The following is a 144,179-nucleotide window of genomic DNA, read 5'->3' on the forward strand; positions in this document are numbered from 1 at the left end:
ATGCAGTTTCATTATATTACTCCACACTCACTATAATTCATCTTAGCTAATTGTATTATTTACTGAATGGAATAAGAATTGGTTTAAATGATTCTCTAACGTTGGCTTGCCTAGCAAGTGAAATGTTAGGCACCATCACGGTCCCGACGGTGGGAATTCCGGGTCGTGTTATTATTATTATTATTATTATTATTATTATTATTATTATTATTATTATTATTATTATTATTATTATTATTATTATTATTATTATTATTATTATTATTATTATTATTATTATTATTGCGTACAGGTTAATGTAAGCGACCTTCCTTACCCTCGTCTCTATTTCGTCGAGGTTAGGCTCGGCATTTATATAGTACATGGGGTCGGTTGTACTCATACTGCTCTCTGCACTTCTTATGCAGATACTGGAGTTGGTCCCAGCGGCATACTGTAGATTTGCTCGGATTCAGCTATCAAAGGAGACTTGAGGTATAGCTGCATGACGTTCGCATCTCTAAAGTCCCCTTCCACTTTATCTTAGCTGTGTGCTTTCTTTCAAACAACCTTATTTTTATTCAGACTCTTATTTATATTATTCTAGAAGCTCGTGCACTTGTGACACCAGTTCTGGGATGGTATTTAGATATTGCTATTATTTTGGCTTATTCACTTCAGTTCAGATTTTATTCCAGTTATTTGATTTCTTTATTATTAATCAAATTGAATTGTTAAAAATGGTTAAAATTACTCCAATGTTGGCTTTCCTAGTAAGTGAAATATCAGGCGCCATCACGGTATCCGAAGGAGAGATCGTGACAGCCGCATCTCAAGGGGTGTGATGTAAACAGTTTACGATGGTGCAAGCATTAGTGGCTGCTTCGACGACTTAAATCCGTAACTTATAGATCACACGAATACAACTTTACTATTTTAACACTCAGCAAATTCCTGATAAAAACAATTCTAACATAGCACATCAAAATGTAAATGATTGAAGAAAAAAATGACTTTTATAGACAGAGAAAAAAACAGTTACGTGTGGGGTTGAACAGAGATTGTGGCTATGCTATTTCTAATATTGAAATTCACCGACTTTTTTAGTTCAATACGAAAAGAGTAAGTGAAAAGGTCTGAAAAGGAAAAGGACAATGCCTAAAAGGACACATTCAGAACACATACACTGAATGATTCTAATTTCTAGTCCGAAGATTTCTAGTTCGAGGATAACGTGAGCAATCGGTTACTTCCCATTAGCAATTGCCAACTGGATGTTTGACTATTTATGTTTCTGGCCAATAGAGGAGAGGAATACTACGTTACGTATGGAGTTTGAACCCTTCACATCAACTTATTAAGTGAGTTATCCCTCAATCACGATTCAACTATGATTCCGCTAACTTCAAAGAATATTGAGTTAATTATTCAAATGATTAGTCCAAAATTATTTAATAAAGTTATACTATTTCTTTTATTTGTAACATAAATCTTTTGTTTACATATTTAGTTAAATCTTAGCCCAACCCTATCGTTGGTTCGACTTTTTTTCTTTTAATTTTGATTTATTTTGTTCGGTAATTTCACTTTATTTAACTTGAATAATAACTAGTGTATAAAGTCATACACTCTAATATTTTTAATTGAAGTACTCACAAATACAAAAATAAAAAACATTCTAAGCTCACATGACAGTTGACAAAATATTTATCTAAAACAAGAGGCGGAGCCAGGATTTGAAACTTATGGGTTCGAAATTCTAAATCTTTTAAGTTACTAGGTTCTAAATTAATAATTTATACATGTTCAATGAACTTCTTAAGACAAATACATGATTTGAACGAAAGCTACTGGGTTCGGCCGAACCCGTAAGTTATACTCTCCCTCCGCCCCTGTCCAAAACCAACTAGTATCAATAGAGAGAGAGAGAGAGAGAGAGAATAAATTTGATCATTGACAATGACTTGTTATTTGCTTAGAGTTAATTGTTGGAGTTAGAGAATATAATAAAGAATAATCAAACATATACGACATCAATCTACGAGTAACAGAGTAAGATATACCCTAAAATCGTAGAAACATTACGTTAAATTGCTTGACAGCCTAGACAGTAAGAGTCAAAATCTGCGGTCTATCTTGTTCCGCCATTTTCTTAACAAGTACATGAGCTTTATCATCAACCTCAACATGAATGCAAAAGAAAAGTATTGTGTAACTTAATGCATTATAATCAATGATATGTGTATTGTGTAACTTAGTATATATTTCGCTACAGTATTGATATGTCGGTGTTATTTTATTAAATACCAAATATTATACATAATACTGATTTAAAAAAAATTTAAACCAATTATGCACAACCTTACAATTACCTATTAAAAGGCAGTTGGTTATAGTTTGATTCCCAAGTTCTTTCTAAAAATCCATAATGGTTTCTCCTTCACATTTCTCTTCTACTTCCTATAGACAAAAAAATCTGAAAAACTTTCAAACCCCTTACCACCGAAAATCGCCGGAGGATGGCCGGTAATCGGGATTGGATCCCCTCCAGTAATATTTTGTCCATTAAGAGTGTTTGATATGTGCCATGTGGACAAAAAATAATCAATGGTTTGGATTGTTCTATTATTCAAAATAAGTTTTTAGGCAACACTATTACTTTTAATTTCAAACTATTGAAGTTGTATTTTCTGATTAAAAAATATTGAGTGTGCGTCACTGTAGTATAAAGTTGTTTATAATTCTAATAAACTTGTATTTTGTTCCATTTTTCCAAAAATGTTTTTTTTGTTTGGCGATTTCCAGTAATTCATTTTCTGTTACCAATGTCAAAATCAGCTAAAAGTTTTTCTTTCGGTTGAAAATTTAATCAAATAATGAATTTCATTATTTACATAATAAATTCAAATAGCACTAAAGTTTATAGAATAAAACTATATCAATTAGTTGACAAATACGGCCCCGATTTCACTTTTCGGCCAGGCCTTCCCCTTGTGTTAGATGTAAGCAGTTACGAAGCTATAAAAGACTGCTCTACAAATGACGCAATTTTCTCCAATCGTCCAGCTTTTCTTTACTGCGAATACCTTGGCTACAATAACAACATGCTATTTTGGCAAATTACGGACATTACTCGCGAAAAAAATGTAAATTAGTAATTCAGGAAGTTCTCTCTGCTAGTCGTCTCGAAAAATTCAAGCACGTGAGATTAGCCAAAATTCAAGCGAGTATTAACAATTTATACTCTCGAATTGATGAAAAATTGAGTACGATACATCTAACTAATTGGTTAGAAGAATTAAATTTTGGTTTGATCGTGAAAATGATCGCTGGGAAATATTAGGAATCTAGTAAAGAAAATGAACAAGTGGAGAGATTTAAGAAAGCGTTTAAGGATTTTATGATTTTAGCTATGGAGTTTGTGTTATGGGATGCTTTTAATTTCCAATTCCATTATTTAAATGGGTGGATTTTCAAGGGCATGTTATTAGGGCTAGTATAGACTATAGACTATACTGTATGGTAAAGGGTTTTTCATTTGTAATAAGAAACGGACAACACCATGCATGTGCATGGAAATTGCTATTGACGTGCAAAATATAGTAATCTGAACTACCACTTTTGTTATTGACGTGCAAAATATAGTAATCTGAACTACCACTTTTCCAATATATATATATATATACCAAAATACAAAATCATACAAGTGGGAAGTCACAAAGTGAAAATTAAAATACTAAAATACCCATTAATAGTTGGATGACCTTTTTAACCTTCAATCTATAATATTCTTTTTATTATTGGTGTACAAAAATGTAAATGTGTATTTCAATGTTTACGGTGGAATAAGGAATTGTAAGTTATCTATTGGCAAGACAACAAATGGATCCGTAATTATATTGTACAATAAATTAGCCATTGACACAAGTAACGTGCATGCACCTTTTTCTTGGCACTAATTACAAATGTGAACTTTATAGTTCTTGGGAATTAAGTGTTTTTAATGTATCATGTGTATGACCTTTGTAATGGATATGAAGAAACCCAACAGACATTTAGGGTCTAACTTATTCCAACGTGACTTTTGAATTTCTACAGAATTCTTAGGCATACTTTTTGGCTTATAAGTATATATAGTTATGTGCTTCACAAGAGTTTTCTATGTGTAATGTGTCAATGCCACGTGATATTGTCTTACTTTTGATAGCAATTGATATTGCTTATCAGGTTAAGATAATGAACAGTAATGGTAGTCATAACATCAATGAATTATCATCATCTTCATTATCAAAGGGGTGGGAAAAATAAAAAATCTGATGACCTCACTGTTGCATATATACTTCAGCAAGTTAGCAATAGGAAGGTTTCCTTAGAGTTAGCTATGCATCATATCTAATTATTGCATCTCTTGTTTATTTAGATGCTATTTCTCTTTGCCCCTTGTATTATCTGATAACTTTGTAAAGGTTGATAAGATGCTGAAACAAAGAGATCTACGACGTTCATCGAGTACTCTTTATCGGAAGTGAATGTATTTTAGTTGTTTATTCGAAAAACGGATAGAGTTGAATTTATACGTAGTTCTAAGGATACACGGTATAACTTGATATAAATCGAAAAAATAAGTAAAGATATATCGAATATTAATTGTAAAAAGGAATGAACACAAACCCAAATTGAGTAGAGAATGATTGATAAGAGAACAAGATGAATCAATATCAAAGCCCCAAAAAGGATAATATTTGCTAGAGGTTATGTAAATCTCAATAAAATCTGAATGTGAGAATGTATCAATGTATATCAATCCATCCCCTTTTCAATCGATAGCCACTCTTAATATAGTGGAGAAATCCTACTATGGAATATAATTAAAAATACATAATGGGGATCTCATGATAGATTAATTAATTGGCTTTTCCTTGATTCAAGTCGTGATTTCAACCGAGATTCTCTCCCCAAATGCGGCTATAACGGCTTTTTTGTTCCTTGTCTCAATCTCGATCTTGGCCGGTCTCGGTATTGATCGGTCTCTGGGTCTCGAGCTCGACCTTGACTCGATCTCGGTATAGATCGGTCTCTGGGTCTCAAGCTCGACCTTGACTTGATCTCGGTACTGATCGGTCTCAGCGTCTCGAGCTCGACCTTCCAATCTTCACATCATAGCTCGATATTATAATGACGAACCTCGGTCCATCATGCTCCAATTTTGATTAGTCACACGAAGGGCAAACTCGGTTTTGACCGTATATATATAGTCCCCTCGTTTCTCCGAAAGAAAGTGGCGAGAAACGATATAATGTTTCAACCTCCGACTAGATGACATCTGCGACGAGCCCTATTGTGACGTATATAACAAATGTCCCGTCGGTCCAGTTACCAAGGTATTAAATGCGCGTTAGTCGATGGTCAGCCACTGCCAATTTTGAACCGTCACTGTGAAATATATAAATAGCCCCCTTCTTCATTATTTCAAACTTTTACCTTCAAATCTTTTTCATTCCAATCTTCACAGTTCTTCGCCTTCCCCAAAGCTCTATATTTCCAGGTTTTGGAATTTATTTGCTTGTTCTTCTCAAAACATCAAATACTTCAAACTCACTTCTTTTTTGTTCACAAAAATTTAGATGGCAAAAATATCTAAAACCGTTCCACAAAAAGAAGATGCCTCCTCATCTCGGCTGGCCGGCGAGAAAACAGTGGTGGAGCCGCGCCTTGAAGAACTTGTTCCCGGGGAATGCATTATTGATTCTGATTTTAAGGTCGAGAAACCCTCATCAGTTGCAGGTCGATGCGAGCCGATATCGAGATATATATGCTCGATACCAAAAAGTCTTCTTGACCTGGTGAAAAAAGACTGCAATTGGGAAAATAAAGAGGTTGTGATACCGGCACCGGAGGAGGCGATCACTACCCACGTGGAAGGGTACCCGAGTGTTTACACTTATCCTTTCATGCTGGGACCCCTAGATTCAGTCATCGTCGATTTTTGCAAAAGATACCAGGTGACCCTCGGTCAAATTCACCCTTCTTTCTGGAGGATTGTGATATTGCTTCGTTTTTTTTAGCAAAATCGACGGGCTTCCATTCACCATCGACCACCTCGTAAGATTATATAGTCCTCATCTTTACCGAGGTGGGCTGATAAAGCTTCAACGCCGGGCCACCAAGGCGTTCACCTCGAGCATAGATGAAGACAAAGATCGGGGTTGGATGAGCCGGTTCGTTATGAGACCCTCGCCCAGAGATGAAGAGGCTTTACCGCCTATCTCAAAACCGATGTTGGAGGTTAAGAGAAAAAGGGCCTCGAGCCCCGAGGGCCAAAACCTAAGAAGAGAGCGGCCCGTAAACTCAAAGGGAACACAATCCCACTGACTATGGAGGCGATATTTAGTCTAAGGGATAAAGAAGAATAAGAAGAATAAGAAGAAGAAGGTGACTCTGGGCTGGTGGCCCGTGCACGAGCTAGTACCGATATTCAAAATATTTCAGTATTGGTGAAAGTTGATACTGCTCCGTCCAGGCTTGATGAGGCCGGGAGGAGACTTCGACCCAAGTTCCCGAGCCGAAGGGTACCGAGGATGTTTCACCTCGGGGAAAAGCGACCATCGAAGAGGCGGTAGATGCCGGTGTATGAACTGAGCTAGAGGCTCCCCAAAATGGAGGTTGTGCTCCGAAAAACCTACTTGGGGCAATAGAGATCAGAGATTCCCTTTCGTTTCCTTCATTTTTGCTGCCGATGATACGTGACACTCAGGCCGTGGAGGTTTATCACGGGGAATGATCCCATGAAGAGGAAGACCCTTTCCGTGGTTATTTTGTTATAGTAGAAGATGTCACCGGTCTTGGTGACTCGGAGGCTCCGAAGAAGAGCTTGGGCGAGGTGGGAGTGTCATGCCTTTTCAACGAAGCTCAACAGGCCCTGAATCGTATGAGTTCATATTTTCTATTTGTCAATTTTCATACTTGTATTTTTATTTCCTTGTATAACTCATTTTTTCTATTCTTGTAGGCTTCTTAGCTTCATCACAAGATATTCCGCCGATCCCGAGGGGAACTGAGCCAATACGAAGCCGAAATCCGAAGGCTTACTAAGGAGAGAGATGCCTTCAAGCTTCTCAGTGAGTAGAGAGAAGGAGAAGCAAAAGGATTTTGGGCTGAGCTAGACGCATCTCGAAAATAACAAGCCGATCTGACCGAGCAGGTAAAAAGAATCTTTGAAGTTAATGTCACTGACTCGAGTGTGATGGCTAATAGTTCAGTCCCACGGGTCTAACAACAGTTTGATGTTATCATGTAGCTTTGTGTTGAAGTGGATGCAGTGAAAGCGGAGGCCGAGGAGTGGAAAAAGAACATGGACCGCTTGCCTCAGAAAAGGAGGTTTCCCGAGCTCAACTCTCCTCGATTGAGACCCAACTCTGAGGCTTGAAAGAGAAGGCCTTGGTACAAGCCAAGGAAATCGAGGAGTTCCAGTCTCGGTTGGGCTCAACAAATTTTGACCGAGAGAGATTGGATACAGAACTTGCAGTGGCCAAATCGGAGGTTGAAACAGCCATGGAAGATGCTAATACAATGGTGGCCGTCTACCGATCTGATGTTGAAGCTGCTCAGGTTCGAGCTAAGGAGGTTGCCGAAGTGGGTCAGGCTCGAGCAAATTGGGTTGTCGAGCATGCTAAATGCTAGTCTTGAAGGGAGACTCTCGAGGAGTTCCATGCTCGTGGTTTCAATCTTACATCCGAGACCGAGAATGCTAAGGAGCTCGAGGCTGAAGCCAGAGTGCTGGCCTTTCCTGATGATGATGATGATACCGGGAGTATGAGCAGATCTGAAAGCGAAGAGGGCCTCAAGGGAAAAGATGCTGCTCCCGAAGAGGACTAAGTCCTTTAGGATTAGTATGTTTTGTGTTTCTTTTATGACCGTTTTGGTCTTTTGTAGAGAAACTTGATCGGGCCATGCTGCCCTTTGTAAATAATTTTTGATATATATAAAAAACTTTCTTCCTTTCTACCTTATAGAATTGTGAATTTGTATTCTAAGGTTGGGGTTCAGATAATTTGATCAAAACCGAACTAGTGTAGCCCTTAGGCCTTTTGATCGAGTGAGTATTTTCTCGAACTCAAAGTAAAGTAACCCTTAGGTTTGAGTTGAGCGAGGACGATTTCTCAAACTCAATGAAGAAAATAGCCCTTAGGCTTTATGGTCGAGTAAGTGATTACTCGAACTCGAAGTAAAGTAACCCTTAGGTTTTTAGTTGAGCGAGGATGGTCTCTCGAGCTCGAAGCAGAAAACAACCCTTAGGCTTTATGGTCAAGTGAGTACTTGCTCGAACTCGAAGTAAAGTAACCCTTAGGTTTTTAGTTGAGCGAGGACGGTCTCTCAAACTCAAAGCAGAAAACAACCCTTAGGCTTTATGATCGAGTGAGTGCTTGCTCGAACTCTAAGTAAAGTAACCCTTAGGTGTTTGTAAAAAAGGATTGTTTATAGCCTTGTCCCCTTTCTGGCTTGAAAACATTTCTTATCATTCGTGTTTGCGAAACTTGTAATGCCTTAGCATGAAATAGGGAATTGTTCGAGAGTTCGAACAATTTTGTATTGATTAGAGTTTCCGAGGCTTTGATATTATCGAAGGCTTTTATGATTCTACCGGGGGTAGCCTTTCTAACCCTATTTTGTTATGGAATTCGGACGTCTCTGATTCGTGTTAATTCAGTCATAGCCTTTTTAGTCCGGGATTTTGTGTCTTGGGCTTATTTTCGAGCTTTTACTTCGAGCTTTCCCAAAGTATCAGTCCCCGAGTGGGGTGGTCGTGGCTTAATAAAAATCCCTCTTTAGTTCGTGATTTCCCTCTTGGGCTTATGATCTTCGGAGTTTATATAATTTGATTTTTCGGATGGTAGTCCCCGATTTGTGGGGGTAATCATTCGAACTCTGGTCATGGTCGGTGCTTAAGCCTGTTTGCATAATAGATCTAGAATATGAAGTATAAGAACCTTTATAAGGTATGAGATATCGGTAAAGAAGAAATTTCTCTTTATAAGTCATTACACATACGTACATGTTTTGTGCCAGGGCTCGAGCAAACTACGTGGGCATGGTTCGTTTGACCATTTGGCCCTTACAAATTTTTCCTATCGAGACCCTGTTGCCATTAAGTAACTTACTTGCATCGAACTTGATATATTCGAGGGCAATGCCCCCAATATTCGAGGTTGATTGTAAAGAGGTCTCGGATACTGTTGAATTGTTTTAAGTTAGCACGATCAATGGTTGCCTCAGTAAAAACCTCACCGGAAAACCCATTTGGGACAAAACCGGTCTAAGGGAAAAAAGAGTGCAATGCGTGCTTTCAGACCTAAAGGTTTCGAGTTGAAGAATCCATCTCTGTTTCTGATCGAACACCTACAAGGGTTAGTCTCGAAATACAAATGAACATGGTAGGGTCGTACCTTAGCAGTATTATCGTTTTATGTGCGATACATTCCAATTTCTCGATAGTTGTTTGTCGTTTCTCATACCGAGATTGTAGGATCCTTTTTCGGCGATTCCGAGAACCTGATACAATCCTTCCTAGTTCGGACTAATTTTCCTTCATTCGGATTTCGGGTGTTGAGGGTGACTTTTCTTAGCACCAAGTCCTCGATTTTAAAATATCGAAGGTTGGTTCTTCGATTGTATTACCTCTCAATTCATTGTTTTTGGGCGGCCAATTGGAGGAGAGTGGCTTCTCGTCTTTCGTCCAACAATTATAGGCTCGTATTCATGGTCTCATTATTTGACTCCTCTGTTGCATATCGAAACCTGATGCTAGGTTCTCCGACCTCGACCGGGATCAGAGCTTTGGTGCCATAAACTAACAAGAATGGTGTTGCACCGGTAATGGATTTTGATGTTTTGCGGTATGCCCTTAGGACCTTGGGTACTATTTCTCTCCATTTTCCTTTGACGTCGGTCAATCTCTTCTTAAGCTTTTGGATGATGGTTTTATTGGTCGATTCGACTTGTCCGTTCCTGCTGGGATGGTAAGGTGTTGATAGGATCCTTTTGATCTTGTGATCCTCGAGAAATTTAGTTACTTTACTGGTGATGAATTATTTTCCATTATCACACACAATCTCGGATGGCATCCCGAATCGACATATGATGTGGTCCCAAATGAAGTCTATCACTTCTTTTTCTCTAACTTTCTCAAAAGCATGTGCTTCAACCCATTTAGAGAAATATGAGTCATAAACAAAATCAACTGAGCCTTACTTGGGGCTGATGGGAGGGGGCCAACGATGTCCATTCCCCATTTCATGAAAGGCCATAGAGATAGGACCGAGTGGAGTAGCTCCTCGGGTTGATGAATCATGGGCGCATGTCTTTGGCATTTGTCACATTTTCGAACGAACTCCCTTGCATCATTGCCCATATCAGTCCAATAATACCCTGCTCTGATTATTTTGTGGACCAGCGAATCGGCACCGGAATGGTTTGCACAAGTGCCCTCATGAATTTCCTGTAGGATATAATCGGTATCTCCTGGTCCCAAACGTATTGCCAATGTTCCATCAAACGTCCTTCTAAACAGCATTTCGTCTTCAGACAAGGTGAATCGTACTGCCTTTGTGCGCAGAGCTCTAGATTCCTTTGGATCTGATGGAAGCTTCCCGTTCTTGAAGTACTCTACATATTTGTTTCTCCGATCCCAGGCTAAACTTGTGGAGTTTATCTCGGTGTCACCTTCTTCGATTACCGATCTCGTGTGTTGTACGGCAGTCCCCGAGTTAAGTTCGATTACCCGCTGATTTCTATGGCCCATTTGGCCAATCGACCCGAAAGTTCAGATTTGTGCAAAATATTTCGAAGAGGATAAGTTGTTACAACATATATCGAATGACACTAGAAATATGGTTTTAGTTTCCTAGAGGCACTTATTAAAGCAAGCGCTAATTTTTCTAAGTGTGGATATCTAGTTTCGGCCTCACCTAAGGTCCTACTGACATAATAAATAGGGAATTGTGTACCACATTATTCTCGAACCAGGACTCCACTTACTGCTATCTCCGAGATAGCTAAGTACAGGTAAAGTTGTTCGTCCACTTTCGGGGTATGAAGCAGCGACATGCTTGATAAATACCGCTTTAGTTCTTGCAAAGCATGCTGGCATTACAGAGTCCATGTAAAGTTGCTCTTCTTCTTAAGTAGTGATAAGAATCGGTGGCTCCTATATGAGGATCTCGAAATGAATCGTCCTGGGGCGGTTATCCGTCCCATCAGCCTTTGAACGACCTTTACATTATCCACTACCGTGATATCTTCGATAGCTGTGATTTTAGCGGTGTTGATATCGATTCTCCGATTAGATACCATAAAACCAAGAAACTTGCCTGAGCCAACCCCGAATGCATATTTTTCGGGGTCGAGCTTCATATTGTACTCCCTCAGTATATCGAAAGTTTCCTGCAAATGCTTTAAATGGTCTTCTACTCACAGAGATTTAACTAATATGTCATCAATATAAACTTCCATTGATTTTTCTATTTGTTTTTCGTACATTTGGTTTACTAGGCGTTGATAAGTTACATAAGCATTTTTTAGACCGAATAGCATTACGTTATAACAGTATGTACCGTACTTAGTGATAAACGAGGTCTTTTCCTGGTCCTTCGGGTTCATCTGTATTTGGTTGTACCCGGAGTGTGCATCAGGAAAACTAAGAGTCTCGTGGTCGGCCGTGGCATTGATCATAAGATCGATATTAGGTAAAGGAAAATAATCCTTAGGGCATGCTTTATTCAGGTCTTTATAATATATACACATTCTAAGTTTGTTTCCCTTTTTAGGGACCACCACCACGTTTGCTAGCCATCCGGGGCATTTTACTTCTCAAATGGATCCAATATTAAGACGTTTGGTTACCTCATCCTTGATGAAGGTATGTTTGACCTCGGACTGGGGCCTTCTTTTCTGCTTTATCGGATGGAATTTCGGATCCAAGCCTAGTCTATGAGTGGTTATTTCCGGTGGGATCCATGTCATGGCAAGATGGGACCAAGAGAAATAGTTCATGTTAGCTATAAGAAATTGAATAAGCTTTTTCCCGAGCTTGGGATTTAACCCCGTGCCCAAGTATAACTTTCGTTTGGGCAGATGTTCGATTAGTGTGATTTTCTCCAATTCTTCGATCGTTGATTTAATAGCGCCGAAATCATCGGGGACCATGAAGGATCGAGGGATCCCATAATCATCATCTTCGTCAATGTTCTGATTTTCTAGTTGGGTCGAGGCTGACGTTTGTGATTGCTATTTGGTATCCCGCTTCTCATTCAAATCTGATCCCTTTATCAATGATAGTGATGATATCGGAATCACTTTGTCAGCGGCAAACATTTCCTTTGTGGTCGGTTGCGCCCTGTAGACCATTTTGATTCTCTCTAGTGTTGGGAATTTTAGAACCTGGTGAAGGGTCGAGGGTACTACTATCATGTTGTGGATCCACGGCCTCCCAAACAGGGCGCTATATATCATATCACCCTCGATTACGTGGAACTTCGTTTCTTGGTGGTCCAGGCCAAGTTTACTGGCAAATTTATCTCGCCCTTAGTAGTTTCACACGCCATATTGAATCCATTTAGTACCAGGGTTGCGGGCATGACCTGGTCCTATAGACCGAGTTGCTTTACGACCCTTGATCGAATGATGTTGGCCGAACTACCTGGATCAATTAACACACGCTTAACTTGAGTTTCTATTAATAAATACATATATTACCAGTGCATCGTTATGAGGCTGCATTGTTCCGTCCGCGTCTTCATCATTAAAGGACAAGGTTCCTTTAGGTATGTAATCCTGAGTCCGAGATCGCTTCTCTCTTATAATCGACATCTTATGCATTTAAGCACCGGTCCCTTGGGGAGATCAATCACTTTGATGATCATGTGGATGATGTGTTGTGGCTCTTCATGTTCATTTTTGTCTATTTAAATCTCTACTTTTGAAATGGTTTTTGGTTCGGTCACTTAAAAATTCTCGAAGGTGCCCTTCATTGAATAACCGGGCTACCTCCTCTCTCAACTGCCTGCAGTCTTCCGTTCTATGGACATGTGTGCCATGATACTTGCATATTTGAATGGAATTTCTTTGGACTGGATCATACTACAGAGGTCGAGGCCATTTAGTATTTTTGATGCGTCCGATAGCCGTAACGATGGCGAATGCATCAATGTTGAAGTTATATTCTGATTACCGTGGTGCTTCCTTAGGTCCGGTATGCCTGTCGAACCAATTCTTGTTCATCAACCCCTGAATCCCTTGTCCTCGATCACTTCTCCTTTTGCCTCGTACGGAGTTGCATTTGGGTTCGCTACCCCTACGATCTTCGTTATACGGCCGATATCGGTCCTTGTTCGACCTTGGTTCTCGGTCGATGTCCCTTTTAATAACGGACAGAGAACCCAACAGGTCATCTTTGACTCTAATATTCGAGTGATATCAATTGTGTACATCGGCCCAAGTAACAGTCAGGTACTCGATCAAGTTCTGCTTCAACTGTCGTGAAGCCATTGAGCTTCGTTCGTTCAGTCATTGGGTGAAAGCTTGAACGGCCCAATCGTCCGTAACTGGTGGTAGATCCATTCGTTCCATTTGGAAATGAGATACGAACTCTCTTAGCATCTAGTTATATTTTTGCCTTACCTTGAAAAGGTCCGACTTCCTGGTCTTGACTTTTATGGCTCCGACATGTGCTTTTATTAAAGAATATGCAAGCATATCAAAAGAATCGATAGACTTAGGCGGTAAATTATGATACCATATCATTTCCCCCCTCGATAGGGTTTCCCCAAACCCTATCGAGGTGACATGTTCATTGGGGTTGGTTGTCTCATTATATTTAGGAATTTCGGGCATGCGGAAATTCTTGGGGATCAGTTTGGGAGTCGCGCTCAGGGGGAACGACTTTTGTACGAGTTTTTTGGAATCCAAGCCTTTCAATATCGATGGTGCCCCCGGGATCTGATAAACCCTGGAGTTATAAGTTTCTACTTTTTTATCGTTTGCTTCAATCCACTTTTCTCTTGACTCAATTCGTTCTTTCGGTTCCTCGAGCATCCTAATAATTTCGGGATCAGTCCCCGATTCTTGTTCATTTGATCTTACTACATCTGGCCCCATTTTGTGGGTGACTTCTCGGGGTGGACCGGGCTCGGCCCTGCTCGGTGACTGGGTTTGGCTTTGCAACTGAGGTATTGCTACCTGTTGTGCTTACAACATTTCGAAAATCATATTCATATTGATTCCGTCTTCTCCAATATTTTGGGTATTTCGAACTGAAAACTGAGTTCTACCATGAATGCTGTTTTCGGGGTTGGAACGTTGGTTTGCCTCAATGGCCACATGTGAATTAACGTCAATTGTATCTACGACCCGAGTTCCAACGAGGTCTATGAGTGGCCTTTCATCCCCTGCTGTCAGGTTGTTGTTCTCATTTTGATGGTTAACTTCATTATCGATAGGTAGGGCCATTAATTGAGAGTTCATCATTTTAAACTTGGAATCAAAGACACTTCCAAGAGCAAGCGTAAAATAGTGTGTTTTACATAGACTCGTACCAAATAACCAATATTATCCTTAGCCCCACGGTGGGCGCCAAACTGTTACCCGAAAAACGGATAGACTTGAATTTATACGTAGTTCTAAGGATACACAGTATAACTTGTTACAAATCGGATAAATAAGTAAAGATATGTCGAATATTAACTGTAAAAAGGAATGAATACTGTCACGACCCAAAATTCCCACCTTCGGACTGTGATGACGCCTAAAATTTAACTTGCTAGGCAAACCAATGTTAGAATAATATTAACCAATTTCTAAACAATTTGTTAAATTATTCATAACAAAGAAATAAACGCAGAAGTAAGGTTTGAAATGTAGTGATTAATCCATAAAAATAACGATGTCTAAATAATATCCCAAAATTAGTGTCACAAGTGCACGAGCTTCTAGAATAATACAAATAAGGGTCTAAATAAAATAAAGCTGTCTGGAAATAAACACACAGCTAAAGTAAAGTAGACGGGGACTTTAGAATTGCGGACGCCGTGCAGTTTTACCTCAAGTCTCCTCTGGTAGCTAAAATCCGAGCAAGTCTATGGTACGCCGCTGGGACCAATTCCGAAATCTGCACAGGAAGTGCAAAGTGTAGTATCGGTACAACCTACCACATGTACTGGTAAGTGCTGAGCCTAACCTCGACGAAGTAGTGACGAGGCTAAGGCGGGTCACTTACATTAACCTGTACGCAATATTAGTAAAACAACAATAATAGAAATAAATCAGGTAACTCATTTTTAATAGTTGAAGCCAACTCAGTAGTCATAATCAATTATTATTTTAATCAATTTTCTTTGCAGCGTGTAACCCGTTTCCACAATATATTCATTTTCAACTCTCCGATATATTTATTTAATCAAGTATATATATAGACGTTTTAATAAGTCTGTTGCGGCATGCAACCCGATCCTCCAATATATTCATTTCAATCAATTATGTGGCAGCTTGCAATCCGATCCTCCAATATATTCATTTCAATCAACTCTGTTGCGGAGTGCAACCCGATCCTCCAATATATACATTCCAATCAATTCTGTTGCGGCATGTAACCCGATCCTTCAATATATTCATTTTAATCAATTCCGTTGCGACGTGCAACCCGATCCTCCAATATATTCGTTTCAATCAATTTTGTTGCGGCGTGCAACTCGATCCTCCAATATATTCATTTTAATCAATTCTGTTGCGGAATTAATTTCATATGAAATTAATAATTTTCAGGATAAAAATCTAAAATTCATTTAAATATTCGACAGTGGGACCCACATCTTAAATCTCAAAAAAAAACTTACGAAATCCAAACACCCGTTCTGATACGAGTTCAACCATACAAAATTTATCTAATTCCGATGTCAAATGGACATTCAAATCTTAAATTTTCGTTTTTGGAAGATTTTATAAAAATCTGCGTTTTCTTCCATATATTCATGGATTCATGATATAAACGAGTATGGAATCATGAAATATATTCAATATAGGATAAGGAACACTTACCCCAATGTTTTCCCGTAAAAATCGCCCAAGTATCGCCTTACCCGAGCTCAAAAATGGAAAAACGGCTGAATGGGATGAATCCCATTTTCTAGAACTTAAGATCTGTTTCTGGAACTTTTACCCTTCGCGAACGCGGTCAGTGCCTCGCGTTCGCGAAGAACAAATTCCTGCTGACCAATTTTACTCTTCTCGAACGCGAAGCTTGCCTGGCTTGGCCTTCGCGAACGCGAAGGCAAAATGTGCCAGCCCCAATTTGCTCTTCGGGAACGCGAACGCGAAGAAGGAAACCATAAGTAGGTTTCAGCAGTTTCCTCAAGTCAAAAAATGATCTGTTAATCACCCGAAACCAACCCGAGCCCTCGGGGCTCCAAACAAAAAATGCACCCAAGTCCTAAAACATCATACGAACTTGCTCGCTCGATCAAATCTCTAAAATAACACCTAAAACTACGAATCGGACACCAAATCAAAGGAAGTTTTCAAGAAAATTTTAAAACTTATATTTTTACAACCGGACACCCGAATCATGCCAAATCAACTCCGATTCTAACCAAATTCGGCAAACAAGTCATAAATATTATAGTGGACCTATACCGGGCTCCGAAACCAAATTACGGACCCGATGTCAATAAATCAAACATCAGTAAATTCTTAAAAATCATTAAGCTTCAAACTTTTTACATTTTCATCAAAATTCCATATCTAGGGCTAGGGACCTCGGAATTCTATTCCGGGCATACGCCTAAGTCCCAAATCATGATACGGACCTACCAGAACTATCAAAATACTGATCCGAGTCCGTATGCTCAAAGTGTTGATCAAAGTCAACTCAGTTGAGTTTTAAAACTCTATTTCACCTTTTAATCCATTTTTCACATAAACACTTTTCGAAAAATTGTACGGACTGCGCATGCAAGTCGAGGAGTGATAAATAGTGCTTTTTGAGGTCTTAGAACACAAAATTACTTATTAAATTTAAAGATGACATTTTGGGTCATCACATTCTCCACCTCTAAAACAAACGTTCGTCCTTGAACGGAGTTAGCAAAAAGTACCTGAGCTGGTGAATAAGTGTGGATATTTACTCCGCATGTCCGACTCAGACTGCCTCTACCGACTAACCTCTCCAGTGTACTTGAACTGAAGGATAACTCTTACACCTCAACAATCGGACTTGCCGGGCTAGAATAGCCACCGGCTCCTCCTCATAAGTCAAATCTTTGTCCAATTGGACTGAGCTGAAGTCTAACACATTGGGAGGATCACCACGATATTTTCGGAGTATAGTCACATGGAAAACCGGATGAACCGCTGATAAACTAGGTGGTAATGCAAGCCTGTAGGCTACTTCACCCACCCTTTCAAGAATTTCAAAAGGTCCAATATACCTAGGGCTCAACTTGCCCTTCTTTCGGAACCTCATTACACCTCTCATAGGTGAAACATGGAGCAATATTCTTTCTCCAACCATGAATGCAATATCACAAACTTTATAGTTAGCATAACTCTTTTGCCTAGACTGAGTTGTGCGAAGTCTATCTTGAATAACCTTGACCTTATCCAAGGCATCCTGTACTAAATCGGTACCCAACAACCGAGCCTCTCCCGGTTTAAACCATCCAACTGGTGAACGGAATCACCTTCCGTATAATGCCTCATATGGAGCCATTTGAATGCTCGACTGCTAGCTATTATTATAAGCAAACTCCACAAGTGGCAAGAAATGATCCCAAGAACCTCCAAAGTCTATAACACAAGCGCGAAGCATATCTTCCAATATCTGAATAGTGCGTTCTGACTGTCCGTCTGTCTGTGGATGAAATGTTGTACTCAACTCAATCCACGTGTCTAACTCACGTTTTACATCCCTCCAGACATGGGCACACCGTGAAGGCGGACAATATCACGAATGTAAATTCCACCTAACCTCTCTGAAGAATAGGTAACTGCCAGTGGAATGAAATGTGTTGACTTGGTCAACATGTCCATAATGACCCAAACTGCGTCAAATGTTCTCTAAGTCCGTGGGAGCCCAACAATAAAATCCATAGTGATACACTCCCACTTCCACTTAGGAATTTCTAATTTCTGAAACAACCCATCAGGTTTCTGATGCTCGTATTTAACTTGTTGACAATTCAGACACTGAGCTACATATGCAACTCTATCCTTCTTCATTCTCCTCCACCAATAATGTTGCTGTAAATCTTGATACATTTTAGCGGTACCTGGATGAATAGAATACCTGAAACAATGTGCCTCTTCAAGAATTAATTCACGAAGCCCATCCACATTAGGCACACAAATACAACCCTGCATTCGTATAACTCCATCTTCCCCTATAACAACATGTTTGGCATCACCGTGTTGCATTGTGTCCTTAAGGACAAGTAAATGAGGATCATCATATTGCCTCTCTGTAATGCGCTCATATAAAGAAGACCGAGTGACTGTGCAAGCTAGAACCCGACTGGGTTCTGAAACATTTAATCTTATAAACTGATTAGCCAAAGTCTGAACATCTGCATCTAATGGCCTCTCACAAACCAGAAGATACGCAAGACTGCCCATACTCACAGCCTTTCTACTCAAAGCATCGGCCACCACATTGGCCTTTCTGGGGTGATACAAAATAGTGATATCATATTCTTTCAACAACTCCAACCATCTTCTCTACCTCAAATTAAGATCTTTTTGTTTGAACAAATACTGAAGGCTACGATGATCAGTAAATACCTCACACAAGACACCGTAGAGGTAATGCCTCCAAATCTTCAATGCATGAACAATGCCTTCCAGTTCTAAATCATGAACATGATAATTCTTCTCGTGAACTTTCAACTGCCGCGACGCATATGCAATCACCTTGCCATCTTGCATTAATACAACACCAAGCCCAATGTGAGATGCGTCATAATATACTTTATATGATCCTGAACCTGTGGGTAATACCAACACTGGCACCATAGTCAAAGTAGTCTTGAGTTTCTGAAAACTCAATTCACTCTCGTCTGACCATCTGAATGGGGCACCTTTCTGGGTCAGTCTGGTCAATGGGCTTTCTATATATGAAAACCCTTCCACGAATCGACGATAATAACCTGCTAAACCCGGGAAACTCCGGATCTTTGTAACTTATGTAGGTCTAGGCCAACTATGAACAGCCTCAATCTTCTTAGGATCCACTTTATGCCTTCTGCCGATACAACATGCCCAAAAAGGCAACTGAGTCTAACCAAAACTCACATTTTGATTTGGAATATAACTGATTATTGTTCAAAGTATGAAGCACACTCTGAAGATGCTACTCATGCTCCTCTCGACTGCTGGAGTAAATCAAGATATCATCAACGAATACAACCACAAAAGAATCTAAATAGGGCTTAAACACCCGATTCATCAAATCCCTAAATGTTGCTGGGGTATTTGTCAACCCAAATGACATCACTAGGAATTCGTAATGCCCATACCGAGTCCGAAAAGCTGTCTTAGGGACATCAGATGCCCTAATCTTCAACTGATGTTAACCAGAACTCAAATCAATCTTCAAAAATACTTTGGCACCCTATAGCGGATCAAATAAGTCATCAATTCTTGGCAACAGGTATTTGTTTTTGATAGTGGCCTTATTCAACTGCCGATAATCTATACACATCTGCATAGATCCATCTTTCTTCTTTATAAATAGTACTAGTTCACCCCAGGGCGAGATACTGGGTCTAATGAATCCCTGATCAAGCAAGTCTTGTAACTGCTCCTTCAATTCTTTCAACTCCGGTGGGGCCATACAATATGGTGGAATAGAAATGGGCTTAGTACCCAGAGCCAAATCAATACAGAAGTCAATATATCTGTCGGGTAGCATCCCTGGCAAATCTACAGGAAATACTTCTGAAAATTTACGAACAACTGGTACTGAGTCCATAGAAGAAACATCCGTACTGGGATCGCGAATATAAGCCAAATAGGCTACACACCCTTTCTCGACCATACGCCGAGCTTTCATATAAGAAATAACCCTGCTGGAAGAATGACCAGGAGTTCCTATCCACTATAACCGAGGTAACCCCGACATGGCTAGGGTCACTGTCTTGGCATGACAATCTAATATAGCATGATAAGGTGACAACCAATCCATTCCCAAGATGACATCAAAATCTACCATATCAAGAAGTAGAAGATCCACACTAGTCTCAAGACTACCAATAGTAACCACACACGAATAATAGACATGATCTACTATAACAGAGTCTCCCAACGATGTAGATACACACACAGAAGGACTCAGAGAATCACAAGGCACAACCAAATATGAAGCAAAATAGGAGGACACATAGGAATATGTACATCCTGGATCAAATAGAACTGAAGCATCTCTATAGAAAACTGGAATAATACCTGTGATCACAACATCAGATGACTCAGCCTCAGGCCTAGCTGGAAAAGCATAAAATCGGGGCTGAGCCCCACCACTCTGAACTGTGTCTCTAGAAAGGCCTCTAACTGAGCTGGCCTCCACTTCTAACAGTCTGACCTCCACCTCTAATGGCCTGACCTCCACCTCTAATGGCCTGACCTCCACCTCTAGCTGCTTGACCCCTACGCCTGACCCCTACCTCTAGCTGGCCGAGCAGGCGGTGAAGCAACTAGTGCCGGTATCTAGCCGAGATCTGTTACTCGCCAGTCTAGGGCAATACCTCCTGATGCGACCAATGATCCCACACTCATAACACCCATCCTGATGCCGTGGCTGCTGAAGCTAAAGTTGACCCAAATGGGCAGGATAACCGTTGTAGTAACTCTAGAGTGGTGGTGCACTGATAGGAGTTGGATGTGCACTAAATGCTGGCTTCCCATAGTAAGGTATAATAAGATCGTGACTCCCTGAAGCACCGGGAGATGCATGGAGTGCTCAATGAAATGGTCTGGGAGGATGACCCCTACCAAAATTACCCCTGTATCCATGTGAGGCACCACTAAAATCACCGAACTAACGAGGCCTCTTATCAGACCTGTTCCCTCTCTCCTGTGCAAGAAACATCTCGACCCTCCTCGCGACATTAGCAGCCGCCTGAAAAGAAATTTCACTTCCGGTCTCCTTGGCCATCTGAAGCCTAATAGGGTGAGTGAGTCCCTCAATAAACCTCCTCACTCCCTCTCCCTTGGTAGATAGTAAAAGGAGAGCATGACGGGACAAATCCACAAAACAGAACTCATACTGAGTAACAGTCATACTGCCCTACTATAGATGCTCAAGTTGCTTTTGGTAATCTTTCCTCAGTGTGATAGGAAGGAACTTCTCCAGAAATAGCTGAGAGAACTGCTCCCAGGTAAGTGCAGGCGATCCAACTGGTTTAGTCAATGTATAATCCCTTCACCATCTCCTGGCAGAACCTGTAATCTAAAATACAGCAAAATCAACCCCATTGGTCTCAACTATACCCATGTTCCGCAGCAGCTCATGGCAGCGCTCTAGATACTCCTGTGGGTCCTCAGAAGGTGTACCACTGAATTGGACTAGAAAGAGCTTGGTAAACTTATCCGGCCTCAATAAGGCCTCAGAAGACATGGCAGGCCTATCACTGGTCTGTGCCGCAACAACTAGCTAAACTACCCTAACTGGCGGGGTTACTGGAGCCTGATTCTGGGGAGCCATCTTCTCCGGAGCAGAAGTAGTGGGAGTTTGTGCTCCTCCCCCATCCTGTGAGATGGCTGGCGACACTGGAAATGTACCATTCTGGGCCACGCCCTCCATAAGACTCACCAACCGGACAAGAGCGTCCTGAAGCACTAAAGTGGCTATGAATCCTTCCGCTACCTGAACTGGCCCAACTGTTACATTATGAACTGGAACTTCCTCCTTAAGATCCACTTGAGATTCTATAACATGTGCAAGTGCTCGAGCTCTGGACTGAGCTCTACCTCTACCTCTGACTATGACTCTAGCACAACCTAGGCCTCAGCCTCTACCCCTAGCAATATGTATCACCGTGGGCTCTGGTCCCTGTCCATCGGTAGAGGTATTACGTGTCCTCACCATCTGTGAGATAATAAGAGTAGAATGGTTCAATCATCGATGATAGAATACAATCGCACGACAGAATAAGAAAGAAGTAATATTGTTCCTAAACTTCATAGCCTTTGAGAGATAAGTACAGACGTCTCTGTACCGATCCTTCAGATTCTACTAAGCTTGCTCATGACTCGTGAGACATATGTAACCTAGTGCTCTGATACCAACTGTCATTATCCGAAATTCCCACCTTTGGACCATGATGGCACCTAATATTTCACTTGCTAGGCAAGCCAACATTAGAATAATATTAACTAATTTTTAAACAATTTGTTAAATTATTCATAACAAAGAAATAAACGCAGAAGTAAGGTATGAAATGTAGTGAATAATCCATAAAAATAACGATGTCTAATTACCATCTCAGAATTGGTGTCACAAGTGCACGAGCTTCTAGAATAATACCAATAAGGGTCTGAATAGACTTCTGAAAATAAACACACAGCTAAAGTAAAGTAGACGTGGACTTCAGAACTGCGGACGTCGTACAGTTATACCTCAAGTCTCCTCAGGTGGCTGAAATCCGAGCAAGTCTATGGTACGCCGCTGGGACCAACTCCGAAATCTGCACAGGAAGTGCAGAGTGTAGTATCAGTACAACCGACCCCATGTACTGGTAAGTGTTGAGCCTAACCTCAACGAAGTAGTGACGAAGCTAAGGCGGGTCACTTACATTAACATGTACGCAATAATAGTACAACAATAATAATATAAATAAATCGGGTAACTCATTTTTAATAGTTGAAGTCAACTCAGCAGTCATAATCAATAATTATTTCAATCAATTTTCGTTGCAGCGTGCAATCCGTTTTCATAATATATTCATTTTCAACTCTCTGATATATTTATTTAATCAAGTATACATATAGACTTTTTAATAAGTTTGTTGAGGCGTGTAGCCCGAACCGCCAATATATTCATTTCAATCAATATTGTTGCGGCTTGCAACCCGATCCTCCAATATATTCATTTTAATCAATTTCATTGCGGCGTGCAACCCGATCCTCCAATATATTCATTTAACAATTCTCACATAAGAAATCACCCCAATAAATACAATAATTAATTAAAATAATAAGACAATAAGCACTCAATAATTATGATTTAATTATGAAACAAACAATGACAAATAACAATTTATTATGGAAATCTGTGATGACCCAAAACGTCATCTTTAAATTTAATAAGTAATTCTGTATTCTAAAATCTCGAAAAGCATCATTTATCATTCCTCAACTTGCGTGCGCAGTCTGTAAATTTTTCTGGAATATTTTCGTGTAAAAAAATAAATTAAAATGTGAAATAGAGCTTTAAAATTCAAGTGAGTTGACTTATTCAACATTTTTAGTAAACGGACCCGAATCAGTCTTTTGATAGTTCCGGTAGCTCCGTATCGTGATTTGGGACTTGGGCGTATGCCCGGAATTTTATTTGGAGGTCCCTAGCTCAAGTTATGACCATTTAACGGAACTAGCAATTTAAAGGCTAAATATTCCAAGTTTGACCACGGGGTTGACTTTTTGATATCGGAGCCAAAATCCGATTTTGGAAATTTGAACAGCTCCGTTATGTCATTTATGACTTGTGTGCCAAATTTGAAGTCACTCCGGATTCATTTAATATGTTTTGGCATAAGATTTGCAAATTGAAAGTTTAAAACTCAAAGTTCGAATCGGGATGTGAATTGTAATTTCAGTGTTTATTGACGTGATTTTAGACCCCGAATCAGTCCGTATTATGTTACGGGACTTGTTGGTATATTCGGACTGGGTCCCGAGTACCCCGAATGTGATTCGAATCGAAATCGGAACAAGAATTGGACTTAAGCAAAATCTGAAATATTGAGTTTTGGTGTAATCGCACCTGCGGAATTTTGACCGCAGGTTCGAGCTCGCAGAAGCAAGACTTCCATCGCAGATGCGGTCTTCGCAAATGCGGCACTTTTTCATAGAAGCGGACATCGCAGGTACGACATTTTTGTCCGCAGATGCGGAACCTCGCCTGGCAGCCCCACTTCGCAAATGCGAGCTTTGTCTCGCAAATGCGAGACCGCAGGTGCGAAAATATAGCCCGCAAATGCGAAAATGCTGGGCAGAATACATAAAATCGAGTTTTAACCATTTTTACTCATTTTTGAGTTTTGATTGGGTAAGTGTTCTATAACCAAAAGTGATTATATTTCACAAATCCATGTCTATATTCATCATTTATTTTGGATTTAGATGGAAGAAAAACTAGATTTTTATGAAATCTTCCAAATATGAAAATTTAAGATTTGAAGGTCTATTTGATATCGGAATTGGACAAATTTGATATGGTTGAACTCGTATTGGAACGGGTGTCCGGATTTTGTGAGTTTTTCCGGAATTGGAGACATGGGTCCCACTGTCGAATATAATAATGAATTTCGGATTTTTATCCGAAAAATTTATAAATTCATATGGAATTAATTCCTATGATTCGTATTGAATATATCGAATTATTTGTGAATAGATTTGAAGCTTTCAGAGGCAAAATTAAAAGGAAAAGTTATGGTTGAATAATTGATTGGAATTTGCAAAGTAAGGTAAGTGTCGTGGTTAACCTTGACTTGAGGGAATAGAACCCTTAAATTATTTATTATGTGAATTGCATGTGAACAATGTATAGGCGAGGTGACGAGTGTCTATACGTCGTCAAATTAATTGTTTGCCTGCTTACTTGAAAAATCATAAATTATTTTTAATCATAAATTAAATATTATAATAATTTTTTTTCTCTTATTCTTTGTCCAATATTAATTCTTGAATTTCTGCATTAATTGTTACATGTTATTTGAATTATGTGCCTTAATTGTTATTTGACATTTAGAATATTAAATATCAAACTGCCTATTTGCTCCTTGATTTCCATAATAATTTGCTATTTGTCATTGTTTGCTTCATAATTAAACCATAATTATTGTATGCTTGTTGTCTTATAATTTTATATTAATTGTTACATTTATTGGTAAAAATTTCTTCTATAAGAATTGGTAAATGAATATGTTGGAGGAGCGGGTTGCACGCCGCAACAAGATTGATTATAATGAATATATTGGAGGATCGGGTTGCACGCCGCAATAGACTTATTAAAAGTCAATATTGGAGGATCGAGTTACACACCACAACAAACTTATTAAAAGTCAATATTGGAGGATCGGGTTACACGCCGCAGCAGACTTATTAAAAGTCTATATTGGAGGATCGGGTTGCACACCGCAATAGACTTGATTAAAATGAATATATTGTGAGAGCGGGTTGCACGCTGCAAAAGAATTGAATGTGAATATTTTGTGAGAGCGGGTTGCACGCTGCAAATGAATTGATGGAAAGGATAATTGGTTATGACTGCTGAGTGGTTTTAATTATTATAAATGAGTTACCTGATTTATTTCTTTTATTGTTGTTGTTACTAATATTGCGTACAGGTAATGTAAGTGAACCACCTTATCCTCATCACTACTTCGTCGAGGTTAGGCTCACCACTTACCAGTACATGGGGTTGGTTGTACTGATACTACACTCTACACTTCTTGTGCAGATTTCGGAGTTGGTCCCAGCGACGTACCATAGATTTGCTCGGATTTCAGCTATTCAGAGGAGACTTGAGGTATAACTGCATGGCGTCCGCAGTTCTGAAGTCCCGGTCTATTTTACTTTGGCTGTGTATTTATTTTTAGACAGTTTATTTTATTCAGACCTTTATTTGTATTTATTCTAGAAGCTCGTGTACTTGTGACAGCAATTCTGGGATGGTATTTAGACACCGTTGTTAGATGGATTATGTCACCATATTTCAAACTTTGCTTCCGCATTTGTTTCCTTGTTATTAATAAATTTAAAATTATTTTAAAAATGGATAATATTATTCTAACGTTGGCTTGCCTAGCAAGTGAAATGTTAGGCGCCATCACGGTCTGAAGGTGGGAATTTCGGATCGTGACAGTTGGTATCAAAGCACTAGGTTACATAGGTCTCACGAGTCACGAGCAAGCTTAGTAGAGTCAGTAGGATCGGTACGGAGACGTCTGTACTTATCTCTCAGAGGCTATGAAGTTTAGGAATAATATCACTTCTTTCTTATTCTGTCGTGTGATTTTATTCTATCATCGATTATTGAATCATTCTACTCTTATTCTCTCGCAGATGGTGAGAACACGTAATACCTCTACCCATGGATAGGGACCCGAACCCTCGGTGGAAACTATGGCCAGGGGTAGAGGTCAAGGCCGAGGTCGTGCTAGAGGAAGAGGTAGAGCTCAGTCCAGACCCCGAGCAGCTGCACCTGCTGTAGAACCTCAGGTAGACCTTCAGGAGGAGGTCCCAGTTCAGAATGTACCAGTTGGACCAGTTCAGGTCCCGGAAGGATTCATAGCCACTCCAGTACTTTAGGACGCTATAGTCCATTTGGTAAGTCTTATGGAGGGAGTGGCCCAGAATGGTACATTTTCAGTGGCACCAGGCATCTCATAGGCTGGGGGAAGAGCACAAACTCCCACTACTACCGCTCTGGAGCAGATGGCTCCCCAGAATCAGGCTCCAGCAGCCCCGCCAGTTGGGGTAGTTCAGCCAGTTGTTGCAGCACAGATAGGTGATAGGCCCGCTATGTCTTTTGAGGCCTTATTGAGACTGGATAAGTTTACCAAGCTCTTTCCAGTTCACTTCAGTGGTACACCTTCTGAAGACCCACAAGATTATCTTGAATGCTCAGAAATTCTTCAGAAGCTAAAGGTTTTCGAAATGAGGTTGATTTTACTGTATTTCTGATGACGGGTTCTGCCAAGAGGTGGTGGAGAGATTATACATTGACCCGACCAGTCGGATCGCTTGCACTTACCTAGGAGCAGTTCTCTCAGCTATTTCTGGAGAAGTTCCTCCCTATCACACTGAGAGAGGAATTCCACAAGCAATTTGAGCGTCTACAGCAGGGCAGTATGACTATTACTCAGTATGAGTCCCATTTTGTGGATTTGACCCATCATGCTCTCTTTTGACTACTTACGGAGGGAGAGAGAGTGAGGAGGTTTATTGAGGGACTCACTCACCCTATCAGACTTCAGATGTCCAAGGAGACCGGAAGTGAGATTACTTTTTAGGCGGCTGCTAATGTCGCCAGGAGGATCGAGATGGTTCTTGCACAGGAAAGAGGGCAAAGGTCTGATAAGAGGCCTCGTCAGTTCGGTGGTTTTAGTGGTGCCTCGTCTGGAGGCAGGGGTAATTTTAGTAGGGGTCACCCTCCCAGACCATTTCATTCAGCATTTCATGCATCTCCCGGTGCTACAGGGAGTCACGGTCATATTATGCCTTACTTTGGGTAGCCAGTATTCAGTGCACATCCAGCTCCTATCAGTGCACCACCACTCCAGAGTTACTACAGTGGTTATCCGACCCACTTGGGTTAACTTCAGCTTCAGCAGCCACGGCATCAGGATGGCTGTTATGAGTGTGGGAACATTGGTCACATCGGGAGGTATTGCCCTAGATTGGCGAGTAACAGATCTCGACAGGAATCTCGTGCCATCATACCGGCACCGATTGCTTTACCGCCTGCTCAGCCAGTTAGAGGCAGGGGTCAGGCAGCTAGAGGTGGAGGTCAGGCCATTAGAGGTGAAGGTCAGGCCATTAGAGGTGGAGGTCAGACCGATAGAGGTGGAGGCCAGCCAGTTAGAGGTCGTCCAGAGATGCAGTTCAGAGTGGTGGGGCCCAACCCCGATTTTATGCTTTTCCAGCTAGGCTTGAGGCCGATTCATCTGATGCTGTGATCATAGGCATTATTCTAGTTTTCCATAGAGATGCTACAGTTCTATTTTATCCAGGATCTACGTATTCTTATGCGTCCTCCTATTTTGCTTCATATTTGGTTGTACCTTGTGATTCTCTGAGTGCTTCTGTGTGTGTATCTACACCGGTGGGAGACTTTGTTGTAGTAGATCATGTCTATCGTTCGTGTGTGGTTACTATTGGTAATCTTGAGACTAGTGTGGATCTTCTACTTCTTGATATGGTAGATTTTGATGTCATCTTGGGTATGGATTGGCTGTCTCCTTACCATGCTATATTGGACTATCATGCCAAGACAGTGACCCTAACTATGCCGGGGTTACCTCGGTTAGAGTGGAAAGGAAATCTTGGCCATTCTGCCAGCAGGGTTATTTCTTATATGAAAGCTCGGCGTATGGTAGGGAAAGGGTGTCTAGCCTATTTGGCTTATATTCGCGATCCCAGTGTGGATGTCTCTTCTATGGACTTAGTACCAGTTGTTCGTAAATTTTCAGAAGTATTTCCTGCAGATCTGTCGGGGATGCCACCTGACAGAGATATTGACTTCTATATTGATTTGGCTCCGGGCACTCAGCCCATTTCTATTCCACCATACCGTATGGCCCCGCCAGAGTTGAAAGAATTGAAAGAGCAGTAACAAGACTTGCTTGATCAGGGATTCATTAGACCCAATGTCTCACCCTGGGGTGCACCAGTATTATTTCTAAAGAAGAAAGTTGGCTCGATGCGGATGTGTACAGACTATCAGCAGTTGAACAAGGCCACTATCAAAAACAAATATCCGCTTTCAAGAATTGATGACTTATTTGATCAGCTTCAGGGTGCCAAGATATTTTCGAAGATATATTTGAGATCTAGTTACCATCAGTTGAAGATTAGTGCATCTGATGTCCCTAAGACAGTTTTTTAGACTCGGTATGGGCATTACGAGTTCCTAGTGATGTCATTTGGGTTGACAAATACTCCAGCAGCATTTATGGATTTGATGAAATGGGTGTTCAAGACTTATTTGGATTCTTTTGTGGTTGTATTCATTGATGATATCTTGATTTACTCCAGCAGTCAAGAGGAACATGAGCAGCATCTTCGAAATGTGCTTCACACCTTGAAGAATAATCAGTTATATGCCAAGTTTTCAAAATTTGAGTTTTGGATAGACTCAGTTGCCTTTTTGGGGCATATTGTATCAGTAGAAGGCATAAAGGTGGATCCTAAGAAGATTGAGGCTGTTCAGAATTGGCCTAGACCTACTTCAGTTACAGAGATCCGGAGTTTTCTAGGTTTGGCAGGTTATTATCGTCGGTTCGTGGAAGGATTTTTATCTATAGCAAGCCCATTGACCAGATTGACCCAGAAAGGTTTCTCATTCAGATGGTCAGACGAGTGTGAGTTGAGCTTTCAGAAGCTCAAGACCGCTTTGACTACGGCGCTAGTATTGGTATTACCCACAGGTTCAGGATCGTATACAGTATATTGTGACACATCTCACATTGGGCTTGGTGCAGTATTAATGCAAGATGGCAAGGTAATTGCTTATGCGTCGCGGCAGTTGAAAGTTCACGAGAAGAATTATCCTGTTCATGACCTAGAATTGGAAGCCATTGTTCATGCGCTGAAGATTTAGAGGCACTACCTCTACGGTGTCTCGTGTGAGGTATTTACTGATCATCATAGCCTCCAGTATATGTTCAAACAAAAGGATCTTAATTTGAGGCAGAAAAGATTGTTGGAGTTGTTAAAAGACTATGATATCACCATTTTGTATCGCCCTGGAAAGGCCAATGTGGTGGCCGATGCCTTGAGTAGAAAGGGTATGAGTATGGGCAGTCTTGCGTATATTCCAGTTGGTGAGAGGCCATTAGTTGCAGATATTCAGACCTTGGCTAATCAGTTCGTGAGGTTAGATGTTTTAGAACCCAGTCGGGTTCTAGCTTGCACAGTCGCTCGGTCTTCTTTATATGAGCGCATCAGAGAGAGGCAGTATGATGATCCTCACTTACTTGTGGTTAAGGACACGGTGTGGCACGGTGATGCCAAACATGTTGCTGTGGGGGAAGATGGGGTTTTGCGAATGCAGGGTCGTATTTGTGTGCCAAATGTGGATGGGCTTCGTGAATTAATTCTTGAAGAAGCACACAGTTCCAGGTATTCTATTCATCCAGGTACCGTCACAATGTATCAAGATTTGCGGCAACATTATTGGTGGAGGAGAATGAAAAAGGATATAGTTGCATATGTAGCTCGGTGTTTGAATTGTCAGCAAGTTAAGTACGAGCATCAGAGACCTGGTGGTTTGCTTCAGAAGTTAGAAATTCCTGAGTGGAAGTGGGAGCGTATCACTATGGATTTTGTTGTTGGGCTCCCACGGATTCAGAGGAAATTTCACGCAGTTTGGGTTATTGTGGACAGGTTGACCAAGTCTGCACATTTCATTCCAGTGGCAATTACCTATACTTCAGAGAGGTTAGCCGAAATTTACATTCGTGAGATTGTCCGCCTTCACGGTGTGCCCGTGTCTATTATTTCAGATCGAGGTATGCAGTTTACCTCACATTTCTGGAGGGCTGTACATTATGAGTTAGGCACGCAGGTGGAGTTGAGTACAGCATTTCATCCACAGACAGACTGACAGTCAGAGCACACTATTCAGATATTGGAAGATATGCTCCGCGCTTGTGTTATAGCAAGAGCTTTCACATTTAATTTAAAAGAAATTAGTTTTTCCGAAATAGCATCCCGCGTTTTAGCCACCCTTATCACACCGCATGACTTCTAGTAGTTCCCCTACTAGCCACGCGTTTCAAGCCACCCTTATCTCACCGCATGCGTTTCAACACACTGACCTTATATCACTGCATGTGTATCAATAGCACAATATTTCACAAATCGCACCTCAAGTGCCCAAATATCACAGCATAATACAACTTGCACCTCAGGTGCTCACATATCACAACATATCACAAATTGCACATCAAGTTCTCAAATATTACAACATATCACAAGTTGCACATCAAGGGCTCAAATATTACAACTTTTCACAGAAATCAATAATACATTATTTTTTCACAATAAGGAGCCCATGGCTCGACCATAATGTGTACAAAATCTTAACAAATATATCCAGGGGTGAACAACTCTACAAAATAATATTTCATATAAAATTCAAAGTGGCAATCACACCAAATCATCAATTAAAAACAAATCCAACAAAACAAGGATTTAGGTAAGATAATTAAATGATTTAATAGGTGCCAATAATTTTCAATTTAATACATAAAGGCGTCTAAGAATTTTAACCAATGTAATTTGCACATATAAACCAAGTACGTACTCGTCACCATGCATACATAGTTTTCAATTACACAAATTGCACATAAGACTCAATGCCTAAGGGGAATTTCTCCCACTCAAGGTTAGGCAAGATACTTACCTTTTTCAAGTTAGGCCAATATTCTAAAATCGCCTTCTTGCTTGAATTGACCTCCGGACAACTCCAATCTAACAAATTAATTCAATTCAGTGAATACTAATTATAGGAATTAATTCCATATGAAAATATTAATTTTCCAACAAAATCCAAAATTTTACTCAAAAATTACATGTGGGACCCATATCTCAGAATCCGACGAAATTTAGAAAATCCGACAACCCATTCAATTATGAGTCCACCCATACCAATTTTATCAAATTCCGATAACAACTCAACCTCCATATCTAAAATTTTCGTTATTAAAAAGTTTTACAAAACTCTTGATTTCTTCCCTTTAAATCCGAAATAAATGATGAATATAACCATGGATTTATGAAATATAATCACTTTTGGATATAGGACACTTACCCAAGTCGAAGTCATGAAGAAATACTCAAAATCGCCCAAGAACCGTGCTCCAAAAATTCAAAAATGAAATGTAAAGACCCGGTCGGTCGTTTTGACAATTTAAGTCCTGTTCGGCGGCATAAGGCCCTGCGCAACTTCATATTATGTGTATTGACTTGCGTGCATGGTTGAATTTAGTTACCGGATGATTCAGAGTGATTTGGGATACTTAGTCCCTAAAACGGAAGCTTAAGTCTTAGAATTTTGACCGTAGTTTGAACTATGTGAAGACGACTCCGGAATGGAGTTTTGTCGGTTTCGTTAGCTCCGTTGGATGATTTTGGACTTAAGAGCGTGTACGGACTGTGAATCTAAGGTCTGTAGCCAATTGAAGCTTGAAATGGTGAAAGTCGAATTTTTGAAAAGTTTGACCGGGGGGTTGACTTTTTGATATCGGGGTCGGAATCCGGTTCTGGAAATTTAAATAGCTTTGTTATGTCAATTATGACTTGTGTGCAAAATTTGAAGTCATTCCGGATTGATTTGATGTGTTTCGGCACAAAATATAGAATTTAAAAGTTCAAAGTTCATAGATTTTGATTTGAGGTGTGATTTGTCATTTTGATGTTGTTCGATGTGATTTGAGGCCTCGAGCATGTCCGTGCTATATTATGGGACTGGATGGTGTGATTGGACGGGGTCCCGAGGGGCTCGGGTGTATTTCAGGGTGGTTCCGGACCAAGTTTGGGTGTTTTGATGCTGCTGGTTGCTGGTTCTGGTGTTGTTCTTCGCATTCGCGAGGAGCCTCTCGCGTTCGCGAAAAAGGATTTTGCTGTTAGGACTTTGTTCTTCGCGTTCGCGAAGAGGTTCTCGCGTTCGCGAAGAAGGACATTTTGTTGTTTGTAGTCTGACTTTAAAGGCTGATATCTCGTAATCTATAAGGAATTTGGAGATGATCCAAAAATAAAATTTGTAACCATTGGTATCTAGTTTTCAGAAAGATAAACCATTTTTCATTTGGAATTGTGTACAAAAATTTATGATGGATATACTATAGGCTGTCCGGAAAGAGTTTGAAAATCTCTGTTGCATAGGGCTGACTTTGGAAGCTTATATCTCGTAATCTATAAGGATTAGGGAGATGAGCAACAAATGAAAGTGATAGCCCTTGGATCTAGTTTGCAGAAAGTTAAACCATTCATCATTTGGAGTTTTGTACAAAAAGTTGTGACCATTATACTAGAGGCTGTCTGAGAAGAGTTTGAAAATGACTTTTGAAGAATTTGTTCTTCGCGAACGCGAGGGGAGTCTCGCGAACGCGAAGAACAAAACCCTGGGCAGTAGAATAAAGTCCAAATTCATGTCATTCTTCCATTTTCGGACCAAGGAAGCTCGGGTGAGGCAATTTTTCAAGAGTTTTTCAAGGAAAACATTGGGGTAAGAATTCCTAACTTGATTTTGGTTAAATTACATGAATCTATTGTTGTTTTTATTACTAAATTAGTGAATTGGGTTGAAAATTTTAGAAAACCCTCTTGGTTTAAATTTAAGATTTGGAGGTCGATTTGTTATTGGAATTCGATAAAATTGGTATGGTTGAACTCGTATCAGAATGGGTGTTCGGATTTCATGAAAATTATGTCGGGTTCCGAGAGGAAGGTCCCGCGTTGACTTTTTAGAATAAATTTTTAAGTCGACGTATTATTATCCAGAATTATTTCCGATGAATTTTAATGAAGTTATACAATTAATTTGGATAGGTTTGGGCGGTCTGGTGGTCAATTCAAGCAAGAAGATGATTTTGGAATATCGACATAACTTCAAAGAGGTAAGTATCTTGCCTAACCTCGAGTGGGGGAATTAGCCCTTAGGCATTGAGTTTTATGTAGAAATTGTGTGGTTGGAAGCCGTGTACGCGAGGTGACGAGTACGTATTCGGTCTTATATGTGCAAAGTTTATTGGTTTAAAGTTTTAGGCATCTTTATGTATTAAATTGGATAATTGTTGGCACTAGTAAATACTTGAGTTATCATGTTGCATTCCTTAATTGTCAAGTTTGTGTTTTATATAATAATTTGGTGTTATTGTTATTTGGATTTTATGTAAATTCTGTGTGTTTGTTGATTTGATATGTTTGTTGGAACTAAATTCATGATGGAATCCTTATCTGCAAATGTTTATTAAATAAGTTTAAATTGAGGAGTTAATATAATTATCAAGAATGTGGCGCCTTGGGCTATTTATTGAGAAATTTATTGATTCTGCTACATATTGGAACTTGATTGTGGTCAGTGGCAAATTGTGATATGAATTGTTGTATTGTGTTGTGGATTAAACACTCTCCTTGATGTTATTTATGCTTCTTACCTTGCTTGTTAATGATATACATGTTCTTGGTGAGGAAGAGTATAAAGCACGAAGTGTGATGCCGTACCATTTGAATTATATTATCATGTGAGGGGGAGTGTAAAGCACGAAGGGTGATGCCGTGCCATTGAGAGTGTAAAGCACGAAGGGTGATGCCGTGCCGTTTTATTTATATTATCAGGTTAGGATGAGAGTAAAAGCACGAAGGGTGATGCCGTGCCGTCTCATTTATATTATCGGGTGAGGATGAGAGTAAAAGCACGAAGGGTGATGCCGTGCAATTATTTTTATATTATCATATAATCATGGCACGAAGGGTGTTTCCGTGCAAGAGAGGACGAGAGATATGTACACATTGTGATATTGTTTGTTGTGTATACATTCATACTTTTATCTTGAGATGTTATTGTTCACCTATGTTTTCTATGTGACTTGTAGTCGAGTTGCTTCATGTGTGCCTCTACTTTATTCTTTTGATTGTTATTGGCACTTCTCCCACTTAATTGGTACTGTTGTATGTATGTACTGTGAGAAAGATATAAATGCATGAAGGGTGTTGCCGTGCCAGTTGATTTGATCTACATATATATATTGGATGAGAATGAGACAAGTGCACGAAGGTATTGCCGTGCCATTTGATATGATGTGTTGAATATATTTCTCACGCCATGAAAGTTAAATGAGGCGTCACATGGTGACTTTTACTTGAAAGAATTATATTTGAAATATATTTACTTGAAAAAGTTATATTTGAAAGTTATTTACTTGAAAGAATTATATTTGAACGATATTTACTTGAACAAATTTATATTTGAAAGATATTTACTTGAAAGAATTATATTTGAAAGATATTTACTTGAAGGAATTATATTCGAAAGCTATTTATTGGAAAGAATTATATTTAGAAGAGATTTATTTAAAAGAATTCTATTTGAAAGATATATTTATTTGAAGAAAGTATATTTGAGATATATTTATTGAAAAGGATTATATTCTAGAGACTTTCATTGAAAGACTTATAGATAAAAGATGTATATTTTTAAAGACTTGATTAATTGGTTGTACCTGTGTTTATTATTCGTTGAGTAATATTTATGATGTTCGTGTTGCCTTGCTGTTTAAATCACTAGTTGATTGGTGTTGCCCTTATTGTTATTTGTTTTCTATTATTTTTGTATGCTATATTGCACAGATTATTTGACTAGTGAGTGTCTTGACTGTTTCTCGTCTCTACTCCATTGAGGTTAGTCTTGATACTTACTGGGGACCACTGTGGTGTGCTCACTCTACACTTCTGCACATTTTTGTGCAGAGCCAGGTATTGAAGATAACACACTTGGGCAGAGTTAAAGCGGGATCGTAAGGATTCAAGGTAGAGCTGCTTGGTCGTCGTAGTCCCTTGGAGTCTTTTTATTTCATTGTACTGTTAACTTGTAATCAAACAGTATTGTATATTCGGTCCACATGATCATTCTATGTATTCAGTTAGAGTTCGTGACTCAGTACTACTAGTCTTGGGAGGTTGTACATTCATATTTATTCCGCTGTTAGTTTTGATTACCTATTTAATCGATTATAAAAAAAATGGCTTCAAAAGGTAATTGAAATCGGCTTACCTAGTCTTAGAGACTAGGTTCCATCACGACGCCTGTGCTGTGATTTTGGGTCGTGACACGAAATGAAAGAAATGACCATTTTTTGTCCTTAAGTTTCTGCCCATCCGTCACTAAAAATTCATTTTTCGTCACTAAAAGTTCACACCAGAACTTGCTTGCACCAACCGTTATTGTTTCAGTAAAAAGGCTCTAACTCCATCATACGAAATCGGAATTCGACGATTCTTATTTCTATGAGTCACAACTAATAATACAAACCTAGTCGTTCAATCGAAACTCAATTTGGAGCTCATTTGCTTAATGCGATACCAATTTCGCTCGTTAAATAATTAACTCATGTTTTGCGCTAAAAACCCAATCGCGACTTGATGAAGTTAGACCAAACTTTCCATATCACTCCTATAATTCATTCTCAAAATCTTGAAAGTCTCAAAATCAAATTTCGATATCTAGAACTAAAAATGGATCTTTTGATCATTACATGCTTATGTTGAAAACATCAAACTCTACCAAAACTCTTCCCCGACAGCCTGTAGTATATCAACCATAACTTCTTATACTCAACTCCAACTGACAAACAGTTTATATTTATACAAACTAGATACAAAGGACTACAACTTTTATGTTTTTCTCATCGCCCAACTCCGAATAGATTGCGAGATATAAGCTCCCAAAGTCAGCCTTGTGCAAAAGCAATTTCTGGTGATGCACACTGCTGTAGCCAAAAACTGCAGTACCAGCTCCAGTCAATTGATTATAAAGTTTGGTACAAATATCCGAATGATAAATGATTTATCATTCTGGAAACTAGAATTAAAGGGCTACAACTTTTATGTTTTGAAAAATTTCAGATTATTTATAAATTTTAAGATATAACCTTCCAAAGTCGGCTCTGCGATTGTACCAGTTGCTGTCCAAAAACAGCTTATGCATCAGAAAAATTCCAGCAGCTCCTTTTGTCTGAAATCCATTCCGTTAACCTTCCGAAATCCGCCCGAGGCCCTTGGGACCTTACCCAAATATACAAACATGTCCCAAAATACAATACGAACTTAGTTGAGGCTTCAAACCATGCTGAAATTACGAATCGCGCATCGAATCGAATTATGAGTTTTTAAATCTTCCAACATATATATTTTGCGTTGAAACGTATTAAATCAATTCCGATTGACCTCAAATTTTGCCACAAGTCATAAATGACATAACAGATCTATGAAAATTTTCAAAATTGGATTTCGACTCCGATATCAAAAAGTCAACTCCCCGCTCAAACTTCCGGACACGCTCCTAAGTCCAAAACAACTATAGGGAGCTATTAGAATCATCAAAACTCTATTTCGGGGTCGTTTACACATAATTCACCATCCAGTCAATTATTTCTACTTAAGCTTCCAAAACAAGAATTGTTCTTTCAATTAAATCCTGAATCATCCGAAACCAAACTTGACCATCATTGCAAGTCATAATAAACATTTCAAAGCTGCTCGAGTCCTTAAGCCACCAAACAGAACGTAAATTCTTAAAATGACAAGTCGGGTCGTTACATCCTCCCCCTCTTAAAACATATGTTAGTCCTCGAACGTGCCAAGAATTATTCTGAGGACATTAAATTTCTGAGTGTATTATTACACGCATACTCACGGTTGATTCTATGTCACCACAATTTAGCATGGGTCCGACAATACCATCTCAATTGACATTATTTCTTTTATCCTCATTTATAAACTTTAAAGCCAACTTCTTACACTCCAATTAACTTCAAAAGGCCTTATTATCACATCAACACATGATATTAGTTTTCACAAGCTATAGCAACTCGTGCCTACTCACACATCAACGCATGCCCATAACCACATCTCTGGTCATAATAGCTGTTTATAATTAATTCCAACATCCTCAATAAATCTCATATTAACTAAAATCTCATTTCAAATTTTTGCAACACTGACAGCAACACGTGAGGCATGAAGACCTCATAATTATTTATCCGAATCAACGAGTCGCATTTAACACCATCTGCGCACTCACCTTATAGGCTAAAATGCAATGTTTACAGCACGAATATGGATAAATATGCACAGAAATATATAAAAGAATTATAAATAGGCCTAACAGGCATGACTCCCCATTAATATTATAGTTAAAATTTAATTTCACAAAGGGAGAATTTAAACTCATAAAGTTTTCACCACAGGGACCTCGTCCTTATATAACTTCCATCGCGGCTTGTAGCCCAGTTTAAATATTTCACATCATATAAAAATGCGAGGATCTCGTTCTCAACTCCGAATCATAAGTATTTTTCACATTGTGCCAACTGAAATTTTCAATTTCCTTTCTTTCTTCTTTTCAATAAATGTAGTAAACAATTTTCTCAACACATAATGAACCCCTCATTTCAATAGGGCAAAGAATTCATTAAATTGAAATCAATTATTCCGAAATCACATCAAAACCCAGTGTAATGAGTAATAAAAATCACTTTTGGATTTATAGCCCTCAATGGTATACAAAAATAAAAATGAAAGACACGGGCTAACATCATCAAATCTCCCAACAGGGATAAACATATAAGTGGGTCACAAAGTTACGAAGCTCGCCCATAAGGGGAGCATAATAGGAGGACTCGCTTTAATATTCAGAACCGAATCAAATTAAGGAAAAATATTCTTTTATAACAGATCAGGATTACCTGTAACGACACTATCTGGTGTAGTGGCTTCAACCACACCATAGCAAATATATTAACGGGTTAGGCCTCCCCCTCTAGGGAGCCCTTTACCCGCCTGTCCTCCACCTCTAACTGGTTGTGCATGTGGAGTATTAACTGGAATAAAAATTGTAGCTTGAGTGCTCTGATGAAATCCATCCCTTCCAAGTCTGGAACAATTTCTCTTGATGTGTCTAGTATCACTACACTCATAATAACCCCTCTGCGGGTTCAGCTGCTCACACTGAGTCTGTGCCGGATAACTGGAATAATCATTATAGGAATCCCGTGCCGGTGGTACATTAAAAGAACTTACTGGAACACCCCGAGTATTCTGAAATTATTTCTATGACCCCGTTGATACTGAAATGTAAAATTATTAAGGAGGGGGGAATAATGCAAATCCCAGCATTATCCCATACAAATCTCAGCTATTAATCATATAGAAGTTTCGGAGAACCTTTCAATACCACATAAATACATCTCAGTCCAAAGCTCAAATAACACATGACCCCGCAATTTGATCGTTGACAGTGGACTCCCTTTACTTGGCGTGAAGCCATAAGACACAGTCCGATGATCCACAATACTAACCTTCACCGCTCATACGACACTAGTCATAAGACACCTCAAGTCATTTATTTGGCGCATGTTATCCTCGTGACAGTTAAACTCGCTTCCTCCAGTGCCTTGACTACCAGTATGTACCCTTCACTAAATGGAAATCCCATACAAACCACATAGTCTCTAATACCACCAACTATCTTCAGAACTACATCCACCTCGTGACCCTACCACGATTGTGATGATTAGGCAACTAATTAAACCTTCTTAAGATTGTACTTATCAACTAGATGCCAGAACCTGTTATACCCCCATGTGCACAACTGAATGATCTCTCAATACTTTCGTATCTTCGGTCTGGACGACACGTTATAACAATGGTTGAGCAACCCTAGCTCCCTTATAACCCCTTTGTAGTATCACGAACCATTGACGCATAGTTGATACCGAGTGCGAAATTTCATGCACGAGTGGATGCAAAAGAACAAAAGATATATACTTTAAGCTGAATAAATATTGCACGATAAGGAATGAAAGAAGTGAAATTATTTTCCTACTAGCTCTGTAGCCTCTCAAAGATAAGTACAGACGTCTCCGTACCGATCCGCAAGACTCTACCAAACTCATTCGTGACTCGTAAAACCTATGAACCTAGAGCTTTGATACCAACTTGTCACGACCCAAAATCTCACCACAGGCGTCGTGATGGCACTTAGTCTCTAAGATTAGGAAAGCCGATTACAATTACAATTCAAGCCTTTTTTAAAAAAAAAATAAAGATATAATTTAACACACGTGTCGAAACCAACATCGGAAATAATTTTAAAAACGTCCCAAGATTGGTAATACTTAGTTACGAACTCTAACTGAATTTATGAATGATCACAAGGATCGAATATACAATATTGTTCGAATAATAATTAACAGTACAATAAAATGAAAAGACTCCAAGGGACTACGACAACCAAGCAGCTCTACCTTGAATCCTTGCGATCAACACACTAACTCTGCCCGAGTCCGATATCTCCAGTACCTGGCTCTGCACAAAGATGTGCAGAAGTATAGTATGAGTACACCACGATCGGTACTCAGTAAGTATCAAGACTAACCTCGGTGGAGTAGTGACGAGGTACATTCAAGACACTCACTAATCAATTAACATGTGCAGAGTAGTAATAATAATAATAATAATAATAATAATAATAATAATAATAATAATAATAATAATAATAATAATAATAATAATAATAATAATAGAAATAAATGGCAATAATGGCAACAAGAATAAATAAATGATGTAAACAACAAGGCAACAAGAATACCATAAATATGGCTCAAACGAATAAGGAATACAAATACAACCAATCAAGTCCCTCAAATATACGTCTTTCCAATGTAAGTACTTCAAGTATAAATCTTTCACATATAAGTTTTTCAATAAAATTCCTTAGAATATAACCTTGTCAAATAAATATATATTTCGAATATACTCCCTTCAAATAAATTTCTTTCAACTATAATTCTTTCAAATAATATTTTTGGAATATAATTCCTTCAAATAAAAGTCACCTTGTGACACCGCATTTCATAATCAGAAAAATACGGGTCTCAACCCACTTCCATATCTTCACGGCACCTTGTGCCCATATTTCTATCACAACTGCATGGACAACTCACGTACCAATAATATCAATGTATATAAGATCCACATGATCAATTTATTTCCACTAAAGTGAGTTTACAATTTTTTAAATCAAGTAAGAAATCAACAAAGAAATAAATTTATTTTAGAAATCATTGGGTGAAGAAAATAACATTGCATTTAAATTAAAGCATCAGATAAACTACTGATTTGGATGTAAAACTATTTAATTTAAATCATAATAGTAATTTCTTTTATTTAAATCAACTCAATCATCGAAAATCAGTAAGAAAAACCAGAAATATACTTCTTCAGAGTCTCGTGCTAAAAAGCCAAAGCCAACAAAATATAACTAGGAGCACAAAACACATAATAATAAAGTCAACTAGTACATCACGGAAGAAGACAAGAATTTACATATTAAATGAAATAAAATCAACCAAGACAAGAATATAAATAAAGAAATATCAACAAAGCACTCCCAAGGTACCGCCTCGTAGTCACAAATCATAAATAAATTGACAATATCTCATTTCCTTATATCACCGCGGGAGTTTTCACATTTAATTTAAAACAAATTAGTTTTTTTCAAAATAACATCTCGCGTTTTAGCCACCCTTATCACACCGCATGACTTCTAGTAGTTCCCCTGCTAGCCACGCGTTTCAAGCCACCCTTATCTCACCGCATGCGTTTCAACACACTGACCTTATATCACTGCATGCGTATCAATATCATAATATTTCACAAATCGCACCTCAAGTGCCCAAATATCACAGCATAATACAACTTGCACCTCAAGTGCTCACATATCACAACATATCACAAATCGCACATCAAGTGCTCAAATTTTACAACATATCACAAGTTGCACATCAAGTGCTCAAATATTACAACATATCATAAATTGCACATCAAGTGCTCAAATATTACATCATATCACAAATTGCACATCAAGTGCTCAAATATTACAACTTTCTATAGAAATCAATAATACATTATTTTTTCATAATAAGAAGCCCATGGCTCAACCATAATGTGCACAAAATCTTAACAAATATATCCGGGAGTGAACAACTAAACAAAATAATATTTCATATAAAATTCAAAGTAGCAATCACACCAAATCATCATTCAAAAACAAATCCAACAAAACAAGGATTTAGGTAAGACAATTAAAGGATTTAATAAGTGCCAATAATTTCCAATTTAATACATAAAGGCATCTAAGGATTTTAACCAATGTAATTTGCACATATAAACCAAGTACGTACTCGTCATCATGTGTACATGGTTTTCAATTACACAAATTGCACATAAGACTCAATGCCTAAGGGGAATTTCCCCCACTCAAGGTTAGGCAAGATACTTACCTTTTTGAAGTTATGCCGATATTCCAAAATCGCCTTCTTGCTTGAATTGACCTCCGGACAACTCAAATCAAATAAATTAATTCAATTCAGTGAATACTAATTATAGGAATTAATTCCATATAAAAATATTAATTTTCCAACAAAATTCGAAATTTTACTCAAAAATCGCCTGTGGGACCCACATCTCGGAATCCGACGAAATTTAGAAAATCCGACAACGCATTCAATTACAAGTCCACCCATACCAATTTTATCAAATTCCGATAACAACTCGACCTCCAAATCTAAAATTTTCGTTATTGAAAAGTTTTGCAAAAATCTTGATTTCTTCCCTTTAAATCCGAAATAAATGATGAATATAACCATGGATTTATGAAATATAATCACTTTTGGATATAGGACACTTACCCAAGTCGAAGTCGTGAAGAAATACGCAAAATCGCCCAAGAACCGTGCTCCAAAAATTCAAAAACGAAATGAAGGAAATGACCATTTTTGGTCCTTAAGTTTCTGCCCGTCCATCACTAAAAATTCATTTTTCGTCACTAAAAGTTCACACTAGAACTTGCTTGCACCAACCATTATTGTTTAAGTAAAAGGCTCTAACTCCATCATACGAACTCGGAATTCGATGATTCTTGTTCCTATGAGTTACAAATAATAATACGAACCTAGTCGTTCAATCGAAACTCAATTCGGAGCTCATTTGCTCAATGCGATACCAATTTCGCTCGTTAAACAATTAACTCATGTTTTGTGCTAAAAACCCAATCGCAACTTGATGAAATTAGACCAAACTTTCCCGATCACTCCTATAATACATTCTCAAAATCCTAAAAGTCTTGAAATCAAATTTCAATATTTAGAACTAAAAATGGACCTTTGGATCAATACATGCTTATGCTGAAAATATCAAACTCTACCAAAACTCTTCCCCGACAGCCTGTAGTATATCAACCATAACTTCTTATACTCAACTCCAACTGCCAAACAATTTAATTTTTTACAAACTAGATACAAAGGGCTACAATGTTTATGTTTTGCTCATTGCCCATCTCCTTATAGATTGCGAGATATAAGCTCCCAAAATCAGCCTTGTGCAGTAAAAATTTCTGGCGATGCACACTGCTGTAGCCAAAAACTGCAGTACCAGCTTCAGTCAATCGATTATAACGTTTTGTATAAATGTCCGAATGATAAATGGTTTATCATTCTGAAAACTATAATCAAAGGGCTACAACTTTCATGTTTTGAAAACTTTCAAATTCTTTATAAATTTCGAGATATAAGCTTCCAAAATCGGCTCTGCGATTGTACCAGTTGCTGTCCAAAAACAGCTTATGCAGCAGAAAACTTCCAGCAGCTCCTTTTGTCCGAAATCCATTCCGTTAACTTTCCGAAATCCACCCGAGGCCCTCGGAACCTTAACCAAATATACAAACATGTTCCAAAATCTAATACGAACTTAGTTGAGGCTTCAAACCATGCCAAACAACGCCGAAATTACGAATCACGCTTCGAATCGAATTATGAGTTTTCAAATCTTCCAACTTCTATATTTTGCGCCGAAACGTATCAAATTAATTTTGATTGACCTCAAATTTTGCACACAAGTCATAAATGATATAACAGATCTATGAAAAGTTTCATAATTGGATTCCGATTCAGATATCAAAAAGTCAACTCCCCGGTCAAACTTCCAAAATCACCATACAGAGCTATTGGAATCATCAAAACTATATTTCGGGGTCGTTTATACATAATTCACCATCCGGTCAATTATTTCAACTTAAGCTTCCAAAACAAGAATTGTTCTTTCAATTAAATCCCGAATCATTCGAAACCAAACTTGACCACCATCGCAAGTCATAATACACATTTAAAAGCTGCTCGAAACCTTAAACCACCGAACAGAACATAAATTCTTAAAACGACAAGTCAGGTCGTTACAAAATATTTTCTTTTCAAGTAGAATAGTAAAAGTCAAGTCCTTTGCCGAAAACATCGAAATTACGATTAAGTTTGAAATCTGTAATTTTTATCAGAAACTTTAACAATAGGTAATAAATTTCATTATCATATGGCACGTCTAATACAATGCAGCACTGTGATGAACTCATGTACTAACACTCTCAGAGTACTCAATCTCACTGTCTCGCATTTTCACTCATCACACCCAATACTCAGCACACTCAGTCACTCGGCACTGTACCGGTCATACCCAGCCCAAATATAAATAACAACTCAAGCACAGTCACTCAGTACAGTATATGGCCAATCCAGCCTAGGGAAGATCCATCCCAAATAAATATACATAATAACTGACATTCAGTCACTCAGTACTGTATAAGGCCAGTCCAGCCCAGGGGAAGATCCATTCCCATATATAAATGATTCGGACAAGATCCATGTCCAGGGAAGATCCATCCTTCAATATAAATCAACTACACTTACTGGGGGGTGTGTGCAGACTCCAGAGCGCTATAATAAGCTAGATCCAGGCATAAATAAATAAAACTTGTTACGGCGTGCAGCCCGATCCCATAATAATATCCTCACAATCAGGCCCTCAGCCTCACTCAGTCATCAATCTCTCCAGTCTCTCGGGCTCACAATGTCATGAAACTAGCCTAAAATGATGATATGGTATATCAATAAATAATAACATGATTCTCAGCTCAATTTCTTTAACACATAAAATTACATGGATAAATTCTAAGATTATTTGACTACACAATTCCACGGAACCAATTACGTCACAATTACTACGGTGCACGCCCACACGCCCGTCAACTAGCATCTGCGTCACCTCCAAACAAGTCATATAACACGTATTTTTGGGGTATATATCCTCAGCTCCAAGTTTAGAAGTGTTATTTACCTCAAACAAGACGAATCCAATATCGAGCAAGCTAATCAATACTCAAAAAATTCCATTCCGCGCGTATCCACCTCTGAATGCCTTCTTGTCTCCTCAATTCAATGCTAACAATCCGAAACTGAAATTTGCCCCTTAATGACACAACATTGATCTACTATACTAAGAAACTTAAATCTACAATATCAACATCCAATGGGACCAACATTAGTAACCAATTCCATAGTTTAGGCCATTTAGACAATTTATCAAATACCTAGTAGGCATGCATTTCTACATCTCTTAACCATATAATTAGTTCTTCCAACTACCACCCTTTATCAATAATTCATCCCACCATCATTCTTTAACAACCTATATCCCAACATCACATGTGTGACCAACCATTCACACCCAACCAACAAAGTTCCATCAAATAATCACTTTTCAATCTCTCCAATGGGTATTCATTTAAAGTGAAAATTTATGGCTTCCAATCACCATACCATGAGTTCCAATACTCGATTCATACTCATATTTCCATAATAAATCCATACATGTACACATAATACTCTCACACCCAAGAATCATACTTCTCATGACCTACTTTTAATCTAAATCCGAAATTGAAAACTAGGGTATGGAAACTTACCTCTTTGATGAAGAACTTGAGGGATTTCTTGTTGTGTTTCAAGGCTTGGACAAGATTTTGATGTATAAGGCACTTGAGCTTCTTCCTCTCTCTAGAATTTTTCTCCCCTCTCTCTAAAATATCAAGAACTCCCAAAACTAGGATCCCCAAACGAGTTAAAAGAAATGGGGGTCGGGTAGAAAAAAACCCAGAATTGCACTGCCGCGCCGCATGGGGCGCCGCGGGGTGCGCCCCGGTAGTGAAAAATGTGTCCTGAAATCATTTTTCGAAGTGTTCTGGAAATTTGCACAGCCACGCCGCATGGGGTGGCGCGGTAGTGTAAAATTCTGCCAGCTTTTGGTAATTTGGTCATAACTTCTTGTAGGAGTGTCCTAATGACGAATAGTTTGAATCGTTAGAAACTAGACTCGAAGATATTTAATTTGATAGGTTTTTCATCACATAAATCCTTATATATATTTATATATATATGCTCGTCCAAAGTTTGGTCTTGTGCGTACTCATTTGGAACTTTAGTCTATCATGTAGTTTTCCAACTTGGCTTAGACTTAGGCCTCTCCTTAGACCCCAAAGCACTTATAATATACCTCGTACATTTATTATCATATCCAATTGATATCCATCATATTAATAGTCGTCGTATGCACACAAAATAATATAATTAGCGCACATCAACTTTCTTAGTAGCGCTAAGTACTTCAAAAATTTTCGGGGCCTTACATTCTCCCCCGCTTAGGATCATTCATCCTCGAATGAGAAGTAGAGTCCACCCCCAAACACATAACATAACTTATCTCTTCTTTCACACATCTTAATCTCCCAAATTTTACTAACTCCCAAATTTTTCAGAAATTTCAGCAGAGTCTCCTTTGTAATTGGGCCTATCCACCTGCCAGAGAATAACTAAAACTATCCTAAAAACACATCCACAACTCGACAAAGCATCATAATATATATCAACAACACTAATCTCAATATTACAAGAATTATATTATCAAAATTGATACCTGGACATGAGTTGCAACTATTTAAATCATAACACGTAGAAAATACCCTTCGATCCATAATTATTTGACTATACAACCAAGTGAGAACATTTTCTTTCCTTAACAATTTCAGTCTTCGAGGTGGGCTCTTCGACTCACAGACTTCGCCAAAACACATTCATGGAGGCAAACTCAACTCCCAGACTTATCTAACAAGGATGACAATTAAGTACCTCTCATAGGACAATTATCCATTAACTTTACCTTCAGTAGTTTCCACCGAAATGGTACACAAAGGATTTCCAACTACCTTCATTAGACATAGACATATAAAAACACAGAATACATTGAGGACAATACTAGTGAGACATCATACTCATAGTTTGGCATATTCCCCTCAAGATTTCATAAGGCCTAATGTGACTACACATACTTTCCCTTATTAGAAATTCACATAACATCCTCAAAATATTGAGAATAACCCGTTCACTTTCTTCAACTCTAAATCTCTACGCTGAACACCCGAACTAAACCTTTGGTGACCTCCAATAATTACTCTAAGAGGTTCTAGTATAAAAATGACTATAAAATTTCCTATACAATATATTTGATCACGGGGTGATGCTTCTTCTTTGATATGTTTGAACCTTTAAATCACTATTTCATCTTATCACGCATGCATACCCAATGGTGATCCCACGTCACCCTATTCCATATAAGCCTGACGACACCACATAACTAAAAATTACTAATTTAGCCTTAGCCCATAAACCTTGGAATCCAATTTCCAACATCCAAAAATTTCTTTCGAGACCTAAATGTCATATCTACACACTATATAAATTTGAGCAACTTGTATTAAGCTTTAACCATAACCCCAGATAAAATCACACAACATAATACACAACTCGCATACTCGCAGCTCCATTCCCGATCATAGTAACTACTCAAAACCAACCAAGTACCATAGTCAATTATTTAAGCCGAATTCTAAATTATTCTTCCACACACTGTAATCAAACCTGATAGTAGTCATTCTAGGTCCAAGACCTTATATCACCAAGCACAACTATTCTAGCTATTCTGGTGTAATCCTGCCTTTCCGGCACAGAACATTATTTAAAACCAACTCATCAAATTCCGTGAGAAGAACATATGTGCGTTCATGTGCACAATTTTCTCCAATTGCCCTGATCAGGCAATATCATAGCATGTAGAGGAAGGAAACAATAAATCAGATAACCAATCAAGGAATCGCAAATCCCACGCGTTGCATAGACAACTCACATGCTAATAATAGTACCCGAACGGATAACTCACGTGCCAATGATATCAATATATGGTTTAGCATGGACAACTCACGCGCTAATAACATAATCCGCCCGATATAGTCCCAGGCCTCCTGTCCAAATATATCGAATGAGAGCATTAAAATATGTATACATGTATATGATGAGTGAGATAAGAGTTTCATGTTCCTGGACTGGTATAAGTGACATGCTAAAGTGTAGGCATGTACAAAGTATGCCATCATAGCTCGAATCGAAAATCTTTCATCACTGAGGCATTTATCAAGTTCGTTCATGGATTTTAACCCCTATTTACCCTCAAACACGGCTCAAATAGCCCACGCAATGTTATAGATATGAGAAACATCATAGCTTAAAGCTTAACAGTCAATTCCAGGCTTATTATAGCCTAAACGCAATCCGGGCATGGATAAATATCCCTCTAAAAGTCCTCAATGACTTAACCATAACATGTACTATTATCTGGTTAACTTTGGCCACATCTTCATAGTTCGCGACCCCGAAACAGTCAGCTTCGGAGAACTTTCAGTCCCCAAATTCGTAGAACATATAAATCACCATAACTGATCACAACTCCATCATTCGAATGACTAAAATATCCTTCATGCACGATCATCCCAATAGGAATACTTCCATAATTCTTCCAGGCCTGTGATGACCCGATAGGTCATCTTATATTTTAGAACCTAATTCTGTGTTTTGATGCTTTAAAAACCTCATTTTAGTCTTCCTCGATTTGCATGCATAGTCTGGGTGTTCTTCCGGAAGGCTTATATGTTAAAAACTGATAAAAATAAGAATTTTACTTTAGAAATTCATTTAAGTTGACTTTGGTCAACGTTATGAGCAAACAGTCCTGGATCCATATTTTGACAGTCCTGGTAGGTCCGTATCATAATTTGGGACCTAGGCGTATGCCCGGAATCGAATTTCGAGGTCCCTAGCTCGAGATGTGAAATTTTGATGAAAAATTAAAAGTTTGAAAGTTTAATGATTTTTAGAATTGACTGATGTATGGTCTTGTCGATACCGGGTCCGTATTTTGGTTTTAGAGCCCGATATAGGTCCATTATTAGATTTATGACTTGTCTGTGAAATTTAGTGAGAAATAGAGTTGATTTGTCATGATTCAGACGTTCGGTTGTGAGAATAGAAGTTTTAAAGTTTTCTTGAAAATTTCATTTGATTTGGTATCCGATTCATAGTTTTAGGCGTTATTTTGGTATTTTATTCATGTGAGCGAGTTCGTATGAGGTTTTTGGACTTGTGTGCATAATTGGTTTGCATCCCCGAGGGCTCGGGTGATTTTCAGATAGGCTACATAAGCTTTTTGCACTTACAAATCTGTCTTTTTTGTGCTTCAGCTGTTATCTGGTGTGTTCTTCTTCGCGTTCGCGAAGGTACTCTCACGAACACGAAGAGTAAACTGGGGAAGGGTGATTTTCTTAATCACAAACGCGGTAGCTGGGTCGTGAACGCGAAGCAATGGGGGCCTTACCCTTCGCGAATGCGACCAACTTCTCGCGAACGCAAAGCTTTAAGGACCTGGGGGAGGGGTCAGTCATTCTTCTATGCAAATGCGAGCATGGGCTCGCGAACACAAAGGATAGGGGGGAGCAGCCTTCGCGAACGCGAAAGCCACTCAGGCTGCTGCTCATCGCGAACGCGGCCGGCCCTTCGTGAACGCGAAGACGGCCTGGCACCCAGACATTAAAACATAACCAAAACGGGATTTTACCCATTTTTCATAAAATCTCCATTAGAGCTCGGCCTAGGTGCAATTTTGAAGAGAAAACTCAACATCAATTCATAGGTTTGTACTCTTTAACTCATTTTCTTCCATTTCTATCATCACCTATTAAATTCCCAGCCCTAGTCTTTGTTCTTTCATGGTAGAAAACTAGGGATTTAGGAAGAATTGGGGGTGTTTTGAAAATTTGGGGATTTAGACCTCAATTTGGGGTTAGATTCCGAAACTAATTATATAATCAGGCTCGGAGGTGAACGGGTAAATAGATTTTGGTCTGAACCTTGGGTTTTGGCCAAGCGGGCCCGGGGTCGATTTTTGACGTTTTTGGGGAATCTAAATTTATGGAATGTAATTAATTTCTTTAGCAATATTTGATATTATTGAGTTGTTTGTGAATAGATACAAGTGGATTGGAGGTGGATTCTAGAGGAAAAGCGGTAATTGAGCATTGAGTGACCTTTGGAGCAAGGTAAGTGTTGTGGTTAACCTTGACTTGAGGAAATAAGATTTCTTTATCTATTTGCTATATGTTTAACTATTGGGAAACAATTTATATGTGATGTGACGAGTACTTATGCGTTGTAGTCGGGTTAAAGCATGCGGGTGGGGCTTGGTTTCTTGCAATTATAGCTTTCTTTGTTCATGTTATCCATGTTTAGACTAGTATTGTTAAATTGATCGTTCTTATCATGTTTACAGATCTTCTGGTGATAATTGAGTATTGATTCCGAAGTTGAGGTTGATATTGTGGAACCAAATGTTGAAGTAAGGCTTGTACTTGTTATTCTATCTCCCTGTTGTTATTTGCTTATTGCATTATGGTAAGGGAGAGTGTTAATGCACGAAGGGTGATGTCGTGCCATATTGTGAGTGTTAATGCACGAAGGGTGATGCCGTGCCACATTGTGAGTGTTAATGCACGAAGGATGATGTCGTGCCATGTTATGAGAGTTAATGCACGAAGGGTGATGCCGTGCCGTTTCTATTGATCTTATGGTGAGATTGAGAGTAAAAGCACTGAGGGTGATGCCGTGCATTTTTCCTTTACTGTGTTTACTTGTTCTTATTGGCTCATAGTATATTAACTGTTCAAGTTACCATTCTGCTGTAGTTCTCTATCTCGTATTTCCCTCATCATATTCCCCCTCCCAATAGTACATGTTTAGCTGTTATTTGTACATATACAGTAAAATTGCACAGGTTTGTTATGTAGGTGTCTTGTCATAGCCTCGTCACTACTTTGTCAAGGTTAGGCTTGACACTTAACAGTACATGCGGTCGGTTGTACTGATACTGCACTCTGCACTTCCTATGCAGATTTTGGTATTGGTCCCAGTTGATTGAGAGGTGTCGCAGCTTGGACAAGTTCATCAAAGACTCAATGTAGTTCTGTTGGCGTTCACAGACCTTGAAGTCCCCGTCTATCTTTTCAGTTCTTTTCTTTTACTGTTTCTTTCAAACAGTTGTATTTCTTTCATACTTTTACTTGTAGTAAATCTTAGAAGTTCGTGAATTGTGACTCCAGATCTGGGTGGTAGTAATTAATGCAATTTTTATATTATTTCGCACTCGCTGTATTTCATTTTAGCTAATTTGTTATTATTTACTAAATTGAATAAGGATTGGCTTAATAATTCTCTAACATCGGCTTGCCTAGCAAGTGGAATGTTAGGCGACATCACAGTCTCGATAGTGAGAATTCCGGGTCGTGACAAGTTGGTATCAGAGAACTAGGTTGCCTAGGTCTCACAATTCATGAGCAGGCTTAGTAGAGTTTGAAGGATCGGGACGGAGACGCCTGTACTTATCTTCCAGAGGCTATGAAGTTTAGGAACAAATTTCACTTCTATTCTTCTCTGTCATGCGATGTTATTCTATCATTGCTGATTGAACTCTTCTGTTATTGTCCTTCACAGATGGCGAGAACACGTACTGCATCTTCAGCTAAGCAACAGCTAGAGCCTCTAGTGGCAGCTCCTACGAGGGGCAGAGGTCGAGGTCGAGGTCATTCCAGAGGCCGAGGCAGGGGCAGAGCTCAGCCCAGACTGTTCCTGTCGGGCTAGCTCAGGTCCCGTAGGGGTTCATTTCCACCCCAGTGCGTTAGGATGCTTTGGTCCGATTGGTGGGCCTTATGGAGAGTGTGGCCCAGACTGGTATATTTCCCATGGCACCAGCCGGCTCTCAGGCGGAAGGAGGAGCACAAACTCCTGCTACTCACACTCTGGAGCACATGGCTCCCCAGTATCAGACTCCAGTAGCTCAGCCAGCCGGAGTAGTTCAGCCGGTTATTGCGGCATATGCCGACGATGGGTCAGCTATGTCTTCTGAGGCTTTATGGAGATTGGACAGGTTTACCAAGATCTTCCCAGTTCACTTCAGTGGTGCTCATTCAGAGGATACCTAGGAGTATCTTGAAAGCTGTCATGAGGTGCTACGAAACATGGGTATAGTGGAGACCAATGGGTCGACTTTGCTGCATTTTAGATGATTGGTTCCACCAAGAAATGATGGAGAGATTATTTGTTGACCAGACCAGCTGGATCGCCTGCTCTTACTTAGGACCAGTTCTCTCAGCTCTTCCTAGAGAAGTTTTTCCCTATCACATTGAGAGAGGAACATCGCCGTCAATTCGAGCGTCTTCAGCAGGGAAGTATGACTGTTACTCAGTATGAGACCCGTTTTGTGAATTTGGCCCGTCATGCTCTTCTTTTGCTTCCTACCGAGAGAGAGAGGGTGTGGAGGTTTATTGACAAACTTGCTCAGCCTATCAGATTGCAGATGGCTAAGGAGACTGGGAGTGAGATTTCTTTTCAGGTGGTTGCCAATGTCGCCAGGCGAGTCGAGATGGTTCTTGCTCAGGGAGGTCAGGGGTCTGACAAGAGACCACGTCATTCCGGGGGGTTCAACGGTTCCTTATCTGGAGGCAGGGGGTACTTTTGGTAGAGGCCATCCTCCCAGGCCGTTTCATTCAGCACTCCAGGCATCCCGCGGTGCCTCAGGTGGTTGTGGCCCTCATATGCCTTATTCCGACCAGCTAGCCTACAGTGCACCACCAGCTCCTATTAGTGCAGCTCCGCTCCAGAGTTTTTAGGGTGGTTACTCAGGTCGACAGAGTCAGTTTCAGGGTCAGCAGTCACAACAACCAAGGTTTTGTTATACTTGTGGTGATCCGAGGTACATTGCTAGATTTTGCTCTCGGGCATCGAGCAACGCACAACATCAGGGTTCTCGTGCCATGGTTCTGGCACCAATTGTTGCACTGCCTACTTAGCCAGCCAGAGGCAGGGGTCAGGCAGCCAGAGGTAGAGGCCAGACTATTAGAGGTGGAGGTCAGGCCATTAAAGGTGGAGGCCAATCAGCTAGAGCTATCCCAGGGACGTAGTTCAGGGTGATGGGGCCCAGCCCCGGTGTTATGCTTTTCCAGCCATACCTGAGGCTAAGTCATCTAACGCTGTTATCACAGGTACTGTTTCAGTTTGCAGTAGAGATGCTTCAGTTCTACTTATTCCTACGTGTCATCCTATTTTGCTTTATATTTGGTTGTGCCTCGTGATTCTTTGAGTGCTCCTGTGTATGTGTCCGCACCTGTGGGAGATGCTATTGTTGTAGATCGCATTTATCGTTCGTGTGTGGTCACCATTAGGAGTCTTGAGACAAGTGTAGATCTTCTACTTTTCGATATGGTAAATTTTGATGTTATCTTGGGTATGGATTGGATGTCACCTTATCATGCTATATTGGATTGTCACGCCAAGACGGTGACCTTAGCCTTACCGGGGTTGCCTCGATTAGAGTGGAGGGGGACTCCTAGCCATTCTACCAGCAGGGTTATCTCTTATATGAAGGTTCAACATATGGTCGAGAAGGAGTGCCTAGCTTATTTGGCTTATGTCTGCGATTCTAGTGCGGAGGTTCCTTCCATGGATTCAGTACTAGTTGTTCGTGAGTTTCTAGAGGTGTTTCATGCAGACCTGCTGGGGATGCCACCCGACAGGGATCTTGATTTCTGTATTGATTTGGCTTCGGGTACTCAGCCCATTTCCATTATGCCATACCATATGGCCCCGCCATAGTTGAAAGATTTGAAGGAAAAGTTACAAGATTTGCTTGATAAGGGCTTCATTAGACCTAGTGTCTCGCCCTGGGGTGCACCTGTGTTGTTTGTGAAGAAGAAGGATGGATCGATGAGGATGTGCATAGATTATCGAAAGTTGAACAAAGTCACCATCAAGAACAAGTATCCATTGCCGATGATTAATAATTTATTTGATCAGATTCAGGGTGCCAAGGTGTTTTCGAAGATTGATTTGAGATCTGGCTACCATCAGTTGAGGATTTGGGCATCCGATGTCCCTAAGACAGCTTTTCGGACTCGGTATGGGCATTATGAGTTTCTGGTGATGTCCTTTGGGTTGACAAATGCCCCAACATCATTCATGGATTTTATGAACCGAGTGTTCAAGCCTCATTTGGACTCCTTTGTGATCGTGTTTATTGATGATATCTTGATTTACTCCTTCAGTCGAGAGGGGAATGCAAGCATCTTAGGATTATACTTCAGACTCTGAGAGCTAGCCAGTTATATGCTAAATTTTCAAAGTGCGAGTTTTGGAAGGATTCAATCGCTTTCTTGGGGAACATTGTATCTACAGAGGGCATTCAGGTAGATCCTAAGAAGATTGAGGCAGTTCAGAACTGGCCTAGACCCACTTCAGCTACGGAGATCAGGAGTTTCTTGGGTTTGGCGGGCTATTACCGTCGATTTGTGGAGGGGTTTTCATCTATAGTAGCCTTGTTCACCAGGTTGACCCAGAAGGGTGCCCTGTTCAGATGGTCAGACGAGTGTGAGGTGAGCTTTCAGAAACTCAAGACTGATTTGACTACAGCACCGGTGTTGGTGTTGCCCACAGGTTCAGGATCTTATACAATATATTATGATGTATCCCGTGTAGGGCTCGGTGCAGTATTAATGCAGGAGGACAGGGTGATCGCATATGCGTCGTGGCAGTTGAAGGATTATGAGAAGAATTACCCTATCCATGACTTAGAGTTGGAAGCCATTGTCCATGCGCTGAAGATTTGGAGGCACTATCTTTACGGTGTGTCATGTGAGGTTTTCACGGATCATCGGAGCCTTCAGTATTTGTTCAAGCAAAAGGATCTCAATTTGAGGCAAAGGAGGTGGTTAGGGCTATTGAAAGACTATGATATCACCATCTTGTATCGTCCTGGGAAGGCCAATGTGGTGGCCGATGCATTGAGTAGAAAGGCAGTGAGTATGGGCATCCTTGCGTTCATTCCAGTCGGTGAGAGGCCACTTGCATAAGATGTTCAGACTTTAGCCAACCAGTTTGTAAGGTTGGATATTTCAGAGCCAAGCCGTGTTCTAGCTTGTACAGTCACTCGGTCTTCATTGTGATTGTTAATGCACGAAGGGTGATGCCGTGCCACATTGTAAGTGTTAATGCACGAAGGGTGATATCGTTCCATGTTATGAGAGTTAATGCACGAAGGGTGATGTCGTGCCGTTTCTATTGATCTTATGGTGAGATTGAGAGTAAAAGCACGGAGGGTGATGCCGTGCATTTTTCCTTTACTGTGTTTACTTGTTCTTATTGGCTCATAGTATATTAACTGTTCAAGTTACCATTCTGCTGTAGTTCTCTATCTCGTATTCCCCTCATCATGTTCCCCCTCCCAATAGTACATGTTTAGCTGTTATTTGTACATATACAGTTAAATTGCCCAGATTTATTATGCAGGTGTCTTGTCATAGCCTTGTCACTACTTCGTCAAGGTTAGGCTCGACACTTACCAGTACATAGGGTCGGTTGTACTGATATTCCACTCTGCACTTCCTATGCAGATTTTGGTATTGGTCCCAGCTGATCGAGAGGCGTAGCAGCTCGGACTGGTTCATCGGAGACTCAAGATAGTTCTGTTGGCGTTCGCAGACCTTGAAGTCCCTGTCTATCTTTTCAGCTCTTTTCTTTTACTGTTTCTTTCATTCAAACAGTTGTATTTATTTTAGACTTTTACTTGTAGTAAATCCTAGAAGTTCGAGAATTGTGACTCCAGATCTGGGTGGTAGTAATTAATGAAGTTTTTATATTATTTCGTACTCGTTTTATTTCATTTTAGCTTATTTATTGTTATTTACTGAATTGAATAAGGATTGGCTTAATAATTCTCTAACGTCGGCTTGCCTAGCAAGTGAAATATTAGGCGCTATCACGGTCCCGACAGTGGGAATTTTGGGTCGTGACAGGGCCAAATAACAATAATTTGAATATCAACAGCCTATCCACCAGGTGAGTACAACAATAGCAATGAACATCCGCAAGTCAGAACACAATGCGCCTTCTGAAATATGCACCATTCTCAGGAATTACTGAGCAGTTATAACATTCATCTAAATATCTGAAACTGACCATGTTGTCCATAATTCATGACCTTCCCTTCAAAACTGAACTGCCACCTTGTACATGCAAATTCTCAATCCCATCGGACACACCGCCTCTATTAGACCACCATACGAAAAGTACGAGAATTTTATATCAACTCCGAGTCACCAGTAGAATACATACCCGATTAGATAGAAATCCTCCATATGCTCCCTTCCAGGAGAAAATCACAATACACAACACGTTCCTCACAACGGTAGAAAATATCCGGCTCAACCCATTGTAGAAACCATCAAGAACACTTTGAAACCTGTTTGCACATAACCAAGCTATCAAAACTGAATTCCTCTAACTCGACCAAGCCACGTAGGTTACCAAACCCAGGAATATTGCCACCAAAGCATCTGTAGAGCCTCACCGCATCATAATTACACTCATAAATACCACAACTGAGATACCCACTCTAAAATGACGTTATGTGGACTTAAAATTGTTATTTTACATTTCTTATACTGGAATGTAGAATTCATAGTCATACAGAATTACTGCGAGTCCCGGCACCATCAAATGCAAATCTCATATTCTATCCACACACAGCCCGAAAATTTTTTCAATTGTTATATATAAATCTCAGATCCATTAGAACCTTCTCAGGAGTCACTCACTCTGCTCAAATCTAAATGGCACCGCCCAAATAGGTCGAAAGACACATATCCTATTAGCACAACAATACCCAAAGAAATAACTCTATCTTTAACACCACCAATCAAATTCATACTTCGTGCGCACTACATTCTTCAAAAATAACAACTTAATCATTCCATAATTTTTATATTTTTATAAAGTGCAATGTAACCCGTATTCAGGAATTTTCTTGCTCGAGTCATCTTCGATATCAACCTATGCAGACATAACTAATCCACACAAAAATTTAATATATAATCGTAAAATCGAATTGTCAATAGCAGGCTCCCCCACTTAGCTTAAAGCCATAGATCAAAACATTCAGTAATTCACAATACCCATATTCAATTACTGCCATAACATTGTAGTGAGATTTAACGAAATTCTTCCCAAGCTCATGCAACACAACCTATATGGTACCTCAAATTGTCTACTAAGCTCTCCTTCACTCTCGTGACGGTCAGGTCAACTTTCTTGACTAATTCAAATTCAAATCCCAATACATCTACCCTATTGGTAGTAAAGCAAATTCTCCACCCAATATTGTAAGGATCACACCTCTGTAGTTCATTCCGCAGGTGATAACCCGCCTGTTTAGCCTCAAACTGGCATCTTTCTATACCCTTTTTACTGCCGCAACCACTACGTAATCACTTAACCTTCATGAGTTTTAACTCATCAACAAGTTATGAAAATTTAATTTGTTCCACAATTACACCACATGAAAGATCCTTCTACATACTCATAACTCAAGACGATACGTCAAATCAAGACAAACACCAAGACATTTTAAGCAAACTCCTTTCATCACAATCGAACCATCTGAACACATCCCGCAGTCACCTCGTACTCATCATATAGCCATTCAACCACTCATCGAGCCACATATTTCAACTTATAAGGACACTACCGAACACATAAGTCAAACACACAAGTTTTTACAATTGAAACTACCGAGCATAAGCTGTGGTCTACACCTGGCCTCAAGTCCTCCAGAGTGGCCCAACATCAAAACACATAAAACACATCTCGTACCTCGTTCATAGAATTGCACGCTGTCGATGCATAGCTGATACCGAGCATTCACATATGCATGTGAGTGAGTGGAAGTAATTCAAGGAGGTACAATTAAAGCTGAATCAATGGCGCATGATAAAGAAAGGAAGATGAGAAGTTTATCCTTAATGCTCTGTAGCCTCTCGAAGATAAGTATGGACGTCATCATACCAATCCGCAAGACTCTACTAGACACTTGCTCATGACTTGTAGAACCTATGAACCTAGTGCTATGATACCAACTTGTCACGACCCAAAATTCGACTAGCCGTGATGGCACCTAGCATCACCCGCTAGGTAAGCCAAATAACAACAATCTGATTTAATTAATATTTAACTAACTCTAATACACTCCCCAAGAATTAGTAGTACAAATTATGAACTTCTAAGACAAGAATTTACAAAGCTGGCATGAAATAAAAATACATCATCTATTTGAAATATACATGAACAGATTAAATATTCTAAAGCTACCATGAACAAGAGGCAGCTATGACTCGATTGCAGGTACATCTTCAATGCTAGCTCCCTCCATACACAACATCATCAGCATCAGAAATCTGCACGCAAGGTGCAGAATTGTAGTATGAGTACAACCGACCCTATGTACTCAATAAGTAACAAACCTAACCTTAGGTTGAAAGTAGTGACGAGCTTGTACTAAGGTCAGAGTCCACACAAATATCCAATAACAGTTCATAATAATATAATGAAAGTAACACCATTAATAACTCATCAATAAATGCTCAACGCATATACAATTCCTGAATAATAAACATTTTTTTTTCAAGTAGACTAGTAAAACTCAAGTCCTTTGCCGAAAACACCGAAAATATGATTAAGTCTAAAATCTATGATTTTTATCAAAAACTTTAACAATAGGTACTAAATTTCATTATAATATGGCATGTCTAATGCAATGCAACACAGTGATGAACTCATGTACTCACACTCTCAGAGTGCTCAATCTCACTATCTCGCATTTTCACTCATCACGCCTAATACCCAGCACACTCAGTCACTCAGCACTGTACCGGGCATATCCAGCCCAAATAAAAATAACAACTCACGCACAGTCACTCAGTACTGTATATGGCCAATCCAGCCTAGGGAAAATCCATCCCAAATATATATACATAATAACTGACATTTAGTCATTCAATACTGTATAAGGCTAATCCAGCCCAGGGGAAGATCAACCCCAAACATAAATGATTCGAACACGATCCATGTCCAGGGAAGATCCATCCCTGTGTGTGTGTGTGTGTGTGTATATATATATATATATATATATATATATATATATATATATATATATATATATATATATATATATATATATATATATATATATATATATATATATATATAGAAAGATCCATGCCCAAGGAAGATCCATCCCATATATATATATAAATCAACTATGCTTACTGAGGGTGTGTGCAGACTCCAGAGGGGCTCCTTCAGCCCAACCGCTATAATAAGCCAGATCCAGGCATAAATAAATAAAACTTATTGCGGCGTGTAGCCCAATCCGATAATAATATCTTCACAATCAGGCCCTCGGCCTCACCCAGTCATTAATCTCTCCAGTCTCTCGGGCTCACAATGTCATGAAACTAGCCTAAAATGATGATATGGTGTATCAATAAATAATAACGGAGACTGAGATATAATATGCAATGAAGGAATATGACTAAGTATGAAATTTCAATTTAAACAAATAACTCAACAGCAATATGACCTTTGTGGGTCTCAATAATACTGGCATATAGCCTCAGCATGATTTTTAACATGATTCTCAACTCAATTTCTTTAACACATAAATGTATATGGATAACTTTCAAGATTATTTGACTATACAATTCTACGGAAATAATTATGTCACAATTTCTACGGAGCATGCCCACACGCCCGTCACCTAGCATGTGCGTCACCTCCAAACAAATCATGTAACACGTATTTTCGAGGTTTATACCCTCAGCTCCAAGTTTAAAAGTGTTACTTACCTTAAACAAGACGAATCCAATGTCGAGCAAGCTAATCAATACTCCGGAAATTCCATTCCACACGTATCCACCTATGAATGCCTTCTTGTCTCCTCAATTCAATGCTAACGAGCCGAAACTGAAATTCACCCCTTAATGACACAACATCGATCTACTACACTAAGAAACTTCAATCTACAATATCAACATCCAATGGGACCAACATTAGTAACCAATTCCATAGTTTATGCCATTTAGATAATTTATCAAACACCTAGTAGGCATACATTTCTACATCTCTTAACCATATAATTAGTTCTTCCAATTACACCCCTTTACCAATAATTCATCCCACCATCATTCTTTAACAACCTATACTCCCAACATCACATGTGTGACCAACCATTCACACCCAACCAATAAAATTCCATCAAATAATCACTTTTCAATCTCTACAATGGGTATTCATTTAAAGTGAGAATTTATGGCTTCCAATCACCATACCATGAGTTCCAATACTCGATTCATACTCACATTTCCATAATAAATCCACGCATGTATACATAATACTCTCACACCTAAGAATCATACTTCTCATAACCTACTTTTAATCCAAATCCGAAATTAAAAACTGGGGTATGGAAACTTACCTCTTTGATGAAGAACTTGAGGGATTTCTTGTTGGACTTCAAGGTTTGGACAAAATTTTGATGAACAAGGCACTTGAGCTTCTTCCTCTCTCTAGAATTGCTCTTTCCTCTCTCTAAAATATCAAGAACTCCCAAAAAAATGAACCCCAAACGAGCTAAAAGAAATGAGGGTCGGGTAAAAAAAAATACATAATTGCACTGCCGCGCCGCGGTAGTGAAAAGTGTGTCCAGAAATCATTTTTCGAAGTGTTCTGGAAATTTGCACAGCTGCATCGCATGGGGCGGCGCGGTAGTGTAAAATTCTGCCAGCTTTTGGTAATTTGGTCATAACTTCTTGTAGGAGTGTCCAAATGACGAACAGTTTGAAGCGTTAGAAACTAGACTCGAAGATCTTTAATTGGATAAGTTGTTCATACTTATTATACTTATATATATATATATATATATATATATATATATATATATATATATATATGCTCGTCCAAAGTTTGGTCTTGTGCGTACTCATTTTGAACTTTAGTCTATCGTGTAATTTTCCAACTTGGCTTAGACTTAGGCCTCTCCTTAGACTCCAAATCACTTATAATATACCTCGTACACTTATTATCATATCCAATTGATATCCATCACATTAATAGTCCTCGTATGCACGCAAAATAATATAATTAGGGTACATCAACTTTTTTAATAGTGCTTAAGTACTTAGAAATTTTTCGGGCCTTACATTTATGTTTGGCAGACTAGCGGTAACAGTTTGAAAGGTTTTATAAATTTTACTATGTGCAATATAATTCCATGACCTATTAGTGCTTTAATGAATTGAACGATCAGATCATATTGAGCAAGATATCATGATATTGACTCAACCCGGTGGAATTGGCATGTTAATCCCTACTTGTTTCGTTCCACCTATATAGTCTTCAAAAGTTCTCATCTTTTTCTGATTTTTATATATAAGATATTTACACTGAATTTCTTGATTACCTTTCTTGTGCCCATCAAAATTGACGGTTGGCGGTATAGTAACTTGTTGAAGGTTTCTTTTTAATGTTCTTTTTTTTGGCTTGGATGATAAGACTATTTGATCTCAATAACTTTTGACGAGTTTGTTTGTTTGTTGGTTTTTTTTTTTTTTTGGTTGAGAATATAAGTAATTCAAGTGAATGATAGACCCAATTGACTATATGTCGATTGGATGGAGGATACATACAAATTGGTAATCTTTTTATGAAGTCCAAAACAAACAACACACATGGTTAGCAAATCAACTTAAAATATTATGCAAATTTGTTCGCTTATGTCCCTTTTAAGGTATTTTTAAAAATAAAAATTCATATGTAATCTAACTTTTAGTAGAAATAAAAGACTTTGTTGGAGAAAGTAATTGCAAACGACAACAAATCTGCATCTCTCTATGATCGAGATAATATCCAAAGTAAACGAGGATGAAACATATCCATCAAGTGCATTGAAGTTAAAGGTAGAAAATCATCGTAGAGGTCAGGTAAATATACAAAGTAGCATCTTTAATACCTTCTTATTCATGAAGTTATCAATATTTTTCTGCTTACAAGTATTCGCCTATCTTGCGTGAACAGTTAATTAGACGCGTATTGTTATACGGTTCTAATATCAATAGTCTCATTTCATACCATAATATGACTTTTATATTCTTATCTTTCTCTTCCCACGTCTTGAGTGTTACGTGTGAGGCATGTAAATATTTTTTTAATGTTTTCTTTACTTTAAATTTACATTATTTATTGATGTATGTTTAAGCATAATTGTAAAACTTTGTTGTTGTAATGACCAATCAGTCATTTTGACTTTTAGAACCCCATTCCTCTAAATAAAACTCCATGTATGTGTTTTTACTAATTTATGACTTGCGGGGACGGTTGTTTCGGAACTTGGAAGTGTTCGGGTTAAAATCGGAACACTTGATTCCTTAAGTTGGTCTTAAAATGCCAAGTTTGACTTTGGTTAACATTTTGAGAAAACGACACCGGAATCGGGATTTGACGGTTCCAATAGGTTCGTATGATGATTTTGGACTTGAGCGTATGTTTGAATCGGGTTTTGGACAACCCGAGAGCATTTCGGCGATTAATAGTGAAAATCAACTATTTGAAGGTTTAATATTCTTTAAATTTGGTTTGGAGTAGGTTTTAGAGTAATTGAGGTCCGTTTGGAATTTCGAGCCTGAGACCAGCTCCATATGGTGATTTAAGAGTTGCATGCAACATTTGGTGTCATTCTGAGTAGTTTAAGTATGTTTCGGCGTGTTCGGAGTAAGTTTGAATAATTTGAAAATTCTAAGTTGAATCAATTTGGTTTGAGGTATGATTCTTAATTTTGATGTTGTTTTACATATTCCGAGGGATCGAACAAGTCTGTTTTATGATTTCAAACTTGTTGGTGTATTCGAGCGGGGCCCCGGGGGCCTCGGGGGTTAACCGGACGAGGCTCGGATCAATTTAAAAAATTTGAGCAACTGCTGAAGCTTCCAACTTCTGCTATAATCGCACCTGCGGTTGGGAAGTCGCAGGTGCGAGTAACACAGGTGCGAAGGAGCAGGCGCAGAAGCGAAAATAGCGCATGTGCGAGGGCATTGGTCGCACCTACGGACGCTCAGAAGCGGCCCACTTCACCGCAGGTGCGAAGCCAGGCAAAGTGGAGAAATGCGCACCTGCGAGGCTTTTTCCATAGGTGCGGCTAGCCCTCCGCAGGTGTGAAAATGCTGCTTGACAGAATGGGTTAAAAATCGGGGCTCAGCCATTTTTGAGCCCATTTTATCCATTTTTGGGCAATTTTGCAGCTTTTTGAGAGAGGATTTCAATTAGCAACTTGGAGGTAAGTTAATTCTACACACTTTGAGTTAAATACATAGATTATGGGTAGATTATAATCTGTAAATCTTGAAAATCAAGGGTTTAGATGAAAAACCTAGGTTTTGACAAAAATGAGATTTTAACCACGAAAATGGTTATGGAATCGGATAGAAATTGTATATTTGAGTTCTTGAGATTATGGGTAACGTTTTCCTCCAAATATTTCTAGAGTCCGGGCCGTGGGCCCGGGGTAAATTTTAGAAATTTAATATTTTTGGATATGGTAATTTATTTAATAGTCTAATTTCGAATTATTGAGCATGTATTAATTATTTTATATAACTTTTGGATAGTTTCGAATTTGTTTCGGCACCGAATTGAGATTTTTCGCGACGTTGTGATTGGGAAGTGGGCTTTGAGACAAGGTAAGTTTCTTGCCTAACCCTGTAAGAGGGAATTTACCCCATAGGTGATTCATATTAATAATTGCTGCTAATTGTGGGGGCTACGTACGCACGAGATGACGAGAGTCCATGCATAGCTACTATTAATGCTAAAGTCCGGATAGTTTAGGACTCAAAGCATAAATTATTTGTATAAATTGTATTCTTTATTTAATTAAATTATTTGATATATATTGTGAATTATTAGGTAAAGACAGTAAAAGATGAAAATCTCATATGCTTAATCTTTCTGTTTAAATTAATTAATTATTAAAAGAAATTGTTCACCCTCTCGAATTGATCTTATAATAAATATACTCTCCTTCCGGAGGTCATAAGAAAATGTCCTCCTTTCTTGTGGAGCAGGTCGAATGCCTCGGCAGAATAGATGCATCTATGGATCGCGCCGCACGTCCCTCGACAGTGTACACGATACTCTGGTACGACCTAGGCAGAAATCGTACCTAATAATTATAATAATTATACGATACCTTGCTATTTTAATTGCAGCTTGTGGATTTAATTAAATAGCTTGGAAATTATTGTATTTCAAGGATTTTTATTATTTCTGCTAATTGAATAAAATGATTGTTAACTCTATCAATTATGCTGATATAAATAATTCTATTTTATTATATTTATTATTAGTGACCCTTAGTGAGTGTCAAAGTCGACTATCTCGTCTCTACCCCTTCGAGATTAGGCTTGATACTTACTGGGTACACGTTGTTTACGTACTCATACTACACTTGCTGCACTTTTGTGCAGGATCTGAGACAGGTACTAGTGGAGGATCTATCATCGCACATCCACGTTATCTAGAGGCGTAGTGATGGGCTGTCTTTCTGAGTCGTTCTGCAGCTATTAGTGCCTCTCCTTGTATTTTCATTCTGTCTATTTTTATTTCAGACAGTACTTGAAATTTTGTGTAATCTACTAGATGCTCATACACTTGTGATACCAGGTCTTAGCACACACATTAGTAGAATTGGGATTTGATTATTTTTCTTGGATTTAAGTTAACCAGTATCTTTTCTATTTTCTTTAATATTACTAGTAAAAGAATAAAAATTACTTAGAAAATTATTTAATAATAATTGATGTATGTTTAAATTGCTAGTTAGCTTGCCTAGCCGTTGCGTTTGGCGCCATCACAACCTATAGGTGAAATTGAGTCGTGACAATATATGTGCTCCGGTTGAGGAGGAATTGCTAATTAAGAGCTTGAGTTTATTGTAAGGAGGATAATTGTACCACAGATTTACAGTTATTTATTTCATTTATTTACTTTGCCTCGTATTTGTTCACCTCCTTACTGTACCTGATATTATTGGACCACTAGTGAGTGTTGATGTCGACCCCTCGTCACTACTCCTCTGGGGTTAGGCTAGATACTTACTGGGTACACGTGAATTTACGTACTCATACTACACTTGCTGTATAATTTTGGACACGGAGGCACGGATAATGCGGGGACTTGCCGCGAGCTGCATTTTAGGTCACGATCCGCAGCCAGCAGAGTCTCTTCCAGGGTTATTTATATTTTTCTTGTCTAATTTGTATTTCGGACAGATGATGTATTTTATTTTACTTCCTAGTTGATGCTCATGCACTTGTGACACCGAATTTTAGGGGTACTTATGATTGGTTAAGAGGAGAAAGATATTAGAAATATATATAAATTGCAGACTACATTTAGCAACCACATTCAAAAGAATTAAAAAAAAAAGAAGATGAATTTAATCGGGTGTTATCTATAAAATTATTGCCAGGGACCACCAATTTTCAAAAGATGTTACATATACTGGAGAAATACTACAGAAATACTTAACTTTAAAAAGATTAGTCCACTTGAAAATACAAAAATTTTTTATCTCGATCAGCAAAAATAAAGAATAATTAAAGATATGTATAATCACAGTAATTAATACGTCACCTTCCGTTGTGATGTACTTTGGATCAGAAGTATATGAGCACATGAGCAAGTCAATCATGTTGGTCGTAATATAAACGAAGACTCATATGGATAACCAAGATCCTAGAAATACCTTATCTGAGAATCTATATAACAGTTTTATGTCTTAGATGAAATACATACAATAAGAACACTAATTCTCATCAAGATTGTGTCAATTACTGATGTAGCGGTGGTCTTGTTGTTTCAACCGAAAATACCTTTATCAGAAGCTACTTGTTCCTTTACAGCCGAGGAACAAAGTTCTCTGTCGCATACTTAAGGTAAGTTTTGATACATGTAGAAACAAATATATATTAGAACTATTAGATGAATTGATCGATAAAATATTTATTCCTCTTTCCTCTTTAATATTGGCCACCCTAGTGTGTGCTGCTAAATTGAGTATCTAATTAAAAAATCACTAATAAGGATATGTTATGGTGTAAAATCAGGTATCAACAAAGGCAGACAACAATCTTACCCAACTATAAGGCAATAAAAAGTTCTCTATTTATTAGCAAAAATAAAACAGTATATTAGATTACTTCAACATGAAAACTTCAAGGGAAAGACATTAAAAGGAACTTACATTCCCCACAAAGGGTCTCAATCCAAGAATTCTTGATTCTCTCTCTCCATCAAGGATAATTTGTATGAAATTCAAAAGAAAATCAACATAGATAATCAAGAAGAGTATGCTTACATTCCCCATAAAGGGTCTCAATCCAAAAGCCGAGCAGCAGCTCAACCTCACTATGGCCTCTAGTTGTGGCACAATAGGTATTACTATTGCCTCCCTAGATTCATTTGATTGCCGCCTCATATCCTGAAGCAGATAATGGAAGAAGCAAATATAAGTGAGAGATGTACAATATTTTTACAATCAAAAAAGTTTTGTACTTAACTGTTATAGAAAATCTAATACTGGACAATCCCTATAATGAACATGTTGATATACTTACATGCCTAATTTTGACATAACTTTGTTGTAACATTTAGGCTGCAGAACATGACAGCCTCAGATAACAATTGGTAGTACAATATATATGTATCTGCAACAGTAACTCATTTGCTTCAACATGTAGACCTTAAAAATAAGATTGCTGCTTTATCATCACAACAATGTAAGACCATAAGTAAAATAGTTGTTACTTATTCCCAAACTGCTTAGCCTCAGTTTAAAGTTAATTTTAAACCCATCATATTCCAGATAGCATATTATTTATATTCTAGTCTTCTTCTCCGCTGCTCTTTATGTCAGACTTATTTGTGCATTGGTCATGCCAAGAAATAACGGTCCTAGCCGATTGGTTTTAATCATCTGTGAATAATATTAGAAGGATCCATGTTTGGTATATGCGCATCTTCATTGTTGATTAATCATTTAAGATGCAAACATATCCAGATAGAAAAGAAACATAGTTACATATAGTGCGTGGAAGATTTCGAAACACATTCTTTCCGATTTTTCATCCAAAAGTTCTATAGTGGGAGGCAAGATTAGTTCCAAAGGGGATTTTTCCCTATAGTTTAGAATTACCAAAATATTTTCAATTATAACAAGTTACACATTCTCAACAAATAATCAGAATAAATATAAAAAAGTTTATAACTCTCTAACAACTTAAGATGGTGATAATAATTTATGTTGTTATCACAGTTAACCATTACCTAATTAAATCCAACAAAGTGAAAACAGAAAGAGCAACCAGTCTTATTGTTGATGGAAATAATCTTATCCATGGTAATAATGGCAAAGGATAGCATCTTTCCAATTTCAAAATAGTAATTATGTTCTGAATGCTGTACAAAACAATTAAAGAAGTTAAGTTTTTTTCTTCTTCAGAAAATCATCAAGAAATATTGATACACACGAAAGAGGAAAGTTATATGCCAGGTGCCAAAGAGAGGATAACCAACAGAATAGAACTGTCATGGATGTCTTTGAGAGTCATGGAATCAAACTGCTTAGCTTGGGTTTAAAGTTCATTTTATGGTAATTACAAAAAAAAAATTGATAATTATTTTTTTTGGTGGAGGTCAGTAATGACCTTCTATGGCAAAATCGTTACGTAGCTGATAAATTTGCAAGATATTAATTCATTACGACCATACCTAGCACCAGAACTCCTAGAGAGCAACTACGTACGAAGTAGATTAAATGTAGAAGAATGTTTACCTCAATCAATCCCAAATGGCATGAAATTCTATTTTAAGCAGTAACAACACAAATCACATAGTAGCTTTAATCTTGATCACTTTCCATCCTTCAAAGGAGCCTGACACGCAGCAAATTGAACATGTGTAATAGCAAATATGATGGACAAAAAATAGCGTTGAAAAATCATCCCTGGAAGTATACTCAAATAGGGAATTACCATTTTCTTAAGAAATCAATCAATAATCAGCAAAAACATGCTTAATGTTCCACCTCCTAATCAATGGGTTAATGCAAAAATAAATTTCATAAATTCTTGACTTCCTTGTGAACAAAATCATGGAGCAACTCTTGAGAGAATTACTAAAACAGTAGCTCAACTCTATTATCCTCTTCTTGCAGCTCAAACTCGCTATGCTAGCTCCATCCATTGACAATGTCTTAACTGAATGAGCATCAAGTGCTAGTACCACATATTGAGAAATAGTCAATATGTAACCTGCAAAAATGAACACAATGTAACGAATAAAAAAATACCCCCGAGTAATTCTTTTATTGAAAAATAAACTTTAACCGCACCGATTCTTTTCTTTTATGTTCAGGCTTTGGGAAGACTCAGAGTTTATGCATCATGTAGATGTGATGTACAAAAAAAGAAATTCAGATGGTTGCTTCTTTGAGAAAGTGTTCATGTGCTAGCAGGTCCTTGGAGTTTGATTATAATTGAAAACAAGTCAGAGTGGGTGACTCTCAACAATGGTCCTAGTGGGTTCAAAAATATGAAGTACGGTACCTAAGGATTTTGAGTCCGTAGTATGGTTAAGTATAGAGCTTTTGCAGTGGATTATGAAAGGGGCTTGGAGTGTTCTACGTTATCTTCGGTCTGAAGTGTGGCATTGGAGGAATGAGAGAAAATAACTTCGGATTCATAGAGGGATTCAGAATGGGGGTACCAGTTGAAGATGTGAATATGCGCATAAGAAGGGAATAAGATAGTTCGTGGGTGTTGGAGACAACGTGGTCTCGTGAAATAAGGTCACTCAGGATGAGTGCGGAATTGGGTTCATGATGTTTTGAATAGAGCTATTAGTACTCCTAAGGTAAGTCTAGAGTAAATCAGAAGAAGTCGGATTGGTTAGCAATGCAATGATCAGTTCCTTCAGCGTGTTGAGTTATGCATGTGATTTGTGACGGTGTGCGCGAGGTTTGATGGCCGCCGCAATTGATTTATTTGGAGGCATTCAATTATTAAGGCTTGTTATGTATAGATAGATCCCAGAAGAGTTATAGTAGTTTAGACCACAACTTGAGGTTTGTATTTTCTGCGGTTATAGGAATTTAGTCGCGTGTTGCAATGGTCCTCCTGATTTGAGTTAAGTGAAAGGTTTCTATATGATGAAGTGTTTATTCTATTAGTAGTTTAGGAGTTATAATGAAATTCATGTACTCTTGCATAGTGGCATGTTAAGTGCAGCGAGCGGCAGGGGAATTGGAAGCTGAGGACCAAGGCTGCGATTCGGTGTTGACAAAGATGTCACGAGCTTAGAAAGCAGGAAAGAATTCAGATGTTTATAGTAAGCTGGTATTGTCCTTAGCGTCACCGGAGGTCGGTGTCATGTGGAAGAGGCTTTGTGTATTAACTTGCAGATTTTTGATTCACTTTATAGAATTAGAATGGTTGGCGGTATGAATATGCAGACTTTGCTACCTGAGCGGAATGGTCGTGGGAGCATGCCTCACGGGAAGATTGTATAAGTATGACATGTAGTCACTTAATTGATTAAAGATCAAAACCAAGTATGGAGGTTATGGTACTATCGATAATGTGAGAATTTATGCCTGAAGGGCGCTCGGTTCATTTGGTTATGGACCATGGAAATCCATTCCGGATTTGACGGCTATTCTTGTGTGTCATGGGAAAAGGGATTATTATGAATCCTTGAAAGGTTATTAGCCCAGTGCGGTACGATCAGAATTGACTTGAGATCCGTGGATGGATCTAAATGTGAATGTGGGCTCTATATCAGGCCGGATGTGTTCATTTCAGCATATCGTTGTTATCAGAGGGGTCTTCGAGCCTTGGATGTTATTTTTGTTATCGGCCCTTCCGTGTAAGCTCTATTGTGCCATGTGGGTTGTGAGGCGGTTTGATTATTCACACTGTTATTGAGGTCCCGTATAGTTTGTGGTGTTATATAAGCAGGATTGCTCTCGAGATGCAGGCCATTTATTGCACCTAAGTTGTGCTTGGGTTTTATAGCATATGACGCTACCCGTCTCTCCAGGATTTGTATTATGCACTTGGCGTGCTTATGATTGATATTCGGGCATTTTTTGAGTATAAGCGTTATGGCTCGATGTGAGTTTTTTTTAGATTATTATATGTGGATCAGGTGGCACGCCGCCACAGGTATATGATTGGATCGGGTGGCACGCCGCAACAGATATGTTGTTTGGATCGGGTGGCACGCCGCCACGGGTATCATGGTTGGATCGGGTTGCACGCCGTAACGGTATCATGTGTGGATCGGGTTGCACACCGCAATAGTGTGATATTGAGTACAGTTTACCCTATCTATTATTGTGTGTTTTGCTTCTCATTTCCTGAGGAAGGTTCATAACATCTTTTCGGTTGTTTAAATTAGTTATGTGGGTTGAATAGATATTTATTGAGTTCGTTTCCTTATGTATCACATTCGAGTTTGTAGCTTATTGGCATATTGTGGCATCATATGAGACTTTTGGCAGTATCTGAGGTGGCTTATTGCCTGAGCAGCTTGTACTGGGTGAGATGAGATTATTGGACCTAGGATCAGTGCAATCCGATTTATATGAGGCACATTAAAGACTAAATATTGATATTCAGTCCAGAATGAGGTAATGGTTCTTGTCGGGAGGAGAGGCTCCATGAGTTGTGATTCGGCAGGTAATTATGAGTTTCTACACATCTCTTCTGTCATTGCAGTATTGCGAGAGCCGAAACAGAACTTATATGCTTCATGAGATGTGTTGTGGGCATCAGATTCGTGGGATTTCGGCTATTGTTATCAGGGGATGTCATTATGGTCATATGAATAATGCGGTACATGGTGTCAACTCGGTAATAGTATACAATCAGGTATTGGTACATCGTGTTGTGATGCATACGGTGTTCGTTTGTTGGGAACAGACCTGGTAGAGGATTTCAGATGTTGGAATTTGGCTCTAAGGCTAACTTGACTGAATAAAAAGGGAGAATCTTCAGATTTGCTCGAGCTAATGCGCTCAACTAGGTTGTGGTAGCATGGGTAGGTGTACCAGGTGTTAAACAATGATATAGGACAACTCCAGAGCAGTTCTTAGCACGTTTGAGGACGAACGTATGTTTAAGTGAGAGAGAATGTAACGACTTGACCGATCATTTTGAGCTCTAGCGCGTCGGTCGGCGGTTTGAGGCCTTGAGTAGTTGCACTTCAGGTATTATGACTATCACGTATAGTCCAAATTGAATTTTGGGAAGTTCAGAGCTAGTTTGGGAAGAAAATTCTAATTTTTGAAGCTTTAAGTTGGAAGAATTAACTAAGGTTTGATTTTTGAGTAAACGACCTCAAAATCGGGATTGGAAGGTTCCATCAGGTTCGTATGATGATTTTGGACTTGGGCATATATACGGATTGGGTTTCGGATGACCCAGGAGCATTTCAGCGCCTATTATGGATGGTTGGCATTTTGGAAGAATTTCATAGATTTGGGTTGAAGTGCATTTCAATTCTATTAATGTCCATTTGGGATTCTGAGTCTGGGAATAGCTCCGTATGGTGGTTTTGTTATTGGGAGCGCGCCCAGATGTGGATTTGGAGGTCCGTAGGTCATTTCGGGGTCATTTGAAGAAAGTTCGAAATTTGAAGGTTTTTGAGAAGTTTGACCGGGAGTGGAATTTTTTATATCGGGGTTGGATTCCGATTTCGAAAGTTGGAGTAGGTCCGTATTATCGAATGTGACTTGTGTGCAAAATTTGAGGTCAATCGGACGTGATTTGTTAGGTTTCGGCATCGAATGTAGAAGTTTGAAGTTCTAAAGTTCATTAAGCTTGAACTAGGATGCGATTCATGGTTTTGGCATTGTTTGATGTGATTTGAGGCCTCGAGCAAGTTCGTGTCATATTTTGGGACGTGTCGGTATATTTGGCTGAGGTCCTGAGGGCCTCGGGTGGATTTCGGATGGTTAACGGATCAACTTTTGGACTAAAGGAATGATGAGGCAACTGGTATCTAGTGTAACCGCACCTGCGAGGTTTTGGCCATAGGTGCGGAGCCGCAGAAGCGGCCAAGAGGGGGCGTAGAAGCAGAATTGGCTGGGGAAGGCTAGGACCGCAGATGCGGTTAAGTTCCGTAGAAGCGGGACTGCACCTGCGCACGAAGAGCCGCAGAAGCGTGGGTGTAGAAGTGGCCAGCGACCTTGGCTTGGTTTCTCACAGTTGCGAGACTTGGAGCCGCAGAAGTGGCTGTGGCAGAAGCGACCTTCGCACCGCAGAAGCGGAATTCGTGCTGGGCCTGAGGATTGCTTTATCGGTAATGTTATGGGTAATGTTTATCTTCGAAAATTTTCGGAATCCGGGCACGTGGGCCCGAGGATTGCTTTATCGGCTTTTCGAGAGGAGTTGGGAATTTGTCTAAATTGATTTGCTTTGAGTATTAGAGTATATTTTTATTGGTTTGCACATTGTTTGACTAGTTTTGGAGCGACGGTCATCGGTTTGAGGTGTTAGAGGGCTTTGGAGCCGGTTATGAAATTTCAGAGCGAGGTAAGTCTCCTGTCTAACTTTGTGAGGGGGAAATTACCCCTATGTGTTGTATATTGATGTTTGCTACTTGTTGTGGGGGCTACGTACGCGCGAGGTGACGAGAGCTCATACGTAGCTACATTCATGTTATTATCCGATTAGGCTTAGGTTCACATCAGTCTATAGCTGTACTATTTGAACAGTCTTTTGCCTATTAAATTCCTCTGTTTTACATTACTACTTGAGACTAGACTTGTTATTGTAGAGACTTCACGAGTTCATGATTAGTCACCGAATAATTCTACTCCTCTTACGACATGTTTCCGTGATATATAGGTTTCATTGAAAGGTTTCTGTTAAAGTAATTACAACTCACACGTTTATTCGTGAGTGGGGTCAAGGACCTGTCGAAGCTCCTTATTCTAATAGGATCGGGCCGTACGCCTCGGTAGGATTATGTACTTCTTATGCTAATGGGATCGGGTCGTTCGCCTCGTCAGTTTAATAGATGCATCTATGGTTCATGCTGTTCGACCCTCGGCAGTGCACAGTTTATTATTTATGTTGGATCGGGCCGTACGCCTCGACATTTCTATAAAACTTTCCTCATGGAATCATGCGTAACATTTGGCATGAAGCCAGAGTATCTGTGAGTCCTTCCCTGATTCGAATTATAACAACCTATTTGGTGAGGTTCATTATATATATATATATATATATGTGTGTGTGTGTGTGTGTGTGTGTGTGTGTGTGTGTGTGTGTGTGTGTGTGTGTTCTTCGGTTGAGGAGGAATTGCTAATTAAGAGCTTGAGTTTATTGTAAGGAGGATAATTGTACCACAGATTTACAGTTGTTTATTTCATTTATTTACTTTGCCTCGTATTTGTTCACTTCCTTGCTGTACCTGATATTATTGGACCACTAGTGAGTGTCGATGTCAACCCCTCGTCTCTACTCCTCCGAGGTTAGGCTAGATACTTACTGGGTACACGTGGATTTACGTACTCATACTATACTTGCTGCACATTTTTGCGTAGGTACTTTTATGTCCGGTGGTCCTTTGGGCACGGGTGCACGGATGATGTGGGGACTCGCCGCGAGCTGCATTTCAGGTTACGATCCGCAGCCAGCAGAGTCTCCTCCAGAGTTATTTGTATTTTTCCTGTCTAATTTGTATTTCGGACAGATGCTGTATTTTATTTTACTTTTTAGTTGATGCTCTTGCACTTGTGGCACCGGATTTTGGGGGTACTTATGAGTGGTTCAATTTTGTAGTTGGGAAAATATTATCATTTACTCTGTAAAGTTTTATCTCTGATTATTAATTGAAGGAAAATTTTTGATTTCAGAATACTAAAAGAAATAATTAAGTTAAGCTTTTATTGTGGGCTTGCCTGACAGTGGTGTTAGGCGCCATCACGACCTTTGATGGATTTTGGGTCGTGACATACTAACTGATGTTATTTTTCGAAAATCATCGCTTGGTTGATACTGAATATTTTGAGACATGGCATAGAAAATATAATTTCCTGAAAAAGATGTAGAAAATGTATATTGTTTAAAGTTAAATAAAAGTTTATTTTTATATATATTAAGTCGGAGGAAAGTCTTTCTCTCTATCCTTTCGGGGTAGGGGTAAGGTCTGTGTACACTCTACCCTCCCCATACCCCACTAGTGGGATTCTACTGGGTGGTTGTTGTTGTTGTAAGTTGGAGTGGAAAAAATATTTTTTACCTTATTTTTTAATAATTAGCAAGAGACATACGTGCGAAGCACGTACATAGAAACTAGTTATTATAAAAGCATGAATACAATGTCAATTTACAAAAATAACCTTATAATTTTAAGCATAATAACTCATAATAAATGGACATAATCGGAATTTTAGACATTAGCCTTATAATCCTATTAGTTTTAGGACATATACCACACGTTAGGAATCCTACATGATTACCTTTAGGAGTCCTATTAGTATACTTACTTTCGGGCATAGACATATAATACTACATGTTAGTATGTAAACCTAATACCTTTAAGAACACGTTAGGTTTTCTTTTAGTATTTGGGTTAACTAAATTGGAGTACTATTGTGTATTGACCCAACCAGTCATTTTAACTTTTAGAACCCCGTTCCTTAAAATAAAATTTTCTGTATGTGCTTTTAATGATTTATGACTTGTGGGGATGGTTGGTTCGGGATTTGGAAGTGTTTGGGTTGAAATCGGAACACTTGGTTCCTTAAGTTGGCTTTAAAAGGCCAAGTTTGACTCCGGTCAACATTTTGAGAAAATGACCCCGGAATAAAATTTTGACGATTGCAATAGTTCCGTATGGTGATATTGGACTTAGGAGCGTGTTCGGAATTTTATTCGGAAGTCCATAGTTAAATTAGGCTTGAAATGACTTAAATAGGAATTTAAAGTTTGGAAGTTTGACCGGGAAGTTGACTTTTTGATATCGGGGTCGGAATCCAGTTCCTAAAATTTTCATAGCTCCGTTATATCATTTATGACTTGTGTGCAAAATTGGATATCAATCGGACTTCATTTGATATGTTTCGACATCGAATGTAGAAGTTGGAAATTCTAAGTTTCATTAAGCTTGAATTGGAGCATGATTCGTGATTTTAGCGTCGTTTTATGTGATTTGAGGTTTCAAATAAGTCGTATGATATTTTAGGACTTGTTGGTATATTTGGTTGAAGTCCTGAGGGCCTCGGGGGAGTTTCAGATGATTAACAGAGTTCCAGATATCGAGCCTAGGTATCGAGCCCAGAGTTGACGAGGCTCAGGCTCGAGCTTGTATATCGAAGCCACGATCGAAGGTCCAGCTCGAGGGCCATGATCGAAGACAAGGCTCGAGGGCCAGGATCAAGACCCAAGATCGAGGGTCACGATCGAAGGCACAGGCTCGATGCCATGATCGAGGCATGACCAGTCCCAGGCTCGAAGCCATGATAGAGGCCATGACCGAGTTCCAAGCTCGAGTTTATGAACGAAGCCCAGGCTCGAGGTCCACGATCGAAGCCACGATCGAGGCCCAATTCCGAAGGCTGCCTGGGCAGTTTATAAAAGAGGGCATTCGTCCCATTTCCATTTTTGATGAACTTGAGCTTGAGCAGAGGCGACTTTTGACAGATTTGCAAGGGAAAAACATTGGGGTAATTGATTCTAACTCGGATTTGGTCTACATATACAAGTATATCATTGTTTTCACCATAAATTAGTGTTTTGAGATTGAAATTTTGGTAATTTTAGAAATCTCATAGAAATGAAATTTTGAGATTTCGGTATCGATTCGGAGTCAGATTTGAGTGAAACTAGTATGGTAGGACTCGTAATTGAATGGGTTGTCGGATTTCGTAAATTTTGCCGGTTTCCGAGATGTGGGCCTCACAGACCAAATTTTAATTAATTTAGGGATTTTATTGAAAATGTAGTATTTTTTTTTATACAATTGATTCCTATAAATTTTAGTGATTGTATTGAATTATGTTTGGTTAGATTCAAGCCAATCGAAGTTGGATAATCGAAAAAAAGGCCTACTAGTGGATTAAATTGGAGCAAGACGAGGTAAGTCTCTTATCTAATCTTGTGAAGGGGAAATTACCCCATAGGTGATTAAATTAAAAATTTGTTGCTAATTGTGGGGGCTACGTACGTACGAGGTGACGAGAGTCCGTGCGTAGCTACTATTAATGCAAAAGTCCGAGTAGTTTAGGACTCAAAAGTATGAATTACTTGTGTAAATGGTAATCTTTACTTAATTAAATTATTTCAAAGCATGAATTACTTGTGCAAATTGTATTCCTTGTTTAATTAATATTATTTGATATATATATATATATATTGTGAATTGTTAGATAAAAATATTAAAGGATGAAAATCTCATATGCTTAAATTTTCTGTTTAAATTAATTAATTGTTAAGAGAAATTGTTCTTCCTCCTGAATTTATCTTATAATAAATATACTCTCATTCCGGAGGTACATAAGAAAATGTCCTCCTTTCTTGTGGAGAGGGCAGAACGCCTCGGCCGGATAGATGCATATATGAATCATGCCGCATGTCCCTCGACAGTGTACACGAAACTCTGGATCGGGCCGTACGACCTCGGCAAAAATCGTGCTTGATAATAATAATAATTACACGATTTTTGGACAATTGAATTGTAGCTTGTAAAGCTATTTGATAAATTAAAAATTTATTGAAATTGAATTGCAGCTTGTAAAGCAATTTGAAAAATTAGAAGTTTTATTGAAATTGAAGGATTTAATTAATAGATTGAAAATTGTTGCATTTGAAGGATTTTTATTATTTTTGCTAATTGAATAAATTATTGTTAACTCTGTGAATCATGCTGATTTGAATAATTATAATTTATTCCATTTATTATTGTTGACCCTTAGTGAGTGTCAAAGTCGGCCATCTCGTCTTTACCACTTCGAGATTAGGCTTGATACTTATTGTGTACACGTTATTTACGTACTCATACTACACTTGCTGCACTTTTTGTGCAGGACGTGAAGCAAGTACTAGTGGGGGACCTATCGTCTTACACCCACATTATCCAGGGGCATAGTGGTGAGCTGCCTTTTTGAGTCGTTCTGCAGCTACCAGTATATCTTCTTGTATTTTTCATTCTGTCTATTTTTATTTCAGACAGTATTTGAGATTTTTGTATAATCTACTAGATGCTCATACACTTGTGACACCAGGTCTTGGCACACACATTCGTAGAATTTGGTATCTTATTATTTTTCTTGGATTTAAATTTTATCGATATATGTTTAAATTATTAGTTGGCTTGCCTAGCTATAGTGTTGGGTGCCATCACGACCTAGAGGTGAAATTGGGTCGTGACAACATGATATGAGAGCACTAGGTTCACGTAAGTTTCACTAGTTATGAGCAGACCTAATAGAGTCTTGCAGATCGGTACAGAGATATTTGTACTTATCTTCGAGAGGCTATAGGGTGTTAGGAAACTACCTTTCTTCATATTCCATCGTGTAATTAATATAGTACTAAATATCCTTCTTTTATTCTCTCATAGATGGTGAGAACGCGCTCTAATGAGGTTCCGGACCAAGGAAGAGCTACTCCCCCAGTTGCTAGAGGCCGAGGCAGAGGCCGAGGGATGGCTCCAGCCCGTGGTAGAGGGTGAGGACGTCCCAGGACTATTCCAGTTATGCCGCCAGTGGGTCTAATAGAGAACCACATTGCTGAGGAACAAAATGAGGTGCCTGTGGCAGAGCCAGCTCCAGTGGATTTCACATCTGCACCGGGATTTTAGGATGTCATGGGTCGTATGCTACGGTTCATGGACAATATGACTCAGGCTGGTTTATTTACATCAGACCCAGCCACAACTCAGGCGGGTAGGGGAGCACAGACCCCTACTTCACAGGCTCATGGACACGCAGCTGCTGTATATCATACCCAGGGTGCACTACCCCTGGGTGGAGCCTAGCCAGTAGAAACAGCTACACCTGAGCCTAGGCCAGCTGTAGCCGCTGATCTTCAAAAACTATTGGATAGATGGACTAGACTAGGATTTCATTGATTGGTGCAAGGATAGACTGTACAACATGAGGATATTTGAGTCTCATGGGGTAGACTTTGCTACTTTTCAGCTAGAGGGGAGAGCCCGTAGATGGTGGCAGTCATATGTTCTTAGCAGACCAGCAGATTCTCCTCCCATAACTTGGGACAGGTTCACCCGTATTTTCCTGGACATGTATATTCCACCCTCCCAGAAGGAGGAGTTGAGGTTTTAGTTTGAGCAGCTCCAGCAGGGTCAGATGTCAGTGACCGATTATGAGGAAAGGTTTTCTAAGTTATCTCGCCATGCACTTATGATACTCCCTACTGAGGCAGAGAGAGTACGGAGGTTTGTTGCGGGTTTACATACTAGCATTCATGCCACTATGGATCGAGAGGTTGAGATGGGTACTTCTTATAAGCTAGTCGTGGAGATAGCCCGCAGGATTGAGGGTGTACGTCAGCGGAGCCGAGAGCAGGTTACGAGAGATAAGTGGTTTAGGTATTCTAGAGAGTTCAGAAGTGCTCCGTCTAGGGGCAGAGGTCAGTTCGTGAAAGGGCAATCCAGCACGGCCCCATATCCAACACCACCGCCTCCTCGGGGTGCTCCAATGCGACCTTATCTCAGTGCTATACCAGAGATTTATTATTACCCACCAGCTATTCAGGGTCCTTCCAGTGGGTATTCAGGTCCTCAGGGTCAAACACTTAGTCAGCAACCCATCGCACCGAAGAGTTGTTACGAGTGTGGGGACCCCAATCACATGCAAAGATTCTACCCCAGACTGCGGGGTAGACCAGTGCAGCAGGGTCAGCAGCCTATGATTACCGCACCAGTTGCTCCATCTGTAGTCCAACCACCAAGAGGTGGAGGACAGGTAGGTAGGGGCCATCCTAGAGGTGGAGGTCAGCCAGGCGGAGGCCAGCTAGTTGGCGCTCCAGCTCGGTTCTATGCTTTTTCGGCCAGACCAGATGCAGAGGCCTCAGATGTTGTGATTACAGGTATTATTTCTATTTGCGGCAAAGATGTCTCAGTATTATTTGATCCAGGATCTACGTATTCATATGTGTCATCTCTATTTTCTCCATTGTTGGGTGTTTCTCGTGAGTCCTTGAGTACTCCTGCTTATGTGTCCACTCCTATAGGCGATTCTGTTGTTGTGAACCGGATCTATAGGTCCTGTATTATTACATTCTATGGTTATGAAACTAGAGCAGATCTCCTATTACTTGAGATGCCCAATTTTGAAAATATTCTAGCATGGATTGGTTATCTCTATATCAAGCTATTCTGGATTGTCATGCCAAGACTGTTACCTTGGCTATTCCAGTATTGCCTAAGCTGGAGTGAAAGAGTTTGTCTGTTAGTTCATTTAATCGAGTTATTTCTTTTATAAAGGCTCAACACATGGTTGAGAAGGGTTGTTTGGCTTATCTAGCATATGTTCGGGATACTACTGCAGAGACTCCGGCTATTGATTCAGTGCCTGTAGTTCGGGAGTTCTCTGATGTCTTTCCTTCAGTACTTCCAGGTATGCCACCTGATCATGATATTGATTTCTGTATTGACTTGGCTCCAGATACCCAGCCCATATCTATTCCACAATACCGTATGGCTCCGAAAGAATTGAAAGAATTGAAAGAACAACTTGAGGAGTTACTAGCCAAAGGGTTTGTCAAATCGAGTGTATCGCCTTGGGGTGCACCAGTATTATTTGTGAAGAAGAAGGATGGAACAATGCAGATGTGTATTGATTATCGTCAACTGAACAAAGTCACTATTAAGAACAAGTACCTGTTGCCACATATTGATGATCTATTTGACCAGCTGCAGGGTGCTAGGGTGTTCTCTAAGATCGACTTAAGGTCAAGGTACCATCAGTTGAAGATTCGGGGAATCGGATGTTACGAAGACTGCTTTTCGGACTAGATATGGTCATTATAAGTTTCTGATGATGTCCTTCGGTTTAACTAATGCCCCGGCAGTGTTTATGGATTTGATGAACATGGTATTTAGGCCATATATTGATTCATTTGTCATTGTCTTCATTGATGACATTTTGATCTACTCGCGCAGTAAAGAGGAACATGAGCAACATATGAGAGTAGTGCTTCAGACGTTGCGGGAACAAAAGCTATATGCTAAATTCTCTAAATGTGAGTTCTGGCTTGAGTCTGTAGCATTTTTGGGGCATATTGTATCGGGCGATGGTATTAAAGTTGGTCCCAAAAATATTGAGGCAGTTCAGAATTGGCATCGTCCCACTTCGGTGACTGAGATCAAGAGTTTTCTGGGTTTAGCAGGTTATTATTTTCAGTTCGTGGAGGGATTTTCATCTATTGTAGCACCTTTAAGCAAATTAACCAGAAGGGTGCTCCATTTCGATGGTCCGATAATTGTGAGGTGAGCTTTGAGAAGCTCAAGATAGCATTGACTACAACACCAGTGTTAGTGTTGCCTTCCGGTTCGGGGATGTATACAGTATATTGCGACGCTTCACGTGTTGACTTGGGTTGTGTATTGATGTAGGAAGGGCGAGTTATTGCATATGCTTCATGTCAACTGAAGCCCCACGAGAAGCATTATCCAGTACATGATTTGGAGTTAGCTGCGATTGTTCACGCTCTTAAGATTTGGAGGCATTATCTTTATGGGGTGTCTTGTGAGGTTTACACTAACCATCGCAGCTTGCAGCATTTATTCAAGCAGAGGGACCTAAATTTGAGACAGCGCAAATGGCTTGAGTTACTAAAATACTATGATATTACTATCCTGTATCATCCGGGAAAAGCAAATGTTGTTGTAGACGCCTTGAGTAGAAAGGTGGAGAGTATGGGTAGTTTGGCTTTCATATCAGCAGAGGAGAGGCCATTGGCTTCAGATATTCAGTCCTTGGCCAATTGACTTGTGCGGCTGGATATTTCAAAGCCCAGCCGAGTTCTTGCATGTGTTGTAGCTCGGTCTTCACTATTTGAACAGATCAAGGCTCGCTAGTATGATGATCCACACTTAATGATTCTTCGAGAAACGATACTATGGGGTGGTTCCAAGGAAGTTACTATTGGCGCAGATGGTGTTCTGCGATTCCAGGATCGTCTATGTGTTCCTAATGTGGATGGACTAAGGAAAAACATCCTAGAGGAAGCACACAGTTCCCGATATTCTATTCATTCACGTGCTACAAAGACGCATCGTGATTTGAGGCAGCATTATTGGTGGCGACGAATGAAAAAAGACATAGTTAAGTATGTAGCTAGGTGTCTAAATTGCCAGCAAGTTAAATATGAGCACCAGAGGCCAGGCGGCCTACTTCAGCAGATGACTATACCAGAGTGCAAATGGGAGTGCATCACTATGGACTTTGAAGTTGGGTTGCCGCGAACCTTGCGGAAGTTTGATGCAGTTTGGGTCATCGTTAACAGGTTGACCAAGTCAGCACATTTTATTCCTGTTGTGACTACGTATACTTCAGAGAGGTTGGCCCAGATATATATTCAGGAAATAGTTCGATTGTACGGTGTGCCAATTTCCATCATATCAGATAGAGGCCGTCAGTTTACTTCACATTTCTGGAGAGCAGTACAGAGTGAGTTAGAGACCTGTGTAGAGCTCAGCAGCCTTTCATCCGCAGACCAACGGGCAGTCAGAGTGGATAATTCAGATTTTGGAGGATATGCTCAGGGCATGTGTGATTGACTTTGGAGGTCAGTGGGATCGTTTCTTGCCTTTGGCCGAGTTTGCTTATAATAACAGTTACTAATCCAGCATCGAGATGGCTCTATTTGAGGCTTTATATGGTCGGCAATGTCATTCGCCCATCAGATGGTTTGATCCCGGTGAGGCTAAGTTATATGGTACTGATTTTGTAAAGGATGCCTTGGAAAAGGTAAAGTTGATTCAGGAGCGACTTCGTACAGCACAGTCTAGACAAAAGAGTTACGCAGATTAGAAAGTGCGTGATTTATCATTTATGATGGGTGAAAAAGTTCTTTTGGAAGTTTCGCCGATGAAGGGAATCATGAGATTCAGGTAGAGGGACAAGTTGAGCCCAAGGTTTATAGGCCCATTTGAGGTGTTGAGACGAGTTGGAGAGGTTGCTTATGAGCTTGCATTGCCTCCCAGCCTATCGGGAATTCATCCATTTTTCCATGTATCTATGCTCCGGAAGTATCATGCCGACCTATCACATGTGTTAGACTTCAACACAGTTCAGCTATATAATAGCTTGGGTTATGAAGAAGAGCTAGTTGCCATTATTTATAAACAGGTTTGCTAGTTGAGGTCCAAGAGGATTTCTGCAGTAAAAGTCCAGTAGAGGGTCCAACCAGTCGAGGAAGCGACTTGGGAGACCGAGGAAAACATGCGGAGCACATATCCACACTTATTCGGCACTCCAGGTACAATTCTAAACTTGTTCGATGACAAACATTTGTTTAAGAGGTGGAGAATGTAATGACCCAACCGGTCATTTTAACTTTTAGAACCCCATTTCTTAAAATAAAATTTCTCGTATGTGCTTTAATGATTTATGACTTGCGGGGATGGTTGGTTCGGGATTTGGAAGTGTTTGGGTTGAAATCGGAATACTTGGTTCCTTAAGTTGGCTTTAAAAGGCCAAGTTTGACTTCGGTCAACATTTTGAGAAAACGACCCCGAAATAGAATTTTGACGATTCCAACAGCTCCGTATGGTCATTTTGGACTTAGGAGCGTGTTCGGAATTTTATTTGGAAGTCTGTAGTTAAATTAGGCTTGAAATGACTTAAATAGGAATTTAAAGTTTGAAAGTTTGACCGGGAAGTTGGCTTTTTGATATCCGTGTTGGAATCCAGTTCCGAAAATTTTTATAGCTTCGTTATATCATTTATGACTTGTGTGCAAAATTTGAGATCAATCGGACTTGATTTGATAGGTTTCGACATCGAATGTAGAAGTTGGAAGTTCTATATTTCATTAAGCTTGAATTGGAGCATAATTCATGATTGTAGCGACGTTTTATGTGATTTGACGTTTCAAATAAGTCGTATGATATTTTAGGACTTGTTGGTATATTTGGTTGAGGTCCCGAGGGCCTAGGGTGAGTTTTGGATGGTTAACGGATCAAAAGTTGGACTTAAAAAGCTGCTGCAATTTTCCTCTTCTGTTGAACATTCTGGGCTATGATCGAGCCCAGATATCAAGCCCAGGTATCGAGCCCAAGGTTGAGGAGGCTCAGGCTCGAGCTTGTGTATCGAAGCCACGATCGAAGGTCCAGCTCGAGGGCCATGATCGAAGGCAAGGCTCGAGGGCCAGGATCAAGACCCAAGATCGAGGGTCACGATCGAAGGCACAGGCTCGATGCCATGATCGAGGCCATGACCGAGTCCCAAGCTCGAGGCCATGATTGAGGCCATGACCGAAGCTCAGGCTCGAGGGCCACGATCGAGGCCCAATTCTGAAGGCTGCCTGGGCAGTTTATAAAAGAGGACATTCGTCCCATTTGCCATTTTTGATGAACTTGAGCTTGAGCAGAGGCGACTTTTGACAGATTTTCAAGGGGAAAACATTGGGGTAAGTGATTCTAACTTGGATTTGGTCTACATATACAAGTATATCATTGTTTTCACCATAAATTAGTGTTTTGAGATTGAAATTTGGAAAATTTTAGAAATTTCATAGAAACAAATTTTTGAGATTTTGGTATCGATTTGAGTGAAACTAGTATGGTTGGACTCGTAATTGAATGGGTTATTGGATTTTGTAACTTTTGCCGGATTTCGAGATGTGGGCTCCAGGGACGAATTTTTAATTAATTTCGGGATTTTATTGAAAATGTAGTATTTGTTTTATAGAATTGATTCCTATAAATTTTAGTGATTGTATCAAATTATTTTTGGTTAGATTCGAGCCAATCGAAGTTCGATAATTGAGGAAAAGGCCTACTAGTGGATTAAATTGGAGCAAGACGAGATAAGTCTCTTGTCTAATCTTGTGAGGGGCAAATTACCCCATAGGTGATTAAATTAAAAATTTGTTGCTAATTGTGGGGGCTACGTACGTACTAGGTGACGAGAGTCTGTGCGTAGCTACTATTAATGCTAAAGTCCGGATAGTTTAGGACGCAAAAGCATGAATTACTTGTGTAAATGGTAGTTTTTACTTAATTAAAATATTTGATATATTTATATATTTATATGTTGTGAATTGTTAGATAAAAATATTAAAGGATGGGAATATCATATGCCTGAATTTCTATTTAAATTAATTAATTGTTAAGAGAAATTGTTCTTCCTCCTGAATTTATCTTATAATAAATATACTCTCATTCTGGAGGTACATAAGAAAATGTCCTCCTTTCTTGTAGAGCGGGTCGAACACCTCGGCAGGATAGATGCATCAATGGATAATGCCGCACGTCCCTCGGCAGTGTACACGAAACTCTAGATCGGGCCGTACGACCTCGGCAGAAATCGTGCTTGATAATAATAATAATTATTATATTATTTTTGGACAATTGAATTGTAGCTTGTAAATCTATTTGATAAATTGGAAATTTATTGAAATTAAATTGCAGCTTGTAAAGCTATTTGTTAAATTGGAAGTTTTATTGAAATTGAAAGATTTAATTAATAGATTGAAAATTGTTGCAGTTGAAGGATTTTTATTATTTCTGCTAATTGATTAAATTATTGTTAACTCTGTGAATCATGCTGATTTGAATAATTATAATTTATTCTATTTATTATTGTTGACCCTTAGTGAGTGTCAAAGTCGGCCATATCGTCTCTACCACTTCGAAATTAGGCTTGATACTTGCTGGGTACACGTTGTTTACGTACTCATACTACACTTGCTGCACTTTTTGTGCAGGACCTGAAGCAAACCTATTGTCTTACACCCACGTTATCCAGAGGCATAGTGGTGAGCTGCCTTTCTGAGCCTTTCTGCAGCTACCAGTGTCTTTCCTTGTATTTTTTATTCTGTCTATTTTTATTTCAGATAGTATTTGAGGTTTTTGTATAATCTACTAGATGCTCATACACTTGTGACACCAAGTCTTGGCAAACACATTGGTAGAATTTGGTGTCTTACTATTTTTCTTGGATTTAAATTTTATCGATATATATTTAATTTATTAGTTGGATTGCCTAGCTATAGTGTTGGGCGCCATCACGACCTATAGGTGAAATTGGGTCGTGACATATTGGGTCTTAGCAAAAGATTGTAACATAATATTTCCTATTAAAAATGTTGTGTCGTCTTACAAATTAGGTTTTGGCTCATCCAAAAAGGCCGTGATGCTTTTGATCATACCTTTTAATTTATTAGAAGGTGAAAAGGAAATTAACGATAATTAATCTTTGTTTTTATAAAAATGAAAGTTAATAAATTAATCTATCCATCTAAAAGCATGAATACGATGTCAGTTTATAAAAATAACCTTATAATATTATCACGACCCAAAATCCCAAGCTGTCGTGATGGTGCCTATCATGGTACTAGGCTAACCGACTCTTAACCAAAAATAACGCAATATTTCATTTCAAAAATAACCTTCAAGCTATTTAACGATAAATCTTTCATCAGTAATTTAAATCAAAGAAAAATGCGAAAATAAAGGCACGACATCGGGTGTCACTAGTCATGAGCATCTACAATATCTGTCTGATAATACCAAGATCAATATAGTCTGGAAAACAACTAAAACAACATCTATAGGAAGACAGGAGGGAGAAGAGTAGGGTTATGATCGCCATGCAGCTACCTTGCTAACTCCAATAGATCCGCGACAGATGAAATCAACACTCGCTAGCATGTCCAGTAACACCTGGATCTGCACACAAGGTGCAAGGAGTAATGTGAGTACGCCAACTTAGTAAGTAACAACCATAAATAAAGGCTAAGCAGTAGTGACGAGCAATAAAGCATATCAAGTTCATATCACAAAAATTCAGTAAAGTACAACATGCTTTAATAATCAGTGTTTGAATCAAATCATCTCGTTTAAACCCGGTTCCAATAAAAAGTATTTAAAGATATTTTTCAACAGTTTTTCAAACAAAGGCTCAATGCAAAGGTGAGCAAAATTGATGAAATCATAAACAACCCCTCGGGCAAAGCATCACTCATATACAGCCCCTCGGGCAAACCTCACAGTCACTCGTGCTACTCGGGCATACCTCACCATCACTCTTGCCACTCGGGCATACCTCACCATCACTCTTGCCACTCAGGAATACCTCACAATCACTCATGCCTCACAGTCACTCGGCACTCGCACTCAGTAGGTACCTGCGCTCACTGGGAGTGTGTACAGACTCCAGAGGGGCTCCTTCAGCCCAAGTGCTATATCAAGCCAAATCATGACATAAATCACTCAGGCCCCTGGCCTATATCAAACATGATGTGACGTGCAGCCCGATCCCATAAATATCCTCACAAATTAGGTCCTCGGCCTCACTCAATCATAAACCTCTCAAGCCACTCGGGCATTTAAGTAAAAACAGGGAACTTAGCCCAAAACAACATTTATATGCATCAAAACAGAATAATGAAACTGAGTTATGCAGTAAACAGGTATGACCATGACTGAGTATACATTTTCAATCGAAAAAAGTGAGAGGATAGTAAGAAAGGGCCTCTGAGGGTCCAAGCAGTACTGGCACAAGGCCCAAACATAGCATTCAACCCAATTTACAGAAACTCTTTCTAAAATACATAAATATTATACAGTTTCAACAAAGTATACAAATCTACAGTTGCTACGGGACAAACCAAGTCACAATCCCCAATGGTGCACGCCCACACGCCCATCACCTAGCATGTGCGTCACCCCAAAATAGTAAAAACGATACGAAATCCGAGGTTTCATACCCTCGGGACAAGATTTACAATCGTTACTTACCTCAAACCGTGTAATTCTTTATTCTGCTAGGCCCTTGCCACGAGAATTTGTCTCCGAAAGCCTCGTATCTAGCCACAATTAATTTGATTCAGTCAATACCAATTATTGTAATTAATTCTATAAGGAAATACTAATTTTCCAATAAAATCTGAAATTAACTCAAAACTCACCTGTGGAGCCCACGCCTCGGAACCCGATAAAAGTTACAAAGTATGAACGCCCATCCAACCACGAGTCCAACCGTACAAATTTTACCAAATTCCGGCATCAACTCGACCCTCAAATCTTTAATTAAAGTCTATGAAGATTTCTACCATTTTCAACCCATTCTTTACCCATTTGAACTTAACAATCATTCCACAACCTTATTGGTATGTATACATAATACTCTTACATCCAAGAATCATACTATTATTCACCCGTCTTTACTCCAAACTCGAAATTGAAGAATTAGGGAAAGAAATTCTTACCTCTTTGAAGCCCTAGCAAGAGCCTTGTGAAATCTTCAAACCTTGAACAAGAATTGATGGATAAATGACTAAGTCTTCGCTTTCTCTCTCTAAAATGCTCTCACCTCTCTCTAAAATGTTAGATTTTGACTCAAAAATGAGTTTCAAGGTCTATAAATCGAAGTTAGGTCGGGTAAAAAATTAGAAAGAATGGAAGCTCCGACGCTGTTATGCGATCGCATAACAAGTATGCGGTCTGCATATCGGCCGCATAATTTGGCCTCCAAAACTGGACGTGATTGACCCGGTCTACGGTTATTATGCGGCCCGCATACTTGTTCTACAGTCGCATAATGCACCGCAAAACAGGTCTACGGTCGCATAGTGCACCGCAGATTTTCCTCAAATCTTGCCCCTCTCCTGATCCATTTTGCGACCATTATGTGGTCCGCAGAGTGATTCTGCGACCTCATAGTGGTCGCAGAAATGACCCTTTTTTCGATAAAATTTTCCTTTACACATCGGTGCATTGTTCAACCGAAACCTTAATTTCCTTAGCAATTGATCTACCTCGGCACCACTAAACCTTAATTTCCTTAGCAAAATTTCTCCGGGGTCGTTACACATAAGTCAACATCCGGTCAACCTTTTCAACTTAAATTCTAAACATTGGAACTAAGTGCTCCAAATCATCTCAAAACCTTACCGGACCCAAACCAATTACCTCGGCAAGCCAAATAACAACTATAATTCACAATTTGAGTAGTAAATGGGGAAATGGGATTGCAATAGTCAAAACGACCGACCGAGTCGTTACATTCTCCCCTTTTTAAACAAACGTTCGCCCTCAAATGGGCTTAGAATAATACCTGGAGTCTCAAATAGATGTGGATTTTTGCTCCGCATCTCCTGCTCAATCTCCCAAGTAGATTCTCTGTCTGGCTGGCCTCTCCACTGCACCTTCATCGAAGCTATGTTTTTTTTTATCTCAACTTTCGAACCTACTGGTCTAAAATGGCCACAGGCTCTACATCATAAGTCAAATTACCGTCCAGTTGCACTGTACTGAAATCCAAAATATGAGACGGATCCCCGACATACTTTCGGAGCATAGATACATGGAACACTGGATGAACACCTGATAGACTAGGTGGCAAAGCAAGTTCATAAGCCACTTCTCCAATTTTCTTAAGTATCTCAAAAGGCCCAATATACCGAGGGCTCAACTTTCCCTTCTTCCCGAACCTCAACACATCCTTCATTGGTGAAATTTTGAGCAGAACTTTCTCCCCAACCATGTAAGCAATATCACGGACATTTCCTATCGGCATAACTCTTCTGTCTAGACTGCACTATGCGAAGCCGCTCCTGAATCACTTTAAACTTCTCCAAAGAATCCTGAACTAAGTCAGTACCCAATAGCCTAGCCTCACCCGGCTCAAACCAACCAACCGGAGATCGACACCGTCTCCCATATAAAGCCTCATACGGAGCCATCTGAATGCTCGATTGGTAGTTGTTATTGTAAGAAAACTCTGTTAGTGGCAGAAATTGATCCCAAGAACCCCCAAAATCGTACAAGCGCGTAACATGTCCTCCAATATCTGAATAGTGCGCTCGGACTGTCCGTCCGTCTGAGGGTGAAATATTGTACTCAACTGAACCTGTGTGCCCAATTCTCGCTGCACTGCTCTCCAAAACTATGATGTAAATTGTGTGCCCCGATCTGATATGATGGACACTGGCACACCATGTAGGCGATAAATCTCGCGGATATAAATCTTAGCCAACCGCTCCGAAGAATAATTAGTACCAACTGGAATAAAATGCGCGGATTTGGTCAACCGATCCACAATCACCCAAACCGCATCAAACTTCCTCAATATCCGTGGAAGCCCAACTATGAAGTTCATGGTAATGCATTCCCATTTCCACTCCGGGATTTCAAGTCTCTGAAGTAATCCTCCCGGTCTCTGATGCTCGTACTTTACTTGTTGACAATTTAAACACCGAGCTACAAACCCAACTATATCTTTCTTCATTCGCCTCCAACAATAATGTTGCCTCAAATCCTGATACATCTTTGCAGCACCTGGATGAATGGAGTACCGCGAACTTTGAGCTTCCTTTAGAATCAACTCATGCAAACCATCTACATTAGGCACACATAGCCTACCCTGCATCCGTAATACATCGTCATTGCAATAGTGACTTCCTTGGCATCGCCGTGCTGAACCGTCTCCTTAAGGACAAGTAGATGGGGATCATCATACTGACGCTCCCTGATACGATCTTAAAGAGAAGACTGAGAAACAACACAAGCCAAAACTCGATTCGGCTCGGAAACATCCAATCTAACAAACTGGTTGGCCAAGGCCTGAACATCCAATGCTAAAGGCCTCTCAGTTATCGGTAAGTATGCTAAGCTGCCTAAACTCTTTGCCTTACGACTCAAGGCATCAGCCACCACATTACCTTTTTCGGGATGATAAAGAATGGTGATATCATAATCCTTAAGTAACACCAACCACCTTCGCTGCCGCAAATTAAGATCCTTCTGTTTAAACAGATGTTGTAGACTCCGGTGATCGGTAAAACCTCACAATGGACACCGTACAAGTAATGCCGCCAAATTTTCAAGGCATGAACAATAGCTGCTAACTCAAGGTCATGGACCGGATAATTCTTCTCATGTACCTTTAACTGTCTGGACGCATATGCAATCACCCTACCGTCTTGCATCAGTACTGCGCCGAGACCAATACGTGACGCGTCACAATATACAGTATAAAAACCTTGAACATGTAGGCAACACCAATATTGGAGTTGTCATCAAAGCTGTCTTGAGCTTCTGAAAGGTCTCTTCACATTCATTCGACCACCTGAATGGAGCACCTTTCTGGGTCAATTTAGTAATAGGCGATGCAATAGATGAGAAACTATCCATGAAGCGACGATAATAACCGGCTAACCTGAGAAAACTCCGAATCTTAGTAACTGAAGATGGCCTGGGCCAACTCTTAACTGCCTCTATCTTCTTCGGATCCACCTTAATCCCTTCGCTGGACACTATGTGTCCCAAGAATGCTACCGAACTAAGCCAGAACTCACACTTAGAGAATTTGGCATAAAGTTTCTCTTCTCTCAGCCTCTGTAGTACAATACTCAAGTGTCGTGCATGCTCCTCCTGGCTACGTGAGTACACCAGGATATCATCAATAAATACCACGACAAATGAGTCAAGATATGACTGGAATACACTATTCATCAAGTACATAAATGCTGCTGGGGAATTTGTTATCCCAAACGACATCACAAGGAATTCATAGTGACCATAATGAGTCCTAAATGCCATCTTTAGAATATCCGAATCCCGAATTTTCAACTGGTGGTACCCAGATCTCAAATCAATTTTGGAGAATACCCTCGCTCCCTGAAGTTGGTCAAATAAATCATTAATACGCGGCAAAGGATTCTTATTCTTGATTGTAACTTTGTTCAACTTCCTGTAATCGATACACATCCACATAGTACCATCTTTCTTTTTCACAAACAGAACCGGTGCACCCCAAGGCGACACACTAGGCCTAATAAACCCCTTATCAAGAAGTTCCTGAAGTTGCTCTTTCAATTCTTTTAACTCAGCTGGTGCCATACGATACAGAGGAATAGAAATGGGCTGAGTGCCCTGCACCAAGTCAATACCGAAATCAATATCCCTGTCGGGAGGCATGCCCGACAGGTCTGCAGCAAATACATAAGGAAAGTCTCTCACTACCGGTACTAAATCAATAGTAGGAGTATCTGCATTAACATCTCTCACAAAAGCCAAGTATGACAAACACCCCTTCCCAACCATACGTTGGACTTTCAAATAAGAAATTACCTTGCTAGGAACATAATCTAGAGAACCTTTCCACTCAACCTTTGGCAACCCCGACATGGTCAATGTCACAGTTTTTGCGTGATAGTCCAGAATAGCATGACATGGAAACAACTAATCCATACCTAGAATTACATCGAAATCAACCATATTGAGCAATAGAAGATCAACTCTAGTCTCCAGTCCCCCAATAGTTACCACACATGACCGATACACATGGTCCACAATAATAGTATCGCCCATCGGCGTAGATACACGAACAGGTGAAACTAAGGGCTCACGGGGCATATATAGAGAATGAGTAAAGTACGATGACACATAGGAATAAGTAGAACCAGGGTCAAATAATATAGAAGCCTCACTATGGAACACTAAGACAATACCTGTGATCACTGCATCTGAAGCAATAACATCTGGTCTGGAAGGAAAAGCATAGAATCGGGTCTAACCGCCCCCTGATCGGTCCCCTCTTGGGCGACTACTAACTACCTGACCCCCACCCCGAGCTGGCTGGGCGGGTGGTAAAGTAACAGGTGCTGAAGTCATAGTCTGACTTCTCTGCTGCACTGGACCTCCCAAGCGACGACGACATTATCTCCACATATGCCCAAATTCCCTGCACTCAAAGCAGCTCCCCGGTACTGGTGGTGGTGCTGACTGAATCGGGCCCTGAGAACCAGAATAACTGCTAGAAGCAGCCGGTGCAAATGAACCCTGACCTGAAGGGGCATGAGAGGAACTCTGGGCTAGAAGGGCGCCGAGGGATGGCTGACCCTGATGAGAACTGTATGAACCATGGCTGGATGATGCACCACGGTGAACTGGATGACCCGTTTGAGCATGTCTGTAAGGACGACCCCTACCGCGGTAAAACTGTCCCCCCTGAAGGAACACCGCTGTAATCACATAGACCACGAGGCCTCTTGGCCTTCCTCTCTCCACGTTCCTCACTACGGACCACCTCACCTCTATCTGCCGAGCAATGTCAACTACCTCATCAAAAGTAGCACCCGATGCTCTCTCCGGAGTCATAAGTAATTGTAGCTGATATGTGAGGCCATCAATGAACTTCCTAATCCTCTCCCTATCAGTGGGAACCAACCAAACTGTGTGACGAGCCAACTCCAAAAATCTCATCTCGTACTGCGTCACAAATATGCCATCCTGACATAACTACTCAAACTAGCTACGCAGCTCCTCTCTGCGAGACTGCGGCACAAACTTCTCCAAAAAGAGAACGGAGAATTCTTGCCATGTAAGTGGTACTATACCAACTAGCCTGCACCTCTCATAAGTCTCCCACCATCTGAAGGCAGCTCCAGAAAACTGAAAAGTAGTGAACGAGACCCACTAGTCTCCAAAATACATGTTGTACGAAGCATCCGCTGGCACTTATCTAGAAAACCCTGAGCATCCTCTGACTCAGCACCGCTAAATGATGGAGGTCTAAGCCTCCCAAACCTCTCAAGTCTCCTATGCTCATCATCTGCCATAACAAGGACTACCGGGGCCTGAGCAGCTGCAGACCGCTGAGCTGGTAGTGCCCCTGGTATCCGATGTCCCTGCACTACCTGCTCTGGATCGTGGGCAACAGGGGTATGAGTACCTCCCCCGGCCTGAGAAGTGGCTGGTGCAGCATGAGCCGAAACCACCTGAGCAAGGCCAGTGCAAACCGTCAATATCTGAGTCAAACTCTCCTGTAGGCCAGGAATCTCAATGGGCACAGCTGGTGCCTGAGTAGGTCCCGTCGGCTCAACTACATTTGGAATCTGCTCCTGAGCTGGAGCAGCTGGTGGTGCTACAGGTGCTTCTCCAATTGCTGTACGAGCGACACCTCGACCTCTACCTCAGCTGTGGCCTCTACCACGGCCCCAACCTCTCGCGGCCCTAACTGGTGGCACTGGTGGCTGACCGTCCGATTTGGTAGTATGTGTTCTCACAATCTGTGAGAGAATAGAATAACAAAATTTTAGTTTTCCGGAATTAACAAGTTCGCACGATAGATTACCAGAAAGTGAAGTTTTCCTAAAGGTTCGGCAGCCTCTCGAAGATAAGTACAGACGTCTCTGTACCGATCTGCAAGACTCTACTAAACCTGCTCATGACTCGTGAGACCTATGTAACCTAGGCTCTGATACCAACTTGTCACGACCAAACTCCCAATCTGTCGTGATGGCGCCTATCATGGTACTAGGCCAGCTGACTCTTTACAAAACATAATGCAATATTTCGTTTCAAAAATAACCTTCAAGCTATTTAACGATAAATATTTCATCAGTAATTTAAATCAAAGAAAATTGCAAAAATAAAGGCCCGACATCGGGTATCACTAGTCATGAGCATCTACAATATCTGTCTGACAATACCAAGACCAATACACTCTGGAAAACAACTAAAACAACACCTATAGGAAGACAGGAGGGAGAAGAGCAGGGCTGTGATCGCCATGTAGCTACCTTGCTAACTCCAATAGATCCGCGACGGATGAAATCAACACTCGCTAGCACATCAAGTAACACCTGGATCTGCACACAAGGTGGAGGGAGTAACGTGAGTATGCCAACTCAGTAAGTAACAACCATAAATAAAGGCTGAGCAGTAGTGACGAGCAATAAAGCATATCAAGTTCATATCACAAAAATTCAGTAAAGTACAACATGCTTTAAAAATCAGTGTTTGAATCAAATCATCTAATTTAAACCCGGTTCCAATAAAAATCATTTAAAAATATTTTTCAACTGTTTTTCAAACAAAGGCTCAATGCAAAGGTGAGCAAAAATGATGAAATCATAAACAGCCCCTCGGGCAAGCATCACTCATATACAACCCCTCGGGCAAACCTCACAGTCACTCATGCCATTTGGGCATACCTCACAATCACTTTTGTTACTCGGTCATACCTCACCATCACTCTTGACACTCAGGCATACCTCACAATAACTCATGCCTCACAGTCACTCAACACTCGGCACTCTCACTCAGTAGGTACCTGCACTCATTGGGGGTGTGTACAAACTCCGGAGGGGCTTCTTCAGCCCAAGTGCTATATCAAGCCAAATCATGGCATAAATCACTCAGGCCTTCGGCCTATATCAAACATGCTATGGCGTGCAGCCTGATCCCATGATATCCTCACTAATTAGGCCCTCGGCCTTACTCAGCCATAAACCTCTCATGCTACTCGGGCATTTCAATAAAAACAAGGAACTCAGCCCAAAACAACATTTATATGCATCAAAACAGAGTAATAAAACTGAGTTATGCAGTAAACAGACACAAGGCTTCAAAACTCAGGCATTTCAATCGAAAACAGTGAGAGGATAGTAAGAAAAGGCCCCTGAGGGTTCAAGTAGTACTGGCACAAGGCCCAAACATGGCATTCAGCCCAATTTACAGAAACTCTTTCTAAAACACATAAGTATTATACAATTTCAACAAAGTATACAACTTTACAGTTGCTACGGGACGGACCAAGTCACAATCCCCAACGGTGCATGCCCACACGCCCGTCACCTAGCATGTGCGTCACCCCAAAATAGTAAAAATGATACGAAATACGGGGTATCATACCCTCAGGACAAGATTTACAATTGTTACTTACCTCAAACCGTGTAATTCTTTATTCCGCTATGCCCTTGCCACGAGAATTTGTCTCTGAAAGCCTCGTATCTAGCCACAATTAATTTGATTCAGTCAATACCAATTATTGTAATTAATTCCATAAGGAAATACTAATTTTCCAATAAATCTGAAATTAACTCAAAAAATGCCTGTGGAGTCCATGCCTCGGAACCCGACAAAAGTTACAAAGTATGAACGCCCATCCAACCACGAGTCCAACCGTACAAACTTCACCAAATTCCGACATCAAGTCGACCCTCAAATCTTTAATTAAAATCTATGAAGATTTCTACCATTTTCAACCCAATCTTTACCCAATTGATCTTAACAATCTTTCCACAACCTTATTGGTATGTATACATAATACTCTTACATCCAAGAATCATACTATTATTCACCCATCTTTACTCCAAACTCGAAATTGAAGAATTAGGGAAAGTAATTCTTACCTCTTTGAAGCCCTAGCAAGATCCTTGTGAAATCTTCAAACTTTTAACAAGAATTGATGGATAAATGACTAAGTCTTCACTTTCTCTCTCTAAAATGCTCTCGCCTCTCTCTAAAAAGTCAGATTTTGGCTAAAAAATGAGCTTCAAGGGCGATAAATCGAAGTTGGGTCAGGATATAATTAAGAGCTTCAAGACATATAATACTACATGTTAGCATGTAAACCTAATACCTTTAGGAACATGTTAGGTTTGCTTTTGGTATAATTACTTTCGGTATTAAGAAATATTTTTAGTCATGTAATCTTATTACTTTTAGGATATACTTTTAAAATAATTCTATTACTAATTTAATTTAAAAATGTATTATAATGTCCTATTACTAATTTAATATGAGAATGCATTATATTTTTCAAATCCATTTAGAAAAAAGAGAGCCTATATCTATATTATTATAAAAGCATGAATGCAATGCCGTTTTACAAACACAACCTTATAATATTAAGCATAATAACTCATAATAAAAGAAAATAACCAGAATTATAGATATTAGACTTATAATCCTATTAATTTTATAACATAATACTACACGTTAGGAATCCTACATGATTACCTTTAGGAATCCTATTAGTATAATTACTTTCGGGCGGTCTAATTCATATAAAATTGTACAAGTAAATATCTTTAGTTGTGATGACCCAAAATGTCATCTTTAAATTTAATAAGTAATTCTGTATTCTAAGACATTGAAAAGCACCATTTATCATTCCTCGACATGCGTGCGCAGTCCGTATAATTTTTTGAAAAGTTTTTATGTGAAAAATGGATTAAAATGTGAAATAGAGCTTTAAAAACTCAACTGAGTTGACTTTAGTCAACATTTTAGGCAAACGGACCCGGATCAGTGTTTGAAAAATTTTGGTAGGTCCGTATCGTGATTTAGGACTTGGGCGTATGCCCGGAATCAAATTCCGAGATCCCTAGCTCGAGATATGGAATTTTGATAAAAAATTAAAAGCATGAAAGCTTAATGATTTTTAAGAAATTACTGATGTTGAATTTATTGACCTCGGGTCCGTATTTTGGTTCCGGAGCCTGGTGTAGGTCCATTATAATATTTATGACTTGTCTGCCGAATTTGGTGAGAATTAGAGTTGATTTGATGTGATTTGGTGTCTGATTCGTAGTTCTTGGTGTTATTTTGGCGATTTGATCACGCGAGCAAGTTCGTATAATATTTTAGGACTTGGGTGCATGTTTGGTTTGGAGCCCCGAGGGCTCGGGTTGGTTTCGGGTGGTTAACGGATTATTTTTAGACTTGGGAATCACTGCAAAAATCTGCTTCTGGTATCCTTCTTCGCGTTCGCAAAGAAGAAACTAGAGGTAGATGAAAATTACTCTTCGTGAACGCGGATTGTTTGCCTGCTTACTTGAAAGATCATAAATTATTTTAAATCATAAATTAATTATTATAATAATTATTTCTCTCCTATTCTTTGTCAATTATTAATTCTTGAATTCCTGCATTAATTGTTACATGCTATTTGAATCATGTGTTTTAAGTGTTATTTGACATTTAGCATATTAAATATTAAACTGCCTATTTTCTTCCTGATTTCCATGATAATTTGCTATATGTCATTGTTTGTTTCATAATTAAATCATAATTATTATATTCTTGTTGTCTTATAATTTTATAATAATTTTTGCATTTATTGGGGAAATTTCTTCTATAAGAATTGGTAAATGGATATATTGGAGGATCGGGTTGTACGCCGCAACAGACTTATTAAAAAGTCCATATTGGAGGATCGGGTTGCACGCCGCAATAGACTTATTAAAAGTCAATATTGGGGGATCGGATTGAACGCCGCAACAGACTTATTAAAAAGTCTATATATACTTAATTGAAATAAATATATAACAGACTTATTAAAAAGTCCATATTAGAGGATCGGGTTGCACGCCGCATCAGACTTATTAAAAGTCAATATTGGGGGATCGGATTGCACGCCGTAACAGACTTATTAAAAAGTCTATATATACTTGATTGAAATAAATATATGACAGATTTGATTAAAATGAATATATTGGAGGAGCGGGTTGCACGCTGCAACAGAATTAATGGAAATGATAATTGGTTATGACTGCTGAGTTGGCTTCAATTATTATAAATAAGTTACCTAATTTATTTCTATTATTGTTGTTGTTACCATTATTGCGTACACGTAATGTAAGTGACATAAAAATTGAATGTGAATATATTGTGAGAGCGTATTGCACGCTACAACAGAATTGATGGAAATGACAATTGGTTATGACTGCTGAGTTGGCTTCAATTATTATAAATGAATTACCTGATTTATTTATATTATTATTGTTGTTACTAATATTGCGTACAGGTAATGTAAGTGGCCCGCCTTAGCCTTGTCACTACTTCGTCGAGGTTAGGCTCAGCACTTACCAGTACATGGGGTCGGTTGCACTGATACTATACTCTGCACTTCTTGTGTAGATTTTGAAGTTGGTCCCAGCGGCGTACCATAGACTTGCTCGGATTTCAACTACTGGGAGGAGCCTTGAGGTATAACTGCATGGTGTCCGCAGTTTTGCAGTCCCCGTCTATTTTACTTTAGTTGTATGTTTATTTTCAGACAGCTTTATTTTATTTCAGACCTTTATTTGTATTCTTCTACAAGCTCGTGCACTGGTGACACCAAATTCTTGGATGGTATTTAGACACCGTTGATTTTATGGATTAATCACTATATTTCAGACCTTACTTCCGCGTTTATTGCTTTGATTATTAATAATTTAAAAATTGTTTAAAAATTGGTTAATATTATTCTAACGTTGGTTTGCCTAGCAAGTGAAATGTTAGGCGCCATCACGATCCGAAGGTGGGAATTTCGGGCCGTGACAGTTGGTATCAGAGCACTAGGTTACATAGGTCTCACGAGTCATGAGCAAGCATAGTAGAGTCTGAAGGGTCGGTACAGAGACGTCTGTACTTATCTCTCTGAGGCTATGAAGTTTAGGAACAATATCACTTCTTTCTTATTCTGTCGTGAGATTTTATTCTATCATCATTGATTGAACCATTATACTCTTATTCTCTCGCAGATGGTGAGAACACGTAATACCTCTATCGATGGTCAGGGACCAGAACCCCCAGTGGCAACTATGGCCAGGGGTAGAGGTCGAGGCCGAGGTCGTGCTAGAGGCCGAGGTAGAGCTCAGTCCAGAGCTCGAGCAGCTGCACCTGTTGAAGAACCTCAGGTGGACCTTCAGGAAGGAGGTTCCAGTTCAGAATGTACCAGTTGGACCAGTTCAGGTCCCGGAAGGATTCATAGCCACTCCAGTACTTCAATACGCTCTATTCCCTTTGGTAAGTCTTATGGAGGGCGTGGCCCAGAATGGTACATTTCCAGTGGCACCAGCCGTCTCACAGGCTGGGGAAGGAGCACAAACTCCCACTACTCCCGCTCCGGAGCAGATGGCTCCCCAGAATCAGGCTCCAGCAGCCCCGCCAGTTGGGGTAGTTCAGCCAGTTGTTACGGCACCGACCGGTGATAGGCCTGCCATGTCTTTTGAGGCCTTATTGAGACTCGATAAGTTTACTAAGCTCTTTCCAGCTCACTTAAGTGGTAAACCTTCTGAGGACCCACAGAATTATCTTGAACGCTGCCACGAGGTGCTGCGGAACATGGGTATAGTTGAGACCAATGGGGTTGATTTTGCTGTATTTCAGATGACGGGTTCCGCCAAGAGGTGGTGGAGATATTGTACATTGACCCAACCAGTGGTGGAGAAGTTCCTCCCTATCATGCAGAGAGGAATTTCGCAAGCAATTTGAGCGTCTACAGTAGGGCAGTATGACTATTAATCAGTATGAGTATCGTTTTGTGGATTTGGCCCGTCATGCTCTCCTTTTACTGCCTACGGAGGGAGAGAGAGTGAGGAGGTTTATTGAGGGACTCACTCACCCTATCAGACTTCAGATGGCCAAGGAGACCGGAAGTGAGATTTCTTTTCAGGCGGCTGATACTGTCGCAAAGAGGATCGAGATGGTTCTTGCACAGGACAGAGGGCAGAGGTCTGATAAGAGGTCTCGTCAGTTCGGTGGTTTTGGTGGTGCCTCGTCTGGAGGCAGGGGTAATTTTGGCAGGGGTCATCCTCCCAAACCGTTTCATTTAGCACTTCATGCATCTCCTGGTGCTTTAGGGAGTCACGGTCCTATTATGCCTTACTCTGGGCAGCCAGCATTCAGTGTACATTCAGCTCATATTAGTGCATCACCACTCCAGAGTTACTACAGCGGTTATCCAGCCCATTTGGGTCAGCTTCAGCTTTAGCAGCCACAACATCAGGATGTGTGTTATGAGTATGGGAACATTGGTCACATCAGGAGGTATTTCCCTAGATTGGCTAGTAACAGATCTCGGCAAGATTCCCGTGCCATCATACCGGCACTGGTTGCTTCACTGCCTGCTCAGCCAACTAGAGGTAGGGGTCAAACAGCTAGAGGTGGATGTCAGGCCATTAGAGGTGGAGGTCAGGCCACTAAAGGTGGAGGTCAGACCGTTAGAGGTGGAGGCCAGCCAGTAAGAGGCCGTCCCAGGGATGCAGTTCAGAGTGGTGGGGCCCAGCCCCGATTTTATGCTTTTCCAGCTAGGCCAGAGGCCGAGTCATCTGATGCTGCGATCATAGGTATTATTCCAGTTTTGCCATAGAGATGTTTCAGTTCTATTTGATCCAGGATCTACTTATTCCTATGTGTCCTCCTATTTTGTTTCATATTTGGTTGTGTCTTGTGATTCTCTGAGTGATTCTGTGTGTGTATCTACACCAGTGGGAGACTCTATTATAGTAGATCATGTCTATCGTTCGTGTGTGATTACTATTGGTAATCTTGAGACTAGTGTGGACCTTCTACTTCTTGATATGGTAGATTTTGATGTCATTTTGGTTATGGATTGGCTGTCCCCTTAACCAAGACAGTGACCCTAGCTATGCTGGGTTTACCTCGGTTATAGTGGAAAAGAACTCCTGGCCATTCTGCCAACAGGGTTATTTCTTATATGAAAGCTCGGTGTATGGTAGAGAAAGGGTGTCTAGCCTATTTGGCTTATATTCACGATCCCAGTGCGGATGTCCCTTTTATGGACTCAGTACCAGTTGTTCGTGAATTTCCAGAAGTATTTCCTGCAGATTTGCCGGGGATGCCACCCGACACAGATATTGACTTCTGTATTGATTTGGCTCCGGGAACTCAGCCCATTTCTATTCCACCATACCGTATGGCCCCGCCAGAGTTGAAAGAATTGAAAGAGCAGTTGCAAGACTTGCTTGATCAGGGATTCATTAGACCCAGTGTCTCGCCCTGGGGTGCACCAGTATTATTTGTAAAGAAGAAAGATGGCTCTATGCGGATCTGTATAGATTATCGGCAATTGAACAAAGCCACTATCAAAAACAAATATCCGCTGCCAAGAATTTATGACTTATTTGATCAGCTTTAGTGTGCCAAGGTATTTTCGAAGATCGATTTGAGGTTTGGTTACAATCAGTTGAATATTAGGGAATCTGATGTCCGTAAAATAGCTTTTCGAACTCGGTATGGGCATTACGAATTCCTAGTGATGTCATTTGGGTTGACAAATGCCCCAACAACATTTATGGATTTGATGAATTGGGTGTTCAAGCCTTATTTGGATTCTTTTGTGGTTGTATTCATTGATGATATCTTGATTAACTCTAGCAGTCGAGAGGAACATGAGCGGCATCTTCGAATTGTGCTTCACACCTTGAAGAATAATCAGTTATATGCCAAGTTTTCAAAATGTGAGTTTTCGTTAGACTCAGTTGCCTTTTTGGGGCATGTTGTATCGGCAGAAGGCATAAAGGTGGATCCTAAGAAGATAAAGGCTATTCAGAATTGGCCTAGACCTACTTCAGTTACAGAGATCCGGAGTTTCCTGGGTTTGGCAGGTTATTATCGTCAGTTCGTGGAAGGGTTTTCATCTATAGCAAGCCCATTGACCAGAAGGACCCAGAAAGGTGTCCCATTTAGATGGTCAGACGAGTGTGAGATGAGCTTTCAGAAGCTCAAGACCGCTTTGACTACGGCGCCAGTGTTGGTATTACCCACAGGTTCAGGATCGTATACGGTATATTGTGATGCATCTCACATTAGGCTTGGTCCAGTATTAATGCAAGATGGTAATGTAATTGCATATGTGTCACGACAGTTGAAAGTTCACGAGAAGAATTATCATGTTCATGACTTAGAATTGGCAGCCATTGTTCATGCGCTGAAGATTTGGTGGCATTACCTCTACGGTGTCTTGTGTGAGGTATTTACTAATCATCGTAGCCTTCAATATCTGTTCAAACAAATGGATCTTAATTTGAGGCAGAGAAGATGGTTGGAGTTGTTGAAAGACTATGATATCACCATTTTGTATCACCCCGGAAAGGCCAATGTGGTGGCCGATGCTTTGAGTAGAAAGGCTGTGAGTATGGGCAGTCTTGCGTATATTCCGGTTGGTAAGAAGCCATTAGCTACAGATGTTCAGACTTTGGCTAATCAGTTCGTGAGGCTAGATGTTTCAGAAACCAGTCGGGTTCTATCTTGCACAGTCGCTCAGTCTTTTTTATATGAGTGCATCAGAGAGAGGCAGTATGATGATCCTCATTTACTTGTTCTTAAGGACACGATGCGGCACGGTGATGCCAAACGGGTTGCTGTGGGGGAAGATGAAGTTCTGCGAATGCAGGGTCGTATTTGTGTGCCTAATATGGATGGGCTTCGTGAATTAATTCTTGAAGAGGCACACAGTTCCAGGTATTTTATTCATCCAGGTACCGCTAAAATGTATCAAGATTTATGGCAACATTATTGGTGTAGGAGAAGGAAGAAGGATATAGTTGCATATATAGCTCGGTGTCTGAATTGTCAGCAAGTTAAGTACGAGCATCAGAGACCTGGTGGTTTGCTTCAGAAGTTAGAAATTCCTGAGTGGAAGTGGGAGCGTATCACTATAGATTTTGTTGTTGGTCTCCCACGGACTCAGAGAAAATTTGACGCAATTTGGGTCATTGTGGATAGGTTGACCAAGTCAACACATTTCATTCCAGTGGCAGTTACCTATTCTTCAGAGAGGTTAGCTGAAATTTACATTCGTGAGATTGTCCACCTACACGGTATGCCCGTGTCTATTATTTCAGATCGAGGTACGCAATTTACCTCACACTTCTGGAGGGCTGTACAGCATGAGTTAGGCACGCGGGTGGAGTTGAGTACAACATTTCATCCACAGACAGACGGATAGTCAGAGCGCACTATTCAGATATTGGAAGATATGCTTCGCGCTTGTGTTATAGACTTTGGAGGTTCTTGGGATCAGTTCTTGCCACTTGCGGAGTTTGCTTATAATAATAGCTACCAGTCGAGCATTCAGATGGCTCCATATGAGGCATTATACGGAAGGTGATGTCGATCGCCAGTTGAATGGTTTGAACCGGGAGAGGCTCGGTAGTTGGGTACCAATTTGGTACAGGATGCCTTGGATAAGGTTAAGATTATTCAGGATCGACTTTGCACAGCTCAGTCTAGGCAAAAGAGTTGTGCTAACCGTAAAGTTCGTGATATTGCATTCATGGTTGGATAAAGAATATTGCTCCGAGTTTCACCTATGAAAGGTGTAATGAGGTTCGGAAAGAAGGGCAAGTTGAGCCCTAGGTATATCGGACCATTTGAAATTCTTGAAAGGGTGGGTGAAGTAGCCTACAGGCTTGCATTACCACCTAGTTTATCAGTGGTTCATCCGGTGTTCCATGTGTCTATGCTCCGAAAATATCATGGTGATCCGTCCCATATATTAGATTTCAGCTCAGTCCAATTGGACAAAGATTTGACTTACGAGGAGGATCCGGTGGCTATTCTAGCCCGGCAGGTCCGACAGTTGAGGTCTAAGAGTTATCCTTCAGTTCGGGTGCACTAGACAGGTCAGCCGGTAGAGACATCTACTTGGGAATCCGAGTCGGACATGCGGAGTAAATATCCACACTTATTCACCAGCTCAGGTACTTTTCCTAACTCCGTTCGAGGACGAACGTTTGTTTTAGAGGTGGAGAATGTGATGATCCAAAATGCCATCTTTAAATTTAATAAGTAACTATGTGTTCTAAAACCTCGAAAAGTACCATTTATCATTCCTCGACTTACGTGCATAGTCCGTACAATTTTTCAAAAAGTTTTTATGTGAAAAATGGATTAAAATGTGAAATAGAGCTTTAAAAACTCAACTGAGTTGACCTTAGTCAACCTTTTTGGGCAAACGGACCCGAATCTGTGTTTGGACAATTTCGATAGGTCCGTATTGTTATTTGGGACTTGGGCATATGCCCGGAATCGAATTCCGAGGCCTCTAGCTTGAGATATGGAATTTTGATGAAAATTTAAAAGCTTGAAAGCTTAATGATTTTTAAGAAATTACTGATGTTGTATTTATTGACCTCAGGTCCGTATTTTAGTTCCGGAGCCCGGTGTAGGTCCACTATAATATTTATGACTTGTCTGCCGAATTTGGTGAGAATTGGAGTTGATTTGACGTGATTCGGACGTCCGGTTGTAAAAATATAAGTTTTAAAGTTTTCTTGAAAATTTCCTTTAATTTGGTATCTGATTCGTAGTTCTTGGTGTTATTTTGTCGATTTGATCGTGCGAGCAAGTTCGTATGATGTTTTAGGACTTGGGGGCATGTTTGGTTTGGAGCCCCGAGGGCTCGGGTTGATTTCGGGTGGTTAACGGATCATTTTTGAACTTGGAAAAAACTGCAGAAATCTACTTCTGGTATCCTTCTTCGTGTTCGCGAGAGGGGGCATGCGTTCGCAAAGAAGAAACTAGAGGCAGATGAAAATTACTCTTCGCGAACGCGGATTGTTTGCCTGCTTACTTGAAAGATCATAAATTATTTTAAATCATAAATTAATTATTATAGTAATTATTTCTCTCCTATTCTTTGTCAAATATTAATTCTTGAATTTCTGCATTGAATTTTATATGGTATTTGAATTATGTGTTTTAATTGTTATTTGACATTTAGCATATTAAATATTAAACTGCCTATTTTCTTCCTGATTCCTATGATAATTTGCTAATTGTCATTATTTGTTTCATAATTAAATCATAATTATTGTATGCTTGTTGTCTTATAAATTTATATGAATTGTTGCATTTATTGGAGATTTTTCTTATATAAGAATTGGTAAATGGATATATTGGAGAATCGGGTTGCACGCCGCAACAGACTTATTAAAAAGTCCATATTGGAGGATCGGGTTTCACGCCGCAACAGACTTATTAAAAGTCCATATTGGAGGATCGGGTTGCACGCCGCAACAGACTTATTAAAAGTCAATATTGGAGGATCGGGTTGCACGCCGCAACAGACTTATTAAAAAGTCCATATTGGAGGATCGGGTTGCACGCCGCAACAGACTTATTAAAAGTCAATATTGGGGGATCGGATTGCACGCCGCAACAGACTTATTAAAAAGTCTATATATACTTGATTGAAATAAATATATAACAGACTTATTAAAAAGTCTATATATACTTGATTGAAATAAATATATGACAGACTTATTAAAAGTCCATATTAGAGGATCGGGTTGCACGCCGCAACAGACTTATTAAAAGTCCATATTGGAGGATCGGGTTGCACGCCGCAACAGACCCAAAATTTCCCACCGACGGGACCGTAATGGCGCCTAACATTCCACTTGCTAGGCAAGCCAACGTTAGAGAATAATTAACCAATTCCTTATTTTCATTCATTAAGTAACAATAATTAACTAAAATAAAATATAATAAGTGCGGAATATCATAAAAACTGTATTAATTACTACCACCCGGGTCTGGAGTCACAATTCACGAGCATTCTAGAATTTACTGCAAGTAATAGTCTGAAAGAAATACTGAAAGAAATACAACTGTCTGAATAAAAGAAACAGTAGAACAGAAATGATAGACGAGGACTTCAAGGTCTGTGGACGCCGATAGATCTACCTTGAGTCTCCGGACAGCGGACCAATAGCAAAATCTCGATCAACCAGAGCCGGTATCAAAATCTGCACAGAAAGTGCAGAGTGCAGCATCAGTACAACCGACCCCATGTACTGGTAAGTGTCGAGCCTAACCTCGACAAAGTAGTGACGAGGCTAAGGCAAGACACCTACAATCAACCTGTACAATTTAACAGTGTATAGGCAAATAACAGGCATGAAGAACTAAACAGGAAATGTCGGACGGGGAAACATACTGAGGGGAATACAAGATAAAGAATTATAACAGAATGATCACCGGAGCAGTCAATATACCATGAATCAACAGGAATAGTGAATACAGTAAGGAAAAATGTACGGCATCACCCTTCGTGCTTTTACCCTTCGTGCTTTTACCCTCTCAATCTCACCATAAAATTAATAGAAACGGCACGGCATCACCCTTCGTGCTTTTACTCACATATCATGGCACGACATCACCCTTCGTGCATTAACACTCAAAATATGGCACGGCATTACCCTTCGTGCATTAACACTCACAATATGGCACGACATCACCCTTCGTGCATTAATACTCACAATATGGCACGGCATCACCCTTCGTGCATTAACACTCTCCCTTACCATAATGCAATGCATAAATATCAACAGGGAGATAGAATAGCAAGTACAAACCTTACCTCAACATTTGGTTCCATAACATCAATCTCAACTTTGAAATAAAACCTCAATTATCACCAGAAAATCCGTAAAGATGATGAGAACGATAAATTGAACAACACTAGTATAACACATCGCAATTAGGCATAGGATTGAGACAATATAAGAAAAACTGAGAAACATGGAAAACAGGTAAATTGGTGGCGCATAAGTACTCGTCACCTCACATATACACCGCTCACATGAATTCACTTAGCAAGTAATCTAAGGTTCCTAATTCCCTCAAGTCAGGGTTAGACACAACACTTACCTCACTCCGAAGGCCACTTAACTCTCAATCACAGCCTTTCCTTTGGAATTCACCTCCAAACTACTCATATCTATTCAAAAATGACTCAACAATATCAAATATTGCTAAAGGAATCAATTATATTGCATAAATTTAGATTTCCTAAATTTTCCTCCAAAAATTCAAAAATCGACACCGGGCCCGCTTGGTCAAAATTCGAGGTTCGGACCAAAATCTATTTACCCATTCACCCCGAGTCCGAATATATAATTGGTTTTGGAATCCGACCTCAAATTGAGGTCTAAATCCCCAAATTTCCGAAATCCATAGTTTCTACCCAAAACCCCTAATTCTACCACGAAAACCATAGATTTTAGGTTGAAATCTTGTAAAATGTAGTGAAAGATTGAAAGAAACCAGTTTAGAATCACTTACCTATGATTTGGGGAAGAGATGGTCTTTGGAAAATTGCCTCTTGTGTTTTAGGTCTTGAAAATTTGGGAAATGAATGAAAATTCCCGTCCAAAAGTCATTTTGTTCAGCTGCAGACGTCGCATTTGCGACCTGAGCTTCGCAAATGCGAAGGAGTCATCACAAATGCGAAGCCCTTCACACTTCTGCTGCCTTCGCAAATGCGAACCTTGAATCTTCGCAAATGCGACTAAATGATCGCCTTTGCGATCACTGCCCTTCCCCGACTCCCTTCGCAAATGCGAAAGAAGACTTGCAAATGCGAAAATTATTGGCCCAGATTCTCTTCGCATTTGCGATGAGAAGCTCGCAAATGCGAACCTCTCAGAGGTCGCAAATTGCGATGCCTGATCTCGCAAATGCGAGATCAGAGGCCTGCAATATAAGATGCACCAGCAGTGTTTTCCAAGCCAAATCTCACTCCGTAGCCTATCCGAAACTCATCCGAGCTCTCGGGGCTCCAAACCAAACATGCACACAAGTCTAAAAATATCATACAAACTTGCTTGCGCGATCAAATCTCCAAAATAACACCTAGAACTACGAATTTAGTATCAAATCAAATGATATTCTCAAGAACACTTTAAAATTTTTATTTTCTCAACTAGACGTCCGAATCACGTCAAATCAACTCCGTTTCTCACCAAATTTCACAGACAAGCCTTAAATATCATAATGAACCTGTACCGGGATCCGGAACCAAAATATGGACCCGATACTAACAATGCCAAACATCAATCAATTCTTAAAAACAAATAATTTCCAACCTTTTAATTTTTATCAAAAATTCATAACTCAAGATAGGGACCTCCAAATTCGATTTTGGGCATACGCCCAGGTCCCATAATTCGATACGGACCCATCAGGACCGTCAAAGCACGGATCCGGGCCTGTTTACCAAAAATATTGACCGAAGTCATCTAAAATTAACTTTTAAGGCAAAAATTCTTATTTTCATTAGTTTTCAACATAAAAGTTTTCCAGAAACATGCCCGGACTGCGCACTCAAATCAAGGAGGGTAAAAATGAGATTTTTAAGACTTAAGAGCATAGATTCGAGTTCTAAAACATAAGATGACCTTCCGGGTCATCACATATTTAAAAGTCGACATACACATAAATATTGTGAGATCGGGTTGCACGCCGCAACAGACTTGATTAAAATAAAAATATTGGAAGAGCGGGTTGCACACCGCAACATAATTGAATGTGAATATATTGTGAGAGCGGGTTGCACGTTGCAACAGAATTGATGGAAATGACAATTGATTATGACTGCTGAGTTGGCTTCAATTATTATAAATGAATTACCTGATTTATTTCTATTATTGTTGTTGTTAATAATATTACATACAAGTAAGGTAAGTACCCACCTTAGCCTCGTCACTACTTCGTCGAGGTTAGGCTCAGCACTTACCATTACATGGGATCGGTTGTACGGATACTACACTCTGCACTTCTTGTGTAGATTTTGGAGTTGGTCCCAGCGGCATACCATAGACTTGCTCGGATCTAAGCTACTCGGAGGAGACTTGAGGTATAATTGCATGGCGTCCGTAGTTCTGAAGTCCCCGTCTATTTTACTTTAGTTGTGTGTTTATTTCCAGTAAGCTTTATTTTATTTCAGACTTTTATTTGTATTATTCTAGAAACTCATGCACTTGTGACACCAAATTCTGGGATGTTATTTAGACACCGTTATTTTTATGGATTAATCACTATATTTCAGACCTTACTTCTGCGTTTGTTTTTTTGATCATTAATAAAATAAAAATTATTTAAAAATTTGTTAATATTATTCTAACGCTGGCTTGCCTAGCAAGTGAAATGTTAGGCTCCATCACGGTCCGAAGGTAGGAATTTCGAGCCGTGACATTAGTCATGTAATCCTATTACCTTTAGGATATACTTCTTTAAAATTCCTATTACTAATTTAATTTGAAAACTTATTATAATGTCCTATTACTAATTTAATTTGAAAATATATTAGATTGTCCAAATCCATTTAGAAAAAGGAGAGCCTATTTTATTATAAAAGCATAAATACAATATTAATATACCAAAATAGCCCTAAAATATTAAGTGGAAGAACTCAGAGGAAAATGACATAACTGCAATAACCTATTTTTTGGACTACAATACCTTATTTGCTAATTTTTAATATTTAAGATTTAAAATTAATAAAAGTTTATCTATTAAATTCTTATAAAAAAAATATGCATGAAGGTTTAATAAAATAAATTTCAAAAGAATCCTCCATATTAGCAATACATTACCACTCCAGAATGTCCAATACCAAAAAACATAAAAGTAATATTAAATGGACTGCATAAAGAGTTAAAATTGAGAAAACATACCCCCACGATAATATATTTTTATATTATATTTGAACTATTTTCCTACTCAAACAATATTTGTTTATTAATTTTTCGAGTAATATTGAAAAATACTCAATTATTAAACAACAACTACAAAAATATTTAAGAATATAAATGTGTGAGAAAGAGAGAAAAAATAGTTGGTAAGAGTCAATACCACTAATGATTCTACAAACATAAAGATCTAAAAGTGAAATGTCTTATCAATCTTTTACTCTTTGAAAATAAAATTTATAATGAATAAAATAATAATTAATATTAAATATTCAAAACAAGAGATGAACTAATATTAAGCAAGAGAATCCAATTCATAAAATAAATTATTTTTTGTGTTAAAACTAAAGAAATAAATTTTTAATTAATTATTTAGCAAGAGAATCCAATTCAATTATTTTTTAAATTCATCATGGGTAAAATTATTATTCAAGTTAAAAACATATCTTAGGATACATAAATTTATTCCATAAAAAGAGCGTTAGAACACAAAGTAAAAATATTAGTATATTATTAAGAATCAAAATGTTATACAAGTGACTGAGGAATCACAATCAAAGCTAAATGATAATCAAGAACAAGCTTTCAAGACTATATTATAAAGAGTCGACTCTGGTATAACGGGATTATTCTTTGAAGATGCCTACGGCGTAATCGAAATAATATTTCTATGTCATGCATCACTTGCAAATATCATATCAAGAGGCATGACACTGTTAGCAATAATAGCAAGTGGTGTACCAACAACGATTTTATTGCGGCCACCCACTTTAGATTTGATATACCTTTTCAAACAACTTAAATAACCATAACAAATATATCAAAGTAGAGCAATGATACTAAATTTATCAGGAAAGCAAAATTGATAATATTGTATGAAGCACTCATGGCAAAGTGTCAAATGATCAAACTAATTGCCTAGAGTTCTTATTAATGAACCGTTTGGTAGAAAATTAATAGTTTGGCTGGTGATTTCCATCAAGTACTACCAGTAGTTCTAAAATCGACAAAAACAGAGATTGTAAAAGCTAGCTTGCCAAAGTTAAACTTTTGGCCTCAAATGAAAAAGATTCAACTGACAAGAAATAAAAAGTAAGAACATGTAATGACCCGGCCGGTCGTTTTGAGAATTTAAGTCCCGTTCGGCGGCATAAGGCCATGAGCAGCTTCATATTATGTGTATTGACTTGCGTGGTTGAATTCAGTTACCGGTTATTTCGGAGTGATTTGGGACACTTAATCCCTAAAACGGAAGCTTAAGTCTTAGAATTTTGACCATAGTCAGAACTACGTGAAGACGACTCTGGAATGGAGTTCCGTCGGTTCCATTAGCTCCGTTGGGTAATTTTGGACTTAGGAGCGTGTCTGGACTGTAAATCCGAGGTCTGTAGCTGATTTAGGCTTGAAATGGCAAAAGTCGGATTTTTGGAGATTTGGACCGGAAGTGGACTTTTTGATATCGGGGTCGGAATGCAATTCCGAGAGTTGGAACATCTTTGTTATGTTATTTGGGACTTGCCTGCAAAATTTGTCATCATTCCGGGTTGATTTGATAGGTTTCGGCCCGGGTTTTAGAAGTTGAAAGATTTAAAAATTTATAAGTTCGATTCATGGTGCGATTTGTAGTTTCGATGTTGTTTGATGTGATTTGAGACCTCGAGCGGGTCCGAGTTAGGGTATAGAACTTGTTGGTATATTTGGACGGGGTCCTGAGAGCCCCGAGTGTTTTTCGGACGAGTTGCAGATAATTTCCATGGTTTTGGGGAGGTCTATGTTCTGGTGTAATCGCACCTATGGACCTTGGGCGCAGGTGCGGGAAGAGCTGGACTTGGCAGTCTCCACAGGTGCGGAGAATTTGTGTGCATCAGCGGACTCGCACGTGCGGAGATGGAAGCGCATATGCGAGAATTGAGAGTTGGCCTGGGTTCGTAGGTGCGAGGAAGTTTCGCATCTGCGATGCCCGCATATGCGCAAAAGGCTCGTAGGTGAGGAGACTATGGGAGTTAGTGACTTCCGCAGGTGCGGCTGGTTAGACCGCAGGTGCGGTAGGCGCAGGTGCGAGAAATGGTCGCAGGTGCGAGGATCGTTGGGCAGAAAGGGGATGGAATCGAGGGTTATTTTATTTTCACTCCATTTTTGATTTTGAGCTCGGGAGAAGGTGATTCTTTGAGGGATTTTCAGAGAAATATTGTGTGTAACGATTTCTTAGTCGAATTTGGTTTTATTGCATTAATCTATAGTTGTTTTCTCCATTTAGTTTCGGATTTTTGGGGTTGAAATTGGAAAAAATTGGAAGAACTTCTTCAATAAAGATTTTGAGTTTTGAAAGGGGATTTGTGGTCGTATTTGAGTAATTCTTATATGGTTAGACTCGTGAGTGAATGGGTGTTCATATTTTGTGATTTTTACCCTATTCCGAGACATGGGTCCGGGTCGACCTTTTAGGGTAAATTTCGGAATGTGTACCTGTGTGAGTTTTATCTTGTAAAAACTATGAGAGAATATTCTACATGTTGTCCGTTCATTTTTCTTATGCTTATTTGCTGATATGGACTATGGTAGGACACTTGCACAAGCATACACGTAGTTAAGCACTCTTATCGGATAAAAGGTGTTCTTGATATTCTTGAGCATAAATGCTCACCCTTGTTACTTGCCTTCTATGTGAGAATAGCTCTATTGGCACGTGAGTCGTCAGTGCGGTTATGAGATATTATGAGGGCACATGATGCCAAGTGTTAGGGTTCAGGTATTGAGGCCCGTGAGTTGTGAGTTTGTCCGAGGTTCGGTACCTCGTGGAGTTGTTGGCTAAAACCTTATGTAAAAGGGTTTGTAGTTGCTGAGTTATTACTTGTCCTTGATGTATTTGTGATTCCGGATTTAGGTTGTGTTCCATTCACCTTTATGTGTCATTTTCATAATATTCCGCTGATATTTGTTGTTTCCTTCCTTATTGCCATTACTGTATTGTGAGCCATATTGCATAGTCTTTATGTAGACATCATACTTCTGTTGTTCATGTACTTATATATGTTCAGTTTATTAGACCAGTGGGTGTCTTGACTGTTCCTCGTCACTACTCCACTGAGGTTGATCTTGATACTTACTGGGCACCGCTGTGGTGTGCTCATGCTACTCTTCTGCACATTTTTATATAGATCCATGTACTTGTTCGTTTGCTAGCTGTATGGACTGTTGCTGTGGAGACTCAAGGTAAACCTGCTGCTACGTTCGCAGGCTTCTAAGTCACCTTCCAGTTTTCGTTTTGCACTGTTTATTCTTAATTTTTGACGGTTGTACTTAGAAGTTTTCTAGCAAACACTCTGTAGAGCTTATGACTTGTACTACCGGTTTTGGGAATTGTAAGAGATTTCTATTTAACTTGTTAAATGTTATTTAAATAGTGTTATTTCAATTAATGTTAGGCTTACCTAGTCCCTAAGACTAGGTGCCATCACGATACCAAACGGAGGGAAAATTGGGTCGTGACAAAACAGATCCAATATTCAGTCTTTTCTTACTTCGTGTCGGAAACGAAGAAGAGTATCCAATAAAAGATGATTTGGTTTTTCCTGAACACTTCGTTATCAATCCAAATAGTAATAGTAGTACATTTAATAAGAGAAATATTTCTATCATTAGATTAAAATATAATTTGTGCAAATCGTATGATAGAATTAAAAAGATATTTTAATTAGCTTGCATAAATGCATATGTTGATCAACTGAATAAAAGGTTGATTGCAAAATGTTATAATAAAAATAAAATATTTTTCAGTTTTGGACGCAGCAGAAAATGATACCAATAATTACTACCAAGAAGAATACTTAAACACTTTAATACCAAATAGCCTTCTACCATATATGTTTGTTGTCAAGTTTATTATTTCTTACGTATGTTAGTGTCACCGTATATATAATAGACTAAGTTAAAATTGATCTTCCATTGTATATAGGTTAATTTTGAAAACAAATATGTATGTTATTGTCCCGACCAGAAATGCCCACATTCGGGACCATGATGGCGCCTCACATTTCACTTGCTACGCAAGCCAATATTAGAATAATTTTAGTCGCTTTTAACAGTTCAGTTTGAATGGTAATAAAGAAAGCAATTATCTGGAATAATCTGAAATAGAAATTTCCTACAATCCAAAAACCGGTAGTACAAGTCACAAGCTCTACAGAGTTTACTAGAAAATCTCTAAATACAACTGTTCCAGAGTAGAATCAACAGTGCAAGAAATATCAGAAGGTGACTCTAAAGCATGCAAACGCGACAACAGGTATACCTTGAGTCTCCACAACAATGCTCAATCACCTATCAAGAATATCAATAACTCTGGGGTACCTGGATCTGTACAAAAAATATGCAGAAACGTAGCATGAGTACACCACAACGGTACCCAGTAAGTATCAAGCCTAACCTCGGTAGAGTAGTGATAAGGTCAGATCAAGATATCTACCGGACATATAAAGCTGTACAGTATGTTACATGATGCTAACAAAGAAAGTGTATCAATGTAAGGCCAAAAATAGAAGAATTTCCAATACAAATCAACAATGAAAATAATGAGAACACTGATGGCATCAAACAAACAATCAAGCAATTGAGCAACAACACAGTCAGAGTATAAATATAATATAAAAATGGCACGGCATTACCCTTCGTACTTTTACTCTCATCCTTGCCATGAAATGATGAATAATTTAAACACAATTAAAAATAATTCCAACTTGAACATAGTAAAGTGTCAAATGAGTTACTAAGTCAATTTAGGATTTAAATAAGGTAAAATAGTGGAGAGGTTGTGCAATAGAATATCAATTTAGTTTAGTTAACAAATTAAGATACTCAATCAAATTTTAACGAGATAAATATTGGATTTATTAAAGTAAAATGTAATAATAATTTTTTTCACATAAATTACACGACAATAAGATAATGAGGAAGTTGAGGTATCAATTAGAGTAAAAATATAATCCCCATTTAAATTAGTAGATAATAAGATATGAGTTTTTTTTTGAAAGACACGAAAGTGGAACAACTTCAAAATTCTTTCATTTATATCTGCTAAATTTTTAGCAACTTAACATATCACATAGAATGCATGACTCACACAAGAAGTCCATATTATTCCATTTTTAATATATTAACGGTTAATTAATTATGCAAAAATATAAAGAAGTAATTTAAGAAATCACAGTAACCGTCCTAGCATGAAATGCATCATGATAATCACAAATGGGAATTAACCTTAATTTAATAATAATTTCATATTTGTACATTTGCTACGGCATGCAACTCGATCCAACAATATAATCTTTCAAATATATTCCGTTGCGGCATGCAACCCGATCCAACAATATAATCTTTAACATAAAATTCGTTGCGGCGTGCAACCCGATCCCCCGATATAATCTTTTAAATAAATTCCGTTGCGGCGTGCAACCCGATCCAACAATATAATTTTAAAGTAAAATCCATTACGGCGTGCAACCTGATCCCCCAATATAATCTTAAAATAAATTCCGTTGCGGCGTGCAATCCCGATCCAACAATATAATCTTGCAAATAAATTCCGTTGCGGCGTGCAACCCAATCCATCAATATAAACTTAAAATAAAATTTATTGCGGCGTGCAACCCAATCCTCAAGCAACACAAATTAAGCAACCAATTTACAACCAACTATGGTATACTGCAAAATCAAAAGGAATAACGAGGCTACACAAAGAAGTCACAACTAATGAAAAAGGCTACATGGTAGCTCACGAAATCAAATAGCAAGGAAATGATAATCCATAAGCCAAGGCACAATTTATGAGCATCAATTGACAATTAAGTATTGTAGCAAGTAAAGCATGAATTCAACGAGTGGTTACAATCAACAATTGGCATATAAGGTGATCTTGACAACAAAGATTGAACATGTGCTAACAATTTCAAGTAAAGCACGTACAAATAATTCTAACAAAAAAGATGTAGTCATGAAACGATAGTTACAATTAGTTACATGAGGGGAGCCTAACAGTCTAAACCGGTCAAATACCAAATATAGGTCGTGTACCCACTCGTAACCTCGCATACACAACCTTCACATAACACGAATAGCACAATCATCTCAAATTCCAAGGGGTGGTTTCTCTCATACGAAGTTAGACAAGACACTTACCTCGACAAAACTAAACCAATACCTTAAATGATCTTCGTGAGTGAAGCCACCTACGGACGACTCAAATCTCGATGATTCCCTTGAAAATCCCTCAAAAATAAGATTGCCACAAATCGAGCTTCCTTAATTCAGCTCTTTAGTGATATTAAAACCTCCCAGTACTCTTACAACTTTAATCTACATCAACATAATTCAATTAGACCAATATTAGTAAACAAATTTGTAGATTTTTGGTCATTTAGAATTTTTATCAAACACCTAGAGTACATAGCGTTTTACTACCTCTAGTATTGGTGTTTCTTTATCCAAAAATCTCTCGTTCCTACCAACAAGAAATACTAAACCATCCTTTGTCTACAAACAACCTTCTTTAGCACCATTAAAATCATCAATGAACTCACATCCACCCAATTATTGATAATTAATTCATTACAAAATATCTACAACATCCAATAATCTAGTTTAAGTATTTATGACTTCCACGCACCATCCAATAAGTGTTAATACTTATTTCTTGCTCGTATACTCATAATAAATCCATGCATATATCTCTAAGGGTTTAGGATTACCTTTTGGAAGAAAATTTTCCAAAACCCTCTTTTGAGTTCTTGAAGATCTAAGGATTTCATGGTGGATTGAATTAGTTTTAGAGTGGAAATGATAGAATGAAACACCAAATTAATAGGGATTACTCACCTTGGAAATGGGGGAGTTGGAGGCCTTAAGAGAGTGGAGGAAACCCCCAAAATTTGGCCAAGAGGAATGGGAAAATATGAATCCCGAAATGAGTATATAATATTTTGAGCGCCACAGGTGGCGTGGGGCGCTACATGTGGTCCAATTTCCAGAACCTCAAAAATCCCAGCGCCAGGGCTAGTGCCCCATGCTACCCTGGGCGCTAGCAATGTGAAATCGTTTCTATTTCACACGGAAATGGGCATAACTCTGTCATACGATGTCTGAATTCGACGATTCTTTTTGCTATGGCTTCGTAATTTCAATATGGATCTAATTCTTCAACCAAAACTAAATTTGGAGCTCATTTGCTTAATATGATACCACTTATGCTTGAAGAAATAACGTCGAAATATTCTAGAAATGTCCAAATTCTACATTTGATGTCGAAACCTATCAAATCAAGTCCGATTGACCTCAAATTTTGCACACAAGTCATAAACGACATAATGGACCTATCAAAAATTTCATAACTGAATTTCGACTCTGATATCAATAAAGTCAACTCCCTGTCAAACTTTCAAACCTTTCATTTCCAACTTTCGCCATTTTAAGACAAAATCAACTACGGACTTCCAAATAAATATTCAGACACACTCCTAAGTCCAAAATCACCATACATAGCTATTGGAATAAAAAAAATCTATTCTGGAGTCGGTTGCTCAAAAGTCGACTCTCCGGCCAACTATTTTTTTTTAAGCTTCTTAAATAAGAATTGTTCTCCCAATATGATCCCGAATCGTCCGAAAACCAAACTCAACCATACACGCAAGTCATAATATGTATTACGAGGTTGCTCGAGATCTTAAGCCATTGAACGGGACTCTAATTCTCAAAATGATAAGTCGGGTCGCTATATCCTCCACCTCTTAAACAAACGTTCGTACTCGAACGTGCTAAGAATTATTCTGAGGTTATCAAATTGGTAATTTTACTCTTACACATAAACTGGCGGGTGATACCACGTCACTATGACCGACATAGGTTCGACAACACCATCTCAATTGAGATTAATTTTCCTATTCACACTTATAAACCTTAAAATCAATTTTCTTACACTCCAATCATTTTCAAAAGGGTCCGATTTTTATATCAACACACGGCATTAGTCTCAGCCAACTATAACAACTCGTGCCTACACTCGTAAGGCACAACCACATAATGTATCGCAATATGCATACGACCATAATCACATCTCTGGTTATAATAGTTGTTCATAACCCATTATAGCATCGTCGTTTAACTTCGTGTTAACAAAAATCTCATTTCAAACCTTCATAATATTGACAACGAGACGCGAGACATGAAGGCCTCGTAATTATTTACCCGAATTAACGAGTCGCATTTAACGCCACCTGGGCACTTATCTCGTAGGCTAAAACTCAATAATTACAATACGAATTTGGAAAATTATGTATAGATAAATTCATACAAGAATTTTCAAATAAGCCTAACAAGCATGACTTCATATTAGTACTATAGTACAAATTTAAATTTCACAAGGGAGAATTTAAGCACATAAATTTGCATCTCAAGGATCACGTTCTTATATAACTTTCACCGTAGCTCGTAGCCCGGTTTATACATAACAAATCATATAATAATATGATGGTCTCGTCCACGGTTCTGAATCACAAGTAATATGCACATCGTTCCAATCAAAATCTTCCATTTTCCTATTTAAAATAATTTCCGTTGAACAAAATCACAACACATAATGAACCCTTATACTGGTAGGGCATATAATTCACAATTTGTAATTAATTATCCGAACATTTCATCAAAACTCACTGTAGTGAGTAACAGAAAGTCACTTTTAGACTCATAGCCCTCAATAGTGTACAAAACAAAAATGATAGACACAGGCTAACACCATCAAATCTCCCAAGAGGGATAAATACAGGAGTAGAGTGCAAATTCATAAACTCGCCATATAAGGAGCATGAAAGGAGGTCTCACCTCGATAATAGTAATTGAAGCAAAATAAGAATAGTGCTCCTCTATTATGAATTAAATCATACCTGTAACAGAACCATCTGGTGTAACGACCTCAGCCAATTCATAGCAATTATATCAGCGGGTCGGGCCTCTACCTCTAGGACGTCCTCTACCCGCCTGTCCTCCGCCCCTAACTGAATATGTAGGTAGAGTAGCAACTAAAATGGAGCCTCCAGCTTGAGTGCTCTGATGAAATATGTCTCTCCCAAGTCTGGGACAATCTCTCATGATGTGCCTAGTATCACCACACTCATAACAACCCCTCTGCGGGTTCTGTTGCTCATACTAAGTCTGTGCCGGATAACTAGAATAACCATTATAGAAATCTCGTTTCGGCGGTGCAGTAAAAGAACTTACTGGTGCACCCCGAGCAATCTAATGTGCGGACTGAGCTGACTGACTGCTTGAGTCTCCACCATAATGAGTTATAGCTGCAGAGTAGCACCCACTGCATTCTCCAGAACCTCGAGATCTCTTGTTCTCCTTAGTTCCCTTTTTTCCTCAACTCAAATATTTCACTTGCTAGGCAAGCCAATGTTAGAATAATTTTAGTCGTTTTTAACAGTTCAGTTTGAATGGTAATAAAGTAATCAATTATCTGGAATAATCTGAAATAGAAATTTCCTACAATCCCAAAACCGGTAGTACAAGTCACAAGCTCTACAGAGTTTAATAGAAAATCTCTAAATACAACTGTTCGAGAGTAGAAAATCTCTAACATGAAAATATTGATCATTTGTGTAAGTTTTGACGATGTCCTTTTATTTTAAATTCATGTATTATGCTAACGTAATAATATTTTTCGGCATTTAGAAGATTGTTGTATTATTATACATAAAATTTATCTCATTAATTAAATTTTATTGTTCCTTTATATAAATAAATATTTAAATCATCACGTGTCTTTATTAACGTGCAACGCACGTTTATAGATACTAGTTATTATTAAAGCATGAATATAATATTGATTTACCAAAATATCCCCAGGATATTAATTGACAAATAATACCATGTAGGGTAAAAGTGATATTTTAAACTTTGCTTAATACTACGATTTCATGGACTTCTAATATTAATTAAATTCCAATTTCTTAGTTATTTGAGACTAATTATTGAATTGCTAGACTCATATACTGACTTCTGCACCCTTTAACCATAAATATTAGGATTCTTTCAAAAGTCTACATGAATAAAACATAACTTACATTATGACGCTGTGTTTTACAAGATGAGGAAAATAGAAGAGAATATGTTTCTTCTAAAGATTAATAGATGACACACACATTGCGATGCTCCCATGGAAATTTTATTTTTAGCTTAATTTTCCTTTAAAATTAAGTTGATTTTTTAATTAGCTTAATTATATTTTTATACAAAATATTGTAATAAATATTGAAATTAAAATTTTTAGTATTACTTTGAATTTTAGGCAATGCAATGAATGTTGTTTGTTGTTTATTACACAGTACATTCCCTCAAGAAGAGTTCCAAAAACTTTAATTTTGTACCATATAATATGTCAGTGTCTATTGGTTTTACGTGTAAGGACGTTTTTTATTTTTAGATTGGAGAATTGAAACGTGAAAGCGGATAGTAGAGTAGCGAATTCTAAGGTTATCAAAATTCTCACTACAAAAGGATACCAAAACCCGATTATAAAAGAGCACGAAGGCTAAATGTTAATTACACTATTCTTAAAATAAATCTATATGATATTTTGGTTAAAAATAGATTTCTAAATAAATTATATATTCGAATTTTATTTATTATAATATTTAAAGAAATAAATCGGGGATCCATGTTATTTTCTTTTCCGTTAAATTTCTGAAAGCTTTGTGAACATAATACTATTTGACCATTGGTAAGTCTGAATATTTATTTCCTGTCACGATCCAAAATCCAACTAGTTGTGATGGCACCTAACCCAACCCACTAGGTAAGCCAATTATCAACTATACAATTCCAATAATAATTATTAAGGTAATTTAAGTAAAGAAAAATCTTAATCATATATATTCCCAAAGAACTGGTAGTACAAATTATGAGCTTCTAAGAATAGAGTATACAAAGCTGGTATGAAATACATTATAACGATCCGGCCGGTTGTTTTGAGAATTTAAGTCTCGTTCGGTGGCATAAGGCCCTGAGCAGCATCAAATTATGTGCATTGACTTGCGTGCGTAGTTGAATTCGGTTACCGGATGTTTCAGAGTGATTTGGGATACTTAGTCCCTAAAATGGAATCTTAAGTCTTAGGATTTTGACCGTAGTCAAAACTGTATGAAGACGACTCCAGAATGGAGTTCTGTCAGTTCCATTAGCTTCGTTGGGTGATTTTGGACTTAGGAGCGTGTCCGGACTGTAAATCCGAGGTCTGTAGCTAATTTAGACTTGAAATGACGAAAGTCGAATTTTGGAGATTTGGTCCGGAAGTGGACTTTTTGATATCGGGGTCGGAATGCGATTCCGGGAGTTGAAACAGCTCCGTTATGTTATTTGGGACTTGCCTGCAAAATTTGACGTCACTCCGGGTTGATTTGATAGGTTTCGGAACGGGTTTTAGAAGTTGAAAGATTTGAAAATTTATAAGTTCGATTCATGGTGCGATTCGTAGTTTCGACGTTATTTGATGTGATTTGAGACTCCGAGCGGGTCCGTGTTAGGGTATAGAACTTGTTGGTATATTTGGACGGGGTCCCGAGGGCCCCGGGTGTTTTTCGGACGAGTTGCGGATGATTTCCATGGTTTTGGGGAGGTCTGAGTTCTGGTGTAATCGCACCTACGGACCTTGGGCGTAGGTCCAATGGTCGCAGATGTGAAGATGAAGGCGTAGGTGCGAGAAGAGCTGGACTTGGTAGCCTCCGCAGATGCGGAGCATTTGTGCGCATCAGCGTACTCACACGTGCGGAGATGGAAGCGCATATGCGAGAATTGAGAGTTGGCCTGGGGTTGCAGGTGCGGGGTAGTTTCGCATCTGCAATGCCAGCAGATGCACAGAAGGCTTGCAGGTGCGGAGACTGTGGGAGTTAGTAACTTCCGCAGGTGCGGTAGGCGCAGGTGCGAGGATCGTTGGGCAGAAAGAGGTTGGAATCGAGGGTTATTTAATTTTCACTCCATTTTTGATTTTGAGCTCGGGAGAAGGCGATTCTTTGAGAGATTTTCAGAGGAATCTTGTGAGTAACGATTTCTTACTCAAATTTGGTTTTATTGCATTAATCTAGTTTCGAATTTTTGGGGGTTGAAATTGGGAAAAATTGGAAGAACTTCTTCAATAAAGATTTCGAGTTTTGAAAGGGGATTTGTGATCGTTTTTGAGTAATTCTTATATGGTTGGACTCGTGAGTGAATGGGTGTTCATATTTTGTGATTTTTACCCGATTTTGAGACGACTTTTTAGGGCAACTTTCTGAATTTTTGTTAAAATATTGGTTTCATTAATTAGATGAGTCTATTATCATTATATTCATGATATGCAATTGTGTTTGGTTAGATTTGGACAATTCAGAGTCGGATAATTGAGGAAAAAGCATTCTTACGGACTGTTTGAGCTTGGTTAGAGGTAAGTATCTTGCCTAACCTTGTGTGGGGAATTTTTCCCTTAGGATTTGAGTCTTCTATGTTGATGGTAGTCCATGCACGTGAGGTGATGAGTGTGTGCTCGGACTTATTTGTGAAAAGTTGGCCTTTTAGGATTCTTAGGTCCTTATATTCACTGAGTATGAAGTTCTTGATATGATTAAGTTCCTATTTACTAGTTTCACCTCTACGTGCTTTAATTAGAATTAATTGCTTTCAGGATTATCCTTCCGCTGCTTATCCTTAATTAAATTGTGGAAAATCCTTAGAAATTCCTCAACCTTAAAAGAAGTTTTGGATATCCTATATCTTAGTCGACTTGTTTTATTTGGAATTATTTGACTCGTGTTAGTTTTACCTGTTGTTGAAATGTATATTGTGGGATCGTTGATACACATTAGTTTCCCTCTGTTGAATTGTTCTCTTTACGCCTAGCATTCCTTATTGTGGTTATTCCTTGTGAATTGGTTCTACCGTTCCCTTGTGAATTAGAGTTCTCGAATTGAATTACTTGTCGTACTTTGTATTGTTGTCATTGTTGCTGTGGTACTTGTTGTGGGGTTGCACGAGGTTTCTGTCGTGCTATCGTTACCATTGATATTTGCATATGCGGTGTGACAAAGCGGGATATGTATATATAAATGTGGGTTGCGCATGTGGCAAGACAAGGTAGGAACATTATTATGCACGTGTGGCGAGACAAGGTGGGCATTTATGTTACTATTGCACACGTGGCGAGACAAGGTGGGCTGTGTCAGGGATTGATTTATGATGATTTATGGCATGGGGGCATTCTTGTTATTAATATTTGTGTAGTGGTATGCGTACCTGTGTGAGCTTTATCTTGTGAAAGCTGTGAGAAAATATTCTCTGTGTTGTCCGTTCTTCTTCTTCCTTATGCTTATTTGTTGGTATGGACTATGTTAGGACACTTGCACAAGCATACACGTAGTTAAGCACTCTTATCGGATAAGAGGTGTTCTTGATATTGTTGAGCATAGATGCTCACCCTTGTTTACTTGCCTTCTATGTGAGAATGGCTCTATTGGCACGTGAGTCGTCAGTGCGGTTATGAGGTGTTATGAGGGCACATAATGCCAAGTGTTAGGGTTTAGGTATTGAGACCCGTGAGTTGTGAATTTGTCCGAGGTTCGGTACCTCATGGAGTCATTGGCTAAAACCTGATGTAAAAGGGTTTGTAGTTGCTGAGTTATTACTTGTCCTTGATGTATTTGTGATTCCGGATTTAGGTTGTGTTCCATTCACCTTTCTGTGTCATTTTCATGATATTCCGCTAATACTTGTTGTTTTTCCTTCATTATTGCCATTACTATACCATCGTACATATGCTATTCATGTACTTATATTTGTTTAGTTTATTAGACCAGTGGGTGTCTTGACTGTTCCTCTTCACTACTCCACCGAGGTTAGTCTTGATACTTACTGGGTACCGCTGTGGTGTGCTCATGCTACTCTTCTGCACATTTTTTTTGCAGATCCAGGTACATTGTTCGTTAGCTAGCTGTGTGGACTGTTGCTGTGGAGACTCAAGGTAAACCTGCTGCTGCGTTCACAGGCTTCGGAGTCACCTTCTAGTTTTCATTTTGCACTGTTTATTCTTATTTCTGGACAGTTGTATTTAGATGTTTTCTAGCAAACACTCTGTAGAGCTTATGACTTGTACTACCGGTTTTGGGAATTGTAAGAGATTCTATTTAAATAATGTTGTTGTTTTAATTATTGTTTGGCTTACCTAGTCCCTAAGACTAGGTGCCATCATGATACCCAAACGGAGGGGAAATTGGGTCGTGACAAGTTGGTATCAGAGCCCTAGGTTCATAGGTGCAACAAGTCATAAGCGAGTTTAGTAGAGTCTTGCGGATCGGTACGGAGACGTCTGTACTTATCTTCGAGAGGCTACGGAACTATTAGGACATTTTCACTTCTTTCATTCCTATCGTGCGAGCTTATTAATCTCGGAGTTTGAACTTTTATCATTCCATTCTCTCACAGATGGTGAGGACACGAGCTGCAGTTATCGACGACGCTGCTCCTGGGGCAGATATCGCTAGACGCAGAGGCAGAGGCCAACGAGGGGTAAGTGCCACAGCCAGAGCACCTACCAGGGCAGTAGTTGAGGAGCCGCCAGTAGTTCCAGTTGGGGAGCAGGTACCGGAGGCGCCTGTTATTACCCCCGGACTTCAGGAGACCTTAGCACAGTTCCTGAGCATGTTTGGTACATTGGCTCAGGCGGGGTTGATTCTAGTTGCACCAGCTATTTCACAGACCGGGGGAGGAGCCCAGACTCCCGCCGCCCACACCCTAGAGCAGCAAGTTCATGTTGGTCAGGTTCCAGGTGTCATGGCGACACAGCCTGTGGTCCCAATTCAGCCTGTGGTTAGGGCAGCAACATCTGAGGAAGAAAAGCTTAGACTTGCAAGGTTCAAGAAATGTGACCCTCTTACATTTAGTGGTTTGGCTTCAGAGAGTGCACAAGGTTTTCTGGAGGAGTGTCACCGCATTCTCCGTACTATGGGTATTGTGGAGACGAGCGGGGTTGCTTTTACTATGTTCCAGCTCAGGGGAACGTCTTACTAGTGATGGCGGGCATATGAGTTGGGTAGCCCAGCCGAGTTAGCTTCACTTACATGGGTTCAGTTTTCAAAGATGTTCCTGTGAGAGTTTGTACCTCAGTCCGTTCGAGATGCATGGTGCGCGAAGTTTGAGCAGTTGTTCCAGGGCACTATGTCAATGTCAGAGTATGCCATGAGATTCAGTGATTTGGCCAGGCATGCACCTGCTTTGGTCGCCATAGTTAGAGAGCGTGTCCGTAGATTCATTGAGGGACTCAGACATGATATTCTGTTTAGCATGGCTCATGAGTTAGAGTCAGATATTTCGTTTCAGCAGGTCGTAGGGATTGCCCGCCGAGTAGAGGGCATGTGGGATCAGGAGAAAGAGGACATACGGGGCCATAAGAGAGAGTACAGGCGAGATTAGGAGAGAGAGGATAGGGAGGTGAGGAGGCCTCGTAGACCGGAGAGATCTACTGGTCCTTATTTTGGAGGCAGGGTAATACATGGTAGAGTTTTTGTTGGTCAGCCAGTTCAGTTTGCACTTCAGGCTTCACACAGTGTCTCAGGTGCTCATGGGTCTCAGAGTACCCGTACCGCACAGTTCCCATAACCACGTCAGCAGAGAGGTTGCTTCGAGTGTGGAGATACCAGCCACAGGTTGAGAGATTGTTCTAGACTCCAGATAGGTGTACCACAGCGGAGTATTCAAGCGAGTAGAGAGCACCCAAGAGGGGAAGGCCCGACCCGTTGATGTGTTTCATATAGTAGGTTTGAGGCCACTGTGCCAGATGATGTCATACAAGTATGCTTTTGATTTGTTACATAGGGACACCAATCGTATTTTGATTCGTTCCTGCTTATCGGGGCGAGTTCCCCTACTTGTTATCCCAACTATGGGTGAGTTTATGACTTAGTATTATGTTTAGATGTTTACCCCGTTGGGAGATTCTACGAGTGATAGCCATGTCTATTGTTTGTTTCTATACATTATTGAAAGTTACGAGACTATAAGTGAATTCACGTTGTCCATTATGGTAGGTTTGATGTCATTCCTGAGTAAATTGGTTATAATTTGTGATTTGATACTCTACCGGCATGAGAATTTAACAAGGTTTGAGATTTTATTGGCAGAATTGAGTTAGTGGAGGATTTCCATTGGTATGATGTGTATTCGACTTGTGATTCAGAGTTGAGGGCGAGACCCTCGCGACTCCATGTGTTTTGATATGTTTGAGCCAGACTGCGTGCCGGGGTGGAGGGTGATACCAGGATGAGATCCTTATGATTTGTTCATGTACTTTGATTTTTCCTTTTGAATTGATTCGTAGTATGATACTATTAGAGAGTTGAGCCTGTCGGGCTTGATTGATATTTCCCTTATGTGTTTCTCTTTACATATTCAGTCATTTTCATTCCGTGCTTCTCGAGTTTTAGCTTGTGGGGTGTGTGCCCGGTGGTGTTAGTTGTGACTTGTTGATTCGGGTGTATAGTTATGAGGTCTTTGTGTTTCTTGCATAATTGTCAGTGTTGTGGAGGTTTGAAACGGGTTACTAACGGATATGGGCCTATATGTGGTGTGTATTGTTGTGTGGTCGTACCTTGTGGGTGTAGGCATGAGTTGTTACCGCTGGTTGAGACTGATATCGGTTATGGATTTAGAATCGGGTCTTTTGAAGATAAATGGAAGGTGTGTATTTTTTACTCTAAAACCTATCGGTGTTGGCAGAAAGGATAAATTATAGTTGAGATGGTGTCGTCAGGCTTATGTGGATTGGGGTGACGTGGGGTCACCCACGGGTGTGTGTTGGGTAAGTGATTTCAAGACTTTGAGGTGATGCTTAGCACGTTCGAGGACGAACGCTTATTTAAGAGGGGAATGATGTAACGACCCGGCCAGTCGTTTTGAGAATTTAAGTCCCGTTCGGCGGCATAAGGCTCTAAGCAGCTTCATATTATGTGTATTGACTTGCGTGCGTGGTTGAATTCGGTTACCGGATGTTTCAAAGTGATTTGGGACACTTAGTCCCTAAAACGGAAGGTTAAGTCTTAGGATTTTGACCGTAGTCGGAACTAAGTTAAGACGACTCCGAAATGGAGTTCCGTCAGTTCCATTAGCTCCGTTGGGTGATTTTGGACCTAGGAGCATGTCCGGACTATAAATCCAAGGTTTGTAGCTGATTTAGGCTTGAAATGGTGAAAGTCGAATTTTTGAAGATTTAGACCGAAAGTGGACTTTTTGATATCAGGGTCGGAATGTGATTTCGATAGTTGGAACAGCTCCGTTATGTTATTTGGGATTTGCCTGCAAAAGTTGATGTCATTCCGGGTTGATTTGATAGGTTTCGGCACGGGTTTTAGAAGTTGAAAGATTTGAAAATTTATAAGTTCGATTCATGGTGCGATTCGGAGTTTCGACGTTGTTTGATGTGATTTGAGACCCTGAGCAGGTCCGTTTTAGGGTATAGAACTTGTTGGTATGTTTGGACGGGGTCCCGAGGGCCCGGGGCATTTTTCGGACGAGTTGCGGATGATTTCCATGGTTTTGGGGAGGTCTGAGTTCTGGTGTAATCGCGCCTGCAGACCTTGGGCGCAGGTGCGATGGTCGCAGATGCGAAGATGAAGGCGCAGGTGCGAGAAAAGCTGGACTTGGCATCCTCCGTAGATGCGGAGCATTTGTGCGCATCAGCGGACTCGCACGTGCGGAGATGGAAGCGCAGATACGAGAATTGAGAGTTGGCCTAGGGTCGCAGGTGCGAGGAAGTTCCGCATCTGCGATGACCGCAGATACGCAGAAGGCTCGCAGGTGCAGAGAATGTGGGAGTTAGTGACTTCCGCAGGTGCGACTGGTTAGACCGCAGGTGCGGTAGGCGCAGGTGCAAGAAATGGTCGCAGGTGCGAGGATCGCTAGGCAGAAAGGGGTTGGTATCGAGGGTTATTTCATTTTCACTCCATTTTTGATTTTGAGCTCGGGAGAAGGCGATTCGTTGAGAGATTTTCAGAGGAATCTTATGGGTAACAATTTCTTACTCGAATTTGGTTTTATTGCATTAATCTACAGTTGTTTTCTCCATTTAGTTTCGGATTTTTGAGGTTGAAATTGGGAAAACTTGGAAAAACTTCTTCAATAAAGATTTCGAGTTTTGAAAGGGTATTTGTGATCGGATTTGAGTAATTCTTAAATGGTTGGACTCGTGAGTGAATGGGTGTTAATATTTTGTGATTTTTACCCGATTCCGAGACGTGGGCCCGGGTTGACATTTTAGGGCAAATTTCGGAATTTTTGTTAACATATTGATTTCATTAATTAGATGAGTCTATTATCATTGTATTCATGATATGCAATTGTGTTTGGTTAGATTTGGACAATTCAGAGTCGAATAATTGAGGAAGGCATTCTTACGGACTGTTTGCGCTTGGTTCGAGGTAAGTATCTTGCCTAACCTTGTGTGGGGAATTTTTCCCTTAGGATTTGAGTCTTCTATATTGATGGTAGTCCATGCACGTGAGGTGACGAGTGCGTGCTCAGACTTATTTGTGAAAAGTTGGTCTTTTAGGATTCTTAGGTCCTTATGTTCACTGAGTATGAAGTTCTTGATATGATTAAGTTCCTATTTACTAGTTTCACCTCTACGGGTTTTAATTAGAATTAATTGCTTTCAGGATTCACTCTTATTTCCTATTTGACTCTTATTTGACTTAACTGAAGATTTTACCTCCTTTATTTTCATGCTATCTTTTCATAACTGCTTATCTTTATTTGAAATTATTATTATATCATCTTATAATTTGTTCAGTCTTAATTGAGGTTATGATTATCCTTCCGCTGCTTATCCTTAATTAAATTGTGGAAAATCCTTAGAAATTCCTCAACCTTAAAAGAAGTTTTGGATATCCTATATCTTAGTCGACTTGTTTTATTTGGAATTATTTGACTCGTGTTAGTTTTCCCTGTTGTTGAAATGTATATTGTGGGATCGTTGATATACATTAGTTTCCCTTTGTTGAATTGTTCTCTTTATGCCTAGCATTCCTTATTGTGGTTATTCCTTTTGAATTGGTTCTACCGTTCCCTTGTGAATTATAGTTCTCGAATTGATTTACTTGTCGTACTTTATATTGTTGTCATTGTTGATGTGGTACTTGTTGTGGGGTTGCACGAGGTTTCTGTCGTGCTATTGTTAATATTGATATTTGCACATGCGGCGTGACAAGGCGGGATATGTATATATAAATGTGGGTTGCGCATGTGGCGAGACAAGGTAGGAACATTATTATGCATGTGTGGTGAGACAAAGCGGGCATTTATGTTACTATTGCACAAGTGGCGAGACAAGGTGGGTTATGTCAGGGATTGATTTGTGATAATTTATGGCATGGGGGCATTCTTGTTGTTAATATTTGTGTAGTGGTATGCGTACCTGTGTGAGCTTTATCTTGTGAAAGTTGTGAGAAAATATTCTATGTGTTGTCTGTTCTTCTTCTTCCTTATGCTTATTTGCTGGTATGGACTATGTTAGGACACTTTCTGAAGCATACACGTAGTTAAGCACTCTTATCGGATAAGAGGTGTTCTTGATATTGTTGAGCATAGATGCTCACCTTTGTTTACTTGCCTTCTATGTGAGAATAGCTCTATTGGCACGTGAGTCGTCAGTGCGGTTATGAGATGTTATGAGGGCACATGATGCCAAGTGTTAGGGTTCAGGTATTGAGACCCGTGAGTTGTGAGTTTGTCCGAGGTTCGGTACCTCGTGGAGTTGTTGGCTAAAACCTTATGTAAAAGGGTTTGTAGTTGCTGAGTTATTACTTGTCCTTGATGTATTTGTGATTCCGGATTTAGGTTGTGTTCCATTCACCTTTCTGTGTCATTTTCATGATATTCCGCTAATACTTGTTGTTTTTCCTTCATTATTGCCATTACTATACCATCGCCATATTGCATAGTCTTTATGTAGACATCATACTTCTATTATTCATGTACTTATATCTGTTCAGTTTATTAGACCAGTGAGTGTCTTGACTGTTCCTCTTCACTACTCCACCGAGGTTAGTCTTGATACTTACTGGGCACCGCTGTGGTGTGCTCATGCTACTCTTCTACACATTTTTTGTGCAGATCCAGGTGCATTGTTCGTTAGCTAGCTGTGTGGACTGTTGCTGTGGAGACTTAAGGTAAACTTGTTGTTGCATTCGCAGGCTTTGGAGTCACCTTCTAGTTTTCGTTTTGCACTGTTTATTCTTATTTCTGGATAGTTGTATTTAGAAGTTTTCTAGCAAACACTCTGTAGAGTTTATGACTTGTACTACCGGTTTTGGGAATTGTAAGAGATTCTATTTAAATAATGTTGTTTTAATTATTGTTAGGTTTACCTAGTCCCTAAGACTAGGTGCCATCATGATACCCAAACAGAGGGGAAATTGGGTCGTGACATAAATACATTATCTGTTTGAAAAGTACATAAACATAGTTTTATGAATCTAAAGCTACCATGAACAAGAGGCAGCTACAATCGGAGCGCAGGTACATCTTCAGATCCAGCTCCCAACGAGCACAACAACATCAGCAGCCAACATCTGCACGCAAGGTGTAGAAGTGTTGTATGAGTACAATTGACCCCATGTACTCAATAAGTAACAAACCTAACCATAGGTTGAAAATAGTGACGAGCTAACACAAGATCGGGTCCAATACCAATATCCCACAACAGTTCAGAACAGCATAATACAAGTAATAAAATATGTATCTTAGAAGTAAAATGCTCAGCTCGTTCACAGTTCCTGAAAATAGTCATGCTTTTCAAGTATCTTAGTGAAAATCCAAAGCTTTTATCGAAAATACCAAAAATATGAGTAAGTTTGAAAACTATAATTTTTTTTCCAAATTTCCTTTCCACAATAAATAAGATGTTTCATTTTCTTTCCATATAGCAAGTGTGAAATACCTCTCTATGCCCACATATCAATGTATGTAAAAAGTCATGAATGATGTGATTTCGTACAGCATGAGGAAAAATACATCTTTATGCCTGTATGTCATATGTGCATGCCAAGGCCATGTATCTTAGAGATGAATCATGTACTCACACTCTCAGAATACTCAATCTCACTATCTCACACTTTCCACTCATCATGCTCAATCACTTGGTACTGTATATGGCCCATACGGCCCAGGGAAGATCTATCCCGGAATATATACATCACTGACCATCAGTCACTCAGTACCGAGGAAGGCCAATCTGGCCCCATGGAGAAGATCCATCTCCAGGTATATAAATGCTTCGGACAAGATCCATGTCTAGGGAAGATCCATTCCTCAATATAATCAACCGTGCTCACTGGGGGTGTGCAGACTCCGGAGGGGCTCCTACAGCCCAAGCGCTATCATAAGCCAGATCCAGGCATAAATCAATATAGCATGTTGCGGCATGAAGCCCGATCCCATAATTGTGATAAATATAACTTGCTGCAGCGTGCAGCTCGATCCCAAAATATCACTCTCACTTGGGCCCTCGACCTCATTCAGTCATCAATCTCTACAGTCTCACTCACGGGCTTACAATATCATGAAACTATAACTAGCCTGACAATAATGATATGATGTATCAATAAATAATAATTGAAACTGAGATATAGTATGAATGCATGGATATGACTGAGTATGAAATATCAATGAAATTATTGAGATGACAGTAAGAAACGACCACTATGGGTCCAAACAGTATCAGCATAATGCCTAGACATGATATCTAGCATGATTGACAGTTTAATTACTTTATCACATGACGAAAACATGGATATCAACAAAGTAGGACCACTATATAGTACCATGGGAACAACAAAGTCTCAATTCATATGGTGCATGCCCATACGCCTGTCACCTAACATGTGCGTCACCTCAACACTAATCACCTAACACGTATTTCGAGGTTTCATACCCTCAGCTACAAGATTAGAAGAGTTACTTACCTCGAACAAGCCAATTCCAATACCGAGCAAACCAAGCGATGCTCCAAAATGCCATCCCGCACGTTCCGACCTCCGAACGGCTCAAAACTAACCAAAAACAACTCAAGTAAATCAAATAATGCTAAAGGAACCAATCCCGATTGAAAAAGATCAAATCTTGAATCAAAAGCCCAAAACCAACCAAAAACCCAACTCGGGCCCGCACCTCGGAACCCAACAAAATTTACAAAATCCAATAATCCATTCAATTACGAGTCCAACCATACTAGTTTCACTCAAATCCGACTCCAATTCGATGTTCAAAACTCAAAAATGCATATTAGGAAACTTTAGGCGAAACCCCCCAATTCCTCTTTAAAATTCATCAACCAATTGCCAAAAATGAAGATAGATTCATGGAATAAGATCAAAACCAAGTGTAGAATACTTACCTCAATCTTTGTGATGACATTTGCTCCAAAAATCGCCTCAATACGAGTCCCACAACTCAAAATATAAAAGAACCAAAAACCTTGATTTTGTTTTATAGCCTCTGCCCAGCACTTTCCGCATTTGCACACAAATAGTCGCATCAGCGACCACCGCATCTACGGTAAATGTTTCGCTTCTGCGGCCATAACTAACAAGCTAACAATTTCTGCTTCTGCGCACTCACAGATGCGACTCCTCCTCCACATTTGCGATGACCTCCAGCCAAGCCTGTTGCGCTTCTGCGGCCAATTATCCGCATTTGTGGACTCGCATCTGCGCCCATATTTCCGCAGATACGGAAACACTAGAACCAGAAATCTTCAGCAATGCAACATGAAATGAAAATGATCTGAACCTCATCTGAAACTCACCCGAGCCATTTGGGACCCCGTCCAAATATACCGACAAGTACAATAACATAACACGGACTTACTCGAGGCCTCAAATCATGCATAACAACATCGAAATGACGAATCACATCTCAAATCAAAATTTATGAATTTTGAACTTCAAACTTCCACAACCGATACTGAAACCTATCAAATCACATCCGATTGATCTCAAATATTGCGCACAAGTATCAAATAACATAACGAAGCTATTCCAATTCCCGGAATCATAATCCGAATCCGATATCAAAAAGTTCACTCCTGATCAAACTTTCCAAAATTTTAGCTTTCGCCTTTTCGAGCCAAATTCAACCACGGACCTCCAAATTAAAATTCGAACGTGCTCCTAAGTCCAAAATCACCCAACGGAGCTAACGGAACCATCAAAATTCCAATCCGTGGTCAAATGCTAAAAGTCAAACTTGGTCAACTCTCCCAATTTAAAGCTTCAACAATGAAATTCTTTCTTCCAATTCGATTCTGAATAACTTGAAAATCAAAACTAACGATTCACACAAGCCAAAATACATCATACGGAGCTACTCATACCCGTAAACTACAGAGCGAAGTGCAAATACTCAAAACGACCGGTCGGGTCGTTACATCTCCATAACACATCAAATATTTATTACTTTCAATGAGAAGTACACAAAAGTTATGGACATAAAATAGTTCGGCTATTGGAAATAGAGTGGGGCAAGGATTTTGTTACACCCTATATTTTCGTACGTAAAAATGCGTCGTAAGCAAACTAATGTAGGACCAAAAATGAGATAATATTTAAAAGTATATAAAGTAAGTTAATCATGTTACCTCTGAGGTTACAAATATTGAAGATCATGAACAACAAGTACAAAGAGGGTTGGACAGTTCAGAAGCTAAAGCAATTAAATAAAACAATGTTTCATCGAAAGTCGACAAGTTGGAAATGTTATAACATGTACCTTTGGGGTGAGACTAGGGTGATTAATATGATAAGGAGATTATGTTATGATTTATATTAGTCGTATGACATCCGTTGTTATGTTTTGAAGTCAAGCGAGTTGTGGAACAAAAGTCGATGAAAGTCATCACAAGTTACATTCATAAGTTTTACTGAAACTTTGGGTCAAATGTAACTGCGATTTTCTCCCAATATAATTAGAGTTATGGGGTGTTACACCTATCAAATTAAAGATCTATGAGTCTATTTTCCAACGCATTAGACTGTTTGTCAATATGACATTGGAGTAGAAAGATATGGGCATTTGTGCGATACTGCGCAAGCTGCTAGGTGACAAGTAGGTGTGTCACCTACTTGCTTAAATGAAAGCCCAAAAATGGGCCATTTCGGGTAGTCCAAAGAGGCCTTTTAAGGGCCTATTTTCTTCATATATTAGACTTAAAATAGAGCATAATAACCAGACATAAGCTCTGCAAAGAATCCTCCCAAAAATTTCCCACAAACCCTAATTGATTTTCTCTCCCTTTCAAGTTCTAATTGGAGGTAAAACCTAGAGTTTGAAGAACCAAGATAAGAGCTGAGTTATCCAAAAAATAAGGTGAGTTTACTGCTCTCTTTCATCCAATTTTTCTTCTGTAAATTCATGGTAAGTCGTTCTATACTTTTAAGAACTCACGGGACGGTGATCGGAAGCCGTGAGTTCGAGTTATTCACTTGTAGCGGACTGTTTTGTGGACTGTTTTGTGTTGCTATTGGGCTGCATGTTTTACTACTATTTTGTGGAGTTTTGGAGGAGGAAGGGGGTTTATAAACACCATATAAATGTAGGGTGGTTGGCTGGTCGTTCGTCATAATATTTTCGGGTCGTTTGACACTACTACGGTGGTCGTTTTGTGTACGAAGAGATTGGGGTGTGTTGGGCTGTTTTGTAGTATTTGATGGTGTATATAGGGGTGGAAAATGATGTATATATGTTTTTATTGTTCTGTTCTTGTATTGTTGGTGTTATCTTGAATTTGGAGGAAGTAAGGATTATAGGGGAGATGCTGCCCGTTTTAATACAAAATAGGTTTGTCGTTCGTTGTGCGATAGTTGTACCTTTCGTAACTTAACGATAGTATTATTATCATTCTTGTAGATTAAGGTGCGAAGAGGTGAGTTCAACTTGGTGATTGGAAAGATTGTGATAAGGTATGTTAAGGCTAAGCCCTTCCTTCATTTTGGCATGATCTCGTAGCTACATGTGTTAATAATGAGACATAAAGAGAAGTTCGTATTCATGAATTTATTCACATTATTCTAGTCTCATAAGTTACAATATTATTCCTTATCGGGACTTCATATTCAGTTTAGTTTTGTCTTTATTCAGTCAAGAGAGCAGAGGGTCTATATATATATATACAGTATTACACTATTTTCACCACCATCGAGCTATAATCGGTGGGCAGGCCCCTATTGGGCAACCTCTGATCAGATGGTAAGTTATATATATACCGAGCCTACTGTGGCCGAGCGCCTATGAGCGAGCCCAGGATGGCCGAGATACAGAGCCCAGTATGGCCGAGCGCCTATGAGCGAGCCTACTATGGCCGAGCATTTACACATACCGAGCCTTATAGGGCCGGACATTTATTTTACTTAATATATTGAGAGAGTTCAGTCAGTATCAGCAGGTAAGTATATCTCCAGACCATCTTTGACTCCCAGTTAATTTCAGTTATCATATTATCAGTTCAGTTTCAGCTTTCAGTTATTTTATTGCCTTACATACTCGGTACATTATTTCGTACTGACGTCCCTTTTCTGGGGGCGCTGCATTTCATGCGTGCAGGTTCAGACAGACAGACGGGTAGACCTCCTGAGTAGGTGTTTCCCGAGTTCAGCCTGATCGGTAAGCTCCACGTCTTTCAGAGTTGCCAGGTCTAGAGTGTTGTGTACATCTTATGTATATCTGTATATATGTTATGGGTAGGTCTGGGCCCTGTTCCGATCATAGTACATCTATCAGTAGAGGCTTGTAGACATATCCTGTTGGTTAGTGCAGTATGTTGGGTTTGTAGGCCTGGTATGTATAATTTGGTGGTTTGTCAGCTGTAATAGCTATGACGGCCTTTTCAGCCTAGTTTTATATTGATGTTTAGTTAGCGCTAGTTTCCATTCAGTTTTATATTTTGCTTCGCAAATTGTTTTGCAAGGTGCCCCCATGGCCAAAGTATGACATTATGTGCTCAGAGTCCCTTAGTCGCAATTTGGTACGCCAGGTTAGGTGAGGCACCGGGTGCTTGTCTCGCTCCTAGGTTCGGGGCGTGACAGATTTAAATTTTATGGGTCCAACCTTTAATGTTCTTAATATGAAACATAATATATTTTTAATTATGTGTTCAAATCTATTATTTATGTGCAATATTAATAAATTTTTTGGCATAAACTCATGTCGTAATGCTATATCCACTCCTTAATGGAGATTTCATTTCAATTATATGGGGTGCCCTTACTGCCATTCCTCCTCTCGGAGGCTAGAAGAACGTGGGGAGAGTTTTTGGTTCATTTTTGAGTAATGTGCTTCTTTTCATTAGACCTCAAATTCATTTTTTTCTTTTTCTAAACCCCTCCCAAATTAGGAGGATCTATAGTATTTTTGTCACGATCCAATTTTACCTATAGGTCGTAATGGCGCCCAACACTACAGCTAGGCAAGCCAACTTAATAAATTAAGCATATATTGACAAAATTTAAACCAAGAAAAATAATAAAAATACCAAATTCTACCAATATGTGTGCCAAGACCTGGTGTCACAAGTGTATGAGCATCTAGTAGATTATACAAAACCTCAAATACTGTCTGAAATAAAAATAGACAGAATGAAAAATACAAGGAGAGACACTAGTAGCTGCAGAACGGCTCAGAAAGGCAACTCACCATTATGCTCCTGGATAACGTGGGTATAAGACGATAGGTCCCCCACTAGTACTTGCCTCAGGTCCTACACAAATAAGTGCAGCAAGTGTAGTATGAGTATGTAAACAACGTGTACCCAGTAAGTATCAAGCCTAATATCGAAGTGGTAGAGACGAGACGACTTTGACACTCACTATGGGTAAATAATAATAATTGAAATATAACTAGAATATCTAAATCAGCATGATTCACAGAATTAATAATAATTTATTTAACCAGCGAAAATAATCAAATTCCTTCAGATGCAACGATTTTCAATATATAAATTAAATTCTTTCAATTCAAATAATTTTCAATTTATCAATTAATCTCATTTACAAGAATAATAATTAATTCCTTAACAAGAAGGAATAACAATTCATTAAATTTCAAGGATTCTCCAATTTATTAATTAGCTTCGCAAGCTGAAATAAACTATTAAAGTATCGTGTAATTATTATTATTTATCATAATTTCTGCTGAGGTCGTACGACCCGATCCAGAGTGTCGTGTACACTGCCGAGGGACGTGCAACACGATCCATAGATGCATCTATCCTGCCGATGGCGTTCGGCCCACTCCACAAGAAAGGAGGATATTTTCTTATGTACCTCCGGAAGGAGAATATATTTATAATAAGATAAATTCGGGAGGAAAAATAATTTCTTTTATTAATTAATTTAATTAAACAGAAAATTAAGCATATGAGATTTCCATCCTTTAATATCTTATTCTAACAATTCACAATATATTCATATATATCGATTAATATTAATTAAACAAAGAATATAATTTACACAGGTAATTCATGCTTTGAGTCCTAAACTACCCGGACTTTAGCATTAATAGTAGCTACGCACGGACTCTCGTCACCGCGTGCGTACGTAGCCCCCGCAATTAGCAACAACTATTCAATTTAATCCCTATGGGGTAATTTTTCCCTCACAAGATTAGACAAGAGGCTTACCTCATTTCAAAGTCCACTTTTCGATTACCACGTCGCGTTGAATTCTCGATTCGACGCCGAAAAATCCGAAACTATCCAAATATTATACAAAATAATTAATATATGCTAAATGATTCGAAATTTATCTATTAAATAAATTACCTTATCCAAAATGGTAAAATTCCTAAAATTTACCCCGAGCCCACGTGCCCGGATTCCGGAAATTTTCAGATGAAAACGTTGCCCATAACCTCAAGAACTCAAATATATAATTTCTACCAAATTCCATAACTATTTTCGTGGTTAAAATCTCACTTTTATAAAAATTTAGGTTTTTCACCTAAACCCTTGATTTCTAAGATTTACTAGTCATAATCTATCTATAATCTATGTATTTAACTCAAGGTGTGTAGAATTAACTTACATTCAAATTGCTAGTTGAAACCCCCTCCCCCCCCCCCCCTAAAAGCCCTGAAATCGCCCAAATGTGAAGAGAAAACGGGCAAAAATAGTGGATTCCCGTTCTTTTAAGCATTCTGCCAAACAGGCCTTTCGTACCTGCGGAGGTTGGAACGCACCTGCGGCTCCGCACCTGCGAAAAATTCTTGCAGGTGCGAGTTTCACTCGGCTGGCCAATTCTCGCATCTGCGCGTCTAGCCTCGCACTTGAGCGTTCGCAGGTGCGCCAAATATTCTGCACCTGCGATGGCATGCCTCCCATTCCTTTTTCGCTTCTGTGAAGAAATCTTGCATCTGCGAGTGCCCTGCGAGTTCCTGTCGCATCTGCAAATGTCGCACCTGCGACTGGCCAAGTGCAGGTGCGATTCTGACAGTAGCTGGGAGCTTCAGTTTTGGCTCTCAACTTCCAACTTGGTCCGAGCCTCGTCCAATTGACACTCGGGGCCCCCGGGACCCCGCCCGAACATACCAACAAGTTTGAAATCATAAAACGGACTCGCTCGAACTCTCGGAATGCGTAAAACAACATCAAATCTAAGAATTATACCCTAAACCAAATTGATTCAAACTTAAGAATTTCAAGTTATTCAATTTACTTCCAATGCACCGAAATATACTTAAACTACTCGGAATGACACAAAATTTTGTGTGCAAGTCTTAAATCACTATACGGAACTATTCCCAAACTCGGAATTCCAAACGGACTTCAATTACTCAAAAACCTACCCCAAACCAAATTTAAAGAATTTTAAACCTTCAAATAGTTGATTTTTACTATTAAGCGTTAAAACGCTCCCGAATTATCAAAAACCCGATTCGGACATACGCCCAAGTCCAAAATCATCATACGAACCTAGTGAAACCATCAAATCCCGATTCCGGGGTTATTTTCTCAAAATATTGACCGAAGTCATACTTGTCCATTTAAAGCTAACTTAAGGAACCAAGCGTTCCGATTTCAACCCACACACTTCCAAATCCCGAACCAACCATCCCCGCGAGTTATAAATTAATAAAAGCATGTTCGGGGAGTTTTATTTTAGGGTACGGGTTTCTAAAAGTTGAAATGACTGGTTGGGTCATTACAGTTTCCACACTTTCCCTCCAGCGTGACTCGAACCCAGGACCTAACAGTCATACATGGAGGTGCTTTTACCAACTGAGCAAACCTCACTTGTCACCTCAAATTCATTAGACCTCGCATAGAACTCTTTGATATTTAGCACATGCTTAGCACCGCCATTATTTTTTATCTATTATATTATATTTTTTAATGAATTGTTTTTTTATTTTGGAATGTAACATAAATTATCACAATATTTATTAGATGCGACATTCCTAGCTAATATTGTTATCATGTTGATATCTTCTTACCAATTTTAATATAACTTCAAATGTATCTAATCAAAACAAATAAAACTAACAATAACGGGAACTCTCACTATTTTTGTGCTTTACTTTTTACTTATAAATTTTAATATAACTTGAAAATATATTTAATCAAAACAATTAAAAGTAACATATATAACTTGAAAATATATTTAATTAAAACAATTAAAAGTAACAAGATCTGGAACTCTCACTACCTATATGCTTAAGTTTTAACTTATAAGTTAAATAAAATATTTTTGAATGATATATTATGTTAAAAGTTTATAATTAGTTTTCATATAAATTTAATAATAATTGCAGGGATTACACGTGTGTTTGCAATAAATTTGTGCAGAAAAATAAAACTGCAATCACAAACAACTATAAAGAAAAAGATTTTATTGATAAACATTGCAGGTTACAACTTTGTTTATCCCTTGATTCTTCCCTCTGATTTGTTATCCGTAATTCGAGGGCCTTAGTGGCATATTTCTCGAATATAAGATGATATGCATCTCCTAAATGTATTTGATGATTAAGAAGCATATAACAACACTCCATTTGGATCTTGAATGTTGCTAGAACTTTGAGCAAGACATATTTGACATGTCTTTGATCTCTAATGAATATTACATGAATTTTTACGAAATTTTGAGATCGTATATATGATCTCTTTGTTCACTATGGGATTGTTGAGATCCTCTTTGAAGGACATATGTAGCCTTATTAATAGGCATGAATTAGGGTTTGGGTGGAGTAGCTATCAAGTAACCCTAATAGACTCCTACTATTTCAAGAGTCGTCTTGAATTTAGGATTTATCTTGATCTGCTAAAATTACAGTGTCTACAAATGCCCCCTACTCCAAGGTTTGTCGAGGTGAAGGCTTGCTGAAACATGAAGACGAGACTTGAAGTACCCGACCATCACAATAGATAATATTGAAACTTGAAGTTTTTGATATGCAGGAGGAAGTGATGAAGGGCAGAACTGGTTCCACTGGGCGTGCCAATTTGTTTGCAATAAATTTGTGCAGAAAATAAAACTGCAATCACAAACAACTATAAAGAAAAAGATTTTATTGATAAACATTGGAGGTTACAACTCTGTTTATCCCTTGATTCTTTTCTCCGATTTGTTATCTGTAATTCGAGGGCCTTAGGCATATTTCTCGAACATAGGATGATATGCATCTCCTTGATGTATTTGATTATCAAGAAGCATATAGCAACACTCCATTTGGATCTTGAATGTTGCTAGAACTTTGAGCAAGACATATTTGACATGTCTTTGATCTCTAATGAATATTTCATTAATTTTTATGAAATTTCGAAATTGTATATGTGATCTTTTTGTGCACTATGGGATTGGTGAAATCCTCTTTGAAGGACATATGTAGCCTTATTCATAGGCATGAATTAGGGTTTGGGTGGAGTAGCTATCAAGTAACCCTAGTAGACTCCTAATATTTCAAGAGTTGTCTTGAATTTAGGATTTATCTTGATTTGTTAAAATTTCAGTGTCTACAAATGCCCCCTACTCCAAGGTTTGTCGAGGTGTAGGCTTACTGAAACATGAAGATGAGACTTTAAGTACCCGACCATCACAATAGATAATCTTGAAACTTGAAGTTTTTGATATGCAGGAGGAAGAGATGAAGGGCAGAACTGGTCCCACTGGGCGTGCCAATTTGTTTGCTATAAATTTGTGCAGAAAAATAAAGCTGCAATCACAAACAACTATAAAAAAAAAAGATTTTATTGATAAACATTGCAGGTTATAATTCTGTTTATCCCTTTATTCTTCCCTCCGATTTGTTATCCGTAATTCGAGGGCCTTAGGCGTATTTCTCGAACATAGGATGATATGCATCTCCTTGATGTATTTGATTATCAAGAAGCATATAGCAACACTTGCTAGAACTTTGAGCAAGACATATTTGACATGTCTTTGATCTCTAATGAATATTTCATTAATTTTTCGTATATGTGATCTCTTTGTGAACTATGAGATTGCTGAGATCCTCTTTGAAGGACATATGTAGCCTTATTTATGGGAATGAATTAGGGTTTGGGTGGAGTAGCCACCAAGTAACCCTAATAGACTCTTAATATTTCAAGAGTCATCTTGAATTTTGGATTTATCTTGATCTGTTAAAATTTTAGTGTCTACAAATGCCCCCTACTTCAAGGTTTGTAGAGGTGTATGTTTGCTGAAACATGAAAACGAGACTTGAAGTACCCGACCATCACAACAGATAATCTTGAAACTTGAAGTTTTTGATAAGCAGGAGGAAGAGATGAAGGGCAGATGGTCCCACTGGGCATGCCAATTTGTTTGTAATAAATTTGTGCAAAAAAATAAAATTGCAATCACAAACAACTATAAAGAAAAAGATTTTATTAATAAACATTGTAGGTTACAACTTTGTTTATCCCTTGATTCTTCCCTCCGATTTGTTATCCATAATTCGAGGGCCTTAGCGGCGTATTTCTCGAATATAGGATGATATGCATCTCCTTGATGTATTTGATGATCAAGAAGCATATAGCAACACTCCATTTGGATCTTGAATGTTGTTAGAACTTTGAGCAAGACATATTTGGCATGTCTTTGATTTCTAATTGTCACGACCCGAAATTTTCCACCGACGGGACCGTGATGGCGCCTAACATTTTACTTGATAGGCAAGCCAACTTTAGAGAATCATTTACCAATTTTTTATTTCCATTCAGTAATTAACATTAATTAACTACAATGAAATATAACAAGTACAGAATATCATAAATCTGTATTAACTACTATCACCCGGATCTGGAGTCGCAATTCATGAGCATTTTAGAATTTACAACAAGTAGTAGTCTCAAAAGAAATTCAATTGTCTGAACGAAAGAAGACAGTAAGACATAAAGGATAGACGGGGACTTCAAGGTCTGTGAACACCGACAGATCTACCTTGAGTCTCCGGGCAGCAGACTAGTAGCAAATCTCGATCAACCTGAGCCAGTATCAAAATCTGCACAGAAAGTGCAGAGTGCGGCATCAGTACAACCGACCCCATGTACTGGTAAGTGTCGAACCTAACCTCGGCGAAGTAGTGACGAGGCTAAGACAAGACACCCACATATAACCTGAACAGTATAATCATGCTAGAGGCAACAACAATAAGTAAAACAATAATGTAGAAATAATGGAAGGGGAACATACAATGGAGGAATACAACATAATGAGTGAGAATACTGAAAGGACATAATTCAATCGAAAATCCTTAAACGAATTGAGCAATCAAGACAGCAAGGAAAACTGCACGGCATCACCCTTCGTGCTTTTACTCTCAACCTCACCAAATAACAAATAAGACTGCACGACATCACCCTTCGTGCTTTTACTCTCTTCCTCACAATATAAATAAATTATGCACGGCATCACCCTTCCTGCTTTACACTCTTCCTCACAATATAATTAAATTATGCACGGCATCACCCTTCGTGCTTTACACTCTTCCTCACAATATAATTAAATTATGCACGGCATCACCCTTCGTGCTTTACACTCTTCCTCACAATATAATTAAATTATGCACAGCATCACCCTTCGTGCTTTACACTCTTCCTCACAATATAATTAAATTATGCACGACATCACCCTTCGTGCTTTACACTCTTCCTCACAATATACAAAATCAATAACAATGGATAGAGAGAAATTTCATAAGAAATCAATATTTCATAAATGATTACTTTCACAATTTAGCATCTCAACCTCGAATCATTATTCACAATTTTATCGACCTTGGTGGAACCGAATATAAGTCTTCCAACATTTCAACAACAACAATAAGCATGGATAGCAAGATTTAAGGCTACAAAATTGCAAGAAATGGAATTTCACTCGCATGCTATGACTCGACCACAACGTATAGATGCTCGCCACCTCAACTATACATCGTATTCAACAACAAAACACGTAGCAAATACTCACACAATACCTATTCCCTGAGGCCAAAGTTAGACACAATACTTACCTCGCTCCGAAGGCCACTTAATTCTCAATCACAACTTTTTCTTTGGAATTTATCTCCAACCCACTCGTATCTATTCAAAAATGACTCAATAGTATCAAATGTTGCTAAAGGAATCAATTATATTGCATAAATTAAATTTTCCAAATTTTTCTCCAAAAAGTCGAAAAATCGACCCCGGGCCCGCTTGGTCAAAACTCGAGGTTCTAACCAAAATCCATTCACCCATTCACCCTCGAGCCTAAATATATAATTGGTTGTGGAATCCGACCTCAAATTGTGGTCGAAATCCCCAAATTCCAGAAATCCCTAGTTTCTACCCTAACCCCTAATTCTACTATGAAAACTCTAGATTTTAGGTTGAAAGTTCAAGAAATGTAATGGGTAATTGAAAGAAAATGGTTTAGAATCACTTACCAACAATTTGGGGAAGAAAAGGACTCTTGAAAATCGCCTCTACCCGTTTGGTTCTTGAAAAGTGTTGAAGAAATGGCTCAAACCCGTGTTTGGAGTCTGTTTTAAGTCACTGGACAGGCCTTCATCGCGTTCGCGAGAGGCCTGTCACGATCGCGATGCACAACGGCCTAAGGCCTTCGCATTCGCGAGTCTTCCTTCACATTCGCATAAGGTAACTCCCCCTAGCCTTCCCGTTCGCGACCCATTGGACGCGTTCGCGTAGAAGAACATGACCAACCCTCCCCCAGGTCCCCAAGTGCTTCGTGTTCGCGATGGTCAGGTCGCGTTCGTGAAGGGTAAATCCCCCATCACTTCGCATTCGTGACCAGGCCTTTGTGTTCGCGAAGAAGAAATTCTCAGCCTCACCAGATTACTCTTCCTATTAGTGAGAGGACTTTCGCGGACGCGAAGAAGGATATGCCATGTAACGACCCGATCGTTCGTTCTGAGAGTTATAGCCCTGTTTCCCCCATCTATTATTATTTATATGTTGTTCAGCTATGTTGAGTTGTATCGGGTTAGTTGGTTTGGGTCCGAAAGGAACTCGGAGTGAAATAAGACACTTAGTCTCATAATTGAGAAATTTAAGTTAGAAAAGTGGACAGGATATGGATCTATGCTTAAACGACCTCGGAATTTAATTTTGATGATTCCAATAGCTCCGTATGATATCTTAGGACTTGTTGGTATATTTTGTTAAGGTCCCGAGGGGCTCGGGATGATTTCGTATGGTTAATGAGAAGTTTGGAAGTTGGAAATTTCATAAGATTAAAGTTTTAAGTGATCGCGTAAGACCTAAATTCCATTGAGCATAACTCTCATTATACGAAGTTTTATATGGTTTATTAAAAATCAAATGAAAGATCTTTGAGTCTAGTTTCTAACTCTTCAAACCGTTCGTCATTTGGACATTCCTACAAGAAGTTATGACCAAATTACCAAAGGCTGGCGGAGG

This window comes from Nicotiana tabacum, chromosome 9 (assembly GCF_000715075.1).
Source record: "Nicotiana tabacum cultivar K326 chromosome 9, ASM71507v2, whole genome shotgun sequence".
NCBI lineage: Eukaryota > Viridiplantae > Streptophyta > Magnoliopsida > Solanales > Solanaceae > Nicotiana > Nicotiana tabacum.